At 41.2% G+C, this 144,179-nt stretch overlaps 3 protein-coding genes across 4 annotated transcripts; 1 reads left to right on the top strand and 2 right to left on the bottom strand.

The window, feature by feature from the left end:
* Window positions 1-42,313: 42,313 nt before the first annotated feature.
* On the bottom strand, window positions 42,314-64,181 carry IL27RA (interleukin 27 receptor subunit alpha). Its single transcript, XM_070938211.1, has 15 exons — window positions 64,028-64,181; window positions 61,866-61,987; window positions 58,872-59,019; window positions 57,877-58,043; window positions 56,980-57,134; window positions 56,426-56,579; window positions 55,945-56,024; window positions 53,857-54,052; window positions 52,826-53,026; window positions 51,781-51,882; window positions 49,389-49,553; window positions 47,166-47,294; window positions 45,815-45,905; window positions 45,571-45,685; window positions 42,314-43,263 (listed from the first exon to the last, which is right to left on the bottom strand). Exons 2-15 carry the CDS (start codon window positions 61,930-61,932, stop codon window positions 43,030-43,032), a joined length of 2,004 nt encoding a protein of 667 aa, XP_070794312.1. The 5' UTR covers window positions 61,933-61,987; window positions 64,028-64,181; the 3' UTR covers window positions 42,314-43,029.
* Window positions 64,182-68,998: 4,817 nt separating this feature from the next.
* Window positions 68,999-71,498, bottom strand: RLN3 (relaxin 3). The gene is given in 3 exon segments (XM_070935243.1): window positions 68,999-69,323; window positions 71,212-71,431; window positions 71,433-71,498. Coding segments are annotated over 3 exon segments (543 nt in total). The 3' UTR covers window positions 68,999-69,066.
* Window positions 71,499-81,395: 9,897 nt separating this feature from the next.
* RFX1 (regulatory factor X1) lies at window positions 81,396-141,602 on the top strand. Of its 2 annotated transcripts, XM_070938208.1 has the most exons (22): window positions 81,396-81,459; window positions 84,364-84,467; window positions 87,338-87,665; window positions 98,093-98,202; window positions 100,543-100,626; window positions 103,163-103,255; window positions 108,077-108,172; window positions 114,584-114,679; window positions 116,765-116,859; window positions 117,415-117,844; window positions 122,080-122,261; window positions 123,344-123,463; window positions 123,874-123,989; window positions 124,242-124,360; window positions 124,758-124,867; window positions 125,197-125,348; window positions 125,630-125,727; window positions 126,687-126,836; window positions 127,623-127,831; window positions 127,959-128,112; window positions 128,677-128,722; window positions 141,204-141,602. In XM_070938208.1, the coding sequence occupies exons 2-22, from the start codon at window positions 84,390-84,392 to the stop codon at window positions 141,368-141,370; spliced, it is 3,033 nt and encodes a 1,010-aa protein (XP_070794309.1). In that variant the 5' UTR covers window positions 81,396-81,459; window positions 84,364-84,389; the 3' UTR covers window positions 141,371-141,602. The 2 variants fall into 2 exon arrangements, with proteins under 2 accessions (XP_070794309.1, XP_070794310.1); XM_070938209.1 differs by lacking the exon at window positions 108,077-108,172.
* The last annotated feature ends 2,577 nt before the right edge of the window (window positions 141,603-144,179 follow it).

Below are 144,179 nucleotides of genomic sequence, written 5' to 3'. Positions count from 1 at the left end.
ACTGAAAATGTGAGCGCGTGCACGGCCTTCCATGCATGTGCACGGCCTCAAAAACATGGCAATATAAGATGGGATAGCAGGGGGTGGGTGGGTGGGGGCGGGCCCACCCCCACCCCACCCGCAGGTCGCAACTACTGGTTTGCCTGAACCGGTCTGAACCAGCAGCAGCCCACTTCTGCATACAAGCAATAAGTGATAAATCATGATCATAATCATAAAATATATTCATCATAAATCATAAGATACAACACTCAGTGATAGTCATAGGATACTAAATAAGCAATCAACATAAATCATACTAGAATACTAACTAAAACAATTAATATAATTCATAAGATACAAGCAACAAAGTTATAAGAAGATAAGGAAATAGGTAATAGGAAAGATGAGGATAATAGTAATACAGTCCTACTAGGTAGTTTGACATTGTTGTGGGATTTAATTGTTTAGCAGAGTGATGGCATGGGGGGAAAAACTGTCCTTGTGGCTAGTTGTTTTGGCGTGCAATGCGCTAGTATGCCCTAGTCACCTGGATAGAAAACTCCACTTGCACTTGAATTATCGCTGTTTGCAGTTAGGGAGTTAAGGGAACTCATTAATGTTCCCAGAATTTCTATAATCCTATAGTTTATCCACCAAAATCAACTGAAAATCATGCTTTTGTAATCTGAAGGATCGGAGATTGCAGTGTATGAAATGAGATGTGCTTTCAAAAAAAATTTGTGAAGCTGCAGCTAGTGCTCTACGTGTCTGACCACTTCCTTTTGCCAAGAGTGCATAATTACTACTCCGTCAGTTGCAGTGACTGCTTTTTCAGTTTCTGTGCCCCGTACAGAGTTGCTGGTTTAATTTCTTTTGCTGTTTAACTTACAAGAGCAGGAGCTTCCTCCATGTCTTGATCCTTTGAGATCTGCTGGTGAATTTCTGTTGGGAATACTACTTTTGCCTCATTGAAGTTGCACAGTTAGCTTCCTAAAGTGCCTGAGGGATTCTAGTTGGTTTCAGAAGGCAAGTGAATTCTATTTTGTTTATGCAAGCATAATTTGTCATTAGATCTATCTAATCTAATCAATCAAATTACTATTCTCCATGCATGTTTCTTTAAAGTATATGATGAAGTGTCGTTGTTGTAAGGAAATGGATGTTGTAATTTCAGTCTTATCTATTAATTTAAGATGAGCTGAAGGAGGTGATCAGTTGGCAAAATGTCTGGAAGTCCCCTCTTCCCCCTAGTTTTGTCCTTAGATGTTTGAAACACAGATTTAATTACCGAAAGATGGTAATAGTGAATCTCGGGAGACTGCCATGGTGCAATGGTCATGGTATTGGACTCAAATCAACTACTTTTAAGCTCCTTTGCTGTCTACATGAATATATACATACACCAGAAAGGGCTTGATCAAGCCAGGAATTAGCCATTTGAATCCTACTGAATTCAGTGAAGGAGTTAAACAAGATCTTAAATGTTTCACTAAGCACCAAAGTGTTTAACTCTGGTGGGATTTACTGACCGCTAGTTTGACCAAGCAACAAAATTGAACTGTCTTTAAGCAATGATAAGCAAATCCTTATTATTTAATCAAATAGTGATAGTAGTACATCACTATTTTATGTACACTCTTTTATGTACACAGAGAGCATATGTACCAAGACAAATTCCATGTGTGTCCAATCACACTTGGCCAATAAAAAATTCTATTCTATTCTATTCTAGTAATAGAGGTATATTAAAAAATTCTGATGTAGTTTAAGCACCTCTTTCCCTTTATGAAGAATTGTATTTTTTTCACTGTCTACTCTTAAATTATTTTTAAATTTGTCTTTTTTTTTTTTTGTAATGTATGTATATTATCTTTCTTAGATAAATGTTTTGTGTCTGCCTGAAAAATCCAATAGGGAAAATAACCCTCACTGTAGTATGATGTTTGAGAATACAGTCCTACACATGGAAATAATGGGTTCAATGGTGTCCCTTTACCATCCAGCCAACCACTGAATTACTTGTACAGTTGGGCCAAGAGACTATTTGGTTGCTGGGGCTGCCGACTTAGATGATGGTGGAATCACTTTTATCCTAATTTGGAGGCCTGGCATCAGTAGCAATCTGAAAGCACATTCTGTTCCTATTGGTTGTTCTTTTCACCCACATAACCTTTGGAATAACCGCAAGCCTCTCTTTCCTCTGAAGCAGCACTTTTGGTGGTTTGGGACATTAACCTTGTGGGAGGAGGCAGCCCAAAGGGCAAAGTAGCCATTTCAGAGCAGGGCTTTTTAGCAGAAGTTGGCCTCTTGCACAAGTGCCCAATGAAAGGTTAATGAGTGTCTGTTAAAGCATGCAAGGCAAATGTTCTTTCATTGAAGGGCTGATCTCCCTTCTGCCAAAGAACAGACAATCTGCCTGTTGGACAAATGGGCGTTCAATCAGGGTTATACTGAGAGACACATACTGATATTATAAAAAGCAACACAGCTCCATAGTTTTTCAGCATTCTTTTCAATGGGTTGACACCCAGAGGATCAGAGGATCAGGTCTCTCAGGACTGAAGGCTGAGCCCTCAAAAACACCCTGGATTTAGAATGAGCAAGCCCAGGGGCAGATAGGTTCCATGAGCAACATCTGCCTATATTTGCCTGTGGATCTCTGGTCTCCATAAGAAGCAGCTCTTTGTAAGATGTTTTGGTCAAAGACTCTTGTTCTTCCTGTTTGTATATGTACTTCTTGTAGAAAATGCCCTTTGGGAGAGGTTAATTTGTTCTTATACAGTATGTGTTTCTCCATATTTAGTTACATTTATAAACATTAACTACATTTCTGAATTTGTTAGTCACAAAGCTTGTCTGTCACGACCTCATGGACAACATTCCTCCAGGCCTTCCTGTCCTCTACCATCCCCCGGAGTCCATTTAAGCTCATGCCGACTGCTTCAGTGACTCCATCCAGCCACCTCATTCTCTGTCGTCCCATTCTTCTTTTGCTCTCAATCGTTCCCAGCATTAGGCTCTTCTCCAGTGAGTCCTTCCTTCTCATCAAGTGGCCAAAGTATTTGAATTTTATCTTCAGGATCTGGCCTTCTAAAGAGCAGGCAGGGTTGATCTCCTCTAGGACTGACCGGTTTGATTGCCTTGCAGTCCAAGGGACACACAGGAGTCTTCTCCAGCACCATAGTTCAAAGGCCTCAATTCTTTGGCGCTCAGCCTTCCTTATGGTCCAACTTTTACAGCAATACATTGCAACTGGGAAAACCATAGCCTTGACTATACGCACTTTTGTTGGCAGGTGATATCTCTGCTTTTTAGTATGCTGTCTAGAAAGCCATAGCTTTCTTCCCCAGGAGCAAGCATCTTTTAATTTCTTGGCTGTAGTCCCCATCTGTGGTGATCTTGGAGCCCAGGAAAATAAAATCTGTCACTATCGCCATTTCTTCCCCATCTATTTGCCAGGAATTGAGAGGGCTGGATGCCATGATCTTAGTTTTCTTAATGTTGAATTTCAAGCCAACTTTTGCACTCTCCTCCTTCACCCACATCAAGAGGCTCTTTAGTTCCTCTTCACTTTCGGCCATTAGAGTGGTATCATCTGCATATCTGAGGTTACTGATATTTCTCCTGGCAATCTTAATTCCAACTGTGATTCATCTAGCCCCGCCTTTGTCATGATGTGCTCTGCATATAAGTTAAATAGGCAGGGCAACAGTATACAGGCCTTGCTAAACCCCTTTCTCAATTTTGAACCGATCAGTGTATCCTTGTCCAGTGCTCACTGTTGCTTCTTGACCCGCATATAGATTTCTCAAGAGACAAATAAAATGGTCTGCTACTCCCATCTCAGGGATGAAATGCTACCGGTTCAGACCAGTTTGCCCGAACTAGTAGTAATAAAAGCTACCGGTTCAGATGAACTGATAGTAAAAAAATGCTACCGGTTTGGACGAACCAGTATATCTGATGATCAGCTGTGGCATATGATTTATATTCACTAGAAAGCAGGAAATCCTGCTTTCTAGAGAATCTAAATTGCGCGGCACAGCTGTTTCCCCCCCTCGCTGTTCTACTTACCTTAGAAAAGGAGGCTTCTTAGCGTCTGCGGTGTGCATGTGCACGAAGCGTGCATTTGGCGTGCACCACACATGCACACATGCAGCAAACCGATAGCAGACTTTGGAGCATTTCACCACTGTCCCATCTCTTTAAGAACTTGCCACAATTTGTTGTGATCCACACAATCAAAGGCTTTAGCATAGTCAATGAAACAGAAGTAGATGTTTTTCTGGAACTCCCTAGCTTTCTCCATGATCCAGCATATGTTGGCAATTTGATCTCTAGTTCCTTTGCCTCTTCGAAATCCTGCCTGTACTTCTGGTAGTTCTCAGTCCACATACTACTGGAGCCTAGCTTGTAGAATTTTGAGCATAACTTTGCTAGCATGTGAAATGAGTGCAATGGTGCAACAGTTTGAACATTCTTTAGCATTGCCCTTCTTTGGAATTGGAATGTAAACTGACCTTTTCCAATCCTATGGCCATTGTTGAGTTTTCCAAATTTGCTGGCAAATTGAGTGTAGCACTTTTACTGCATCATCTTTTAAGATTTTGAATAGCTTAGCTGGAATACTGTCCCTCCACTAGCTTTGTTGTTGCTCAGACTTCCTAAGGCCCATTTGACTTCACATTCCAGGATATGTGTCTATATAGACATAGGCTGTGTACAGACAGCAGTTGTACCAGAGATTCACTCAACTCACACCTGTTCCTGATTGTGTCTTGGTCACAGTCACTTAATGCCACTCAGGCTTTCCTCTCTGTGGCTGGAGGATTCCACCTCCCAATTCTTTATACACTTGTGAGGGAGAAGTTATTTTCTGCATCTATGCCTTCTGGGTTCTTCCCACCATATAAATAGAACTAATTACAAGGATTCCCAGCTATTGAGAATTTCTCAGTAATTAACAGTTTACAAAAACTGCCAGTAGGTACTCAGAAATGATTTAGTCAATCATCAGCTAGCATCTGCAACTATTTAGTAAAAAAAAAACTGCCATAGAGGAGACATATTTTATTGTTTGTGCATTTAGTGATTTAGCAGAAGCCAGTTTATGAGACTGAAAGAAATAAAAGGCTGGCTCAGGGATCTGACTTTCCTTGACCATTCTAGTTAGATCCATGGTGGGTGAATAATCTCATGGACTGTTTGTATGGAGATTCTCAGTCATGCAGGTCATAATTGTCCCAAAGGTGCTTTTTCAAGAGGCAACTGGACTTTCTTGTTTTTCTTCTTCTTATCCAAGAAGCTTCTTCAGCTCTGTTTTTCTTTGAAGAAAGAGAAAGAGCTGAAGAAGCTTTTTGGATGAGAAGGGAAACATCTTCAAAGAAAAACAAGAAACTCCAGTTGCCTCTTGAAAAAGCACCTTTGGGACAATCTCATGGACTGATCCATGATTGCTCTCATTTTGCATTATGCCTATGAGCCTCCCTTCTGTGGATGAGAACATGGCTAGTCCTGTGATTTTCTTGCCGATGGGCAGTTGGAGCAAGCCACATAGGCCTCAACACTCATTTTCATCATCTTCAGCCTGCCCTGGTACTCGTGGTAGAAGTAGGACTGTCAGTATTAAGAGGCAGAAGGGAAGTTGTGGTTCCAAAAATCTGCAGGCTGAGATAAACTGATCATATGTTGATAAAACTGACATATGAAATGTTCAGTTAATTCCATTTGATTAAGATGGTATAAAAGTCCTGCGTTAAGCAGAGGGTTGGGCTAGAAGATTTCTGAACTCCCTTCTGGCTCTATGATTCTAAGATTATCTTGAGTTACCCACCCCTACATGACTCAGTAGCTTCTGGGGCTCTTTAGGCCTCTTCATCTATCCTTTTCACTTCTGTCTGGATCCTATCGTCCAGTGGGGGGAGGGGAGAGGGAGGGAGAAAGAGAGATCAAGTGAGACATAAAAAAGGATAATCATTCATCTCCTTACTACACTAAATAGGAGGTGCTAAAACAGGAAAGATTTGCAAACATGAGAGTTGTAATGAAACTGAAAATATCTGTCACACTTCCTGTGCCAGCTAATTGAAATATACCTAATACTATATGCCACCGGTGGCTATCTTGCTTCATTTCCTCCTACATGCCTAGCTAGTGATGCTCTACTGTCTGGCTCTGACACTCATGGTGGGTTTTCAACGGTTGATTCTAATAGTTCTGTACCAAATGTACGTATATGGTAGATAGCTCATACTGTATTGTAAAACTGGGCACTGTTCCCTAATACCATTTTTTTCCACACAAGAGGTTTCAGTCTTCATTATATTTGTATAATTACAACACACTATTAGATAAACCCAGATGATCATACCATTAGAAATGCAAATTCTTTCCTCTTACCATCTATCCATGAGCAGGCATTTTAGTGGTGGTAAAATATGGAATTGCATTGCTGAAGCTGACATTAAAAAGGAATAATGGGACATGCCACAGAAACTGGAGAGAGAGAGGGAGAGAAGGAGGGAGGGAGGGTTAGATTGATAGATACCTGTTTTCCCCAAAATAAGACATCCCCTGATAATAAGCCCAATCGGGCTTTTGAGTGCATGGCAATAAGGCCAAGCGCTTATTTCAGGGTTCAAAAGAATATAAGACAGGGTCTTATTTTCAGGGAAACACGGTAGGTAGATAGATAGATAGATAGATAGATAGATAGATAGATAGATAGATAGATAGATAGATACTGGTAGATACTGGTAGATACCGTAGATAGCAGTGGTGGGTTGCTCCCGGTTCGCACCGGTTCTCAAGAGCTGGTAGTGGTGACAATATGACATCACCGAACTGGTTCTCTGTCTTCGGGAGCTGGGCCCTCCCGCCCGCCCCAGCGTTATGCTGACCTTATATTTCTTCTTTTTTCGCCCAGCTGAGAGGTGCGGCAGAGCGGATTGCCGCACCTCAGCTGGGCAGATTCGCAACGCGCTTGCGCAAAGCGCAAGTTTGGTGTGCAGGTAAGCAAAGTGAGCATGCGCACGTCGATCGTATGCAAAGCGCACGACCAAAGAGGCAATCGCGCACGAAGTGCACGGACAAAGAGAACCGGTAGTAAAGCCGGTTAGAACCCACTCCTGGTAGATAGATACTGTAGATAGGTAGATAGATAAATAATTTTCCAGAATAATTACTGAAAATCATATTCCTGTAATTTGTCAGTGCAATCTCAGGGTGGGGGCATTCTGAGCTAAGGATAGTGCATGCTACATAAACTGTGTGCTTCCCACTTCCGGTTTACCATGTTTGTAGAATATGCAGAGTTTTGCACTGCAGTGTTTTTATATGTGACAATAGTGGTCTGAAAAGGGGTCCTTAAGACCAGCAGGAGGATTCATGCAGCATTCTCAGCACATGATTGGCCATTTCACACTGGTGGAGCCTTTAGTATCTGCCTATGTGGTACACATCAGGGGTGAAATTCACTTACCTTCACTACCAGTTCGCAAATGTGAGCGTGCACACCTTCTCCACACATGCGCAGATCCTTCTGAGCATGCACAGAGGGGCATGCACAAAAACGGGACATGATGATGTCCAAATGGGTGGGCAGAGTCTCCTGCCGTTGGCGCTACCAGTTTACCTGAGCCGGATAGAACCGGCTGAATTTCATCACTGGTACACATGACATAGCTATGAGTCCATACCTTTGGGGATGTGCTTCCTCTTTCTCTTTAAAATTTGACATTTATATTTTACCTCTTTAAGCTGAGCCGTGTTGGGATGCCTTCTATATAGGAACAATGCTGCTTGTCCATTGAAAAACGAACACAGTGGTGGGTCAGGTGATAGAAGAAGTTAGAGGAGAGGAATCTGTCTGTATGCCAATTGTCCTACCTACCTTGCTACTGAAAGCCATTAAAAGACAATGACCAGCTGTTGGGAGCAGAAGAGAGGGAGAAAAGAGAGGGTCTATCAGAGTGCAGGGAATAGAGCATATAAGAACCTGAGATGGGAGTTGGGGGAGGAAAGAGGATGAGATGGTGAATACTGGCAACCAGTATCCTCTGGACATATCCCAAAAGGCTCTTTTTCTCTTTCAGAAGGAAAATGGCAGAAAGCTCCTTATTTGCACAGCGGCTGCATGCTATTACGGTAAGTGTGTTTTCCCATTCTCTCCTGTGGCATGTATGTAAAAGAAGCACTCCACATTATCAACCAACATTCTGCTGCAGGAATCCCCTCTCACCCACCATCCCAAAATGGGAGCTCGGAAGAAGCGTGGATTGGCAGTCCCACTTGGTCAGTTCACTATTTTCAAAGCATGGAGCCTGTAGACATGGTGACTTGATTCATTTGTGTGGTGGTTCTTGTGGGTTCAGCTTGGCCATAGAGAGATGGAGCATGAGTCTCAAGCTCATGCAATTTGTATTATGCTCCTGCAGCTCAGAATTCCATATTATGTGGTTTTAGTTTGGAATAGACGTAAGTTAAAGGCTGGTTTATGATATGTATCAACCCTCTGAGAGGCTCACTAAGGTCATCATGCCATTCACCCTGTGAGTGTTGCCAGATATGTAATCTCCCACTGAATAACAAAGTAAAGATAAGAATCCTGCAGGAGCAGAGGGAGCAAATGTTGATGGCATGTGATTCTAGCAGGGTCTGCTGATTGGATGGCAGTTTTGGAGCCTTTTTCCACTTGCACTTAACCACTTCACTGTTTTTTTCCTGCCATGTCCTTTCTCATCCCCTGCCCATATCTGGAGTAGCTGAAAGTTGTCTTTAGCTATTATAGTATTAGTGTTTTCACTCCTTAAACAAGCAGCAAGTTGCAGTAGTTGTATCAGGGTTATTTAATGTGTTTCACCAACCATGTGGTCATTGTCAGTCAGATGACCTCTAACTCCCTTGATCAATTGAACCTAGTATGGGGTGGTCCCTGCTTCTCCATATCTTCAAGGTCCCTTATGAGTTGGACAACAGAATACAGGTAGTCCTTTGACTTAACAACAGTTCATTTAGTGACCATTCGAAGTTACAAAGGCACTGAAAAAAGTATCTTATGACCATTTTTCACACTTATGACTGTTGCAGCATCACCATGGTCATGTGATCAAAATTCAGATGCTTGGCAACTCGCTCACATTTATGACAGTTGCAGTGTCCCAGGGTCATGTGATCGCCTTTAGTGCCATTCTGACAAGCAAAGCCAATGGGGGAAGCCAGGTTCACTTAATAACCATGTTACTCACCTAAAAACTGCTGGGATTCATTTAACCAATGTGGCAACTAAAGTAGTAAAATGGGGCAAAACTCACTCAACAAATGTCTCTCTTAGGAACAGAAATTTTAGGCTCAATGATGCTCGTAAGCAAGGACTACCTGTAGTTTGGTTCTTTCATACCAGGTTCTTCAAGTCAATCTGCAACCTGGAAATCTGGATTAGCCTGAGCAGCAACTGAGTATGGGGTAGACACAGTGGTGGGATTCAGCCAGTTTGCACCACTTCAGGAGAACCGGTTGTTAACTTTCTGAGCAGTTTGGCAAACTGGTTGTTGGAAGAAATCATTAGGGCAGAGAACCGATTATTAAATTACTTGAATCTCACCACTGGGTAGACTGCATATTAGGGAAGGAGAGGAACAACTGTCTTTGTGGTGCATCATTGCACAAGTCTCCCCATTCCTGTTAGTTGTTGTTTGGGCTACTTATGGAATCATATTAATCCTATGTTTAAAAAGGAGCCAACTGTCAGATGATATAATTTATTTAGTCTTTTGCTAGAATAGCCTGTCTCCTTTTAGTGCTATCCTAAAACAGAGTTATTCTAGAAGAATGCCAAATCCACATCCAGGTAATAGTTGGCCTCCCTTTGGATGCATTTATATATATAAAAAGCCAGAACATATTTTGACAACTGGATAAACTTTCTGTTAAAACTCACACCTTTCTCACTCCATTCCACATTAAGGTGAGCAATTGGTGGATGTTTTCCCATTGGCTGTGATGTTCAGTGGCAGGGGAAGGAAGCTGAAAGAAATTCACCAATTCTTGTATTCAATATACCATGGAAAAGTAACAAAAAATATCTGCATGAACTAGTATTTACAGTACTGCTTTTACTCAACCAGACTTCTTCTAGATTTTTGGTACTGCAGATGTTCCCTCTTCCTCCTCCCAAAGTTTGCTGTATTCTTTAGCAATAGATAACTCCTATGTTCCTCAATATCACTGTTATGAGACACAGGGCCAGTTTTTATTCCTTTTTGCTTTCTGGCCAAGTGTGCAAAGCAATGCACCAGATCAGTGGTGGGTTGCTACCGGTTCGCCCCGGATTGGGTGAACCGGTAGCAGCAGTGGCGGGAGGCATGTGCAGAAGTGAGCGTGAGCGTGCCTATGAGCGAACCGGTAGCAACGGGATTTGCAACCCACTACTGCACCAGACATGGTGGCAATGGTCTAAGAATGACTACATGCAAAACAAAAACAAAATCCAACACATGCTCCCTAATTTTTCCCTAGTTCACTAAAATGTGGGAAGTATAAAAGGGAGGAGCAGTATTACAATAATATTGCTATCAATGCTTCTTTTTTTATTCATGTGACATGGTGATTTCCTGAGTACAAAACAGCATTTGCAAAGGGGAACCTACAGTTTCGAATTTAACACAGATAAAACAACAAAGAAGGATCTTTTTGGACAACAGAACACAGAATGAAGGTGGTTCATTATAAGCAAGGGGAAGGAAACTGGATTTTTTCCCCATCAAAATGGCCTAGCGGAGAACTCTTTGAGGCTAAGAACCATTTTTAATTGGTTTTTTGAGAGGTGGGCAGTGCAATGAAGCAAAATGGACATGAATAGATCACACACCCAGCCGTGTTTTGTAAAATGTATTGTGGTTTAATATATTATGTGAATTCATCAAATTCCGGATTGATCAGAAAACTATGATTAAGCAAACTATAGCACCATTTGTAGGCCTAATTTCTGTCTTAGATTAAAAGGACAACAATAGTAGTGCAGCTGGATTAATTTAAAGGTTACTGAAATTGTGCATTAACTACAATTCTCAGTTCTCACTGTGCCAGTGGCTGCTTACAAAGCTGAAGAAATTGGAGCAACCATATAATTCCTTCCATTCATTAAAAAGTTGCCTTACTGGGGATGAAATTTCTGAGATTCTCCTTCCATGGGGAGAGGCAGAAGGGATATCCCTCTTGAGAATAACGGCTGCTCTCCAGATTTCATTAAATCTTATTTTTGCTGGGAAAAGTTGCCAGACTCTTACTGATTTGTCCAAGGAATGGCTAAAATAAATGTCAGGAATGTCCCAAGTAGAAGGGACCTAGGTGCCAGCTGTTCTCCACTTACAGTCTTTGACTTTATGCCCAGTGGCTTGGGGTTTGTGCTAAATATGGGCTGTTTGCCCTGCTCCATGGGAAACCTGGGGTAACCTGAGTCTCTTTCTTTGGCTTATCCTCTCTTCAAACACATGAATAATTCACCAGACAATAGCTTCAACCTGAACCAAACAGAAGGAGAGAGAACTTTGGAGCCTTGCCCAGACTTGGAGAGGCAGAGATTGGGTTGGGGTTGTTTCCTGAGCTGCAGCCCAGCTACCCTTGTGTGGAGTCTCTCACACACACATCCTGGTAATGAGCTTGACATGCATGCTGCAGCAAATATTTATTGTCATATGAATTGCTTTGGTTAATGCTTCTATGCAGGGATCAAATCTGGACAGATTTTCCAGATCTGGACAGAGCAGAGTGCAGTGGGGGGAAAGAAGCTGTGAAACAGCCTTTGCACTATGAAGACACAGGAGCCTAGAGTATGCAATCAGTAACAGACACATCAATGGCCATATGTCTGCAGCAAGTGTCTGGTACCCACACAGACTTCGTAAGCAGCAAGTACTCTTTTGCACACAGAAAGCAGACACACCAGAAGGTGCACGCCCAAATAGAAATCATTTCCTGGTACTCATTGGCACCAATTAAACTAAAGTCAACACCAGTTTTTATTTTCATTTATCCAACACCAATGCAGATATGAATCCCATTTCACCTGTTAGCAAGTACAACCCAAAATAAGGGCAGCCCAAGGCAAACTAAACCACACTACCTCCTTCCTGCATATGTGATGAGGGATCATAGACAAGTCTCCTCCTGATTAAGTTTTTATTAAAAGAGCCTTTTCTCAGTGACCTGGTGCAATTTCGAGAAGCACTGTTGGCTTGTTTATTAGGGATCAGATCTGTCTGTTTTCTGCTCTCCAAATCCAGTGTGGCAGGCAGGTGTTTTATTTTCCTTCTTATACAGTGGGAATTGCTGTATATCAGTGGTGGGTTTCAAAGTTTTTTTATTACCGGTTCTGTGGGTGTGGCTTGGTGGGCGTGGCATGGCTTGGTGGGCATGGCAGGGGAAGGATACTATAAAATCTCCATTCCCACCCCACTCCAGGGAAAGGTTACTGCAAAATCCCCATTTCCTCCCAATCAGCTGGGACTTGGGAGGCAGAGAATAGATGGGGGTGGGGCCAGTCAGAATTTTTACTACCGGTTCTCCGAACTACTCAAAATTTCCGCTACCGGTTCTCCAGAACTGATGAGAACCTGCTGAAACCCACCTCTGCTGTATACCCATAGTTCCACATTAAATCTATGACATTAGGTAACTGATCTCAGTTGGCAAAAGGGGGAGGATCCTTCATTTCCTAGAAAGTCATTGCCAGTGAAAAGAAAGAGCACCATCCTCAATAGTTAGATGTTCCAGACAGACACATGAACATCACCCATCATACAATACCCTTCGATTGTAACTTGCAGGGAAATACCATCTCCACTTGACTGAGTCACTCTTAACCATCCCACCTCTGACTCTTTGCTTCCTGCTATAGAATCATTTTTCCAATAATTAAAACAAAACTCCAGGAATGGTGCCTGACTGCTTTTGCTTTCTTGTTCATATGAATGGAGTGAATCACCGGGCAGTCTGATCTGTTTGAATAAAACGAAGCTTTAACAGATTTCAAAAATATAGATCTAAGTGGTTCAGTTCAAATTGCAAAAGGTTCCAAAATATTATTAGCTTGTTGGCATTGTCTGGAAAAATTATATATACATATTCAGACGTATAGGAGGAATATTTAGAAGCTAAAAGTACAGTAGTTCGTAGTAAAGTTTCTTATTGTTAATGGAGTGCCTGACTCTTATTCAAAGTCTTCCTCTATCATCTGAACACACACAATTTTATGTTAACAGAAACCAACATTTGAATTGTTCCTTGAGACTTGCTCATGAAGTCTGGTTTCTATTATCTCTAAATAGTGGCTGCTCCAGGGTCTGAAAACATGGTAATCTATGTTTTTGGTTAAAGCCATGTATGGAATGTGTGTGTGTGTGTATGTATATATGTAATATGGATATGAAAGATGCTCACTTTTAATTTGACTGTCTGGCCTTATGTGTGATGCAAATATTGCCTTAATTGGGACAGCAGGAGAGGGATTTCTGAGTAGCTGCACCCCTAGCCCTGAAATAGCCTTCCCAAGGATTCCCTCACTCCTAACTAGGTTAAAAAATATTTGGAAAGGCTGATCATCCAGTAGCTGTATGAAGATACAGTACTTAACGTGCAACATTACTTTGTCATTTTAAATTTTAATCCTGAAAATTTTAAATATTTTGATTTGTTACATTGTTTTCTGCCGATAGTTTAAAACTTGATATCGTTATACTATTACTATTGTAAATCAGAATATGTACATTTGGTGTACAAATCACTCATTAAGTGCATAGGAAAAAAAAATAGAAGAAGACACCCAAAAGATGCTTCATAAGAAATCTACGCTAATACATTTGTTGGCATCAAAGCTGCTTTCTTAGCTTTCTATCCAAAGAGGAGCGCTCTCTGTTCCCAAGGCGTTTGTGGTTTCTGAGAAAACGAAATCAAAGTTGGTAGGGCGAGGGGGGTGCGGCACTCTCTCCCGCTCCCCTTAATGCTTTCACCGGACAAGCGTGTCAGAGTTATTCAGGGTGCGTGAATTAGGCGGCTGGGCAGTTTGGGAAGCCTGTGGAGAGCGGGAGTCCCCAAACCAGCCGGGGGAAGGCAGAAGGAATCGATCAAGCGCTGCAGGCGGGACTATAGTCGAGTGCAGGGGGAGAAGAGGCGCCGGGGAGATAAACGGGAAAAGTCTCGTTTTAAGCGAGGCTGATTGTGCTGGGATTAATCCACGGCGGCGTGATCGGTCAGGCAAACCAGAAGCCAGGTCTGCCGGTCGCCCACGTGGGCTCGGTCCCGCCCTGCCTCCCTCCGCGGCGGGCCCTTTGTCCGCCCTTTTGCAGGGCGGCTCCTGCCTCGCCTCGCCTTGCCTCTCTCCGCCCACCCACCCCCGTCTTTTTGCTTTGCTGCAGGAGCGGCGGAGGCTGCAAGAGCGCATCCTAGCCACCCGGCGGGAACTGGAGGAAGAGAGACTGCGAGTCCAACGCCTCAAGGTACCACCCACGAAAAGGATACAGGAATGGATGGACCACCGAGAGGTGGAGATGGCTGTGCGGGGATCTGAAGCCAAAAGATGGGCGGGGAGGGCGGCATTGAAGTGGGGGGGTGGGAAAGATACTTGTAGGCTACAGCCGATCCTACCCCCACCAACTGAGGCGAAGGAAGAGGCTGTGATGCACCCTGCTGTGGGTAATACCGACTCTTTGGGGCTAGGTACATGTAGGCAATTCCAGAAGGCTGGTTGGGTTTGCACCGTATTCATTTTTGCTCGGCAGTCTTCTGATGCTTTGCCTTGAGCCAGTTTATTTGTTAGTTTTATATCCTATCTCTCCTTCTGGAGCTAGCTCCAGTTTCTCCCCAGAACAAGCTTATAATATGTGTGTGGTTAGTGGGGAGAGAGAGAGGGAGGGAAAGGGAAAGAATGTATGCATTATGGAGCTGAGTATCTGCACTGGTGGGTGTGTCCAACATCTGCTGTTGAGCGGTAGAGCTTCACATGAAATGTCATTTGTATAGGACCATATATGTGGGTGTGGCTGAACAAGCATAGGAGTAGATACATGTACATGTACATATGCATGGGCTTCAGTCTGGAACTCATTTGTCTTGATGCATCCTGATGGCCCACGTGCAGGTCCAGTATGAAGCAGACCCTAAATGCAGTCTCTGTCTCTGTTCTAAGAGGAAATCCCTGCGTGAACGGTGGTTGATGGAGGGAACATCCATGCCTGCTGATGACAAGGATCACATGTCTTCTCTTTGGGAGGCAGAGTCTCGCGTCCAAGACTTAGAACAAGATCTGTCCAGGTGGGTGTGTCCTAAGTGATGGTGGGTGTAGAGCTTTGGGAATACAGTAACTGGAAAGGATTGCACTTCTCATAATTTCAATCAGCCAAAGAAGCCGTCATTTCGTAAAGCAGAATGATTGTTTCAAGAGAAATGTAAGCGACACGTCATTCAAAGATAATTGTTTGCTGCTTTAAGGGGATTTCCTCCATCTGCAACACCTTTGGGATGTAGCAGCTGAGGAGAAGCCAGCCTCAGTTGCTGCTTAGATCATCCCGTCTGTGGCTTTTCTTCCACAGCTGCCTCAGGGTCTCCTGCCCCCTCAACAAACAGCTCCCTTTAGTTTTACAGTACCCTTGATGCTTGCTATCCAGAACACTCCAGCTACCCACCACCCTTCCTGTTTCCTGAATTTCCTCCCCAGTTTGTGAAGAATTTCCCACAATCCCCAGTGTTAGAGTCGTAGAGTAGCCAAATGCACGTCTCCCTTTGGGAGCGCAAGGAGAAGCGTCTCAGGAATATGCATGCTTTGATTTCTCCAGAACTCTGCGTTTGCTGTTTTCCTTAACTCATACCTTTGGTACCTGCCAGCCTGATAAAGAGCTGTAAAGAAGTCAAAAGCTTGCACACTTTTCTCTGTAATAAATGCTCTGCCCTGTTTTGAATTTGGGATGCTTTTCTTCATGAAACATAAATGACTAAATGGAGCTTATCATCTTTTCCTGACTTCATTAATTGCATGAACTTGTTTCCATTTCATTCCCCTCCTCCTTTTGTTTCTCTGCATCACATTTTCAAGTGTAAGCCACCCTGGGCAGAGATTTTTCTTCTGGTGTTGGTTTATAAATAAAGACTCACATTTACAGCCATTTGTGATAGAGCTGCAAATAGAGACTGATGATGACATAGAGGTCCTCTGGGGATATCAGGGAGTACTGCTTAGTTGGACTTGGTGTCTTCCTCCTGCCTCTTTCCGGAAAAGGCTAAAAACAAAACTGAACTAAAAGTGTGTTTGGAGTGGGAGGTACCAACACACAAGAAACTTAAAACCACTATCTGGCCTGCGGGAACTGGAGAGAAGGAGGATGGAAATGCTGAAATGAGTGATGATTCAGCAGCCCTCCTGAGACAATGCAAAGATAACCATCAAGCATCCATGGCTGACCTAAAAAAGCTAAGCAGCATTGATTCTTGTTAATATTTGGATGGGAGACCACCAGGTAATGCCAAGGGTGGACTAGACTAGATTAGACTAGACTACATTAGGAAGTCGGAAAACCATTGTGGAAGAAATCCACTTCTGGGCCATTGCCAAGAAAACTGCATGGCTGAATCACAAAGATGCTGGAATCATATAAATCCTACCTTTTGAGAGGTGGGTGGGAAGCCATAAGGGAACATACATAAATCCCATTGTAAAAGTAGCACAGTTATCTCATATGCACACACCTTAAACAGCTACATGACAATTGCCCAAGAGAGTAAGTAGTGTTCAACTCACAGTAAAAAGGACAGCTGGGTGAATTGTTTCTCAAAGGGAATAGGATTTGAAATCTATTTAACCAATGAGACACATTTATTTTAACATTTTTGCCCCTCTATATAGCCAAGGAGCTTTCCAGTGGAGATTACAAATAGAATAAGAGTATAAAATAAGGCAAAAATACCAAATCAATAAATAATAATTAACTGAGTAGTCATCTATACTGAAGTAATAAATTACATCCACTTGGTAGCTGTCTCAGCAGCTTTTGCAGATGTTTATGTCAAAAGCCAGCTTGTTTAGTACTACAATCTTTAAAATTCTATATGGTGGTGAATGTCTGGCCTTCTAGTTCTGGGAATTCTGAGTTCAGTAACATCTAAAGGTTCTTTTATTCTACAGGTAGAATCTCCTCTCTAAAAATTCATGTGGGTGAGGTTTGCAGATCAAATATTTCTTTAACTTTGTGTAGAAAGGCAAATTGTAAGAAATGGATCCTTCTGGCTTCCTCACAATGTCAAGCTTACTTTGACTGTTTTTCAAAAACCATCTTAAATACCTGTTCTAATTTGGCTCAAAGGTATTTTAGGAACACATCAGAAACAGGCATTGAGTTGAACATTTATAGTAATCTGCTTTAGAAGATCTCAAAGCATGTATGATGCCCAAGTCCATCAATTTCCTGCTAAAAGAGTCTTCTCTTTGCTAACAGGAATGGAGAAATGCATGCCCTTTAGATGCTGCTGAATTCACTTCCCAATGGTCTTGCAGCCTGGGAATGCTTGGTATGTAGCAGTATCCACAACAGTTTTCTCAACCTTGGCAAATTTGAGGTGTGTTCAGCTGCCAGAATTCCCCAGGTAGTATATGTATATGCTAGCTGGAAAATTCTGGGAATTGAAGTTCACACGTCTTAAAGTTGCCAAGGCTGAGAAACTCCAATCTAGAGGATCCCAGGTTCTCCATCTTTGATGTAGAACTTGGCTCTCAGTATGGTCTGTGTTTTCTCTAATATCTCATTCTTTCTCTCTCTGAAGTCTTCAGTCTCAAATGCAGGACCTAGATAATATGGATCTTCCCCAAGGACAACAGCAGCAGTCTTTGAAGGAGGTGAAGCAATTGGATGGCATTGTGAAGGTACTTATTAATTTGTATGCTGCCAAATCTTGTAGCTTCACAGTAGGGTATAACAAAAGAGAAACAGAGTAAAACATCCATGGTGAAAGATGCAATACATTTTAATAAATCAAACAAAAAGACAAGTCAGATTAAACAGCTGACTAATAAAACCTCATTCCAGATGGCATATAGCAGAGGTCTTCAAACTTGGCAGTTTTAAGACTTGTGAACTTGCTGGCTGGAGAATTCTGGGAGTTGAAGTCCTCAAGTCTTAAAACTGCCAAGTTTGAAGACCTCTGGCATATAGTATTCTCTAAAGATGCTCTGGAAGTGTATCACTATCTTCAGAAGGCCATTCTCCCTCCCTCCCTCCCTCCCTCTCTCCCTCCCTCTCTCTCTCTCTCTCTTTGGTATAAACCTATTGGCATCATTTATTAGTTTATAACATAAAATTTAAAAATACAAAAGCAAATAACAGGAAAAATAAGGGAGGGAAAAGGAAAGAGAAAGTGTAGAGAAGAAGTGAAAGAAAGAAAAGGCACTGACTTCCAACTCCTTTTTTGCAATAGAATAAGAAGTAACATCGAACCTCAGCTTTTTACTTTTAAATAGTAATATACACTAGTCATTTCTATAACAACAGATCTATCTAATCAGTAAAACCCAAAATCAAAGTTTCTTTTTTTTTGCACCTCAAGCACAAAGTCCAGAAGCAGTTTCCAAGTAGAAACAAAAGTACTTGTGGTTTTTTTTCCCCTTTAATCAAAGCAGTCAATTTAGCCATCTCTGCTAACTCCATCAGCTTTTGCAACCATTTATCCATTGTAGGGATTAAAGCGTCCTTCCATTTTTGTCCATAAAGTAATCCTGCTACCATCAACATATATAACATCAAAGTTCCAAATATTTTTCCAAGTCTTTTTCTATTAAACCAAAGGGAAAAGTTTCTGGTTTTATCTTTATATTCACTTTGAGAAACTTCTGTATTAGAACATGAATCCTACTCTAATATTTCTTCGCTTTATTACATGTCAACCATAAATGATAAAATGTCCCTTTACATTTGCATTTCCAACATTCGTTTGAAATACCTTTATACATTACATTCTTGATAACTTGTCTGATGTTAAATACCAATGATACATCATCTTATAAAAAGTTTCTTTTAAATTGTAATTTAATGTAAATTTTAACCCTTTTGTCTACATATTTTTCCATTGTTCAAGCTTTACGTTGTATCCAAAGTTCCTTGGCCACTGAATCATACAATGCTTTACAAATTCACTTTACAAATTCAAATTCAATAACATTTTGTAGACCTTAGCAATGATATGTTCATCACTACCACACAGTAGGATTTCCAATTCATTGTTAACAGAATCAAACCCATAATTCTTTTTGTATAATTTAAATCTTTCTTTCCATTGTAAACCAGTGGCAGACATGTCCTTCTGATTCTAGCTCTTTCTTAGACTTGATCACCAAAATTAAAAGTTGTTATTTTACCATAAGTCTACCAGTCCGGCTTTGCCACCATTTCTTTTCTAAAAAAGCTTTCTGGGGAGACACCAAAAGAGATATCTTAATAGAAAACCTTATTTTATATTTGTTCCAAACTCTTAGAATGGCACATCTAGCAAAGTGATTGTTAAAATCAACATTTACTTTAACCTTGTCATACCATACATAACCGTGCCACCCAAATTTTAATTTACGACTTTCTAAATCAAGTAGCCTCTTATTCTGGAGGTTCCCCTATTCTTTTAGCCAGACCAAATAACAAGCATTGAAATACAGTTTCAAATCTGGTAAACCCAACCCCCTTATTTCTTTAACATCTTGCAGTAGTTTATATCTAATTCTTTCTTTTTCCCTTGTCATATGCCAAACTTCGAAATATCCATCTGCCATTCTTTAAAATGAGTATCAGTTATAAGTATTAGCAAGGCCATTCTCAAGGAGCTAGTTTAGCTTCTAACGGAAGTCTGTTCCAGAGAATAGGCATCAATTATTATCAGTTATAAGATCAATAAACAGTGTTTTCTGGCTTTAGTCCCCATCGCCTCATGAAACTGAAGTTCTCTGAAGAGACTGGCCAATTCTTCTTGGAGTGGGAGATTCTGAAAATACCTAGAACCTATAAGTCAAAAGTAGCATGTTGAATTGCCTCTGGAAAGCTTTGCTAATTAGTGCAAGGCCTAGAAGATAGTTGCAACATGACAACAGCAGCTAGTACTAGTGGAACATTGTAAATATCTAATCATACAGTTATGGGTTGTGTCACTATAGATATAAGCAGATTAAGAGCCTTTCTTTGCAGCCTCAAGATTTACAAGCATGTGATGGTGACCTTCCAGAAACTATTGTCCAGTAGGAAGTTTTAATTCACATTAGAAGTCATTGTAGCAAAAAAATAAAGCTGCCTTTGAGATAAAAATTTATCCAACTCCTGGTGACTAATATGGATACATCTGTGCAGTTGTCTTAATAGAGATGTCAAAGTCATTTGCCATATCTTTCTTCCATGTGCTGTTTTTTATGAAGGTTCTCAGTCTACCTTACAGTCTTGCATTTTCCTGATTTTCTCCTTCCAAGTACTAAGAAGGGTTTACCATGTTTTGCTTTCTATATTATTAGATACATTGATCTCATTTCACTATTATTTTTCTCCCTTTTAAAAATCTTATTTGAAGCTTTTGATTGCACTGTTCAGCTCAAGAGGCCTCTCTTTTCATTCTTCTGCCATTCCAAAAAACAGTATCAGAAGCAAGGCATTCACCAGGAAAAAAAACCAGACAGACAGACAGGCCAAGCTTTGAAATTGGACTATGCTTTTTGTCTTTGGGAAAAGCAATCCATGCTGATGGTGAGGTTTTTCTAATGGAAATAGGCTTCAGCAGGAACATTTGAACAAAATGTTCTATCACATTTTTCATGAATAATAAGCCAAGATTATGCAGAATTCCAATTTATAGTTTTGTACGAATGAAGCTACATCATGTTACAGCTAGAATATGCTAAAACAAAATTAAACTATCTGTATTTGCACAATCATTTCCAGATTGGGAGCAACATCTGAATTTTAAGTACTGTGCCAGGACCTATATTTTAAAAATCAAAAACTATTTTTGATTTAATTTAAGCTTTAAATATAATTAATATAATTTCACCCTCTGTTATGTTTAAAAAAATCATACAATAAACAGTTTTAGTAGTGTCTGGGGTGTGATTTGCAGGTTTTGGGGAGCAGATTTGGTACGTGAGGCTTTAGGTTGGGCACTTTAGAGTAGCATGAGGGATGAACCTGATGTACAACCTGTTAAGTCAAGTAATGAGCCCATTGTTTTAAAGAGTTACAAAACCGCTGTGGATGTTGCACAAACGGTATCCAGGTAATGACAAAACTTCTAGCCGAAGGCTTCTGATGCAATCTGGCAAATGTCTGTCATTTGTACCCCTCCCCACACAAGTTTAACCTTGAAAAGGAAAATGATTGTATTCCTATTCATCATGATGACAATGTTTCTTCTGAGAATGATCAATAAATATAGATAAAGTGCATTTAGCTTATTTATACAAAATCCCCTTGATTATCGCCTTATCAAAAAAATTCTTTTGTTTTCAGATTGATGGGACATCTTCCTCTTCTCCAGAAAGTGAGTAATTTTCTATTTGGTAAAATGCAGATTGCCTGGGGTACTTTGTCACACTTGGCACAATCAGCCTGGAAATTCTTTTGTGTACTTGCATTAAAATAAATGCAAGACTATTTATAGACTAATTAGTGGAAGAGATAACTAGTGGTAATTTCATGGAATTTGGGCTGTGTTTATCTAAGTGGGTCACACTTGATGATTTATATTCTCTTTAGAATTGTCTGGTAGTTGCAGACCTACTCCTCTGCTCATACTTATGGACCAGTATAAAAAGTGCCTTGCCCAAGCAAATGGTAGTGTTATATCTCATCTGACTCAAAATGTTGTGGTCTCTGACTAAATTTCTTAAGTTTTTAATCTCTTCCAGCTAAAATATCAAAATGTCCTAACTAAAGGGCAAACTATTATTTACAAAGTTATCCATAAGGTTGATTAGCTCACAGGGGATGATTTTTTAAACAGTCACCTGCAAGCTTATCTATTATCAGCTAAAAGAACAACCCATTTACTAGTTCACAAGAAAGTTTTTAGAAAGAATTTAAGGAAATATTTTCTGTAATGTACCCTGTTTCCCCAAAATAAGACATCCCCTGATAATAAGGCCAATCGGGCTTTTGAGCGCATGGCAATAAGGCCAAGTGCTTATTTCAGGGTTCAAAAAAATATAAGACAGGGTCTTATTTTCGGGAAAACATGGTAGGTAGGTAGGTAGATAGACAGAGAGATAGATAGAGAGATAGAGAGATAGATACTGGTAGATACCGTAGATAGGTAGATAGATAAATAATTTTTTAGAATAATTACTGAAAAGGCTCAAGGTTGACTCAGCCTTCCATCCTTTCTAAGGTAAGTAAATTGAGGACCCAGTTGTGGGGGCAATAAGCTGACTTTGTATAAATATACAAAAGAATGAAGGCTATTGCTTAGCGCATGGTAAGCCGCCCTGAGTCTCCGGAGAAGGGCGGGATATAAATCAAATTTAAAAAAAAATTATATTCCTGTAATTTATCAGTGCAATCTCAGGGAGGGGGCATTCTGAGCACCTTAGCAACTTAAAGCATTTTTGGCTAGGGAATTCTGGGAAGTGAAGTCCAGGCATCTTAAAGTTGCTAAGACTGCGAAACGCTGCTTTAGTGGAGGGTAAATTGGTTCTAAATTGGAAATAGTTCAGTTAACTGAAATTCTTATAACTTTCATCTCAGTAAATCTTGTTAAATCCGAGTTTGAGACTAGTTAGTTTTCCTTGACTTTGAACTGTCAATCTTAGCAAGGGTACCCAAAGGCCTAGATTGCTTTATCACCAGGCTTTACCTTTTGAACTACAAAAAACTTCTTTTGGCTCCAGCATTCTTCCTCTGCAAAGGGACCTGGTTAAGCTAACTGAAAGTAATGCTTTCTTTACAGAGGGAAATACTACTGAGACCAAACTTGAGTTGGCTTCTGTTTCTCCTCAAAAGCCCATGGAGGCAGCAGCTAAAGAAGAACTGGAGAATGGAGATATGTCAGGAGATGGTGGGTATTAGCCTTTGGCAAGGTCTGCCATTAGGTAAGGGATTAAGCCAGATCCTTGGATGGTGATAAAAATGAAAATCCACAGTCCAAAGGACAATTGACAAAACTGCTGAGCAGGTTTGCATCTGTCACATGATTTCTCACAAACATGGACTTTGAAATAGCGTGGTAGAAAATTTGCCATCACAAAAATATCTTGATTTCTGCTGTAAGCAGATTGCTCCTTTTGGGGGGTCTGGGCTTTGGAAGGCTCATTCTGGTTTTAGAAGAGTAATCTGGGTATGCAGTGAGGATGATAGAAATTACTTTGTTTTGCTGAGAGTTCATGACAAATGAAATCCTGTGGTTCTCAGGAGCTCTTTAGATTTTCTTGCTGAGAAAATCACTTCTGAAACATAGGCTTGTTCGCTGTTATTGATCGCTAAAATGCTAACACTTGGGGAGGATCCAGTGTGTATTACATGCATTTTAGCTTCATGCAAAATTATGGTAAGACCAATTTCATGAAATGCTGGTTTATCCTATACTGTTTGTAAAATCTGCTGCATGGAAAACTTCTAGTTTGTAGGCCTCATGAAGTCACATAGTCTAGATGTGTGTCTAGATAGTCCCTCCCTCATAAACCTCCCGCTTCTGCCAAAGCCCTGATCTTTCCACCCCAACCCAGCCCCAATTTCTTTCAGAAAGATCTTATCTCTGATTAGCAGCTGATTGGAGATAACGCTCTCCATGTGCACACAAGCACTATTTGTACCACAAACAGCTTTAATAGCCCCTATAGGAATAATGGAGATATTTTAAAATGTCCTTATTAAACAGTAAAAGAGGGTTTTTTTTTCTAAAGACAGAAGGAATAAACTGCCTTTCCCAAATGTGCCTTTGACCCAGTTCCACAGTAACTATCCATAGAGATTGTTCTATAGATTTATTGAATGTTCTGTGAGGGTTTTGTATTAGTGTAAATGGTATATATAGGAAATGTCAGGCTGAATATTTATGTATTAGTGTAAATGGTATATATAGGAAATGTCAGACTGAATATTCTAACCACTGTGCATAGTGGCCCAGTGGTTAGAATGCAGTACTGCAGACTACGTCTGCTGACTACCGGCTGCCTGCAATTTAGCAGTTCAAGTCTCACCGGCTTGAGGTTGACTCAGCCTTCCACCCTTCCAAGGTCAGTAAAATGAGGACTGAGATTGTCAGATTGTTAGCAATATGCTCACTCTGTAAACCGCTTAGAGAGGGCTGTAAAGTGCTAAAAAGTGGTATATAAGTCTTATTGCTATTGCTATGTATATTACGTTCTGCTGAAGTTTGCTTGCCCTCTGGAATACTCTTCAAGGGTGACATATGGGCTGTGGCTATTCTGGGCGAAACCTAGCCAAAAGTATTTCTGGTTTTGTGCTATTCTCTCCCTACTGTTTCTGCCCACTCCTCCTTTCTCTCCCCCTTCTCTTCCTACTTGCCCAGGGGACTAAGGAACAGTGTCGTTTTCCCAGAGGATGCTTTTAGAGAGCTTTTAAAATGAAGCTTTAAGCTTCAGCCTGTCTCCCTCTGTGCTGCAAAACATGGGGGGGAGTGGGTGTCATTACAGATGGGCACTGGAGCTTCTACAATATGGAAGCTGTAAGCATTCTTTGGTGGAAGGGACATCTTCTGTGAGAAGGGTTATCTGAAACTTTTAAATGTGAACACCATCACATGAAAGTGGCGTTGGGAAGATAAAGTTATTGTGCACTTTCTTCAGTGTCATCAGTGCATCTGCACTTAATGGAGCTTCTTGGCTAGCAGACAGATCCCTACCCAGGAGGTTACTTGCAGAGTTGGAGCTGTATATAAGAGAAATAGAGATCAGACAAAAATGGGGAGACAGATCTAAATAAATGCAGCAGACTATACCACGAATTTGGAAACAGGGATTAAGGGGCTAAATTGAAGGTTGCTTCATCTGCTATGTAGTGGGGTGCCTGAAGTAGAAATTCTAAATTGCATTATCCGCTCCCATCAATGCACAACCCCTTAAGGAAGATCTCTGATGCAAGCTGCGCTGAAATAAATAGAAAGGGCACAACTGCCCAGACATAAATCAAGATAGGAAGATAAACCAGATCATGGTGTAAATATCAATCTTTGGGTTATACTCTAGCGTCACTGATGCTGCAAGATCATTTTATATCCTCATGGAAGACTGTCATCCATTACATAACTGTGTGGATTATCAGCTTGGTCTTGAAAGAGCCTCATCTTAGTTAAAAGAAAGGGTTCTCAATGTCAGTATCAGGAGCGACCCTGGTAAAACTCCACCTTGTACAAAGGAGGGCTATAACAGAGCCTTGGGCTATCCCACTGCTTACTTCTCTCCAAGTAGATGTAATTCCATTAAAGACTATACATTCAGTGTGGTTTGTCAGCCAGTTAAAAATCCATCTGGTGGTGATGTCTATATCACATTTTTTTAGCTTACCAAGAAACACGTTGTTGTCCACTTTCTCAAAGGCTTATGGAAATCCAAGTATGCTATGTCCACCAGCATTTTGCTGGTTCACTAATTTAGTCACTTTGTCAAAGAATGCAATAAGGTACCATGTCCAAACTAAGGGACAAAGAGGATTGGGCATCATCACAGTGTACCAGATGAATGTGAATCTCCTTCTCCACGTCAGACTGAGAGGTATACTTTTGTCAAGAAGGTCTCATAACCTATAAGACCCAGGTTTTGGAGGCAGGTGGAGGTCAAGAAAGCCATAATATAGCAAACCATTATGTGTACTTATTTGCCAAAGTCAGATGTGTTCAGTGAACATAAATTAATTCTAAGAATTCTAAAACTTGTAGTTCTCATGCATATGGAGGACATCAAATTGGGGAAGGTTGGCTTCTATATTATTGGAGATATTTAAAAAGAGAATATAGATCAGGATCAGAATATCTGACATTTCCTTTTGTTCTCCAAAGGTATTTCTGGCAATGAATGCAGCTCTGAAAAAACAGGACTCAAAGTAAACCCTGTGACTATAGAAGGTGGGGACTTTCAGCCTCATCAAGGGAAAATCGAGGCTGCTCCTACTATGAAGAATTTGGATCCTAGTGAAGCCCCTGCTGCTCACCAAAGAAAGCTGGCAGTGGAAAAGATGGTCATCAGAGATCATTTGGGGCAGGAAGTGGGAAGCATGGATGCTGTTGGGCAGACACAGAACTTCATTAGAAAAGAGGATGAGTTGGGAGACCATGATAACATAGGAAATGACTGTGAAGAATGGAGTACTTCGGGTAGTTTTTGCAATGTGGTGGATCAAAAGAAGACTGGTTGTGCTACCAAAAACCAACTGGACTGTGATCTTGGTAGCCGTGATGGCCCAGAGGGAGAGTCTCCAACTTCCCACGATCAACAAAACCCTTCCAACCTTCTGCAGGACAGTGCCAACTGCCTTGATTCCCCCAGGAAGCAGGGAGATAGTGAGCAGGAGATAGCCTTGTTGGTCAAGGAGGCAGTTCTGATGGAAATGGGGCAGAAAGAATTACCAGAACAAAATGCAGAGGAGGCAGAGCCTGCCAGAAACCTGGCAGTCTGTGATGTTGCTACAGAAGAAGCAGCAGGGAATCAGGCAAATCATAGACAGAAGGAAGAGATGCAAGAATGCCATGGATCAGACACAATAATGCTGGGAGGAGCAGAAGAGGGGGAAGAGACCAAGCAATCTGTTTCAGACCAGATCACTCCTGGTCAAGAAACAACAATTCTGAACCCTTTGGAAGAAGCTAAGCTAGATCCAGTAATGACTTCATCAGATCAGATTCCTTCTCTGTCAGATACTAAAGTATCCCTTCCAGAACAGAATCCATTATCTTTTCAGGAAACTGAGATTCTATTCCTGCAGTCAGAACAGTCGTTATTACCAAATCAGAGTCCATCACTCCTTTTGGACCAATCTGTTTCATTGCAAGAAAATAAGGATTCTCTTCTAGGTCAAACCCCATCTCCATTGCTAGAATCCTCTATAGCATCAAATCCATCATCTGTGCAGGACCATTTTTCTTCTCCAGAACAGAAAGCATTCTCATTACAAGATGATAATACTCTTCAAGAAGCTAAAGACTTCTTATCGGACCAGACCCCATCATCCATTCATGAAGCTAATGGAAAAAATCTGGACCAGATCTCAACTGCTCTTCAAGAATGTAGTGATTCTGTAGTAGATCAAATACTGCCTACCTCTCCAGACCAGCTCACATCTCTTGCAGAAAAGATTCCATTACATGAAGGGCAGAGATCACCCCACATCTTGCCAACTGTTCTGAACCAAGAGCAGTCTGTGTTGGAGATGAAAGGTCCCCTTCCAGATATCGCCCCTTCTGTTATTAATCAACTCTCTTCTCTATCTGATCAAATCATTCCCCTTGAAGAAGCCAATAATTTTTCCTTGGGAGAAGTTTCAGTACCTTTGCAAGTCCAAATGCCAACTGTTACAGAAACTCAAACACTGCTTCTTTCTGAGAGTGATAAATTTCCTTCAGGCCAGATCCCATTATCTGAGAATGAAAAGGAGACACCAACATCTGGGCCAGATGGCAAGAAGGTGACAGGATCTCTAACTGATCATTCACCACTTCAAAATCAGGCCCCTTCCTGTCTTCCAGAACAATCACTTAAAGACCAAGCTCAACCAACAGTAGTGGAGCACATGTCAGTCTCTCTGCAGAACCAAACCTCTTCCCTTAAAGAAACAGAAGAGACTCTTCCAGGAAAGACATCTCCAATTCTTGTGGAAAAGACACCCACACTGTTGGATCAAACTCCAACCCCTAACAAAGACCAGGGTCCAATACTACAAAAGACAACTGTACTTGATGCTTTGTCGACTGTGAACCAAGATTCTGCTCAACCCCTTCTGGATGCAACTGTAAATTCACAGAATCAGGAATTGAAAGAAGATAGAGATGCTAATTTGGCTTCAGAAGCAGAGACCACTGAGATCCAAGAAAATATTGCTGCTGAGCAACAACCTTTGTTGAATGAGCTGAAAACCACAGTAACCCCCCAGGACATTTCTCTAGGAGATCAGCAGCAGTCCAAGAGTGGGATCCAAAAGCATCAGGGTGCCTCAGTCCAGGAGGCCCCAATTTACATCACCACTGATGGCAATCCTGCCTCATGCCACCTCCAACCTGCAGCATCACACCAGGAGGAGGGTCAAGAGCAGGGGCAGAACAGACGCAAGCAGAAGACATGCCAGTGCTGCTTGGTCATGTAAGCTTGGCGTCTTTCACCTAGTTGAGGAGAACAGGTGTCATTGATCTGGTCCTAGCAGCAGGCTCTGAAAGTGGTAACATGCCCTGCTAATCATGTAGTGTAAGCATCTCACACATTCACGCATGCGCATGCACACACATGCATACAGTACACACTCCATGGAGGGATTTGAAGGCAAGTTGCATAGATGGGTCCATGGAAGGCTTGCTGCGTCATGAAAGAGAGAGTGTTCAATGACAGGATTGTTTCTCTTTATTGATTTCTCATAGCTCTCCTCCCAGTTTTCCTGGAGGCAGAAAATGAGGGATACCCTGCTTGGGCAGATTGTATCGGCCCACACATTCTCCTGCAGCATGCACACTTCTCCCTACACTAGTAGTGTAGACCTGCATTTTTCTTGGCACTGTCAAATACTGTATCACCATTCCCTCCACTTATAGTTTATGTGCCTGCATGTCATCCTTGTTGTGCGTGCATGTACATTACACATTTAGAATGCACATGTGTGTGCACAAAGGTTAATAACATGCAAACCAAGATAGAGGCATATCCATCTTTTCTTCCTTTGGCTTGCAAGGCATTTTCCTATCTTGGAAAACACCTGAGTTATGTGCCATTACAAACCTACAGGCTTCCACAACCTTTTCACAGGGCTGGACACAAAGGCTACAATATGCATGCAGAACTCCTGCCATCCGCATTCTCCGCATGTGCCTGAACCCCGTCTGCTGAGTTGGCATGACTCACCAAATCAATCTGGACCCACTCCAGACACTGAGCAATACCCTCTTCCTCCTGTTCCCACCTCCTGCACCTCTGCTAAGATGGCCAGCTGGACACAACTCATCTTGCAGGGCAGTGACACATACGACACAAGAGGACTTCATGCCAATAGGCGGTGCATTGCAGGGACTTTGGACAAGGCACTATGGAACCTTCTCTCCTAAATGTGGTCTCCAGCTAAGATCTTGTGTGTGGTAGACTCAACGTTCTGCCTCCCAAAACGGGACTAAGAAACCTTTCCTAGCTCTGACTCTTCCCTTCCTACAAAAAGCCTGGGTTTGTGTCCCGCTAGGTCACAAGCTCTTCCCTTAACCCTTCATGTCCTCCTTTTGGTGACTGTTTATTCTATGCACTTTGTTTCGATTTTAGTTATATAACTTCTGTTAGGGCCACCACCTAAGCCAGTAAGAGCCTTTTAAATGTCAGTTTCTGGCTAATACTGATTCTCAATTAAAGTCAGATGCAATGACAAGCAATACCTGTGACTCTGCTTGGGTTGGGACATGATTTGCCTCCTGGGCTTGGAAATGGGGCAGGCTATCAGAACTGTCTGATGATCCACTTTGTGCCAATTATCAAAGACCCAGGGTGATCTGGAGGTAGACGGATGAAGAGTTGGTGATCCTGTCTCTTGTTTTCCAGTCCTGGGAAAGAGGTAGCAGTTAAAAGCCACTTCACTATCCCTCCTTTTCCAACAAGGGCTTATCATGAAAAATAAATAATACATTATATTTATGTATGGCTTTGAAAGTGCTGAAAGTACATCCCATGCAATCTCAGTCATACTTAACAATACAGTTAAGTAGGTCAGTGCTCCATCACGTTAGAAGAATGGAGTGGGGAAAGCAGAGGCTGGAAGAACAGATCCCTTCCTTAAAATCTCACACCATGCCTCAAACTTGTAGCCTTTTCCTTCTGGTTATGGTGGCTGCATTCCAGGTCTGAAGTATTATAAGGAGTGAGCACAAGTAAGCATTGCTGGATTGAAGTTTCTTCCAGGGGTCCAATTCCAAAGGTCCCATGGGGAGAAGAAATAGCAACAAAAATCATCTGAGATGCCTAATATAAATATACGAAGTGTGTTCTTGGCAAAGCTGAGATTTGGAACTGGAATGGTGGTGATGAGGCAGTCTTTTCCTCACTCCGAATAATTTGGTAAACTACATTATGACAGTAATACATATGTGTATAGAACAGATGAAATACTTGATATCAAAATTGTTCCAGTTGAGGAAAAGCCAAGTAGATGGTATTTGTTTGTATGGCAGGAATCAGCCATCCATGTATCATGCCCGGCTCCATCAAACTGGTCACCCAAACTGCTGATTTCTGATGGCACAACGTGTGCAATGCCACACATCAAACAAATTCTTAAGGTTTCATTTTAGAATAACAGAGTTGGAAGGGATCTTGGAGATCTTTTAGTCCAAATCTCCGGCTCTTATTTATTTATTTACTTATCTTATTTAAGGGAAGTTTGAGCTGTGGGTGCAAAGAAAAAAAAAAAACACCTGCCCACTGTCTTGTGTCAATATAAGGACAGAAGTGGCATCTGAGTAAAAACAAACTGCTCAATTTGGGGGCAAATATAATACACATAAAATTCACAGTGCTAAGATTACAACGTATATTTATAGACACAAACACTCATACTGTACCTTCCATTTCAAACTGACCAAGGACAAAAACTGATACAAGAGGAAAAACCACAGGAAAGCAAGCTTGATTCTGAGCCCCATTATTAGATCTGCTCATTCTTGTCTGCGCACAGGACCATCTTTTGCTGTCTGATGATTTTTCCACCCATCCAATATCACTGTTGGCCATTTTGCCTGTAGGATATTCCTGCCTCATATTTTTCATGGCATTCTCCTCAAGGTCCTGTGAAATTTGTATGACCATGTAGGAAATCATCCAAAATGATGCTTATGTTGGCTTTCCTACCCAGTCTTGTATTTCTGCAACAGATACTTTGATTTTTCTCACTGAAGCGCTTTCCTGTTGAAATTTAAGGCAACTTCCAACTTCCTTCTATGTTTCAGAAGTATGATAGTTGTGCTACGCAGCCAATATAGGTTTTGGAAGCTCTGAAGGACAGAAGGTGAGGTTGGAGGTTTCATAGTGTACAATGTGTGACTCCCAACTTAGGCAGGGAGGGAGAAAGCAGAGGGATTTGTCAGGTTTCTAGCCAACCAGGGCTTCAAAAGTAGGGATTCACCAGACGTCTTGGAAGAAGAGTTCCTTGAAAGATACTCTTGCAGACTCAGATTGTACAGACTCAACTTCGCAAGAGATGTGAAATTGATCAAGCCACGCCTTTGTTCAGTGCCCAATGAGGCAGTGGGTTTGACAGCTTTGAGAAACAAGCACAGGGCATTTTAATTTTCACCGGACTCTTTTCTCATGGATGGTTCACAAAAGAGACAAAGTGCCATTTGATTTTACTAAATCATACTGAGAAAAGTGAGCCCAGAAGTTTCTCTTCCCAGCTTGATCTACCTGGACATGTCATTTAGCAAGGCTGCCAAACTCTGCTTTTACCCAAATCCCAAAGCCACTTGCTTTAATGTGACAGCAGTCACTTTACCAATGTCATGGCTAAAGCACTAGGCAGGGACTGATTTTATGTCTCCTTCATGTATGCTCTTTGTCAGGCTTGCAGGAAAGCAGCATCATTTTTACTTTTGATATGGTAATCTTGCAGCAGTCTGACATATTTTCCATTCCAAATCTGGTTCTTAGCATTTGGCATGTATTTATAACATATGATCCAAAGTCACATTATTGTTTCTGACAAGTAAAGTCATCATGGAAAGCAAGATTTACTTAACAACCTGATGACTTGTTTAACAACCACAGTGATTCACTTAACAATCATGGCCACAAAAAAAAGGTTAGTAAAATCAGGTGCAATTCAACAATGGAAGTTCCAGTCAAAAGTGTGGTCATAAATCAAGGATACCTGTACAGTATTTGCCTTTGTACTGTATTATAGTGATTATACTTTTTGCTCCCCACTAGTAGGCAATATAAGATCAGTTTCATTCTTACTTGAGTTTGTCAGACTTAGATGACGCCCACAAGTTAAGCCTGATAGATTGTATTCAACTTTATCAGAATTTGAACTCATGATCTTTACAATATATAGCAAATATCTTCACTGAAATAGAAAGCCATATAAATTCCACACTGCAGGGAGGACCTGAGGTTTCTAGAATGAGCCCCAGGCAAAATAATAACTATAACCCTCTATCTGAGAGTGCAAACTAATAAGAAAGAAAGGCACAGTTGAAAAAGCCATGAGAAATTATTTCAATATATGATTGTGCAGTGAGATTATTATATGCATAGGGATGGAAAGATTTGCTGTCTCTACCCACTATGGAGGAATGGTTAGTGAAGCTGAATTGATAAATTTGACTTATTAGAAAAAAGATTTTTTTCTAATATTATCTATGTCAGGTTTCGGTTCTGTCTTAAAATAAGTTTCATTTTCAAGCGCAGTCTCTAATGAATCATTCTTTATTAAGAACAGAAATAGCCAACATTTCTGAGGCTAATTGCAGCTCAACTGGCCCCTCCTTCCAACCCCCTCCTCTTCCGCTCTCCAACCCGATTTCTCATTGGCCATTAGCCAATCCATCTCTCCGTCCTGGCACGTACTTCTCACAGGAATGTGACCCCCACCCTCATCCCCCAGAAAACCCTATCTCTTGCATGCAGAAAACTAGGTAAAAGTTCATCTCAGCAATAATTCAGCGCTTCTGGTCTTCATGACAGCACTGGAAGAGAGCATAAGTTGGAGTGCTGACATCCGGCCCCTCTCCCTTCACTTCTGCGACATCACCTATCCCATAGGGAAAACACAAGAAGATTAGTCCCATCAGCCCCTCCCTGGCTGTGCACCCCCCCCTCCCGGCTTTCCCGGGTGGTCTGCATGGAATTTTGCTATAAGGCGATCAGCTTGGATGTTTGCGCTCTTCACCCAGGAAGCCTCTGACAATGGGTAACCCTTCCATTTAATTAAGTACTGAAGGCGCCCCCTGTGCCATCTTGAATCGAGAATCCGCTGCACTTCATAATGCGTTTGGCCCCCAACAACCAGGGGCCCAGGGGGTTCACGTGGTGTTGGCCTTAAAGTAGACCCCACTACAGGTTTTAGAAGGCTACTGTGAAAAACGGGGTGAATTTTCCCCAAAAGCCGTGGCAACTGCAATTGCACCGTAACGGGGTTGATTATTTTTATTATAGGAAATGGTCCTATAAATTTTGGGCCCAATTTCCTGCTCGGGAGTCTAAGTCTCAAGTACTTGGTGGAGAGGTAAACTTTCTCTCCCAGCTGAAATGGTCTTTGGGGAGTTCGGTGCTTGTCTGCTTGGTCCTTATAAGATTGAGCCGCCTTTGCCAGCGCCCTCTTAACATTTTCCCAAGTTTGTCTCAACATTGCCATCCAGTCGGTCAAACTGACTGAGGAAGGGGGCTCCCTCGGGTATTCTGGCATGGGAACAAAATCCATGCCACTCACTATTTTGAACGGGGTTAGCCCCGTGCTGCTGTGGACAGCATTATTATATGCAACCTCCGCAAAAGATAGGAGGTCTGCCCAATTGGACTGCTGGTAGTCGACGTAGCATCTTAAATACTGTTCTATCATAGCGTTCAGTCTTTCTGCCCCCCCATTGGTACTCGGGTGAAATGCTGAGCTGAGCCCTTGGGATGAACCTATGGATCGTAGAAACTCCCTCCAGAACTTTGCTGTGAACTGGACCCCTCTGTCGGAAATGATTCTCCTGGGGACTCCATGTAGGCGGTAAATGTGTTTCAGGAACAGTTTGGACAACTGACGGGCTGAAGGCAGTCCACTACAAGGAATGAAGTGTGCCTGTTTGGAGAATAAGTCTATTACAGTCCAGATCACTGTATTTCCACTACTCCTCGGTAGGTCTACTATAAAGTCCATTGCAATCTCCTCCCATGGTCTTGTTGGCTCAGCTACTGGTTGCAACAATCCAGGCGGGCACCCTGGCCTTGTCTTCATTGTGGCACAAATGGTGCAGCTTTTTACATAACTGTCTACGTCCTTTCTCATATGTGGCCACCAGAACTGCCTCCGTACTAGGTGCAGAGTCTTTAGGAACCCGAAGTGTCCTGCTGGTTTAACATCGTGGCTCCTCTTGAGAATCAGGATGCGTAAACTCTGTGGCACATAGAGCTTTGTCCCCCTCCATGCTAGTTCATCTCTTTTTGTCAAGAGATGTTGATTGTCTCGATACCAGGGGTCTGTCAGCATTTCATTTTTTAATTTTGCAGTTAAGTCACTTGCAAGTTGGCCTTGCTGGTCACGTCGTTGCCGTCTGGTGATCACTTGGGCCGCAGCTTGGGTGGAGGGGATGATGGCATTCACTACCTGCTCCCGCTCACTGTTGTATTGGGGCATCCGGGAGAGGGCATCAGCCAGGAAATTTCTCCCACCTGGGATGTGCTTAAGCTCGAAATTGAAACGATTGAAGTATTGTGCCCACCGTACTTGCCTGGGTGACAGTTTTCGTGGGGTTTTTAGGGCCTCTAGGTTTTTATGATCAGTCCAGACTTCAAATGGTTTCTGGCCTCCCTCTAGAAGGTGCCGCCAGGTCAACAAGGCCCACCTTACTGCAAACGCTTCCTTCTCCCACGCCGCCCATCGCCTTTCCGTATCGGTGAGTTTGCGGGAGGTGTAGGCGCAGGGTTGTAGATCCCCTTGGTTGTTCTTTTGGAGTAACACAGCTCCTATTGCCACATCACTTGCGTCTGCTTGGATGACAAAAGGCTGTTCTGGATCCGGGTGTTTTAAGACAGGTTCTTTCGCGAACAGTCCTTTTAGCGTCTCAAATGCCTGTTGGCAGGTCAGGTCCCACTGTAGGGGTTGTCCCGGGCGAGGTTTCATCGCTGGGCTTCCTGTCTTTAGGAGGTCTGTCAAAGGTTTGGCAATCTTCGCAAACGAGGGGATGAATTGTCTGTAGAAATTCGCAAAACCTAGAAAACTTTGCAATTGTCTGCGGGTGCGAGGGGGCTGCCATTGTAGAACTGATTGGACCTTGGCTGGGTCCATCTCTATCCCCTCATTTGATACTCGGTAGCCCAGGTAGTCTAGCCGTGATTGGTGGAAATCGCATTTTGGCAGTTTGACATATAGGTTTGCCCGTAGCAGTTTTTCCAGTACTTGGCGGACGAGGGGTATATGTTCGTCTATGGTCTCCGTGTAGATAAGAATATCGTCCAGGTAGACGAGGACCCCTTTGTAAAGGTGTTCATGTAAGACTTCGTTTATTAACTGCATGAACACTGCCGGGGCTCCTTGCAATCCAAAAGGCATTACTTTAAACTGGAAACTGCCCAGGGGGCAGTTGAATGCTGTTTTCCATTCATCTCCTGCCCTTATGCGTACTCGGTAATAAGCTTCTCGAAGGTCTAGTTTGGTGAAAACCTTTCCTTTAGCTAGGTGGGCTAACATGTCTTTCATGAGGGGGAGGGGGTACAAGTTGTGTACGCAAACAGCATTGATACTTCGAAAGTCGACCACCAGTCTCATGGAGCCGTCCTTTTTCTCTTTAAACATGACCGGCGCCGCTACCCTTGGTTTCACTGGCTCAATAAACCCCCTTTGTAAGTTTTTGTCTATGTAGTCCCGCATTTCCTGCATTTCTCGGGGCGTCATAGCATACATTTTAGGTTTGGGTAGTTTCGCTCCTGGGACAATCTCGATGGCACAATCGGTCTCGCGGTGGGGGGGCAGGATGTCACACTCGGCCTCGCTGAATACCCCTGCAAGGTCTTGGTACTCCCTTGGGATCTGGTTTGCGTTACAAGCGGTGGTGGGTGCGGCTGCCAATTGTTTTGCTGCACCTTCTGGGAGGGACCCTTGTGTTGGTGGTGTTTTCTTCTGTAGTGGAGGGCTGCTTTGGGGTTTCAGCGTGGGAGGGAATTCTTCTGGTCGGGGCGGCAGGGGTTGGGGCCCCTTTGCTATTCTCAGCCTGCGGGTTCCCTCTTGCCACCAAATGATTGGGCCCCATTTGTCGAGCCATGAGAGTCCCAATATGACTGGTTCTGTCATCTTGGGGGCTATTATGAAGCGGATCGTCTCCCAGTGATCTGCGAGTTCTAGTCTCACGGGTTCAGTCAAATGTGTGGCATATGTTCCTCCCACTAGGGACCCATCAACTTGCTCGAAGCGAATTGGTTGTTTGAGCTGTTTAGCTCGGATTCCCAATTTTAGAACTGTGGGTAGGTTGATTAGGCACCGTGTGCTACCCGAGTCTATTAGGGCTTGGAAAGTCTCTTGGGCCCCTGTTTTGGGGGCTGTTAGGCGTATGGGGAAAAGAAAAGGATGGACGGGTCCACTCACCATCGGGTCATCCTCGCCTTCATCTTCCGTGTCATAGGGTTCGGGGAACTGATCTCCCTCATCTGGGATTCCTCTGGTTTCGGTCAGATGAGTGAAAAACTCAGGGATTTGGGGAGTTTCCTGCGGTACGTGGGTGACGCGGTTGGGCCCTCGTTCCGGTCGTGCTTTGGGCGGTGGAGCTGGTCCCGGTCTAGGCGTTCCACATCTTGCTGCTATGTGGCCGCTTCCCCCACATCTGTAGCATTTCAGTGGGCTCCGTGGGGCAGTTGGTCTGTAGGAGGGCTGTGATGTTGGGGTTTCTCGTCTGTTGAGTGGCCCCTGGTCTGGTCGGCCTCTCTCCTTTCCCTCTGGTGGTTTTGACGTGTCAGTCGCCCGCAGCCCTCTGTCGACTTTTATCGCTACCCGGAACCATTCAGCGAGTCGGTTTGGGATGTCACGATAGGCAGTCACTTGGGAAATTCTTTTATCTAGGCTTGTTCTAAAAAAATACACCAGCAATCGCTCTGGTAGGGGAGGCAGTGTCCCAATGACTCTCCTGAATTCACGGATATGCTCTCTGATAGGCTTCCCCCTCTGCATTAGGTTTCTGAGTTCGTCTTCCACATAGGGGTCCTCCTCCTCCTCCTCATAACGGGCTCTCAATAGTTGCAAGAACCCATCCGCATTTTGTAGCTGGGGGGCCCTGTATTTGTAGAGTGATGCTGACCACCTCTTTGCTTCTCCCTCCAGCCCTTCCCTGATAGCATTCACTAGGGCTCTGGGGAAAGGGTAGAGGTGTCCGAACCGCTCTATGTATATCTCAGCTGAATCGAGGAATTGGGCGAGGTTGTCTGGGTCACCATCGAACTTCCCTCTGAACTGGGGTGGCTCCTCCCTCTCTGCCCTCTCCTCTCTGTGCTGAGCTCTGGGGGGCCAGCCCTGGTGTTGATAGTCCTCTGCCTCGTCTCTCATCCTGGGGTGGGGAGGTGCTGCCTTGTCTGGGCTTCGCTGCCATTCCCATCCCCAGCTCGCCCTTCCCAATTCACTTAGGGGTTTTTCTTTATCTTTTAACTTTGCAAAAGGGGATTCCGCCTTTAAGGCTTTTGGCACAGTCCCCGGGTACTTATCTGTTTCACGTTTCTTTGCTTGAAGTTCTGCGGGGGGGGGGAAGGTGGAGAAAGTTGAACCTTTGTATTTTCCAAGTTGGCTGGAATCACGACCGCTTCTGCTCCTCCCGTTTCTTGAAGCAGGCTTTCCTCCGATAGCTTGGCTTCAGCCATAGTCCGTCCGACCAGTTGTGTGGGAGGGAACGGGATGATTTAAACTCAGCCAGCCTGGATTTGGAGGAGAGTTGAGCTGTCTGTCAGGTTTCGGTTCTGTCTTAAAATAAGTTTCATTTTCAAGCGCAGTCTCTAATGAATCATTCTTTATTAAGAACAGAAATAGCCGACATTTCTGAGGCTAATTGCAGCTCAACTGGCCCCTCCTTCCAACCCCCTCCTCTTCCGCTCTCCAACCCGATTTCTCATTGGCCATTAGCCAATCCATCTCTCCGTCCTGGCACGTACTTCTCACAGGAATGTGACCCCCACCCTCATCCCCCAGAAAACCCTATCTCTTGCATGCAGAAAACTAGGTAAAAGTTCATCTCAGCAATAATTCAGCGCTTCTGGTCTTCATGACAGCACTGGAAGAGAGCATAAGTTGGAGTGCTGACAATCTACATTTATTGGTGCCTGGAAGTCTCTTATGGACTTTTGCATAAATGTGGAAAAATGAACATGATTCATGTCTTTGATGATTAGACAGGATAAATTATGGAAAGGAGATTCATGATCTAACTTTAGAGAGAGTGGTTTAAAAAAAACATCTACTTATGGCTGCTGTGAAGAATTTCGGGAGCCATTTCTTTATATTGATTTCTTTTCTACTTTTCTTCAGGTTTTTTTTTCTTGCATATTTTTCTTTTTCTTAGTTTATTAGTTTTTACCTTCTTGTTTAAAAGTTTCAATGAAATTATATTTTAAAAATGTACCATTCATAACATCTACGTGCATTTCCCCACTTGCACCTAACTGTGGAGTCAACATTGAGTCAATAACCTTCTATTCCCTGCCAGTTATTGACTAATTAATTTAATTTCTAGGCTGCCCAATGACAGAATAACTCTGGGTGTCTCCACAAAAGTAAAACAATATAATGTAAAAAAGACACCACTTGTCTGAAGGAAAAACATCTCCCTCCACTTAATGGGGTCCACCCAAATATTGCCTTCATCTCATCTCCAACCTATACCTGAGCCAACCTAAAGCAATAACCAGATTTTTAAATGCCAAGTAGTGTTTTGCCCTTTTGACAGGGAACAAGCTAGATCAGCTTTGGCACAGATGCTAGTTAACATGTCTCACCATATTGCAGTTAAGTGAGGTTAGCCTAGCACTTCTTGATCATTCAAAGCTGTTGCAGATCTTTCTTTGCTAGCCTTGAGCACTATCTTCCAGGGCCATTCAGCTGTGGGTGGTGAGAAAGTCCAGTTATTTCAAACTGGGCTCTGTTTCTGACAGGCATCCAACTCAATCCCCAAATCAGTCTGAACAGCATCTAAGCAGCCAGAATAGAATAGAATAGAATAGAATAGAATAGAATAGAATAGAATAGAATAGAATAGAATAGAATAGAATAGAATAGAATTCTTTATTGGCAAAGTGTATTCCTTGACACACAAGGAATTTGTCTTTGGTGCATATGCTCTCAGTGTACATAAAATAAAAGATACATTTGTTAAGAATCATAAGCTACAACACTTAATGATAGTCATAGGGTACAAATAAGCAATCAAATCATACTAGGAAACAATCAATATAAATCGTAAGGATACAGCAACAAGTTACAGTCATACAGTCATAAGTGGGAGGAGATGGGTGATAGGAATGATGAGAAGATTAATAGTAATAGCAATACAAACTAAGTGAATAGTTTGACAGTGTTGAGGGAATTATTTGTTTAGCAGAATGATGGCATTCGAGAAAAAACTGTTCTTTTGTCTAGTTGTTCTGGTGTGCAGTGCTCTGTAGCGTCGCTTTGAGGGTAGGAGTTGAAACAATTTGTGTCCAGGATGCGAGGGGTCGGTAACCCTTTGAATGGTGTGGGAGTAGGAATGGATTTCCAGAGAAAAATTGCAGACTACAGGAACCAGGAGCACTACTCAGGTGACCCCGAGGACACAGATAAACCTCCAAGTGCTTCAAGGACCCTCTAAAAGAACGCAAATGACCAGCTGCCTGCAAGTAATATAAATCCTTCCATTCCCCACTATCCTGTCAGAGCTGAAGAGGCTTCTTGGATGAGAAGCGAAATGTCTTCAAAGAAAAAACAAGAAAGCCCAGCTGCTTCCTGAAAAAGCACCTTTGGGATAAGCAGCCAGTAAGCAACAGAGATGTAGGCTGAAATGAAATGCAATGCAGACAGTCAACCTCTGTTAGCTGGTTGGAAATGAAGATTTACCACTCTTCTGGGGATCGGGTATAAATTTAGTGCCACTTCAGCTTAACAGTAAATCTCATCTAGAAGTCTATATCTTAAAAGCAGGCCAAATGAATAATCTTAGTATGCTGAATGGAACCCATGAGATAAACTTGAAAGTGAAGACTATAAGAAACAACAAAACCTTTAGGAAATAACCAACTTCCAAAAAATATCCAAAATATTAGAACTGTCCTGCCTCCTAGTGGTGACAAGGGAAATATTGCTACCATTTAAAACGTTGGTTAGTGCTACCGAACTCTTGCTTAAAGAATAAATATTTAAAGGATGCATGGAAATATGCCTGGGTGTAAGCAGCAATAAATGATTGCTTGCCTTTTTCAGTACTGATATATCTTACTCAGACATCTTGCCTTATAACTTGTTCTTCTGTAAGTTCTTCTAGTATTTCAGATAAGTGACTGTTCTTTTGGACAGTCACTTGTCTGAAATGGTATAGGGCAGTGGTGAGTTTCAAATTGTTTACTACTGGTTCTGTGGGTGTGGCTTGGTGGGCGTGGTGTGGCGGGTGTGGCAGGGGAAGGTTACTGCAAAATCCCCATTTCCTTCCGATCAGCTGGGACTTGGGAGGCATAGAATAGATGGGGCGGGGCCAGTCACAATTTTTACTACCGGTTCTCCAAACTACTCAAAATTTCCGCTACCAGTTCTCCAGAACTGGTCAGAACCTGCTGAAACCCATCTCTGGTATAGGGTCTCCTGCTCGAACAGAAGGCTGGACGAGAAGACCTCCAAGGCCCCTGCCAGCTCTATTCTGATTGGTTGATTGAAGTTCTTGTATCGCTAAACCTTGTGATTTGACCAATTTTAAAGAGGGCATCCCATTTTACTCTCTCCCTCATTAACTACTCAAGAACCTTCTCTCACTGTCTTTTCTACTATAGTCTATGGCCTACTAGCACCCTAGAGCAGTGTTTCTCAACCTTGGTAGCTTGAAGATGGGTGGACTTCAACTCCCAAAATCCCCCAGCCAGCACTGCCCTAGAGGGAGATGCTGTTCAAAATTACAGCTCTATACCGGAAAAATCACAATTGTTACATGTTTTTCTTAGATTAGATTGATTACAAAGGAGACAGAAGTGAGACTTCATAAAGAGAAAAACACCAAAGTAAAATTGTATCCACTTGCAGATAGTGTTCAGCCAGACCTCTGCTAGTTCTTACAAAAATAGAGAAAAATGCAGGGATTATCTGAGCATGGCAAAATAGGAATGACTGCTGAAATAAAACCTGGGTTCACACATCACATTAAACCATAACGTTATGTGTTTGATTTTTGTTTGATGTAAACCCACCCCTTACAGTTTAAACCTCTTGGTGTTAAGAGAATTATAATGTGTTATTATGTGGGTGTCAACTCTTAGTGATCAGGTATAATTTTTCCCAGGAGGATTTGTCCCCAAAATGATCCTTCAGGTGTTCCAAAGGTGCACCCATCACCACTATAACTGAGTCCATCCACCTTGTTGCTGGTTATCCTCTTCTCTTTCTTTCCACTTTTCCCAGCATTAAAGCCTTCTCCAGAGCTGTGGACTAATTAGCTGAGACTAATGTGAAGTAATGTGAAGTATGATAATCTGATCCTTGACGTTTGTGTGCCTCAAGAGAGAATGCTGAGTCTATTTGTTCTATGATCCACTTGTTTGTTTCCTGGGCTATCCATGATACACTCTTTGAGTTTCAAAAAGTGGGATGACTGGTGATGATTATTTTGCTTTAGAAATAAGATCAGTTCAGTGCACTTGAATGGATATGTGGATATTCATCTACCAACCATGATAGCCAAGGAGGACTCTCTCTGATCTCTATTCTTGTAGAAGAATTGGAGATTAGTGTTTCCATGCTTCTTACTATCTGTAATTTACTGGTCTTGTTGAGATACCTATCTGATCTAGCAAGCCTCTATGTCCTTACGAAATCATAAAGAACAAACTATGCGCCTGCCAACTAAATGGTGGGGCTGTAACCCCTCCTGCTCCACATAGACTCCACGGTTGATATACATCAACTTTGTACTATATACATCTTACTTTGTACTTCTTGGTACAAAGTAAGATCTTTCATAAGATGACGTTTCAGCCCACAAAATTCCTTTGAAGAAGCATGGCTTTCCAGTATTTGATTTGCTGCTATGGCCAGGAAAAGAAGATGGACGTTAACATTGCAATGATTGAAAAGTTGAAAAATGAATGATGGAAAAACACTCAAGACAACATCTGTACAAAGGAAACAACTGTGCGCACGAGATAGCTTCTGCATTGGGCTTCTTAAGCCCAATGTATCCTTTAGGAGCATGTGCTGCTACTTTTTAAAACAAACATTTATGAACTACAAAATACAAATATTACAAATATTTATTAATTTTTTTAACTTCATTTTTGGTCAATTCAAAATGTACACCTTAGGTGCACACCTAAAGTTTATTTTTATTTGCCCTGTAAGCTGGGTTGCACTGAGAGAATGATTGATCACCCAGCCTAAGGAGGACCAGAACTCATGGCCTCCCAGTGGTTAATCCAGCACCTCAGCCACTATACTGAAATGGTTTATAACTTCTGGGTGATGGGAATCACCCTACCCTTTAAAAAGTAAAGTTTTACAGGCCTTCTTGGTATAAAGTAAAAAAAAAGTAGGTTTCCTCAGTTCCAGCCTGGGGAATTTCACAGCTGCTAGGCTATAGTCACAAAGACCTTGTTTCTAGCACCTGGGGGGGGGGAGTCTGATTTGGGCATCTTTGAAGAAAGGATCCATCATCCAACACAAGTACCAACTCCATATTCTGGAGATTTGCTGAAGATCAGAAGTGATATCAGAAGACTCTCACCAGGAGAATCTTGAAGACCCTGGAGATTGGATCAGGTCACTGCAGTCTCTGGCTTAAATTCATTGCCCTGTTTGTTTTAAGCAGATCAAATGATGTTAAGAGACATTTCAGTCATTTGATCCAAAGGCACAGTAGGACCTTTTGACGAGCCCAAGGAATGTTCCTTCCAAGAGAAGTTGCATCTGCAGCTGGATCAGAAGTAGGAGCTGAGCATATGACACCCAAAGATCATGTCTCCCTTTCTCTTAATCCGGAAAAAGGAGAATTGTTTCTTTCCTGCTCAATCCAATTCAGGATTTCCTCTTGAGTAGGAAGAAACCGTTTTTCATAACCAGAAATCACCATGGCAGTTGATCTTGGTAGTGGTGGAGAAGGAGAAGGAGAAGGCTCAGGGATTTCTTCTGATATATCTACAATGTCCATAATTTCTGGAAACTGGGTCAAACACTTGGTCAGGGCCTCCTGAAAAAAAAAATGCAGCAAAATCATAAGGAGCCTTAACTCAAACTCAGCAAGTGAACCTACTGTAAGGGAACAGCAAAGCCCATTCAGGATGTCAAAACATAGCCTCTAACCTTAAATATTTGACTCCCATTTTTCAGATTTCCAAGCTCCTTAACTTTACCAAACTTGGCATAGTTTTCAAAGCAGCCCACTTTTGGAACAACCCTTTTGAGAGTTCTCAATAAATGGCAGAAATACTGGATGAAGGAAACATGTTTTTCCACCATTTCTGCTAGGATAAGCAACCCCCCCCCCACCAACAAGCTATGGATCTATCCTATCTATGGGAAAGGGGAATCTTTAGCCTGTTCTTTGCAACATCTTTCCTCAATTTGGTTCCCTTCAGATGTGCTGAACTCCAATTTCCAACATTCTCAAATTTTGTCACATTTGTGAATGATGGGAATTATAGTCTAATGCAAATCTGAAGGGACTGAGGTTAGAGATTGATGCTCTTACATCTTTAAGAAAAGTTTCCAATTCTGAGAATACATTTGCAGATTCAGTTGTAAGCATTTTCGAAGTGTAGCTATGAATCAGTGTTGAAGCTCAGAAATATGGCAAATAAAGAGAGAGAAAAAAGACAAGAATACCAAATATCTTTAGTCCAATGTACAGGCATGCTATTCTGTTTTGACCAGCCATCCACAGTAATCCACACAGAAGATGAATGGAATACAATTTTAAAATCTACATAAAGTAATGCCTTGGTCAAATGCACAAAGTATCGTATTTTTTGGTCTGTAAGATGTACCCCCCCCCAAAAAAAGTGGGTGGAAATGTCTGTGCATCTTATAGAGCAAATTTTGCTGAAAGCCCGGCCTCCTGACAACCCCCACCCTTCGGCCTCTGCCTCCCAGCAATTTGCCTCCTTGCGGGGATCATGGCTGCCCATCACCCATCGCCGCCCATCATCGCCACCCATCGCCACCACCGCCCATCACTGCCTCAGCCTCAGCAATCCCTATTACCTGGAACAGACCAAAAATGGGACACAGAGGCTAAAAATGGGCCGTGCAGAGGCCGAAAACAGGACGCATAAGGGCAAAAAATGGGGTGCGCGGAGGCCAAAAATGGGGTGCGGAGGCGGCGATGGGTGGCGGCGATCCCCGCAGCCTGGAACAGCTGATCGGCGGTATTCCAGGAGGCCGATCCAACCGCCAATCAGCTGCTCGTGCTAAATCAGGCTGTGTTGAAACTGACCAGGCTGTTTGCTGTTTGCTGCAAAGAGGCAAATTGCTGGGAGGCAATTTTTTTTGTTTTCCTCCCCAAAAGCTAGGTAGATTATGGTCCAAAGCATCTTATAGTGCAAAAAATATGGTAGTTAGTGTGGACTTTATGTCCATCCAATTACTACTTAAACAACCTCAATCTGCAAACTTTAGTTTAAGGTTTTAGCTTTAGTTCTTATTAGAACCATCTGAATATGATAGGGTAAAAGAGGTAGTTAAAGACCAAATGATTGCATGGGCTAAAAATATTGGACACAGTATAAATCTAAATGAATGGGAAACAATCTGGAACAGTAACCTTAAATTGACAAGGGCAGTAGCATATAAGGAAAACCAATATAAGATGCTACACAGGTGGCATCTAGCCCCTACTAGGATTGCAAAAATTTACCCTAACACGAACCCAAACTGTTGGAAATGCGGTCACCATCAAGGCACTTTCTATCATATGTGGTGGACATGCCTCAAAGCGACGAAATTCTGGAAAATGATTCGAAGATGGACTCAAGAAATAATAGAGGAAAATATTGATTTAGAACCCGAAACTTTTCTCCTGAGTATACTGAAAAGGGCATATGAGAAAAAAAGAGGTACCTAATTATGCATGTCATTACAACTGCTAGAATAATATATGCACAGTATTGGAAAGAGAAAGGGCTACCACCGGAAGAACATGTAATTAGAAAAATATTAGAATGCGCCGAGATGAATAAGTTAACATATGTGATAAATGAAAAAGAGAACTCGGAATATTACACAGTGTGGGAAACGTGGTATAAGTGGATGGAAGAAAAAAGTAAAAGGTAGAATAAGAAAGGGTGCAAATATCAATAACAATTAAGGAATTAAGGAATACCATGTATATAATCTATATATATTTATGAACACCGCTAAACTGAAAATTGTTAAATTGTATTATTATATAGTTCAATAAAAATTAAAAAAAAAAAGAAGACAATACAGTACTTCCTCTTTTGTACCCCCTGCAAATGCAGGGGGTACAACTCGTGCAGTTTTTTAAATTGCTTCTTACCATGGTTGGTGCAGTGCTCTCTTCATTCATCTCCACAGCAATCCCACTGTGTTTTGGATCTGGAATTTTCTCCCAACACCACCGAGGCAGGACCTTTTGGCAGAGGCCCACTAGCCTACAAAACAAGAGATGTCAGAGGTCACTTTGCACGGTATTTAAATCAGAATTTAGGCAACCAGTAAAAGAATTTAGGTTAGCCATCCATACAGATGGTATGCCTGGATCTCTGTCTTCCATCACTTACCTTCTATATTTCAACAGCACAATAATGGAACCCATTACAAGCAGGATTACCACAGGTAAGAAAACTAGTAAAATGTTCTGCCAATGAAAAACTGCAAGAGATTTAAGGACAACACTGTCATTTACTATTGTATCAAATGTATACATTGCCAACTCTATTCCATCTCATGCCAAAATTCACAAGTTCCATGGTTCCAAGATAAAAACATCAACTTTAAAACATCCTCTGAAAAAATATAAACTACTACAAGAATATTAAAACATCTATTGTAAATAACTCTAACTTGTCATTCACTCACCATGCTCAATCCCTGCTACCCCAATACCATAAGAGTATGAACTACTTTTAATTTTTTCCACAAGGAGAACTGAGCAATCTTGGCTCTAATGGGACAAAATAAAAGGAATACTTCAAAAAAAGGTGACTCAGTTCTTACAGGTGACGATGATACATTAAAAGTATGCAGTCACACTTGTGAATGATGGGAATTGTAATCTAATGCAAATCTGGAGCTGCAATGTTTATGATCCATTCCAGAAGTATGTAGATACAGGTAGTCCACATATAACAACAATAATTGGGCCTGGAATCTCTTATCACAATATCAGGGTTTCAAAAAATACCCCCAAGTGAAGCAGTCATAAAGTACAATGCCATGCGTCTGCATCACTTAGCAACACAATCCCAGCAATCTCCATTGTCATCATTGAACAAAGACCTTACGTGACTGCAACATGGAAAGAATCCAGAATTGTTTGTTTATACTGCTGAAATCACCTAAACGAGGGTGTGGAATGGTAGAGGGAGTGGTATAGGTTGAGTGCACTGGAGTGCAGCACAAGTTGGGGAAGGTGTACTAGAGCGCATAGAGTGGCTGGCACAGTGCAAGGACAAAAGGGGCTGGAGGAAGGTGGAGACTTGCCCCACTGACTTACAAACTTCCCTGCCAGCTTCCCCACTGACTTTCTGGGGAAGCCGTAGGAAAGGTTGCATATAGCGAACATGTGATCACAGGATGCTGCAATTGATCATAAGTGTGAAGTGGTTGCCAAGCACCCAAATTGCCATCATGTGACCACAGAGATGCTGGGACTGCTGAAACAACAAGGACCAATCATGGCATTTATTCAGTGCCCTCACAACTTTGAAGAGTCACTAAACAAGCGGTGGTAGTTTGAGGACCTGTAATTAGTAGCAAAATGGTATCAAGGTATCAAAATCTTTAGCGTAATTGTGCTAAGGTGATTGATTTCACAGCTAGTTTTAGCACGATCTTTCTTGCTCCTATACTTATCTCCTGTTAATATACCAGTTTGGTTTAAGGAACAAGGCTTCAACTAGTCCCTCCTACCTGATGTACTGAAGTGATGCATGGCACTAGCCACACCTTCTCCAGCTGATGTAGAGCCAGTCATCCAGACTTGGTAGGTTGCTCCTGGCTCCAGATCTGAAACAGTGTAATTTCTTTCCGTAGCACTAACTGTAAGGTAAAACAAAAAACAATATATATGTATATATCCTGGGCAGATGGTAATCAGGACCCATCATCCATAGTTCTCTGGTGGAGGATAACTTTCACAAACACTGCAGAACCCTCTCTAGCTTAACTAGTAGATTTACGCCAGACAAGAACAGAATACACTGTGTTTATTACACTTTACAGACAGAAAGAGGGAATCCCTTATATCTTTCCCAAAGTGATGTTTTAGCTTTTGGAAAAGAATGCTCTACAATGCACATTTAATATAAGGCATAAGGAAATCAAGACCTCTGCATGCTTCACCCTCACAAATGTGTGTTGACTCTTATTGTTTTTTTATGTTGCCACACACTGAAATGTACAGGTAGCCATCAACATAGGATGGCAAATGGAACTGGAATTTCCATCGCTAAGCAATGTGGTCATAATGGCAACCGCACTGGTTAGGGATGGCAATCCCTGAAGACCTGGCTGCTATTGTTAACTGAAACCCATGGTGGTTAGGTGAGGCAACTTCCTGCAAGTTTCCTACAACCAAGTCAGTGGGGAAGCCAGAGGGAAGTTGCAAGCCCCAGTTGATTTACCAGCAGGCCAGTAAGTTAATTTTAATGTTAGGTTATATATATATAACCTATATATATATATATATATATATATATATATATAACCTAGGTTATATATATATATTATATATATTATATATATATATATATATATATATATATATATATATATATATATATATATATATATATATATATATAATTTATCAGTTATAATATATTATACACTGCCCAGAAACCCTCTCCAAGGAAGATGGGCACTTTAAAAACATGAAATATAAATAAATATAAGTAGCTGCTACTGGATGGAGGAGAGTGCAAAGGTGTATGTAAAGGTGCAAGGGAGATGCGGCAAGGCTCAGGGAGGATGTGTGTCTGTGTGTGGGTGGGTGTGCCAGAGTGCAAGAGGGGAACAGAAAGAGTTGGGATGTGAAGTAATATACAAGGGCAGGAGAAAGATATGGCAAGGGTGTGCAAGAGAGGCCCGTTGAGGGCCAGGGAGGGTGTGCTAAGGGTGTGCAGGAGTGTGAAGGGGGCACAGCAAGAGCCAGGGAGGATGTGCAAGGATGAATGAAGGTCTAAGGGAGGCACAAGGGCCGTGGAGGGTATGCAGGAGTGCAGGAATGGCTGGTGTGGCACAAGCACAGAAGGCCTGGGAAAGAGTGTGCGGATGAAGGAGACTTATCTCAGTGACTTGCGACCTTCCCTGCTGTTCCCTATTGACTTTCTGGAGAAGCCATTAGGGAAGGTTGCAAATAGTGATCCTGCAACTGAGGTATGCTGCAACTGCAACAGCAACTAAGTATGATCTGTAGCCAAGTTCCCAGATTGTAATCATGGGATTGCAGATTGCTGGGGTAGCAGGAACTCCAAGGACCAGTCATAACCACCATTTGTTTGAAAGATTGCTGAACAAATAGCCATAAATTGAGGACTACCTGTATGGATTGTATCAACTGGAAATCTGCAAATACAAATTTGTAATTTTGGGGATCTAATGGAGGAATTTGGGTTTGATTTCCACATAAAAGATGGGCAGCAGAGTCAAAAAAACGCTCCTTCTCATACCTTTTTATATCTCATATAAGGGATTTTGCTCCTAGGTTTCCAGAAATATTTTAGGCTGCAAAGGACGAGCCAAACAAGGAGGAACATATCCACTCACATATGCTTTTTACTTAAAGAACCAGACTCCCCCCACTTTGTTATATAAAGAGAGTAGATAAATATGGTATGTCTTGTTATGACTATTTGTTCCCCAAAAGTTTTACAACAAATTTCTGGATTCGTACATCTTCCCTAAGTGATCTTTCCAGAGAAAACCTGTAGATATCACCTAGTGTCAAACCAATGCCCTTGAGAAGTAATGAATTATCTCCATTTAATATGGGACTGAAGGGAATAATCCAACCATCTGGAGGACACCAGAGGAGAGAGCTGATGCAGAGGATTGTAATTAAGAGAGGTAATTTTAGGAGGACCCATGCCTTCCTCCTCAATTATGTTTAGGCTGACTTAGAATCTCACTCACTGGGTGCGTGAACCATAAGGATGTCTGGATGGAGATGTTTCAGGTAAAGTGTATAGTGTATGATATGTCCATTGCGGTCTGCCAAGGGAATCTCCTTCCAAGAGATGGAAGTGGCAGTGGACGAAAGTCTTCTGTCTTGCAGTCCTTCAGGGCCAGCTGATGGTACTGGAAAAGCAAAGGAGGAATTAGAGGCTGTGAACCGGATCGGTATACGAGCAAAGCTTACAGTTCATCTCCATACTGTAACAAGGACACATTGCATTACCTACCACACTACAGAAGATATACCAAAAGTCATGTTCCATAGGCCAATAGGTCCAAAGGACATCATCAGCACGAGCACGTGACACCCCCCCATGCCTTGCCCCCTGTGCATGTGCACACAACTCCGCGCTCCCCCGTGCATGTGCGTGTGGCCCCTGCCCCCCCCATGCATGCACACACAACCCCCTGCCCCGTTTTGGGCCTAGTAGGCCTCCCTGTCACCTCCTGGAACCAAACATGGCCGCAGGGGTGTGTGCTGCACCCCCTGCGCTCCCCCCACCCCCCACATGCACATGTGACCACCCACCCATGACCCCCCGTGCATGCACATGTGTGTCCCGCATGCACCCCGCCCCCGGCACAGCAGAGACCCAAAAATCAGCTGGCTGGCGGGAGACGTGCATGCATGCATGCATGCATGGTGGAGCTGAGCTGGGCGACGGCTCGCGTGACTGCCAAGAGGGCTCTGTGTGCCAGCTGTGGCACGCATGCCATAGGTTCGGCATCACGGTTCTATATAATAGATACAGCCTTCTTTTCCAAAATTCCTAGTTCACATGAAAAAATAACGTTTTTCCACTATGGTACACATAGAACAGCCTCTCTCCAGGAGATAGGCAAACCCTGGAAGTGATGGTCTTCTGAGAGGAAATGAAGACCAAATTCTTTAAATGATTGTGCAACAGCTGATGCACCTTAAAACAGGTAGTCCTTGCTTAATGACCACTTGTTCAGTGACTATTTGAAGTTATGACAGTGCTGAAAAAGGAGATTTACAATCGGTCCCTGAAGTTCTGGGCACTTGGCAACCGGCTCACTCTTATGAGGTGCCTTACGGTGCCTTACAGTTATGTGATCGCCATTTGCAACCTTCCCTGCTGGCTTCCCACAAGCAAAATCAGTGGAAGATGCCAGGGAACGTTGCAAGTTACTCTGGTAATTTGTTTGCACCCTCCCTTGCCTGGCAGCAGCTGTTTGCTAAGCACCCAAAATGCAATCATGAGACTGCAGGAGGGGAAGCAGTTAGAATTTTGAAATCAGGTCGTAAGAAGCTCTGGAGACATCTGTCACAAATTTGAATTGTCACTAAGCAATTGGTTATGCGTTAAGGACTACCCAAACCAACTGTCTAGCCTTAAGTCTCTCAGTGCCTAAGTTCTCTATTTTAGATAACTGAAGCCCCAGCTCTTTTGTAACTGTATCAACATTGTTCACGCACATACAAAGGAGCAGCGCATCAATCACATAGACACAGCTGCCATCTTAACTTTTTAAATACACGTCCTCTCCCCCAACCCCTCCTTTCCAATGACCTTGGGGGGTATTTTCTCTTGGGCAAAAAAAAAGCTAAAGAAAGAAACCTAAATAAATTTGTTCTAAGACTGTGACTTACTTAGCTGAAAAAATGAAAAACAGTATCTTTCTATCAGCTCTGCGGAAAAGCCGTCACTTTAAGAGAAGCCTTGATAGGCTGTGGTTTTCTGCCTGCTGTTTCCTGTCATTTGGAGGTGGCCCTCTGCTTTTGTGGCACGGATCTGGTAGAACAACCTGATCTATAGAGTATAAAAGGGCCACACTTGCATGTTTCCAATCCTCTCTAAAAACACATCTTTTTATACTAAGCAGCCACAGCCATTAACTCCAACCGAAACTGGTTTTTTAAACAGATTTTATTTACAGCACTGTTTTCACACTACTGTTGTAAGCTACTTCAGGAAAGGCATAAATGTGAAGTGACATGTAAATAACAATAAAGCATGAACCCAATCAGTTTTGGCTTACCTAACAAACCATAGCTTGTTTTCTATACAGATCTGCAGAGTGTTTGAATTCAGTTATAAAGTTTATTCTTGCGTGCAAATTTCTTTTGCTGCTGGAGTTAGCTGTACTAAATTAATTAAAGATGGCGCTTCATACTTCAGCTTGTTTTTTTAGAGTAGCAAAGATCATCAATTCTGGCTCAAAGAGGATGCTAATCAACACCCAACCTCAGCAGGGCAGAGGTGGCTGTGGTATTGAAAGTTACAAGAATGCAGGGAGGAAAATTCACCTGAAATCTCTAAAGATCAAAGGGGAAATTCTGGCTCCACTGGTAACCACACTCCCTCCTGTGCACCCTGGGGATTACCTTCTTCTTTGAAGTAGGCGCGTACAGAGTCTGAGGCAGTTCTCCCATGAGCATACAGACCATACACACGCACAAGGTATGGTACCTTTGAACTGAAGTTGGCTAAAGTGGAAGAAAAAAACAAGGTTTAGGAAACTAACAACTTGCCGCCGGAAGTTTTGGGTGTTCCAACGCTGGAAGCTTTTAAGAAGAGATTGGACGACCATTTGGCTGAAATGGTATTGGGTTTCCTGCCTGAGCAGGGAGTTGGACCAGAAGATCTCCCAGGTCCCATCTAACTCTGTTATTCTTTTATTTATTGATTTGCTGTATAAACCTTAGCGAGTGGCAATGGCCAGCCAGCTTTTGTCTTGGTGCAGGCTAACAGCTAAGCAGGCCTTCCTTTCAGTACTCAATCCAGAAGACAGATATAAAGCTGTGAAAGCTAAAAGTCACCTGGGTCTGCTTTAACCTGTTTCTGCAAGAAATCAAAACAGAACATGGGACTCCAGGAAGTGGTGGAAAACTTTCAGCACCTCTTTTTCCAGAGGACACCCACTCCCTTTTTTCAACAGACGACATTCACTCGTGTCCCAGAAGGTCCCAATTCCCTTCTACTCAGTTTACTTAGCAGAAATGGAAGGACAAACTAGATAAAGTTCATGCATTCAAACAGCAGAATTTCATGGTTTTCATTATATAAGAAGCAATTTATATGCTTCTGTCAAAACTCGAGTAGCCTGGAGAAGATGGAGCTCTAATGCTATAGACCTCTCCCTTTCCTACCACCTCACGTGCTTCTTCATAGCTGCTGCTTCCAAGGGAAGCTTCCACTGGAACAAAATGAGGCTTTTTTGGGGGGGAGGGGGGATGACAATAGCAGCTGCAGAGATCATAATTTCAGTCAGTGGTAGTGGAAGAGGCAGCCACAAACACACCCACAGAGAAAAAAGAGTATGTATTACATTTCCTCCTATTTTCCAGAGTTCTGAAGCTACTGAGGAATTCCCAAAGCTGTTGTTTACATAATAAATAATATTACTGCAGATGAGATAGAACATCTCACCTCTCAATAGGACGCTGGTACTGCTTCCAAGTGTGCGAGTCCAGTTTAGCAATTCTCCCGCACTATCATCAATCTCTTTTCTCCACTCCACCACGTATTCCTGAGGCTGAACCCATTGAGAGTCGATGCTGGGCTTCCATGTCACGTTGAGACCCAAACCTTCTAATGCCACCACTGTCACCTCCTCAGGGCCTGGGAGCTCTACGAAAAGGAAAGACAGCTCATCATTATGCAGGAGATTGCCCAGAGCTCTGGCTATTATCCACACATAGCCATAAAATAATCCCATTAATTGCATATCTTGGATCTCAGCCAATCTCAGATAAACATGGTTGGACCTTGTTAGTACTTGAATAGAAGTCTATTAGTTGAAAAGAAACCCTCAAACCTTAGAAACAGGTCATGGCAAACTACTCAATTGTCAAGAAAACTGCACAGAGATTTTCATGTCATCACCAGGCCTCAAGCTTGACTTGAAAGAATGTCACCATGTTGACAGGTCCTTCTCAAGTTGTTCAGTTTGTCTGAGGAACTCACCTGAGCTCTAAAAAAATGCTACTTGATTTCACAAAGTTTGAACCCTAGATGACCTCATTAACACATCTGTGTGGTTTTCTTGGCAGCAATACGAAAGTCATTTCTGCGTAACATTTTGAGAATTTCCAGTCTTACCACACCCTCAGATTTTCTTCTGATTTCTCATCCAAATATAACCAGGACTTCTTAGTATTTAGAGATTAGCCCAGGTATACTAGATGATGTTATGTAGCTGGGAATTTCACTTCTAAATTTAGAGAATCAAAATGGTTGACTGCCTGATACAAAATCAGGATCTTTTCTTAAGGTGGAGTACAGAAAGGGTAACAGGAATGAATATTTTGTGAGGGAAGGGAAGGGAAGGGAAGGGAAGGGAAGGGAAGGGAAGGGAAGGGAAGCCACCAGCTATTTTTTCTTCAAGAATCAGTTGAGAAAGGCAGGAAGTAGGGCAAGAAAGAACTGTTTCAATCCTGTAGTATAATATGGAGGTGCACCTGTTTTCTCCAAGCTGAGATTGGCCCAGAGTGTCTTCTTAACAGAGTTGCGGGCTGCTATTGAGATGTACTGTGCACTGATAGGGATCAAAGCCTGACAGCAATTGTAATTTATTCTGTGGAGTGTTTTGTTGTGGTCCTGGAAGATAACTTCATAATCAAGGATCTTTCCCTGGGCTGCTTCTGGATCCAGTACCTGTGAGAAGGGAAGCAGAATTCCTCAGCAGAGTGAAGAAAAAGGTGAGAGGGAGGGAGGGAGGGAGGGAGGGAGGGAGGGAGGGAGGGAGGGAAGGAAGGAAGGAAGGAAGGAAGGAAGGAAGGAAGGAAGGAAGGAAGGGGAGAAGGGAGGGAAACTGGGCTGAAGTAACCCAATTCATAATCACTTGTGCCGCCCTGCTTCTCCTGAACCAGACATACCACAGGTACTGGTCATAAGCAATTCCAGTCAAAACTGGATCAACAGAAGAGTCTGTACCATTGAGAAGAAGCATGACAGTACAAAAATTAAAACTTAACAAATAACTGTCTGCACTTGTTTTGGCAAGAAAGTGATATGTTAAGAAAACATGTATAAAATATGAACTTCTTCCTCGTTTCTTCCAAAAAGCAGGAAGCTATCAAGTGAAAGACATTTAACCAAGAAAGGCTGAAAAGACATCCTGAAGTGCTTCAACGTTTTTCACTAAAAGGACCAAGCAAGAAAAAAAAGAGTGACTTTTTTTCACTCTCTACTTCCTCCTTCCTCACCCTGACCACTTGTATCTCTCTCAGGTGAGAAGCTACTCTTGGGCCCCAGGGAAGTCCAGCTGCCCCCAAAGAGGGAGAGGATACAAAGCAGAAGTAACTGGCCAGGCAGGAGTTGTAAAAGAGACCTAGTTTTTGCTAGTGTCACCCAGTAGATGCTTTGGGGGGGAAGAAATGAGAGAAGAAATTTATGCACATGAGGGCAATTCGCAGGTCAGTCCAGAAAATGTTCCAGTTGATAAACACTTTGATTAGCTGTCTACTTATATTGAATTTCTAGTCTTTTGTAACTTAATTTTACTGAAGGGAGGGGAAAAAAACTGGGGATGAGACTTACTGCATACTGTTTGAGGGATTTTTTTTTTAAATTCACTGCCAGTGGAAGAAGAAAAGGTAGCAGCTGCTCATGGGCATATTGACCGTTACAATGAAAAAAAAAATATTTTCAAAGTAGAACCAAGTTGACTGGTTTTATACTGCAGGGAATTTGAAAGCAGGCACAGGCTTGAGAAACATTCAGCTCCAGATTAAATGCTAGCCTGATAATATGGAAGTTATCATAGATGTTCCAGGACAAGATTGTACTACTGTTATTTCTTCCCCATATATTTTACAGAATGTTCAAGTCAATTTGGGATTATTAGTACTAACTTTTGGTTTGCACTTCTCAAATGAAATCTGGTATCCTGGGATGCACATTTTGGGCTAAATTAGATTCAAGTCTATGAAAAGTATATTTTGAAAACCACAATTGCTAAGCTTATTACTGAATCATCATTCTGTCTGTTTTATTAGAATGAATCCTAAGCACATTTATCTTGTTCTTATTTGACAGCTCCTGACAGTTAATAGATTTGAAGCATTTGAAGCATTTCTCTTCATGTATTAAAGTCTAACTACTTTCAAATTTGCAGCAAAGATATATTCTACCCATATAGAACAGTTTCAGTTTTTACAAACATTAAAGTATCTAAGTAGATTTCCTTTTTGTATCTAAATATTAATATCTTAATATCTTACTATCTAAATATTAAGTATCTAAATAGACTTCCTTTTTGTTTTACAATTGTTTTTCTTTTCCAAATTCTTTCTTGTATCTCTAGTCAAAATGAGAAAAGATGTTTATCTTTCTTCCTTGGCAAATTTGGCTTTAGTCCAGTCATTGATGTCATCCTTGTAGAGATTTGGTTTCTTTAAACTATTGTATTTTCACCCCTTTGGGTCATTCATGCTTTGCCTCAAAATTCTTCTACCCAAATTCTCATCTGGCTCTAAAAACCCTGCCTTGCCCTATAACCCCACAGAGAACAAATTCTATATGATAAGAAACAGGATCCAGCTCACCTTCCACAGCAACAAGCGGCTTTCATTCTGGCAGTCAGAAACACACTCTTTTTGCCACACATCAACTTGACCCAAAGGAGCTAAAGGAATCAGAAAAGAGCCAGATAATTATTAAGATTAGCCAACCAATTAGGTCTTCCCCCAAATAATACAAGTACGAAACAACTGAAAACAGAACACTTTGCATAATATGGTTACAAATGAAAAAAAAAAATCCCAATAAGTATAAGGATGCAGATCTAGTTGTTCGTAGGCAATGAATATCAACCCAACAGACTGAACAGAAAATTGGAAATCTACAGTAGATAATACTTATCTCAAAATTATATATTTTAGTTGTATATTTATTTGTCTCAAAATCCATTGTGTGAATGCAACAAACAAGTGTTTGAAAAAGTATACAGCAACCAGATTTCTGCTGAGGTGCCACTGAATCTGTTTTGATTGCATGGATTTCTGCTTCGTCCACAGCTGTACCTACCAGCCTCAAAGGTACAGAAGGGTTTGGAAGAACTCCATTCACTCCAAAAGTCTTTTTTATTTTCTGGCATGCACCGTACCTGCACCTCATAGCAGGTGAATGGTTTCAGGTCACAGAATTCATGGTTCTCTTGGTCTAGATGAGTCTCCTGCAGCTGGGAATGGAACATACTCACATTGTAATGATATTAACATTCTATCCATCCATTTTGCAAGGTCACTCAAAGTGATCCAAGTCAAAACAAAAATTTCAAAAACCCTCCATCTAAATTTCCACCAGAATTGTAGCAAGTCTAATATTACATAATGAGAACAGGAGAGCATGCTGGACACAGATCCATATCATGTTTACTACTGGGACATAAATTAACATATAATAGCTAGAGCAAGAATTTGGGACGGGCCTCCAGGAAACTGCCTTCAGTTGGTTGAAATCCTAGACAAAGCCAGCTGTAGTTCAATGGAATGGATATTCAACAGGAAGTCACAACTGATACAATGGGAAAGAAAAGCAATACATATACAAAACAGGTCACAAATGCAAGAGAGACTCACATAGGTCCATTCATGGTCTATAGATGCCTTATATCGAATAGCATAAGTGAGAGGTTGGTCACTATGCAATTCAGACCAGCGAGGGTTCTTCCATGTCACTATGGCTTCAGTGGAATCCAGTTCCACATGATCCAGTTCAGGAGGACAGGGCTTCACTGAAAAATGAGGGAAGAGCTTACTCATACGCCGCATCACTCAGCTTTACTCCTGACTGCCATACCTAGTGATAAAAGCATTGATCTACACACACACTTTGCACTAAACCAAAATATGGCTGGTTTATTTTTCATTGAGCAGTGTGCATTGAGCATAGTTTCATTGAAATTATGGATGGTGGATTAGTGATGTGGGTAGGGCTATTTTGGCATATTCAACAAACCAAAACCTTGGTTTAGCACAATGCATAAGAGAGGCATGGCTCTCTCATCATCTCAATGGTTTATTGAATAAGCCATAACTGACCAGGTTTTCACATTACTCTAAATTCACAAGCAAGCCAAGTGTGTCATAGCTTTTCAAAATGTGTGAAGTTAGTCAAGATATCTGTAGACTAAGGTATCTGTCCTATTGTAAATCCAATCCTTCTTATGGTTGGGACCCAGTCTTGAGCTTCCACAGTTAAACAGAGGTCTACTATCTGAAATGCCCCATGCAATTCCTCAGAAGGTAAACAATTTAAAATGTTAACCTATAGACCCAACTGACTGACCTGAGGGGACTGCAGAGATAAGCATGAGCATCAGTGTCAATACTGATGAGAAGAATGGCAATAGCCAAAGGGGCCAACACTTGGCCTGCACAAATAAGCAAGAAAAGCAAGGCACTTTTTTGAAGCAAAAATTGTTTGCCCAGATTAATTCTCAAAGCATTCCGGCTCTCTAATTTAGTTTCTCTAACCTATTTCGTCCAGGCTGAAGTTTAATTTCTTGGAGAGAGCAATCCCATCTACACTGCGAACTTCCATCCAGACACTGTATTTGTCTCCATGTGTCAGGCTCCTTCGTTCAATAACCAGCCAGTTCTGTCCCATCTGGGCTACCACGGAATGCACCTGGTTAAGGGATCTTCAGAAAAATAAGGATGCACAGATATATCTAATAGTAGTTTATATAAATGGAAACTAAACATTTGCTATTCCTTATCCATCCAGCTATCCTGCCCAAGCAGGCATATTTCAAGACTTGCAAATAGGCACAAAGCCATTTTATTATAATAATGAACACCAAATAGATAACCACAGAACTGTTTGCCTATTCCCCTCTAAGCCCTTTTTAAATTATTCTTCTTGACTTCCAAACATCTCTGCCTTTTAATCATTGCAAAACTGCAGATTTTGCCTGGTGTCAGAAATGATTCTACATGGAACTTTTAATTTTTAAAGAAAGAAAACCTAAACCAGCTAAATATTAAACACAAGCTTTTAAAGCACAATCATGATTTAGAAAGGATTCTTCCTTATTTCTGTGCACTAAACATCTACAAACAATTTAAATTTCGTATTCAAGGTTCTTACATTCTCCAGTGTGTCTTGGCTTTAATGAAAAGACTTCTGACACTTGCTATTTATGATGGTAGCTCCTATGTGCCCTTCTAAAAACCTCTGTTCAGAGCTCCCAGTCCACTCAGATCAACTGACAAAGATAATTCTTGCATTATTTTTTCTTAATATCCCACACTTCTCCAATATTGGCCCTTCTAGACCAAAACCTTCATTCATTCACTATAAAATCCTAATAGGTTATTCTTTTACTCTCTGCAATTCCCTATACTTCCTAAATAAAGTCATTTAGCCAATAGATTACACTGGCCAACACAGGAGGCTCTGGTTGAAAAAGACAATGGCTTATTAATTTGGCTATTTGTACTATAAATCAATATAAAGGCTCACTAACAGCAGCACTTTGCCCAATTTTAGGCTCTGATAGTGAAGGACATAGGTGGTGTTAGCATTTTGAGATTCCCAGGGCAACCAGCTGCAGTTCACAAAGTTGCTGAGAAATGGTTGTAAACACTGTAGACCCATAGTGGCATCTGGATCACCTGCAAACAGAGCAAAAATCACAAATCAGCATTCCAAATTATAGCGGTTGAAGACAGGTTTCATAGGAAGGGATTATAACTGCATGGAAGTTACACGTTTTTACATTATTTTTTCATTGAAACAATTTTGCAAGATATGTACAAATTGTTGGCCTCAAATTACAAAATCAAACAGACCAAACCTTGAGATGGTGATTACTCAAGAACTAGATTTGTCCTGATGGCAGGGCAATAAACAGCACAGGGAGGTTAGTACAGGTAGTCCTTGACTTACAACAGTTCATTGAGTGACCATTCAGTGTTACAGAGGCACTGAAAAAAGTGACTTATGACCGTTTATCACACGACTATCACAGCATCCCCATGATGACATGATCAAAATTTGGGCGCTTGGCAACCATCATGTATTTATGATGGTTGCAGTATCCCAGGATCATAAGATTACTACTGTATTGGTGACCTTTCCAGTTGGCTTCTGACAAGCCAAGTCAACGAGGGAAGTTGGATTCACTTAACAACTGTGTGAATCACTTAACACCTGCAGTGATTCACTTAACTGTGGCAAAAAAGATAGTAAATTGGGCATGACTTTGTATTTTGTATGTCAAGGACAACCTCCTCTAGTTGTTCATTTACATGATCTGCTTCCCATGCAACTGATTGGCAAAGTACAGATATTAGTCTGAACAAATTAATATCCAACAGATGAATATGGGAACATGTTGCCTAGCACCATGGGAAAACCTTAATTCAAGTTAACTGAGGTGAGCATATTGCATAGTGTGAATATAGTTACTGTATAGGATATTAAAACTATAATTTTCAGAATCCTCCTAACCAAACTTTCCCTAAGTCTGATCTTTGTATTAGGACTACAACTTGAAAAATCCCTGGAGAGTATCTTGCAATCCTAACATAGCTAGAAGACAGACTTGGGAGAAAAGATCCCAGAAGTGGATGCAATAGGTTGGAAACAGTATGGAGTTTCCTGACCTGCTATTGCTTCAACAGCTGCCTGTCCTGAAAGTCATTTTACCAATTAGCCACTAGCAACTGAGGGCCAATGGTCAGATGTCTCCAGGAATCTCCCTGGTGACACTCCAACAGCAGCAAATAAAAAAGTTCACTATTTATTTATAGCACTATTTATAATCAAAGACATAAGAAAAAAGAATCCAACATGCCTATAATGAAAACATAGGAGGAACAAGTGCCCTCCTTATTCTCATTTGAGAATAAGTGGCTAAGTAGACCTACTGTTAGAACAAGTTGGCATTTTTGGGCTACCCCAGGAAAGAAATTGTGCACACAGCTGAGAAAGCTAAAGATCTGGTTGAATTAAGACCTACTCTCACCTGATAAATTTCCACTGCTGTAGCAAAAGTGAGCATACCTATGCTGCATACATCTACCATATAGAGTGATCCAAAGATAATGAATCTATACGGACTGAATGTTCTAAACACAATTGAGTTGTGTTTGCATCTGATGGGATCTTGCAATGAACAATACACCTAAATGGCCCCAAATTGCTGAGAGTCCCTGTTATCTTTTATCTGTTTTGTTAGATAGAAACATCAATTTTAAACTTAATGAATGTTCATGTGTGTTATTTGTCATCCAAGTACTAGGATTATGATTATGATCATTCAAAATAGATGAAGGGATTACACAGTCAAGAACTGCAAATGGGATTGATTAGGACAATCAGTACAAACAGTAGAAGCAGCTCGTCATATGCACACTTATAAACTACCATCACAGGAAGATATCAAGGTATAAACATTTAAGGCTGTATGCCATATTTATTATCAGGAGAGGAATTGCTGCAGCACATCACAAAGGATGGGACCAGAATTTGTGTTCCCTCTTTTTAAGAATAGCACTAAACCTATTTAAATATAATGCAAATGTGTTGTCTTCATTCAAATTCTGAAAAATTATGAAATTTTGCTACCAATTTTTAGTTGTCAGAAGGAGGGAGGCCTCTAGAGGTCAAGGTTATTGTTCAATCCCTTTCAGGGTATTACTGAGAATGAAAAATAATGTGTTCATTTAAAGAACATTTAGAACACGTTCAGAGCAAACTGAAGTTGGATGAATATAGTTAGAACATACCCTTTGCTAATCCCTGCCTTCTCTACTTTTTTCCAATTATCAACAGACCAAATGTCCTTTCCCGGACTTTCAACCCTAAGACATAAGACTTTATTCCCAAGGTTATCTTTTCCAGTTATTCCAAACATGAACCCTCAATATAGTTTTGCCATCATTCAATGAGAAAGCAAGATAAAGGTCAATGTATTGAAAATGTTTCCCTTGCTTCACTACTACTTTGAAGGCCTGTTCTGGGCTCTTGAAAGATTTCCTGTGTGGGTTTTACAGAGCAAAAAGGACAAGAAGGTGACACCAACGACAGCAGCCGTCGCCACTAAGTGCAGGTCTACGCACATTTGACAGTCCTCCTCCTCCTCCTTGTTGTTTTCTTGAAGTTATGCAACCATGTCTGGCCTGATTGCTTCTCCTTAGCAGACAGAGAGCTAAAGATACAGCTCCACAAATCCATCAAGATCCCTAATCGCAAGTAACTGAATTCTCTTACCATTGGAGCCCTAAATGGCTGCAGTCTCAGATCCCAGATCTGAGACATGGTGCCTAAGTTAAAGAGATCCAAAATGGGATATGGCTTAAACCCTCAGTTAAAAAGAAGTACACAAAAGTTAAAAATGGTTCAGCACACATGTTCATTAACTGTAGTTAACAGCCAAGAATACTGTCTTTCTTCAAGAGCATGCATGAGGTTTTTTGGAAACACAGCTATTGAAGCAAAGCAATTTCCCTTTTACCGTTTTTCAGCCCCGAGATCTTGAAGACTAGAAGTAGCAACCCTGCAACATTCCATCTGCTTCTCATGATGCCAACTCAATTAGAGATATGATGGAGAAGCACCTGGAGAAATGCTCAGCCTCTGCAACATTAAAAGAAAATTATTCCATCTTGAAGTTATTAAATTAACAGAGCAGAAAATAAAACATTTTCAAACCCAAAGAGTTTGAGGGTTGAGCAAAGGTTGGGAAGGTAAGTTGGGAAGGAAGGAAGGGGTTGGAAAACTATTGTGACGCTCATTGTTGGCAATATGCTACAAGGATTGAAAAGCTACCGTATATTGTTCAAAAGATAAGCAGTGGGGGAAATAAGAATGGTTCCCTAGAATTTCACGCATGCTGGGTGAAAACTCTTATTATAAAACTCTATAATAAACTATCAGTGGGCTCACCATTTTATCCATTCTACAGCTATTAGAATAAATTTCAATAGACTAAGTTTATACATTAGATTGGTTTACAAATCTTAATAGCACAGTTTGTGAATCCAACTAAGTCAGGGGTCAGCAACCTGCGGCTCTGGAGCCGCATATGGCTCTTTCACCCCTCTACTGCAGCTCCCTGTCGCTCAAAGTATGTGTTACAAATGCCAATGTGCGACACTCGCCAGCATGCGATTTATTGAGCTTTTCAACCCCTGGTAGGCCAACCATGGATAAATCCAAGAAAAGAAAAGTTTCAGAAGAAAACGGAACATTTAATTCAACTACATATGCTAGTTTTGTGGCCACTCAAGAAATAGTCAGGCACGGGTAGGGTTTTGTGGCTCCCAATGTTTTCTTTTCTGTGGGAAATGGGTCCAAATGGCTCTTTGAGTGTTTAAGGTTGCAGACCCTTGAACTAAGTCAATCAAAGCAAATAATGTGAAATATTAACCCAACACCACTGGATTATTCAGGAAAATATAGGGAAAGCAGCTGTGCATTAGTTAGTTACGTATGGAGTAGATACATGAAGTTTCCCCAGGCCATTTCTCTGACTGTGCTATCTGCCTTATTCACATAATGTTAAGCTGTAGTTCTTTTCACCATATTATGTAAACCAGTCATTTTTAAACTGATTTATAATTTAAGCATGTTGCATGAAGCACTTTATAGAGTCTTTGCACTGCTGCTAGAATGCAGATAAAATATTTTATTTATTTAATCAATTTAGAGATTACCCAACTTCTGACCATGCTGAAAAAGTAATGAAAAGAGTTCATAAGCCGCCCAAAGACATAAACAAAACCACCATTCAAAAGGGGCTCAACCGATCAATCTGCCCCATAGCCTGGGAGAATAGTCACCTCTTCAATACTTTCTTGAATAGGATGGGAACATAATCTAGATCTGGATTTGAGAAACTGGTTGATAGGATGTATTCCTTATGTATGAAATGCCTAAAAATCACAGGGCAACTTACAAGGCTAATAAAAGAAAGAACGGGAAAAAAGAGTGCCAGGAATCTGTTTCGGGATGGGATGTGGACTTTTCCAGAACAGTTCAAATCGAACTGACTTGAGAATCTCTCCTAGCAGACAGGCAAGGCAGACAATTGGCGGATGTAACATCTGCGGATTTACTTTCTTCTGAAGGAATAGCGCGATCTTCCCTATTGCCTTTGTGTACATTCGAAGCAGCCTCTACGGATATCCTGAGGCAGCGCTGCAACCCTCAGTTCATCTGGCTCCAATGCTGCGTGCTAATTGCTAATTGCTGTAAATGCCTTCCAGCTAGAAAAATCAACGTCCGGACCGGAGATCGCATAAATCATACAATATACGAATACAGAGAGGAGGTCCCACAATGAAACTCTCCCCCCCCCCACCCCGCTCCTTTGTCATCACCCCATTCCGCGTGTGACAATACTGGGGTTTCCTAGAGGTTTCTGCTCTCTGGCTCTCGTTCCCACTTGCACTTAGTAACTCCAAACAGTCCCTTTCCTTGAAGCCATTCATCGGAAGCTAACTTTAAGCGGAAAAGATTCGCCCAAGGAAAGTTCCCAATTGCTTGGGAAGACCCGAGGGAAAGCGGAAAAACTGGGACCTCGCTCCCACTCAGAGCATGCAGAAAATCCCAAGCAATTTCTCCTCCAAGGGAGAAGGAGCTCCCGCCCACCCCCACCCCTGTTGGCTCACTTACCACCATCAGCTGCCAGCGCTCCCCATCCCGAATGGTTCCCAGCACCGCAAAGAAAAAAACAGTCGCGGCTTGACTCAACTCTTTCCGGAGAGAGCCGTGCGAGGCATGTGAAGCTACCCACGTCGGTCCCTGACCGTGAACGCCGCGCGCCGCGCTTGCTCCGCCCTCGGCCCAGCGACGCGGGAAGGGAGGGGAGGAGGGGAGGGGAGGGGAGGGAGAGTGTAGAGGGGCGCCCGCTGCTTCCGAAAGAGGAGCCCACGTCTCTCAGATGATTTCCATTTCCTCTTCTGATGCAGATCTTGTTGATCACCCAGGGTTGAGACGAAAGAGGAAGCTGCCTGCCTTCACCCTGCACGCTTCCCAAAGACCGAAAAGGAGGAACGCGAGACCGGCGTAAAAAGAGGAACTGGGACGGCTGACGAGAAGCCGCACAGGCGGCGGGATGACTCACGCTCTGGGACTTTAGGCTCGGGATGCCGGAGACCGCAGGACAGATCATTAGAGCAACCGGAGGCGGCGCCTTTCGAGGGCAGACCGACTTCACCCCGTCCCAGCAACTGCGCAAAGGGCAATAATATTGCTTTTGTCATTAAGCAAATATAACCGGCTAACAGCTGTTACACGAAGAAAATAAGGGCCAATACTCGCGGGGACCCGTCCCCGACCCTCCTTTGTCACACGCTATTCAAAGTTACTCTCCGGTGACTGGATGCAGATTCCCTCGCTCTTCCTCTCCCCTTTATTAGTTGCCATAATTTCCAGCTTTGGAGGCATGAGATGGTGATCTGATGTAAGAAATAAACGGCCTGCCCTGTGTTAGCCGGATTCAGTGCTCTGTTCTTGATATCTCAATAGAGGTAGGAGATATATTTATGTCTATTCGCTGCAATTAAATCAATTCCTCCCGATATTTGGATGTATCAATAAGGATCTTGCATAGGAGTATATCCGCTGCATTTATGCATGAGTTACTGTCCCTGCTTATTTTTCTCCATTTGGTTGCAAGAATGAACTGGGTCTCCCATTTTTAACTGGGGAAAAACGTTATTGGAAGGACAAGTTGTTGTCTGTTAGCTTTAGTTGTTAGTTCTCTAGTCTTCCACCCCCCACACACAAAGTTTGATATACGTGACTTGAATCATAGAATCATAAGGTTGTAAGGGACCCTGGAAGTATTCTGGTCACAAACCCCTGCCCAGGGCACAAGACCTAATACCATCCTGAACAAATGATTGCCCAATCTCTTCTTGAAAACTTCCAGTAATGAAACACCCACAACTCCAGGAAGCAAGCTCTGCCATTGATTAATTATTCTGTCAGGAAATTCCTTCATAATTTCAGGTTGGATCTCCCTCTGATGAACTTCGGCCTATTGCTTCTTGTCCTGTTTTGGAGAAAAAGTTGACCCCCTCTTCTCTGTGACACTCAGCCCCTCAAGCACGGAAAGACAATTATATCTTGCCTAACCCTTCTCTTTGTTATACCTAATTCCCTTAACTGTTTATCATATGATTTGGCCTCCAGACCCCTTGTCATCTCTCTTGCTCTTCTCTATACTCTTTCTAGGGTCTCAGCATCTTTTTTGTATCATGGTGACCAGAACTGAACACCATATTCCATGTGTGGCCTCACTAGTGCAGTATAAAGCAGTTCTATTGCTTCTCAGGATCTTGATGCTTCTGTGGATGCAGCATAGATCTTATCGGCCTTTTTGGCAGCTGTAGCACACTGCTGGCTGATACTTAAGTGGTGGTCCACCAGGACACCTACCGTAGACCCCTCTCAGAGTTACTACTGTTGAGCTAGGTACCGCCTATTCTACAACTCTGCATTTGGTTTTTCTGCCTAAGCGCAGAACCTTACTTTTCTCATTACTGAACTACATTGCATTGGATAGGGCCCAATACTCAAGTTTATCAAGATTCTTCTGAATCTTGAATCTATCTTGCTAAATGTTAGCAATTCTCCCATCTTGGTGTCGTTTGCACATTTGATTAGTTCCCCTTCTATCCCCCTCATCTAGGTCATTTATGAAGATGTTGAAGAGTACTGGGCCTAAGACAGAACCTTGAGGTACCTCACTACATGCTTCCCTCCACATAGATTGAAGACTACACACTGTGTGGTTGGTCAGTTAATTGTGAATCCATCTGGTGATGGTACTGTCTATCCCACATTGTTCTATTCAGGGGTGGGTTCTACTTACCTTTACTACTGGTTTGCAATGGGATCGTTGCTTCTGCACATGCGTAGCAGACTGCTGATGACAACATCCAGGGCCGTGGGAGGGGCCTCCCGCCAGTTTTACTACCGGTTCTTGTGAACCGGTCCGAACATGGGGCAACCCACCACTGGTTCTATCTTACCAAGAAGTAGGCTGTGATTTACTTTGTCAAATGCCTTACTGAAGTCCAAGTTTTTTTATTATTATCCACTGCATTTATTTATTTATTATCCACTGCATTTCCATGAACCATTAATTTAGTCACTTTATCAAAGAAGGTAATAAGGTTTGACTGGCATTGGCATTGGTCTGATAGTTTTTAAACTGGCTGTTTGATTTGTGGCCATGATTACATTTTATGACAGTGAACACTGTAAATAGCCAATATTACCCTTGCACTTAATATGTATGCCAGAGAATCAGTGCGGGTGACTGTATGGTTAGCAAATGTCTTTGCTCAGCTTAGAGATGGTTTCTAAGCCTGGCTCTTCTCAAAAACTTTTTGTGTTAAATTATTTTGGGAGAAAACCACCAAGGAATCCCTGAACTTTAAAAAAAATCACAGAAGAAAACACCCAAGCAAAACTTCCACTTGGAAGCCGATTGATCCTGCTATTTTATACCATCTGTTAACACCGAAGTAAGTGAAAAGGCTTGGCGAGCCCATGGCTAGGAGGCTTTTGTTTTGCAGGGGATTGTGAAATTTAAATATTAAAGTTAGGGGCAAAATGGAGGAAGGATTGCTATGTACAGAATGTGAGGTCTTGCAGATATAAACAATATAAATTTATAAGTTTATTGAGCATATTTAATATTAGATTGTCACAATAAGAGGCACATGCCACACATGTATAATACATGACTGCCAAAACACAATAGGGCCTGGGGTGTAAGGCAAAGATTAGAAACGGAAATGTGTTTGGGACAAGAAGGATACCTACACTTTTAGCTACCTAGTTATATTTTACATTTACCGTTGCTTTGCAACTGCTGAAAATTAGTAATAAATACATTTTTTTCATCTGCAGAATCCAAATAGAGTTGCAGGTTTGTGCCCATCTGGAGTTCCACAAATGCACAAAAAATTATAGAGGGGAAATCTGAAGCTCTCTCTAGCAATTGGCCAATTCTTTTCCACAATATGTGCATCCTTTTGATCTATCGGACCACCACTCTCTTATAATTCTGGCTAAGAATAGCATGAGTTGTAGTCTCACATATGTAGATTAGTGGGAAAACTGGCATATACAATTCAGTATATTGGTTATTTACGGGACCGCCTACTACCACCAATAGCCTCCCACCGGCCAGTACGCTCTCATAGAGAGGGACTCCTCCGGGTGCCGTCAGCCAAACAGTGTCAGCTGGCGGCCCCTAGGGGGAGAGCCTTCTCTGTGGGGGCACCTACCGTCTGGAATGAGCTCCCCCCAGAGATACGGAGGATCCCGGATCTGCGCATCTTCCGCCGCGCTGTGAAGACCTTTTTATTCCATCAAGCGGGCTTGGCCTAATCTCCTCCATCCTTTTAATATGTAAATTTTAATCTGTTTTTAAATTATTGGGGTGTTTTAATCTGTCCAGGCCAAAATGATTTAATTTGATTTTATCTGGTTTTTAAATTTTGTGTATTTATGTATTTTATTGCTTGGCTGTTCACCGCCCTGAGTCCTTCGGGAGTAGGGCGGTATACAAATCAAATAAACTAAAAATAAACTAAACTAGTATACCCCACCAGTCTGTCTTCCTTTATTAGCCCAGTTGCAGAAGAAAATACAATATTAATATGATTTACATTTTCTCAAAGTTTGGTATTATGGCAGATTGTTCCAGTTAAAATTGCACACAACCACTCTGAGAAATGTTACTGGCTTTTCCTTAAACTTTTCCAGCTCTTCTCAACATTTTTTAGGATGTTTGCAGGAAGATAAACTTGTTTAGTTGCTTGGAAATGTTGTGCAAACATCATGTAGTGTTTCTAATTTGAGAATTACTAATGCCATCAAAATAAAACAAATCTATGTTGAGTGTCCCCATTAAACCAAACTGTTCTGAGTCAACATAGTGCATCTCATTAACTTGTTTCGTTTCATTTTTTTCCTTTTCAGCTTTGCTTTATGGTCATTTGAATCTCAGAGCAGCAGATTTAGTTCCTCTCTAAGAGATCAAATGAATAACCATGGAAGCACCACCACCCTGAAAGCTGTTGGTTGTGAGACCAACTTGAATACCAACCCAAGAATTAATTAATTAAATTTAATGCTGGTGTGTGACCATAATAAAAATGGGTTGATTATTGAATTTGTTTGCTGCCCATCTCACCATGAGTTCATTTGTAAATTATCAAATGTGAGAGAACATTTGTGACCCTCGCCAACACTCAAAAAGCCATTGCATTATACTTTTCCACCAGGCGTTCTCTCCTTTTGCCCTGAACCTTCCTTGGTGCCCAGCCATTCCAGCAGATCCAGCTCTACTAATTTCAACTGAGTGGAACAGGAGACTAGGGAATGTAACTGTCCATTCTGGTTGTGATTGAGGCTCATTGATGAAATTACAATTCATGTAAATAGTGTTAACAAGGCTTTCATGTGAGACCTGCAGAGCACTTTATACGTAAGTATAACCATGTAAGTGGGATCCATAGGCCTCTTTGACAATCAGTGTCTACTTTGATGAAAGGCATGGATGTTTCATGGAGGAATTCATGTTGCATATGCGTGCATGCTGGTTAATAAATCTTCAAGCTATAGCATACTTCCTTGTTTTATTTTATTTTTTTAACCAAGGAACACATGCGGTAAATGAAAACCACTACCTAACATAAAGAACTGATCTCACGCTTGCTGCAGCCCCACTTGCAACAGGCATTGCTCAGGCTTTCCATAACATCTCGGGCTCCGCGATCCAAAGGCCAGGGCTCTTCGGAGAGGGCATAGCTCTGCCGACCTTGCCAGCTCCCATAATTGTCAGAGGGATCCTGTTGGGAGGAATGCACTGGATTCCATTCATTGGATAATGATGTTGCATCAAATGCTTCTGCAGGATCTCCCCCAAGGAGAGCACTAAGATTTCCTACAATGAGAAGATAACACTGGAAAGTAGGGAGATCAGCGGCAACATATTGGGCTGAATAAATGGACTCTGTGCTAGGAAGTCAATTGAATCGGAATATCTTAAAGTAATAAGCATTAGTTGAAGCTGAATAAGCATTTAGGCAACACCCACATTTAACATCCTCTACAGAAGTAGCAAAACCTACATTTTTCAAAACACCTTTGGAAAACAAATGCTTTGTAGGCTGTCTTGGTGAATTGTTATTACCTTCATTGGTAATATCTATGTTTTGTAAATAAACAAAATATCTGAAATAAACCTCAAACAAAAGGCTGAGCAAATTCTAAGATTAGCAGATACTCAGATGTTACCATTCAGATTTACCTTTTTCAAACAGAGCTTGAGTCTCAGTATTTCAAGCATCTTTTTTGAAGAAGGGAAGAAGGTGAGCAATGGTTGGATAGCAGCATTTTCTACATATCAAAGTCAATGGAAGTGAAGATGATCATTGGTTAGTGTAAACTGCAGGATTGGGCCTCAGAACATTGGTGGGAAAATGCCATGTGTCAATTTAATTGCCATCTGATCTCTTTGGGCAACCAAAAGCATATTGAAAGGGGCGTGACATTAGAAGGAAATGCTTGCAATTTAGTTTCCCAGACAGGGATGTTTAACTTGTCCCTTGTCTACAGCTTTGTAATTATATCCTCTTTCTCCAACCCCAATCACTTTCAGAGGTGCAGCTTCTGTTTTGAATAGAGAGACAGGAAAGAGTGAGAAGAAATCGGCTAAAGCTTAAGAAAGGATTATGGTATCTCTAACTGAAGAAGGGATGCTACTTTGATGTGCCTTGGTTTCTGCATTTTTCTTGACATATACGCTTTTTTCGGTACCAGATAAGATGTGTTTCTCAAATGGTATCCAAGCTTTGCACCTAAAAGGTTCCACATTTGGTTTCCAGCATCTCTTGGAAGAGCAGAAAAGACTCCTGTTTTCTACAGGAATGCCTTCTACCAGCCAAGTATTGCATTGTCCATTAGTAAGTTTTCCATTAGGGAAAACCTAATACAATAAAAGTCTTCTTATATTTTTATATGATTCCAACTGGACAGATTATACCTACTTTTAAACCCAAACTAGCATTCTTGCGAGGGTATGGGTGACAAATCTCATGTAGCAAGGTATTTACTGACTGGGGTAATAGGAATTTAACCCAACTTGCACAAACTGAGTAATAAAAGTTAATTAAATTTGTTGGTGAATGGCAGGGCAGCATCCCTGAATGTGTCTTCTCACAGCTACCCTTTGTTGGAAATACCCTAAGCGCTATGAATCAAAGAAGCTGAGCCAAAGGTAATGGAGCAAAGGGCTAGAAATTGCATGGCCCTGCCTTAGTGCAGCAGCTTCTTAGTCCTTTCCTGTTCTGTAACTCACAAGCATTATATGCTCTTGCAAGTTTCCACTAATCAGCTGCATACAAACTCACACAGGAAGCAATGCAAGGACAGCTTCAAATGTATGGCACAGTAGTGAACCACACAGCAATCCTGAGCTGATGGCCATGCTTATAACAACAATAATAATAACAACATAATTTTGGTTAATTCTCAGGCCAGTCCAATTGTCAGCTCCTCCCAATTCCACCATGGTCAGAGCATTCTTTCCATTTTTTTATAATTCTTTTTAAAGCAGCAGTTTGTGAATGAAAAGCTGCTCTTCCCTTCATGGCTTTCTTCTTACAGTTCTTAGCTGGGAATTTTAGGAACTGTAATTCCCAGCTAACATGGTCCTGCATAATTGGAATCACAGTCCTATTCTGTTTGGAGGATATCACATATGATAATGCTCTACCTTAACTAGACTCTACCTCAAGTTTGCCAAGTTTGCCAACACGCCCTTTGCTCACCTGCTCGTCTCCAGCGGGATCCTCCACAAGTGAAGATGACAGCACGGATGAACTCCCTGCCACACAGCTTGACACCATAGGGGGGTGTCCTAGCTTCACTCACCAGCCATTTCTCTGAAAGCAGCACTCCAAGCACCAGAGCCAGGAGGAACTTGGGCATGGCTGAGAGCTCTGCAAGACAGACAGGAATTGGGTTTCCTGTGACAGCAGAACTGCCTTTTTGCCAGCTTCTGTGTAGCTGAGTCCCTTTTATATCTCCAGGTGGATATGAGCATCTTTCCGGCCATCTCCCCAATTAACAGCAGGAGGGGATAGAGACCTTTCTTGGTGGAGGAGAACTTGGAGATGTACGCTAATCAGAGATAACCTTTTCCTTGTTATCAGCTGGGCAGATAGGGAATTGTGTTCAGCGCTTACCTGGCCTTTCCTGGCAGGGACAGACATGTAGGTGCATACAGAGAAAATGCACAGCAAGACATGCAAATGCTGATAATGAGCGGGAGAGGAACATAGACAGAACAACTCCCCAAGACTCCCCACACTTATTTATGAATTTAGAAGACTTTTATGTCCCAAATATATCAACGGAAGCAGGAAGGCAGACAAGCACGGTTCCCACTTTTATTATATCTCCTAGTTTACCCTGATCAGCTTGGGCATTTGTCAGGAGTAGCTGGGAATTATACCGGAATTGCCTGCAATGCACTAGGATAGAGACAGTTCCTGTTGTACTACATACTTCTATCTAACCTCAGATCTATCCTCAACAGTGGTGCTCCAGAGCAACTTTCCCTTGTATTTGTGTTGTTTATTGGATTTATCAGGTCATTAAATCAGGAGGCTTAAGACATTGTACATAGTTAAACTCCATTAAAATACAATATAAAATCAAATAAGTTATGGGAAGAATACTTACCAACTACCAATCATCCATTAGTCTGATTCAGAAATTGTCTTAATCTCTGGCCTCTTTCAATAGCTACTTTTTCTTGGTTTTTAAAACAAAGGTGGAGTTATATCAACCATCTCTGGGTGGGGATGGTATTCCAAGGGGCTGGACTGGACATGACTCTGGTGTTTCACAAGATGTAGCTGTGTAGTTACTGAGACCTGAAGCATACTGTGCCTTTGATCTTATATAGGAAGGGCAGAGATAATAGGAGAAAGTTGTTCATTAAAGAACCAGGCTTTATAGATGACAATCAATACCTTAAATTGCATCCAAAAGCTCACTAGTAAACAGTGTAGCACATGGAGCAGAGGTGTCACCTGGGCATATTGAGGTGCACCCATAACAAAATAGTCTTATGACTATTTTAATTTAGACAATGATCTTCAACAGACGCTCCATGCAGAGGACATTGTGAGAGGTGCCTAAGGCATGAATAACTATGAGCAAGTTCTCCTGATACAAAAAAGAGTACATGAGATAGATCTAGGAAAATGGCTGCTGCTTGCTCTTTCTACAAGAGCTGTGAGTTCATCTTATATCACAGTTTGGTCTGGGGAAGTGCAACCACATCACAATTAAAGATGGAGGATCTCCAACAAAGCTGATCTATAAACCCCAAACTATTCTGCATTGTTAGGTTTGAGCCTCAACATTTTTTTCTTTTCAGACAGGCAGAGAGCACATCAATAGCATCACTTGGTCAGCCAGGGGTCAAGATGTACAATCTGATGATTTTATATTAGACAGATATCTGACACCATGCTATTGGATGACCTTCCTCATGGATCTCATGTAGATGGTAGATGGAAGAGTTTTGAGTCTTAAGAAATATCAGAAATCCCAGCCCTAGGGCTAGATCTCTCTCTTTTTACCAACACTGAATTCAGGCAAGTTATTTTAGCTCATAAGGCAGAAAATGTCAACATGCAGTAAGTTTCTAAGGGGAAGACGGGATGGAAGACTACTTGAATTATTCCTTTTGTTCAGATATTTTTCAAAGTTGATAGGCAGTGACAAGTTTTCTGTTCCTTACATTGGCCCAACAGACTTCCATGACTAAGAGAGAGAGTAAAAATGCAGCTTATACAACTCTCTGCTTTACTATGATGATCCTGGGACATTAAACCTGAAATTCTTCAATGCTGCTTGTCCAATTGTAAAAAAAAAATGGGGACTGCAGAAGAGCTATTGCCTGGCAGATGGTTTTAGGCTGAATTAGAATAAATCCATTCTTTAACATCAAAAGTATAGATTTCTTTCCATCTATTTAAAATAATTATCTTTACCAAGTCCAAGGCTTGGTACAATACTTCACGAAATGTCTTTATGCAAATATCTTCCACCTTATGTTGGCAGCAGGAACAGCACTGAACTTTGCTTATCTCTCCAAATTCTGTCCTTTCAGCCTGCTAGAGATAGCACAGAGTTTTCCTTATTTTGTGATAAGAAGACTGCCGCGGCCTCTTCCATGCGTATGCCATAGCAAATGCCATCACAGATAAGCTTTGGCCCAAGTGCTGAGTAACTAGCTTGCTCTCTGCTGCATGATAAAAGTAACATTTCAGACAAATGACAGATATAGACCCTTCTTAATATCAGGGCAAGGCAGTGAAGTCAGAGGTATATGGCCTCTATGCCTTTGTTGAAAGCTTATGGGAAATAGGTTCTTTGGATTTACCCAATAGACACCTTTCTCTCTTTGGGGTTTCTTTATGGCTTCATTATAGAGCTGAACAGTAACTTGGATTTTTTTAAAAAAAAATTAAATTGGACTTTTACGAAAACTAGGAATTGACTTTTATGTGGCAAAACTTCCAAATCAGGTTCAGTTAGTACTACTAAATTACTAGCAAAAATCCAGACAACCGCTAGATGGAAGCAAACAGATATCATTTTGCTGTCATTTAGAGGTTGTTGTTCTAATTTAGTAGCCTTTTATTCACAATTCAACTATGGAGGTAGTTTTATGTTTTTGGGTGTGTAGCTGATGAGATTAGCTTGGTTGCTCAACAGTGAGACACAAGCGTGCATAGCAGACGAGCACAACTTCCTTTCCCTATCCTTACCACTTTCTAGAGAGGGATGATTGAAAGCATCCTACTGTATGGTATTGCTGTGGTTTGGAGTTACTGTTTCAGACAGGAAAGCTCTGCAGAGAGGTGAGGATGGCAGAAAAGATAGGAAGTTCACTTCCTTCTATCCAGGACATAGCATATAAGCAATGCTTGAGTAGGGTCTGCAGGATTGTCTGCTCAAGGAGCAGGTTGTGGCCTGCACTGTTGTAAATTGTAAGCAAGAAGGCCTCTGCACAAATTTATCCTTTTGCTAATTGTACCATTTACTGGATCAGGAGATTTTATGCACAGTCAGATGAATGATGATGATGGTGGTGATTTGGTTACCTTATATGTGGACTATTGTAATGTGTTTTACATAAGACTGCCCTTGAAGACCACTCAGAAGCTGCAGGTGGTTCAGAACACAGCATGGCTCAGTGTGCCCATCTAACAACTAGGCTTTCGGGGACAATTCAAGATACTAGTTATCATAAGGCCTGGCTATTTATGACAATCTGTTTATATCCCATAGCATCTGCCCATCCTGTTCAATCTGACAGAGTTTGCATACTCCAGGTTCTTTCACTATAACAATGCCATCTAATGGGAGGTATGCCTTCTCTATCAGTGCTCCTGCCTCTAAAACAACATACATCCTGACAAATGTCTACTCCTTCCCTGACTTTGTTAAAAAATAAAAGATTTCAAAATGTTGTTTTTCTACCAGATGTTGAGCTAACCTGGAGCCCTCAAAAGTTATGGTATGACAAACCTTCTGTACTGCTTCATTTTTGAATAATTATTTTGATTTGTTGTATGCCAGTCAAGAGTTGAAATATTATGAAACAATATAGATTGGATGACTCCTGTTCTTGTTTCTCTATTTACTTTTATTGATCACACTGCACAGATTCCCAAGGACTGGGCTAAGCTAATATTGTGCCCAAATGATGTGCACATGACACTTGCCTACAAATTACAACCTAATAGCCTGTTAAGCATAATAAGCAAGCTAATAAACTAATTGATTGGATTGATTCAGAGCATATATTAAATGATGAGCAAGCAGGCTTCAGGTCTGGATACTCTATCTATGGACATGTCTTGGCCGAAAGATATACATCTGGCTGAAAAATATACATTTCCTTTTCTTTTATTTTGAGTTATTGAGATGTATTCTGTGTTTGGGGGGGAGGGTGGCTGCACCAAGGGAAGCTCATTCAATCTCATTGTACCCATGTTGTGCATTGACAATAAAGATTTGATTTGATTTGATACATCTAAAGCAGATTCTACACTGTACATTTGTTAATTTCAGGTCTGTGTTTGGTCTAATTCCCAGATTAAACTTTTGCTCATGCATAAACTATATAAGAACTCTAGAGTCAAAGTCTGCTGCAATATGCAAGGCCACATACCAAGAAGATTCAATTTTACAGAGGAATGAGGCAGGGATGTATTCTAACTGCTCCACTGTTTAATTTATATATAAACTCACTTCTGGCCAAAATGAACCAATTAGAACACCACCTTCCAAAATTAGCAAACACGCATATTGCCACCCTGCTATATGCAGACTGCATACTACTTCTGTCACAATAAATTGGACTCAAATGAGCCCTGAATGTCTTGACCAGCTATTGTTCAGAGGAAGTTTTTGAAACCAATCACAGCAAGACCCAAATCCTGATTTTTACAAAGAGACTTAAACCGCATGCCCGGAGGATAAATGGCTGAAATATTGAACAAGTGAAAATCTTTAAATATTTGGGCATGATTTTCCGTAATTTCACCAAGTGCAGAGCAGTCAGAGAGTCCCACTGGGCAAATCCATCTTCCTGTCAGCATTTCATTTTCTAAGCAAGCCTGGTTTTTAACTTTCACTTTTTGAAGTTATTGTTTTATTCTCCTTTTTTGTCTTTAAATGTTGACCAGATGGTTGAATGCTGATTTGTTTCAACTCCCTGCTGGACTTTTTTCTTTTTCCTTCCCTCTGATTTACGTTGTTATTTTGAATAACCAAAAGGAAACATGGCGTGATTTAGATGGTGAAGTGCTTTCATTTGATTTACATTATTATTGGACTCTCACTACATAATTTTTATATTTTTTGTATTTGCATATTCAGAGTTTATTTCTTTTGATTTTTTTTTAAATCTTGGTTCGAAATATCCAGAAAATATATTTCTTGCTTCCTTCTGCTTCAGTGTTCTTTGTTCCCTGATCATGTTTCACAGAATAATAATATATCAGATTACAGACAAGCAACCTAAACTGAAGTCTACAAAAAGACTTTGGTAACATGTAACTTTTAACTGAAATTTTTTTTTTTTTTTTTTGATGAGATGATAATGCCCATGGAAAATATGCAGAGGCATTTAGTTTTGGATAAATTAGGTTCATGAAAGGAGTCTGATATGAAAGTTGCAGTCCAAAGAGATATGGACTCCACAGCCAGAGAACTAACTGAGCCAATCTTATGTGTCTCTTTGAAGTTCATTTCTTTACAATACTAGAAGCCTGACTGAATGGGAACGTGACATTTTTTCTTTCCTACGAGGATTGAGATTAGAGAATGGATTTATTACACCTAACTGGAAGTCACTTCTGTATGGACTTTGTTGGGAATATAAGATGCACTGTGGAGCCTGAATGTATTATATTTGATTAGATAACAATTGATAAGAGATAGTATTAAGAAAGAAATATAGATATTTGATCCAGGATGAATTACTTTTAACTTTTGTGATGATTTGGGATAGGTAAAATGCTGTGGCAAATTTTTTACAGGTGGATTATAACAGTTGGTTAAGAGAGTTTTGTAACCTTAACCTTGTCTTTTTTTATTATTGTTTTTCATGTTTTTGTTCTTATTATTGTTGTTCTTCCTGTATTTTGTCATTAATATACTATATAGAAGACAGGTCAATAATTTGCAAATAGATTTACTAGTTTAAAAATTTGGGGGAGGGGCTGTTTCACAAGGGATAGGAACCAATATTGTAGTAATATATTAATCAGTATTCAATTAGGGGGATAACAATTTTTTTATTGTCTATTTTTTCGTGTCACCCCTCCCCCATTTTGGGGGTTTTGTATTTTAATTTTCTTTTCAATAAAATAAAAAATAGGAGGAAAAGACTATTAAAAATGCTAAAAATATACAGTGGCCACAAAGAAGAAGTGGCCACCAGAGAAGTGTAGTATTTACCAGCAGCACTGAAGCTATTTGCAGCACAGGTTGTGTACAATTACTCTTTGGTGCCTAGCTAGAACCTTATTTCTCTTTTTACTCCTCTCAAAAAGGTTCAAATCCAAATTTCTAAGGATCATATTGCAGGTAGCCCCCTACATTCCTAATGCAATTCTAAGTGGAAGGCAGTTGTTCAAGGTTGAAACAGATGCATGGATTTCCATTATAATAACACACTGACTGAAATTACTGTTCTTCCCCATCAGTCCACTTTTAGGGAGGATAACTATAAACCAACATAGATTAGAATTATTTCATTTAAACTCCAACATGTCAGTCTCTCCAAGGAGGAACTCCTAACAATGGGCTACAACATATTAAGGATCAGGAAGTCAAACAGGATCTGTCTGTTTTACCCAAGAATGTTTTCTTGAGCAGACAGCCTCCCTTCACAAACCAGCAAATTATCATATAACTGTCTCTAAATTAACTGTAGCTTATTATAGTGCTTTGCCCACAACAGTTTTGGAGAGCCAATATAAAAAAGTCCCACATGAGTCGAGACTGTGTCCGGTGACAAGGGGGCCACTGAAATCACAGCTCATGCCCTGCAGTATTGCACCCTCTGTACGGTCTCAAAGACTCATTTTATAACACCTTACCTGACAAAATATCCTGGAAATTCTGATCCTTTTTATATACTACTATTATCGGATTGGTAAGATACAATTTCTTTGAATGTAGCTACGGTAGGTTTTACTATACTGTCTGTAAAATTAGGCAGATCCTGGTGATCCATTGATGATTTCACCATCAAATATAATACATTACTATGTCCTGTTATGTCCTGTTTTATTGTATCCGTAAATTTAATTTTTATTCTGGTCTGTGACCCTAATAAAGATTGACTGATTAGAATTTGATACCAGTCTCCTAAGCACTTGTCATGTTAAATGCTTTTTAACATTTTTGCCATATGCTAAATAAATAAATAAATGTTCTTGGAATCCAAAATTTTCAGGTGAGAAAATCTCTCAGTACACTGTGATCAAGTACTGAAATGTTACTTGGGTGAATAAAATCTAAAAAACACTGTGAGGAATTAAAGCATATCTATATTTTAAAGTTAACTTTCTTTCAGTCTTCTATTAAAAAGGAACTATATATCAACTAGAATAGATCACCTAAAAGAAAAACATGACATAAAGGAAAGACACTGAAGGGACAGGAAGGAAAAGCTGGCAAGGGAAAATATCAGTTCAGTTGTAATAGCTTTTACTTAGTTTCCATAGGCTATGAGCCTTTTTTCAAAAAGCAAATATTATGCAGGAGTCTAAATTATTTAATCTCTCTCTTCATTGCTTTCAATTCTTCTTTTAAGACAGATTTTCAGACTGTGACAAAGTTGTCTGTATACTCACCTCCAGATAGTATAGTATTTGCTTTCAAGTATGAAAATTGTTAATATTCCTTTCTCATTGAATAAACAGTAAGTAATGACACTTAGGTAAGAAAAACAAACTGTATAGGTATAAACTAGGGGAAACCTGGCTTAATGCCAGTAACTGTGAGAGGGATCTTGGAGTCCTAGTGGATAATCACCTAAATATGAGCCAACAACGTGCGGCAGCAGCCAAAAAAGCCAATGCAATCCTAGGCTGCGTTAATAGAGGGATAGAATCAAGATCACATGAAGTTCTAGTACCGCTTTACAAACCTTAATAAGACCACATTTGGAATACTGCATCCAGTTCTGGTCACCACAATACAAAAAAGATGTTGAGACTCTGGAAAGAGTGCAGAGAAGAGCAACAAGAATGGTTAAAGGACTGGAGGCTAAAATGTATGAAGGGTTACAGGATTTGGATATGTCTAGTCTACTGAAAAGGACCAGGAGAGGGACATGATAGCACTGTTCCAATATTTGAGAGGCTCCTACAAAGATGATGGGGGTCAAACTATTTTCCAGACCACCAAAAGGCAAGACAAAAAACAATAGTTGGAAACTAACCAAGGAGAGAAGCAATCTAGAACTAAGGAGAAATTTCCTAACGGTGAGAGCGATTAACCAATGGAATAGCTTGCCTTCAGAAATTGTGGGTACTTCATTATTGAAGGTTTAAAAAAAAAGACGGGATAACCATTTGTCTGAACTGATATATGGTCTCCTGCTTGAGCAACAGTTGGACTAGAAGACCTCTGAGATCCCTTTCAACTCTATTATTCTATGTTCTATGTTATTCTACAGTCTTGTAAGTTGTGATGATTTATAATTAAAACTTTACACATTTTCACTTTTCTTTGGCTTGTCAGTCCCAAGCAAGAGTTACATCGAAGGTCTGAAATTCAAACTGAGTAAGAAAGACAACAGGCTTTCAGATAATTCATAATGCCCTTAATTTTAACAGCATTAGATGATCTGGGCTGCAAAAACCACAGCAAAAGGTTAATAAATGGCCCTTTGCTGCCATCTATTGGCCACAAGATAAAAAACATTTCCATCACAATTATCCATAGTTGACAGAACTAAGATTGATTCAGCCCAGTTTTTTGGGGTTGCACAATGCTCTGAATTAATAACACAGGCTGGATTCCCATTGGCCAAAATGTAGTTGACTGTTCTGAATTGGTGCATGCAAATGAGGCTACTAAAATTTCTGCATTTGGCGCAAAAGGTCAAAGGAGAATAAGGTTATCAGTTGCCATCGGTAATTGCTCAACAGTATTCTTAGAATCAGAAACCGCTGCTTTGTAAGGGCCAGTCAAGGGAGCAACCAGCATTACAGATAGTCCTCGACTTACAACAGTTCATTTAGTGACCGCTCAGTTACAACGGCACTGAAAAAAGTGACTTATGACCATTTTTCACACTTACAACCTTTGCAACATCCCCATGGTCGTGTGATTTATATTCAGATGCTTGACAACCAACTCACATTAATGACGGTTGCATCATCCTGGGGTCATGCAATCCCCTTTTGCGACCTTCTGACAAGAAGTCAATGGGAAAACCAGATTCACTTAACAACCGTTTCCCTAATTTAACAACCTGCAGTGATTGTTAACAAATGTGGCAAGAAAAGCAGTACAATGGGGCAAAACTCACTTAACAAATTTCTCACGTAGCAACAAAAATGTGGGGGGGCTCCAGTGTGGTCGTAAGTCGAGGACCACCTACACACACACACACACACACACACACACACACACTCTCTCTCTCTCTCTCTCTCTCTCTCTCTCTCTCTCTCTCACTCACTCATTCTCTCTCTCTCTCTCTCCTGTTCTGCTGGTGGGGTTTGCATAGGTCACGAGTTTGATCACCCAACCTAGAAACAACACTGCTTGGTGCTTATCCACAGATCATGTCCAATGGAACGATTCAAGGAATACAAAGTGCAATTAATTACGACTGTTACACTTCATTCGCTTGTTTTTAAAACAGCCAGAAGAGGCCTTCGGCTGCCTCTAAACTGCATTTCCCAGAAGGCAAGGAATTACGCATGCGTTCATTGAGTTTAACGGCGATTTAGAACGCCTTCCCCAGTATATTGAAAGCTACCGAGCCAGTAGGAAACTGCCACAGCTCCTAATTCGTTCGTGATGTCTTCAGGAAACACCTCTCTGCTAGAATGACAGGTTCCTAATCAAATCCGTAGTTGGGATTACCAGATTTGCCAATAGAATAATAAAGTTTCCGGAAGGAGGCGAGGCTTAGAATCAACAGAAAGGAGGAAATGCTAGGACATGATTGACAGTCGAACACCCAATAAATCCTACGCACCGTCCAATCGTCTTCAGGCACCACCCATTCCCCCCTCCCCGCACCGAAGTGGGTAGCAACAGTTGCCCCGGTGAGGGAACACGGAGGGCGCCATAGCCACCGTAGTCGTGGCGACCAGGAAGCCCGGCAACAACAACAACAACCGCCCACCCTCCCTGCCTCTGCGCGATTCCCGCCAAAATCGAGAGAGAGCACGATAATCGCGACAACGTCCCCGCCCCCCTACCCTCAGGGGACGAGGCCTCGCGGGGCCGGGACAGTCCAGGTGGGTTCGAGTCCGGTTCCCCTTCCTTTTTTCCGTAAAAAAAAATGGCGAAGCCTATGATTACTCGTTTCCCTTCTCCGAAGTAGTCGGGAAAAGTGAGGCGGACAAGTGAGGTTTCTCCCCCCCTCCCCCCCCGGTGTTGGGCCCTTCCGCGGCCACACCAAACAGGGCTTGACGGGAAAGGGCCCAGGCCCTGAAAGGAGGAGCGTTGATTCTCCTCAGTGATTGGTGGGCGAGAGGGCCAATAGGAGTGGGTTGGATACGCTTCGGGCGGCCAATGACACTTGGAGAGAGGCGGGTGCGGACGATCGCTCAGGAGAGGGGAAAAGGAGAGAATGGTTGACTTCAAACAGCGTCATAAAGTCGCGGTGACGTCACGAGCATGAGCTTTTCTTGGTGAAGTTGCGTAGTAGCGCTAATAACCCGAAGGAGTCCCTCTTATGAGAATTAATTAAAAATAAATAAATAAAGGGTTTTATAGAAATCCTGGTCGTAGAGAAGGTGGCTATTTAATGGAATAATTCCCATGGGGAAAAGTCATAGGTTAATTATAGAGTACCTTATTTAAAAAAAGATAGAGCTGGAAAGACTTTTGGCCAGATCATAGAAAGTCACTTTTAGACAAGAGGATAATGGCCAACTGCCATGTAAGAGCTGCTTACTTGGCTGTTTTTATAAATGGTTTGAAGAATGTGGGAGTTGTGTCGGGAAAGTGTTTTGTTTTGTTTTTGTCCCTGCTCCCTGTGGTTCTCAATAAAGCTCCATGTCTGCTCTGGACATGGATGCCCATCCTAGAAGCGGCAATACTGTATAGGTATACCACTGGTTTTTCAAGACATAAAACAGATCCCCGTACCATGTTTAGATCAGATATTGGTAAGATTAGTAGAAAATTTTGAAATCAGAGGTTTTTGGACCATGTGCTCGAAACAAACCTGTTGCTCACTGATAAGGCAAATTTTATGCAGAAGTTCTCAATTTTATTCTCTGGGAAACTCAGGATTGGAAACTTTTTTAAAAATAAAAGGTAGCCAGAGTAAATAGAAATCCTAGTGTGGATCAGTCCTGTAGGTGTTAGAATGCTAAATATTCCCCACCCCTACTAATAGAATTGACAGTATATCTGATTCCTCAAAAGGCAAACATTGCCGTCAAATGTAACTTCAGATTACTAATATAACAGATATCTAAAAGCTATGCTGTTTCACACAGGTATCTGTTTCAGAGTGCTTTAGGTAAAATTATTTGTGTCCTGTGCTTGTGGCTAGGTACAAGAGCACACCACAATTGGGTGAGAGTAATGATAAGAATAAGGTAAATAAGTTAAATCGCATTAAACCAAATGTAATGATAGTATAAGATAAATAAAAATGATTATGGATAAGGATATTAAGATTTGTCATTTATGTATTTTTTTACTTCGCTCAGTACATAAATATGAATGAATTCTCTTCATACAGGTAGTTCTTATTTAATAACTGGTCACTTAATGATCATTGAAAGTTACAACAGATCCCCCAAAATGCAGTTGGCACTTGGCAGACAGCCTGCATTTACAGTTATTTGGTTTTATGTTTTTTGCCAGAAATCTCTACTTACTTTTGGTTTCTGACCAAAAACACCCATTGAGAACAATGAGTTCATTTAACGACTACAGCATTCACTTAACTATTGTGTTTGCCTTACCACTAGGTACGCTTAACACCTGCTTCAAAAATGTCGTAAAATTGGGTCAGTCATGTGATGACCAACTTAACAACCAGCATGACTTATGACTATAATTCCAAGCTCAGTTACAGTTGTAAGTTGAGGACTTCCTGTATTTTCCTAATATTTATTCAAAATAACATTACAGCCTAATGTTAAATTTCCTCACATTGAGAGATCTAGGTATTAATTTAGATTCTAAAGAACATTCCTATATTGAAAAGTTGTTGAATTGCTTCACATTTTAAGGTACTTTTCACAAACTGGAAATTGAAACTAATTTGAGGTGAAATATTTTTGACCATTCTAGAGATACTGAATGCCAAATACTGTTTGATATCCTAATGATGTGTTATACCTAATGTTTTTATAGATTGTTATGTTTGAATTGGATCGAAACATTAGTTTGCATTTGGGGGAGGTGCCTTTGATTTCTGGAGACTACCTGACAAATGCCTGCAGTTTTTTTGGCAAGATTTCAGAAATGATTTCTTGGTTTTCCTAGGGTTGAGAGTGACTGGCCCAAGGTCATCCAGCTGATTTTGTGCCTAAGGTGGGACTATATCTCGCAATCTCTCTAGTTTATAGCCTGGTACCCTACCAGACTGGCTCTCTTAGTTTGCTTTAGAAGTAGTTAAGATAACTATGGCTTCTGCTATTTATTCCCTTTATAGTGCATCATTTCTTTTCACCAAAACTTATGATAACAAACAGAAACTAAAGGAATGGCTGGCAGAACTTTAGTACTTTTTGAAAGTACTAAAGGTTGTAAAATGGCCCAGGTTGTAAAATGGCCACAAAATTCAAATGTTTTAAAACTGATCCTGCTGCATAGGACAAGGTAGATTTTAGCACTTTAATACAGTACCAAAAGGTCATTATAACCATTTAGAAATTACTAGTATCAAGTTCATAAGTTTCAATCAACTTCACTTTTTACTGTTCATTGCATGGATATTCTCATTTAATGTAGGAAGAATAATTGTGGAATCTATTTTATGTTTCTATGTTTAAAATCCAGAAGTTACTGAAAGATGAAGGATTTTGGTTGCTTTGGAAAGGCTGAATGAAAATAAGTACTAACCATGGAATTGCTTGCGGGGGTTGGTGGTTTGAATTTCTCGAACATTAAATGTAATTTCTGATTTTTTTTGAAAATCCAGATTATACTTGTAATGTTGGCCTTTATTATTACAGGTTTAATTATAGGCAGCTAGAACTACATGCCATATAATAATACATCATTTTTACTGGAATATGCAGTTTGGCTACATGTGAAAACCATTCCATTCAAGAAAAAGGTATTATTAAAATATTTTCAATATTTAATTTTTACTTCAACTGAAAATATCCAGTATTCAGAACCATCTAATAATACAAAGGTGTCAAACTCAATTTCATTGAGGGCAGCATCAAGGTTGTGTTTGACCTTGGTGTGGGTGGGTGGGTGTGTATGTGGGTGTGGCCAGAGGAGTATGGCCAGCTTGACGTCCATTTTTGGCTGTGACTGCCTCCTGCAGCCTTCTGTCAGTGAAAATGGACAGGGGGGGACACATGGCCTTCCCGAGCTCCATTTTCGCTGGAAGAAGCACTGCGGGCCGGTCCTTCACTGTTTCCAGGGTGGTCCCACGGGCCAGATCTAAACATACTGCGGACCAGAACCGGCCCTCAGGCCTTGAGTTTGACACCCCTGATCAAATACATTGCTTAGGGTTGGAGAAAGAAATTGTAATAAGTATGATTGCATGAGCGCCTTACACATGATTTCATCCAGGCACTGATACGTAATTGTTTTATATAGCAGAAAGTGTTTCTAAGAAAAGTGACAAAACTGCCACTGCTCTGGCATTTGCCCACGCTGCATTCCTTTTCTTATTCATTGTGCGGTCTGTCTATACTCACGTTACTACCTTTACTTTGCTGATCAGACGGAAGTAAAATTCTGGAGATGTTTGCATAAAGTAATTTTAATTTTTTTGGAAAAGATAAACATACAAGGGTAGAAATGAGAAATCTTTATATGAATCTCCTTTTCAATATTTAGCAAGTGCAGGTAACAAATTTTGAACTCTCCTCCACTATTAAGAGCACTTGTTAGCTCAGTTCTTAATTTGAGAGCTTATATCCTGGGATGCAGATGAATGTTTATCCATGAAGGGACACTATCCTTCTATTCAATAGATATGCCATTAGTAGTGCTCTGGCTGTGCTGGATTACATTCAGAAGATTTAGAATTATAAAATCACAGGATTGGAAGGGACCTCAGAGGTCTTCTAGTCCAACCTCCTGTCTAGAACATGAGAACTTATTCCATCCTGATGAATGTCTGTCTAGTCTTTTCTTGAAGACCTCCAGAAATGGATCACCATAACTTGGGGAGGCAAGTTATTCCATTGATTACTTGTTAAATTCTTTTTGCAAATGTGCTAGTGAAAAATAGCAATAGAATGGCAACATACATTGAGCTATGTCAGACTATGATTGCACTTTGTTTTGACTTGGCATATTGTGTGAATTGGCCATTTTAATTTTTGGACCATGGTTAATGGGCAGTGCAATGTATCAATCCAACCAATTGTGTCAGTACAACCTCTGAAACTAGCTATTAGGTAAGAACCAGATTTTCAAAGATAACATTCCTCTGTGTCAGTAAAAGACATAAATATGTGATCCTGCTTTGGATCAAGTCTGAATTCTTAAGGTTCTAAAAAGAGCAAAGTTATTTTCAAGTTCGACTTGCACAAAAAAAAAAGAGCAAGGGTATTGGAATCTTTGGAATGCAGTCTAAGCAGCATATAGCCGAGTTGTTCATGACCTAATACCTCCTACAGTTTTTCTGCTTTAATATTGTGTTTTTAAGGATTTGGCCATTTTAACTTGGAATAATTTGTAATGCGTATTTGGTTAAAAGAGGTTTTTATGGTCATCGTAAAGGATCAGAAAAAAGTTTTCCCTTCTGAGACCTCGAATGATACATTCAAAAATAGATAGTGCAGGACTATATGCAATTACCAGCCTGCTTCAGTAAGGCAGCTTCTGATTTTCCTGACAAAGAGTTAAGCTCTGTTATTCAAAAGAATGATTATACACTAATCATATTGTCTGGCTATCTGAGAAAAACAGCCTTATGTGAAAATAATAATTACAGATAGATTGTAAAATATTCTTTAGCAACTGTGGTGATTTACTTACTACAATTGCAAAAAAGTCATAAAATTGGGTATGATGATGTGATGACTCACTTTACCAGTACACCACTTAATGATGAAATTTGCAATCTGAATTGTGGTTGTAAGTCAAGGACTACCATATATGCTCCATGTATGAAGCAGCTTTTGAGGCCTTTACTGCATAACATAAGGTTATACTGAACATTGCTATTGAGGTTCTCTGCACTTGTCTCTCCATTATTCTTTTAGCTTTAAACAATTTTAAAGCATTTGACCATCCCAGGGTTGAAATGCTCTCGGTTCAAACTGGATCACCCGATCCAGTAGCGATGGAGGCGGATGGTTTGGAGAACCGGTAGCAAAAATCCTTGCCCCCACCCCCACCCCTACCCCCACCATTGCCCAGTTGAGCCGCGCAATCATCAGAGGCTTTTTTTTTTATTTTTAAAAGCATTTTTTCTACAACCTGTTTGGCCAAAAAAAATGCTTTTAAAAGTTAAAAAAGAGGCCTTTGATGATTGCGCGGCTCAGCTGGGATCATCAGAGGCTTTTAAAAGCATTTTTTCTATAACCTCTTCGGTCGAAGAGGTTATAGAAAAAATGTTTTTAAAAGGAAAAAAAGCCTCTGCTGATCAGGCAAGTCAGCTGGGATCGTCAGAGACTTTAAAAGCATTTTTTTTACAATCTCTTCAGCCAAAGAGGTTGTAGAAAAAATGGTTTTAAAAGTTAAAAAAAAAAAGTTGGCCACGCCCACTCAATCATATTACCCCCCCAAGCCACACCCACAGAACCGATAGTAACAAATTTTACATTTCACCACTGGACCATCCCCAATACTAGGTTGTGATTACAGTAGTCACTTTGGGGTTTATCATTAATGTTGTTTGTCTGCATATAAAATTTCTGTATTTCTGTCTGTAGAATGCTTTATAATTGATTAATTATTTTTCTTTTCTTTTTTATTCTATTTGTTTTTCTTTTTCTCTTCAACAAAAGGAAGCAAAAAGCCTTATTTATTATCATTTTCCCCACTGTTGGCATGGCAACACAGGCTTATGTTACCGAATTACAGGCAGCCCAACAACAATCACAACAGCAGCAACAGTCTCAGCAACAGTCAGCAGCAACAGCAAACACAACAACACCAGTGGTGGTGGCAGCAGCAACTCAACAACAGTATGTGGCAGAATTGCAAGGTGCCCAGCAGCAACAGCAGCAGTCAACCCCAAAACAGTATGTTACAGAAATCCCAACTTCTCAGACGCAGGCTCCACCCACTGGACAACAGACACCAACACCACAGCAGTACATTGTAGTGACTGTTTCTGGTAAGTGTTTAAAGGGTGAAGGAAAGTGGGGAAATTGCCAGAAAAAAAAATGAGAGCGGTGGAGAGATGAAATGCACTTTATTTATTTACATAAATAAATAATGGCTTGTGAAAGCCATTATCAGTGCCACTTGTGTAAAGACAATCAAGTGAAGGAATAATCAGCCCAAATATCAAATAGTTCTGATTCAACCAGTTAGGGTATACTGACAATAGTGGCTGGCAATGTCCTTCCTAGGCGGCTTTTAGGAAATATTTCCCTTTGTTTCTAGAACAGAATCCCTTAATCTGCCTTGAAATCTATTGGTGAAATATTCCCCTCAAATATTATAATCATTGAAGATCTCATTGCATATCTACGTAACTGAATATATATATAATTTGAACATTTCTCCAGATAACTTTCCTTAATTTGTAGTTGTGTGATTCGCATTTCATAGCTTCTTTGTCTATCTTTTCTAGAAAAGTATGGTGAATTTCAAATAATAATTTGGTTAATCTCATCAGTCCCAAATGAAGTCCTTTTAAATTTACTACTATATTTTAAAATTGTTCTATTGAAATATATATGTACAAATATATAGGGTAAACAGTTTTAAATATAAAGTATTGAAATACGTGATTAAAAGCTCAGGTGAGATACGTGATTTAAATTTGGTTTGCAAAAGTCAATTGAAGCACCCATTGAGTATTGCCAGCATTTTACTTGTCTTTAAATATATTTTCTAATTCTCTATCAGCTATTGTGAACAGATTAGTGCCCATCTTTTTTGAATTATACACTTCTCATTGAAGTAGTTATACTGTATACAGTTATCACAAAGACTGAATTAGTGAATACTGAAATGTCTGGGAATGTCTGTGTCGAGTGACTATATTTTTCACTTCTCTGCATATCCATGAATGACTGTGAAATCTCTTTTGGCATCGATTTTGCGGTTATAAATAAATTGAGTAGGGAATTAGCAAATACAGAATAGTCTCAGCAAATTCATTCTGGGTCTTGCATCAACAATGAAGATTTGCATTTAGAACTTAGGTATGATGATGTGAATAGAATCTCTTCCCCCTGTGTGGTATGCAGCAGAACCTTTCTTTCACTAATCAGATTTTTATGATAGATAGTTCCTATATATTTTCAATAATAGCCCAAGAATATTTATCTATGTACGAAGTTTTAGAAGATATGACATGAACTTCACCGCCCTACACGGATCTGCAACGGTGAGATTCCAGGCCAGTTGGAAATTAAATATAATAGATTGCTTAAGTCTTCTGCTTACATTAATAATAATTGAAAATAGTCTAAGAAGAGTTCAGCATCTGTCTGACCAAAGATGAAGACTGCTTCTAACATGCCAGGGCAGATTTTGGCTTCGGTTTAATACTTGAATGAGAGACCACCAGAGAATTCCAGGGCTCCAGGTAGGACTAGAAAGTTAAAACAAAACAAAACAAAATGGTATAACAGTAATGGCATAACATTTTGGCACTGTTGCCAAAAATTTCATATGCATCGTTATAATTACTTTTAGTCCAGGCTGTCATGTTTGTTTCATGTTTTTAATTATATGCTTCAGTGTTGTAAGCTGTTCAGAATCTAGTGGAGTGAATGGCTATAATATATTTACCGTATTTTTCAGAGTATAAGACACACCTTTTTCCCCCAAAAAAGAGGGTGAAAATCTGGGTGCCTCTTATACCCCGAATGTAGCCCCGTCCAGCCTCACAAACAGAGATTTCAGAGGCTGAAAGAAATCTCAGAAAGAAGCTTCAGAAAAAAAACCTTTTTTTCTGAAGCTCTGTTTCGGAGGCTTTCAGAAGCAGAAAAAAAAGTTTTTTCTGAAACAGAGTTTCTGAAGTTTCAGAGGCAGAAAAAAAGCAAGGCACAGATTTCACAACCAAGGAACCTGTTCCTAAAATTCACCTCTGGGAACAGCTGATTGGGGGTATTCTGGGAGGCCAATCCACCCACCAATCAACTTTTCTTATTTTCCTTCCCAAAAACTAAGGTGCATCATATACTCCGGTACGTCTTATACTACAAAAATTACAGTAATAAAAATAATAAAGTAATAATGAATATAGACATGTTTATAAAATCATGATGAGAGAAGCTTCATGACATTTCTTTTACATTTAGATGACAATATTTAGTTTCATTTGGATTTTGTCAAAATAGAAATTTAAATTTGAGTGCTTAAATGATTACCACGTATTATGTTAATTTTCTACGCTTTGTTTTTGCTATAGATTGCACAGAGATTAGAGAGGGTTGGAAAATTAGAGAAGAATGGGAAAAAGGTTGGAAAAAAGAGCCAGCTTGATCTAATGGTTAAGGCACCAGGCTAGAAACTAGGCAAAAAATAGTCCTGCCTTAGAGATGAAGCCAGCTAGGTGACCTTGGCCAGTCATTCTCTCTCTCAGCTCACTTCACAGAATTGTTGCTGTAGGAAAAATAGGAGGAAGGAGTATTAGATACTTTCAATGCTTTGAGTTATTTATAAAAATAATAAAGGCAGGACTTAAAAAAAATTCTGCCCAGTAATTTTCAGTGCAACGTTATTTGACTTTTGTGTAAAGAGCATATTGTACTAGTGTCTCCATGGTCAGGCTTCAGCAATTTTTTTTGGTTAAGGATTTTTCATCTCAGAGCCCTTTTGCTCTGAAATGTTCCTGCACCCCTCTGAAGGATTTTAGCTCCCCTCCTTTCACAGAGTGGAAATCATAGGTAGGATGCTTCATCCTATAGCTGCCAAAGGATTTCAGCTCCCCTGTATCCCTTGTGCTTGTATCCTTCCCTGCTGGCTTCCCCATTGACTTCCTGAATTGTCTAGCAACCAGATCACAGTCATGTGACCATGCGGAGGGCTGGGGTGACATTTTGCAACAATCAGAAGTGCCTTATGGACCATAAAACATTTCTGTTTATGAAGCCATTAAGCAAGGACTGTGTCTTGAAGAAATCAATAGAGGAAGTGGGATTGCAGATTGTTGTTCCTCTCATAGCAGATGTTTCTGGGATAAATGAGCAAGCTATTTGAAATAATAAAATACTAGCTGGATACCCGTGCTTCGCTACGAAACTATGTGATCCGACTTGATAAATCAACACTGCTTGAAAATTAATAAGTTACGATCGGCCTCTCCTCTCCCCTTCTCTCCCTCAGCCTTGCCCCACAGAACCCTATCCTATCCTATCCCCCTTCTCTCCCTCAGCCTTGCCTCATAGAAGCCTCCCCTATCCTATCCCCTGGTTGCTGCAGTGAAAGTAAAACTGAAAGTGAAACTCCTGTCCTCTGTGTTTTGCATTTGGAACAGATTTCTTTTCAGGTGGGGAAAGAGCGTGTTAATCATAATATAGGAAATACTAATGCTGTGATGGTCATTTCGAAAAATCCATTTCTTAGTGAGAACCTAGAAGCCTAGAGGAACATATATGGCAAATGCCAAGTTTGTAGGCTTTACGGTTCTAGAGATTTTGTGATTACGGCGTGAGTGGTTTTCACTTTTATATATATAGATTGCAGCAGAATCATACTGTTTCCTTATATTCTCTGTGTGTATATACCATGCTTTCCCAAAAATAAGACCCTGTCTTATATTTTTTTGAACCCTGAAATAAGTTCTTGGCCTTATTGCCATGCGCTCAAAAGCCCATTGGGCTTATTGGGAGATTAATCTGTTGGCATATGGAATTTTGAATTTTGTTCTTGTTTTGGAGCGATCTTGGTAATATAGGTAGGTAGATCAATTGTTTTTGATTAAGGTTATGCTGGAATGAAAGTTAACACAGCTTCCCCAACCACGAAATAACAAGAAATCCTCTCAATTTGCCACTTAATGTTTGACAGCATGATTGGAGTGGGGTGTGGAGGATCAGAGAATAGGGACTTAGGGGCTTTTAATTCATAGGCTACAGATTAACTATCCTGCAATAGTGACTTTTTTCTTTGCAAATACAGAATGCTTCTCTCTTCCGCATTTTTATGAGATATTAGACAACCCGTGCCCTTTTGATATTTCCTTATCTAAACAAAGAAACACAATATCAGGAGAACAGAAAAGCAGTGGGAGCAGGCAAGGTTTCTGACATCCTACCGCTTACCCGTGGAGTTTGCTTGTGGGAATCTGGCAGGGAGCATTGAAATCTCCCTTGCCCTGGCCCCTAGCCCTCCCTACCAGCAGTAAGTGGTTATTGCTATAGAGAATCATTGCTATAGAGAGTCATTGCTATAGATTTTAGAAGATTGTGTAAATTAGCCCATTTGGTATCTTGGTCCAAAAATTGCTGCCCTATGATGCACTATTTCACCCAGTTAATGACAAGAGTTTTGGCAGTATATAGACTTAGTTTATTAGAATTTATTCCGTTTTTATAAATCAGCCTTCCTTCAGTTTAAGAGTTCATTTTCAGTGTATGCTGAATTCTATTTTCATATGTGTCTTGGCGAAAATCAGAGATAGTAAAAGGTAAGGGTGATACCTCTTGTTCATATTGGGGTACAGATTATTTTGAATTACACTAATTTTCCATCCAGCAAGTAGAAGAAGCAGCTGATTTTCAGCTACACTGCAAAAAGTGAAAGATAATTATAAATACAATTTTAAAAGGCACCATAGATAATCCAACTGAGTTGCTTCATATGTTTTATTAAACGGTTATTGATTTTTTTTAAATCAGTGTGTACAAAACTCATTTAATTGGCCTTTTTTTTTTTTTGCTATTTGTAACAAAATACATTCAAACAGGCCAAAAAAAATTGCCTTTGTGGTAATGATCACTTTCTTTTCTGGCTCATTCTAAAGTTAAATATCCACTCTCTCAGTTTCCCTTTCTTTTGGTGGAATTGAACTTAACACATTTCTGCAAGTACAGTTTTGGCTCAGGTTCAAATAGATTATGTTGCTTTGATTGTCTTTCACACAGTTGCCTTATAGTAAATGATGTTGATTTACCAAGGTAGGAATTTCAATAACTGTTATGTTACAAAAGCATTGATGTCTAGAAGTGATGTGCTAAATTGAAATTGATTAGAGAGCTGTATTTTCTTTGATCTCTTCTGAGAGAACAATGCATAAAAGGAAACAAATTTGTATATAAACATAGATTTATTGTTTTACATACCGGTATTTGTTAAATTTATAAGGCTCCATTCAAGAGAAAAGCCTGAGACAAAAGCCTGTGAAATCCTGTAAGATGATCTTTAAGCAGGAGCTGCAAGCCCAGGAAAAAACTTTAGGTAATGCAGCAATTCCTAAAGGAAAAATTCTTCCCCATCCAGGATTAGATGAATATTTCCAGGATTGGGGATCCAATAATCCATTGTGATTTAGCTTTGCTAGGCTTGAGCTTGGATCTGTTTCTCTTCATCTAGCCTCTCACAAACTCCAGACATGGGATAAAATTTTGACAGGATCATTGGGCAACCCAGGATCAAAATTATCAAAATAATATGTGACCCTGAACTAATATAGAACTTCAACCAGAAGTTAAAACAAAAGGTATGAGAGTGTCAAGACTTCCAGCACCCCACAATTTAGGAGCTTCAGGCTCAATCTCTCCCTTTGTGCTGATACCAATTGGAACCATTCAAGAGAAGATAATCATTATACCAATTCCATAGATAGTGCAGAAGATACCATAATCAGTAGTTCCAATTGAAGAGAATATATGTTGCTCAGAGTTGAACTGTAAACTAGTTGGTTGTTTGCTTGCAGATGTTTCATTATCAAACATTATCTAGTCAGGTAATGAAACTTCCGCAAGCAAACAGCCAAGCTCAGAGACCATCAAGGATTCCACATGATCAGTGGTATTGAAAGCTGTTGAGAGATCAAGGAGAATCAGGACAAATAGACCTCCCTATGACAGCTACACTATGCCTTGATTTGAAACATGACTGAAAAGTGTCCAGATAATCATTTTCTTTAAGGGCCTTCTGAAACTACAGTCCAACTGCATTCTCAAGAACCATCCCTCAAAGGAAGATTATAGACTAAACAAAAGTTACCCAGAATGTTTGGGTCCAGCAATGACTTCTTGAAGAGAGCATATACCATTATCCAGTGGTCTCCAACCTTTCTAGCTTTGCAGACTTGGGGGGGGGGGAAAGGAGGGTTCTGTGTGAGCTGTGGGCATGCGCACGCTCGCCACTTCTTGCTGCCCTATTCTGAACAGGACATGGCCTGATAGTGGGTCATGGCCCAGGGGTTGGGGATTTCTCCCATTATCTATTTAAAAGGAAGCAAAACCACTCCTTCCATCAATAAGGCTGACTTCTTCCAAGCAGTCTTCATAAGCTAAGAGGATTCTAATGGGTCATTTATTGTTGTTGAATTGCACCCAGAAGCTACCTGGCAGCCAGTGTAGCTCGCATAGCAATGGTGACACAAGCACAACAAGAAGTTCTTATTATTGTTTTCACCCCTCTGCTTTGAATTAATAATAGCTTCTGGATGGTCTTCAATGACAGCCCTATGTAGAGGACATTACAATATTCCAATTGTGAGGTGAACATGACATGAGTGACTGCCTCCAGGGCCTCCCAATTGATAAAGGGATGCAACCGGCATACAAGATGTACCTGTGCAAAGGCCCTTGTATAGGCAGTAGCTGTAAGCCCAGGAGTCTCAAATGGGGAAGTGCAACCCCATCCAAAACCAAAGATGGAAATGTCCCTGATCACAATCATTTAGTCTTGTCAGGATGGACCAAAGTCTATCCTCCCCATTTAGTTATAGGTTTATGTGATCCCAAGTGTTCCCATATAGAACACAAGCACATCACCTTTATTAAAACAATTTACCAATTAACAACTATAATCTACTGGTAGGTTAATCTAGGTTATGTTCTTATGACTTAAATAGAATATACTTACACTCCCTTTCCACAAGTATTTTCAGGCAGAAGATACAAACAACTCACTTCTTCAGTTGTAGTTTGCAAATCAGAAAAGTCTATTTCCACCTAAAATGTAAAACTAAGTTTTCAACTTTCACAGGAGATAAAGGTTCCTTGATATCTCAAAAATAATTTAAATTGAGACATCTGCTTAGTGCACGTTGATATAATACCAATGAGCAATAGTATAGTTCAAGAAAGAAAGTAGACTTACCGGTAGTAAATAAATGGTCATGTCTGCCCATTGGCATTCCTTGTGGAGTAAAAAGTCTTGTCAAATTCTGTCCCTAAAATCTGAAGTCTGCTTCAAGTAATGTTAACATATTTTTAGCAGGCTCTTATGGTCGCTCTTTTCTGACTCTGCTTCCATCTAGTTGCTTTCATATCTTAAACAATAACTGTTATTTCCAGGTGACTTGTTTTGATTATTTTTCAAGAAAGTTTAATTTTTTATCTAGATTTTCATATCAGAGAGGGTCATTATGACATTGTGAGAATTTCTACTCTAGATGTTAATTCTTTTAATGAATTGAAAGGAACTGGCCTGTCCCTGAGAAGTTCAACAATTCTCAAGTCAGCCATTTGCACAATAATATTGATTATGCTGATCATTCTTCACATTGCAAGAGTACTTCAAGGGAACAGTTCTGAAATCCTGCATAATAAATTGTATTTTCTAAGAACAACAAATACATCCAGAAGCCCAGTGCAGATGGCCCAGTGTGATTTCCTCTGCCCTTTCTCCCCTCCTGTTGAGCATGTCAAATGAGACACCCATGAAATGTGAACTGCTCCTTTGCGATTACAATCGGGTGAACAGCCGGCATCCGCCACCCAATCCTGAGAGGAACAGAGAATGTACCTACTCTGATGCGAATGTTTATTCGAAATCAATCTGCCTGGAAGCTTTAGTAGGAACAAATGGGGATTACTTGGCCAAGGTTCCAGTTTATAAAAGGCTTGCCTGTTTTATTTTCAAGGAAAACAGCAGTCAGAGCTGAAACCTTTCAGGAGCTTCATCATGTATTATGATTGCCTTTATGCAATGCCTTTTGATCGTAAGTACTTCTGAAGGGATTTCTGCTTAGTACCTCTTGGCCTATATCAGAGATAGATCCTTTACAAATCACCTGCTGTCTTTGCTATCTTGCAAGCCTATTTTGGCCAACAGAGTTACAGCATAGAAGAAGTTGTTCAAAGCAGAAGATTCTGCTCTTAGCGTAGAAAGCTTCTTGATTGTCATAGTAGTTCTTTGAACCATGTGCTCTAGCCTTGCTTTTGGAAAAGAAATGTATGCACTGCTTTAGATTATATCTCAAAATCCGGAAGGAAATGAAAGGTAGCATCTTCAGAAAATAGAAAACAATTTTTTTATGACAATAACATCATTGAGGGTAGATGAATGCCGGAAACTCAATATCCTAATGTAATTGCAGATGCATAGAGAGAAGTAAGTTTGCTGTTCCAGAGACAGCTATATTCCTGCTTGCCTTTAGAAAAACACATGATTCCAGGGATGGATATAGAAAGGAAACATCTGGCAAATGAATAAAAACCACAAAAAATGAAGATAAAAAAAATATAGAACTTTGCTGGTGTAAGAGTAAGCAAGGTTTGGGTTGTTACTATTAGCATTGTTGCACCAAATGGCTTACTAAAAGTGTATTCAATCAAAGAGATGTCTAGGAGATCCAACTTTTCCAGATAACTTCTGCCCACCCAGAGAGTGCCTGCTGAAAGTCTCCTCCATTCTGGGGCATAGTTGGAGGGCATCTTCCTTTCCATGATATAGCCTAATGAAGGATGTTGATGATCCCAATCCTGTGACTTCCAGAGGCTTGTGAAATCCTGGCTTTTTTGGCGGGGGGAGTCTTTGAAGATTGATTGTTTGTGGAACAGTAGCCTGGGTTTTTTTTTATTATTTCTATTAATCATTATTGATTATAGTTTGTCGCACAGTCAGCCAGATGTTCAGATTGGATTTGGCATTTTTATCTAATTGGATCCTATATATTGCCTGGAGTCCTTTTAGACTGATTCTTTTTTATTTAAATCCAATAAATAAATATATACAATAAAACTTTTAAGGAGCTCCTAAAATAGAGAGGAGAAGCATTTGCTTTATCACTACAAATATTGCACAACTTTTAAATATGAGACTATGTGATGAAGGAGCAATATAGTGATGGAAGTTATCTTCATTTCTGGGTAAATATATATGGATTGCTTTATTACAAAGAGTAATGACAGACTGCTGGGTATTATAACAGCTTCCAGCAAAAACATACTGGAGAGATCTCATATAGACTTTTCTCAATAAAGAACTATGCATTTGTAGCCTAAGACAATTGTAGTCTGAAAACTTTCTTAGAGATTACAGTATTCTTCTGAGAAAAATGAATTGCTACATTTGAATAATATGATTTGTTCTCATTTTAGGAGCTGGCTGCTCTGTGTAATTGAATTGTCAATATGAACTGTCAATGAAAGCCAGCTTGGTGACTTTGAGCCAGTCACTCTCTCTCCGCCCAACTTACCTCAGAGGGTTGTTGTGGGAAAAATAGGAGGAGGAAGGTGTGTTGGATATGTTCACCACCTTGAGTTATTTATAGAAATAATAAATATGGGATAAAAATAAATATATAATAACATAAAATAAAATATTTTAGTCCCAAAACTCTGGATAAGCAGTAGTTCATACATATGTAGTTATAGAATTATAGAGTTGAAGTAAGCCTTTTCGAAGATCAACCCAACCCAAATTAAAGCCTTCCCAAGTGTTATCAATCTAATCTCTTCTTGTTCTCCTTCAAAAGAGAGTCACTCTGCCTTTACAAGTAACTCAATTTGTTGGAGCAGTGCTGCTTCTAAAGAAGAGTAGTGTCAACATGGAATGGGACAACTCTGTGTGGCCAACTTGCTGCTGCCAGCTAACCACATCAGCTTGCCACGGCCAACTTGCTGTAGGATAGCTTGCCGTGGCCAACTCATGGTGGGACAACTTGCGATGGGAGTTCAATTTAATTTTAATTTTTGTCATTCACATTTCATTTTTCTGTCCTTTTGCTTCCTTCCTTTAATGATTCTATTCTTTGATATTAGTGTAACTCTTGTCCCATGGCACGTCCTATTTCAAGTTGACTGTGGTAAGTTGTTCTGTGGCGAGTTGACCTATGCCCATGTTAGCCAGAGTTCAGCGTGGGAAAAGGGATCCTGGATCCCTTGTTAGAGTACAAAATATAATGAGGCAATAACTTGATATGTTGTAGCTCCTGGAGTAGGAAAAGATGTTATATTAACTTTTCAGAGAGCTAGTGGGAGGGACAGAATAGGACTCCTATTAGTTACATGCCTCTAAGTGTTGAATGAATACTAAAATTGCTGGTTGTTCCATCACCTCAGAGAATGAATTCAGTTTTCTGCTCTTCCTTTTTTTTTTTTTTTTTTTTTGACATGTAATTGCAAAGTTGGGATTTTCTTGGAGAAGTTTGTCTAATATATATATATTTCTATCTTTCAATAGAAGGCTCCATGAGGCCCAGCGACACCGTTTCAGAGTCCAGTCCAGGATCCACAGCTACACAGTCAGGAGTGCCGACTCAGGTGGTTCAGCAAGTCCAGGGCACTCAGCAGGTATGTAGCTCAACTGAGAGTCTTGCTATTAATGTGACATAGATATACTAAAGCAATCAGAGGAAGTCTGACTCAAGTTTCCAGATGCAATTCATAACAGTAAAAGAACATGAGATATAATGAGTAACAACAAAAGGCATATTGGGTAAACTGGTCTCCAAAGTAGCTAAGAATAGGAGATTATTTGTTTGTTTCTCTCGTAGCTTTTTGTTTCTTTAATAATCAAGGTGATAAAAATACAAAATATGAGCTACAGTAATAATAATACAGTTGATATGAGAATTAATCACAGAAATAACAATTAAAAGCTGCTGAGGGAGTGACAGCCAAATGTATTTCCCTAGGGAGTATGCTCCATGTCTTGGGAGTCATACAGGAGAATTGTCAGTGTGAGTATCATATAATACCTATGGTTTTCACTGACAATAATTTACCTATTATATTTTGTACTAGTTGAAACCTATTCTTTTTACGAATAGCTTGCATACAGCTCATTACACATGTCAAGCAAGTGTCTATTATTCTCTAGTTTTAATTGTTCTCTCTCATCCTTTCGAATATCAAAAGTAAGTAACGTACAAATGTACTGATTAATTCTTTGGAATCAGAAAAATAAGAGAAAATAGAGCTGGGTGTCAATAGCATACCGAGGACAGTACAGAACTCCAGATAATCTCCCTAGCAATTACACGTAGATGGTGAACAGCATACAGGTAGTCCTTGACTTAACCATTCATTAATGATGGGCCAAGGTTACAATGGCCTTGGAAAGGGCCCTTTATAGCCTATAAAGTAATTCCAATCATCACGACATTGCCCCCCCCAATCATATGATCAGTTTGGTTGCTTAACAACCAGCTCAGATTTGCGCCTGGCTGCATCATCATCTGATGTAGACCTTAAGCTAAAATGACTAGAACAGTCCAATACATATTTGAACAAAATTCCAGTTAAAATATATATTTGGTGTGTGTATGTGTGCGTCTGTCTGTTTACAGACACATGCACACATGCACACACAGCTACTGGTTTCTCAAACATTTTGTCTTAGAATGCAGTGATAAAGTCTAGTTTCTAATTAATGAGACCTTCTGGATCAAAAAAGGCCTTTTTTCAGCAAAGGTCTTACAAAAGTCTATTAAGGTAATAGTGACATGTACCATACTTAAAGAAGCATTAATCACCTTTCTTAACCATGGAACCAGTCCCAATCTGACACTGACTCTACTGGGTGGGGCAAAAATTAAGCATACACATGGTGGCCCCATAGCTATCTGCACATTACTTCCATATCATCAAGCTGAAAAGGATCTATATGAATCTGACAAGGTTATCTTCAGATTATTTGCCCCCAAATTCAAGTCTAAATCAAAATAACTCCATGACTTTGTCTGGAAAGAATTTTGAAGGTTGCTCATAGGGAGCCTCCATCAGTTCCAGCTTTCCTCTATCCACATCTTGTTAGAATGTTAGAATGTTGTTAGAATGTTAGAGTGTTGGAAATAGAAAACATGGTTACTCTGTTCAGTGCAGATGATGTGGACACTGAAAAAAAGACCCTCTTTACTACATGGACTATTGCAGGGTGGATTTCAAATGGCCCTTAAAAGAAATTCTGCCTGTACTAAATTGTATAATCCAATTCATTATGAATTCCTCCTTCTGCACCTCGGCCTCTGCTTAAGTGTTTTGTGTTTTGTTCTTAATTATAAATGTCAAGGGAATCATGATTTCAAATTGAAAGTGGCATTCTTTTTCTGAAATGCTTTTGCTTGTGCAACTGAGAAAAATGGGTTTTCACTCAGCTTGGCTCAGTATCGTGACATAACAAATGCCAATATTTTACAGGTAGTCCTCAACTTACAACCGTTCATTTAGTGACTGTTCAAAGTTACAACAGCACTGAAAAAAGTGTCTCACCATCGTTTTTCACACTTATGACCACTGCAGCATCCCCATGGTCATACGATTGAAATTCAGATGCTTGGCAACTGGTTCATATTTATGACAGTTGCAGAGTCCCGGGGCCATGTTATTACCTTTTGCAACCTTCTGACAAGCAAAGTCAATGGTGAAGCCATTAACACCGTGTTACTAACTTAACAGCTGCAATGATTCACTTAATAACTGTGGCAAGAAAAGTCATAAAATGGGACACACTCACTTAACAACTGTTTCAATTTAGCAACATAAATTTTGGGCTCAGTTGTAGTCATAAGTCGTGAAGTAACTATATTGGCTTTACTATATAATAAATTTATAAATTTCTGAGTAAGAAAAATAGTGAAAGTGATTAAGGCTAAAAGTCTTCTTTTTTAAATCCTGTTCTCTTATTTGCAGAGGTTATTGGTTCAAGCCAGTGTACAAACAAAACCTGGAACAGTATCTCCTCTGCAGCTTACAAGTGTGCAAGTTCCCCCACAGGTGAGTCTCATTTCTTTTACTGATGCTACTACAAACAGTTGGAAATGTGTTGAAGCATTCTCCTTTGTCCAGCAACCTGCCTGCTGGACAATATTCAAGTGCTTCATATATTGCTGTAAAAATGTGCTGTATGTATAGTTGTTTCGGGTATGAGATGTAGTTGCATTACGGTACTAGCTCAAGCTAACATGTTTATTGCAAGAAATGTCATGATTGCTTTGTGAAGATAGCTAAGTAATAAAATACTTTTCACAGTCCACAAAATGCATATTAATTAGTTTATTTGATTAATACCTCATTTTTTTTCATATGAGAGGAAGACCAAGGCATATAATGCTGAAAGAGATTAACAAAGATTAAGAAAAGATTTAAAGTATGGTTAAGATGAATACATGAAGAAATAAATCCTAAATTATTTTATACAGATGAAAAAGTAGAGATGTCAAATATTAAAACCAGTTTCTTAAATCATGTTCATAATGGCAACCAGTTCAAGTTTTTCAACATTAGGATAATACTTTCCCTATATTTTGCATCAGGCTTATGACTGCTCCTTGAAGTTATGGCCATTACAAGTCCTTACAATCACGTGATCATGATTCAGGCACTTGGCAACTGGGTCGCATTTACAGCATTTGCATTGTCCCACGGTCATGATTGCTGTTTGCCACCTTCACAGCTGGCTTCCAAGAAGCAGAGTCAAGGGGTAGCTGGCAGCAAGTCATGGTCATGTGACCTGCTTAATGACTGTACCACTCAGGAGTTTCAGTGGAGGAAATGATAGCTATGTATCTCTGAACAATGGAGATGGTGCCAAGGCAGAAACAGCTGACTAGGTGACAAATATGGGCCAGCAGAGCTTTTCTGGGCAAGGCAAGACCAGGAGAATGCCCACTTGTGCTCTGGAAGGCAGCTCATTGTGAGGAGATGCACAGGACCCAAAAGGCAACTCATGAGTAGAACACCATGAGCTGTGAAAGAAATAATCAAGTTTACACCTTTGAATGGAGTCTGCTTAAAGTTACTGGATTTGCCAAAATCTTCACCTTCTACTGCAAATTTAGAATCTATTAATTTTAAAAGTTATAGAGTCTGAGCAGTAGACCATCCTTCAACCCAGATTATATTAAAAATAAATAGAAGGATTTAAAATAATTAAAAGCAAAAAGCTTATTAAGAGTTTGAAGTAAGAAAGCTTAAAACAAATTAAGAGTTGAGTTTGGAATATTATTTACTTTAAAGCAATTTTGAGTTTATTAAATAAATAATACATACATCAGAGGGAAGAAAGACCTTGTGTTCATTTGCTGATAGGGATGATTTGTTGGCTTCATTAAGCAAAATGATAAGGGAAAGTTATGAAAAATGATCTGATTGTAGATGTACAGAGTGCTGAATGGGACTAAAGGTGCCAAGTATATAGAAAAAGGGGAAGAAGAATCTGTAATACAAATGAGAGGTTCAATAAATTAAAAATAAAATGGAAAATAAAACAGGAATAAGTCAAGAGATGGAAAAAAATTAGATAATGTGGTACCATGGGAATTAAGACAGAGAATTTTGTTTGAAACTCTTCCAGAGGACCCTGGTGAAGACATCAAAGAGAGTGTTGTTGAATCTTTTGACAAAAGTTTTGGAATGGGATGAAGAAGTCATGACTGCCTAAGTGGACAAAGTATATAGATTTAACACAATATTTGCAGAATTAAGAAATGTATCAAGATATATAATTGTGCACTTTGTCTGGAAGAGTACAAGAGATCATGTTCTGCAACGTTTCAGGACTGAAATTGGGATTAATAATTAAGAAGTAATTGTGTTCAAAGATATATCTATCAATATCGTACAAAAACAATATACTTTTCGGCTGCTAAACAGAAAAATACAATTTTGTTGGGATGCCTGGAATAAGTAATTTTAACTTTTAAGCAGCAGACGTTCCAACTTACAAAAGGCAAGACTTTTTTGAAAGGTTTAAAGAGGAATTAGAGGAGATACAAATGGATCCAAAACAAGGAATTATGCAGCAAGTACAGCAAACACTTAGAAAATACATCATAAGCATGTTTTTAAAATGCCTAACCTATAGAATATAAGTGGGGCAACTGCTGCCTCCAACAGAAAAAAAGTATTTTATTATTTTAAAAAGTTGAAATAAGATGTAATTTGCCTATATTTGGGGGCTGCTTTGGATACAGCCTACATATTATTTTTATCAAGCTTGGTCTTGTTCCCTGCCCTTTGGAAATGAGGAAAAACAGATATAGTTGGGGCACTCTTTAAAGAACATTTTTCATGCATATGTATATAATATAGTGTCTGTATATGTACACAGGGGATAATTTGTTCCCTGTGTACATACAAAGTGTAAATTGAGCATCAGTGTAAATTGAGGCAAATAATAAAGCAGTTTTTGGCACAACCTACTGAATGTATGTTCAGGCCCAACGAACCAGTTAGTCTTGTTTCTTAATGAATTGCTCAACTTATCATAGTTCTAAAGATAATCAGGCCTTTTTTATGCCAATTGTTTCAGCGACTCGTGGTACAGAATACACCACAAACTAGCAAAGGAGGATCAATAGCTTTGACTGTACATGGTGTGCAACAAGTCCACTCTTCACCTGAGGTGAGTGATCAATGATTCAGATTTTTCAGGTTTTGTGAAACATATATAGTATGTAGATGTCCTGTTTGCTGTGTATCAAAGAAACTGCAGTTTGGCCTCACTGCCTTTTGGTGTTGCTTATCTTCACATCTGTCTTCCAATTCTGTCTTTCTCTTTCCCTGCCTACTTTTAGTTCCTTTACCTAGCTAGTCAATCCTGATTAAGTTTCCATCTCACTGTTAATTAGACCAAAAACAAGTACATAGTTTATCATCCCAGCAATACTGTTAACTGTGGAAAAAAATCAACATATGTTAGCCACTTAAAAATCAAATAGTCTCTAAGGAAATATAACCAAATGAACAGCATGATTACGGTCCTTTTAATATGAAAAATAAGTTCTTTTTTTACCTACAATTGACGGACAGTAAAATGATAGTTGCAGAATTTGATTGCATTAATTGTTTTTAAAGTATACATAAAGAATTTGTACTGCTTAATTTTTTGTCTGTTCCATTCTGTGACTAGCAGAGATCAGACAGAATAGGATAGATCCAAACAGAAAGACTGCCTGATGAATTGAATAGAAGGTTCAATTTTTCCATGTAATTCCAAAAAAGTATTTCTGAATTCATGGGAAGGAGAATGCAGCACCTATTCAAAACACTTTAAAGCAGTTGTATGTTATCAAAAGGGAGAAAGATACCAAGAAAAACATGGTTGCTTTAGAAAACTGAAGACAGATACTGCATTTGTATCCTCTATATGCTCAGGAATACCTGAAGCACCATTTTGGAATTGAAATCAAAGTGCTTCAGAGCTACAATGAAAAGCACAGAAAACAAATTCAAGACTAAAGATCTAATAACTAGGCAACCGGAACAGAACTTGGATAGCTCCATGTAAATCCCAGTGGATGATGTCCCCCTGCTGAGCGGAATGATATTTTGTTTGCTGTTTTTTAAGTTTTGTATGCTAGGGAAATAGAATTCTGCTGAATGTGGTTCCTTAGTTACTTTCCCAACCCCCCTCCATTGTTTTGTAAGTGGTTAATATTATCAAAACCATGTATTATCAAAAAGTCCTTTCCTGGGACTTTTCTGGTAATTTCTGAATCTATTCCCTCTCTAGGGAATAAGACGTAATGTGGTTTACAACTATGCTCTGCTGTGCTAACATTGCTCTTGCAGAATCAACACAAGCTCATTAGAGTTTGTATGCATTGAAGTACCGGTAATTTGTTGGCACAGAGCATAAATCAAGATGTTTTAGAAGCAGAAGAGAAAGAATTGTAATGATAAGGATTCCAGTAAATCAGTAATTTGGCCTGGTACTTGTTCAGAGCCTCAGTGATCTTTGAAAGATTAGGCAGAGATTTTTCTGATTCCATTTTGGCCTAATAACAAATAGTGTTAATAAATAGTAAAAGTTCATTTTAAAAAATACTTTCTCCTGGGATAAGTAGCCAAGTATCTACTTGGCAAATTTAAACCACATATAGGTAGTTCTCAACCCACAATCATTTGTTCAGCAACTGTTCAAAATTATAATGGTGCTGAAAAAATGATGGTTACAACTGATCCTTATAGAGTTCCATCTCTCCTGGCACCCTTGCAGTCATATGATTGCAATCTGGGCACTTGGAAACCAGTTTACTGTTACATCTGGTTGTAGTGCTCCATAATCACGTGGTTGCAATTTACCAGCTTCCCCAGAAAGTCAATCGGGAAGCTGCAAGGAACATCACAAGTCTCACCCACCCATCCTCCCTCAGCCCCTTCACACTTGTACACTCATACACCCCACATACCCTATACTAGCCTTACCGCATCTCCCTCGAATACCTACACACCTTCACAATCCATGACCGTCCCTCCCTCATGCACCCTCTTCAACCTATGCCACACCTCTTGCATACCCCCTTGTGTACCTAACTCACACTGCACCTCCCACAGGCCCCGTGCACCCATTCATACCTTCATGCATGCTCCCTTTTACCTCCCAATCAACAGGAGCCACTTACCTGCCTTCAAAATTGGGGTTTGCAATTTCCTACTGGCTTCCTCACTGACTTTGGTTGTGGGAAGTAGGCAAGTGAAGTTGTGCCTCACTTTAATGACTGTGGGATTCAATTAACAATGGCAACCAGGACTGTAGGAATTCCCATTGTTAAGCAATGCAGATAGTTTATGACTGCTTAATAGTGGAAATTCCAGTCCCTATTGCTGTTGTAAAGACTATCTATATGTAATAGGTATGTTGTCTGTTGCAGTTGATCCTTTATGCATGACTCAAAAGAGGTATTTATGGCTGATAATTATATTTTAGGCTGTATAGAGCTGTTTCAGTCTTCTTTTTCTGAAATAATGTTAGTGGGGAGGGAAGGGAAAGGACGTCAGTATTTTGGTAGATAATTTCTCTTTGGTAGATGATTATTGTTTCTAAAATTGCCTAGAGGAACCATCTGGTATGGGATAGTATTTTGTGGATTATTGGCTATGCTGATCTTGCATGTTAATGTTGTTTTGGATAATAATATAGTGCTGCCATTTTTCACTTCATTAATGAAAACAATTACTGAGAGTTTTGAAGGAACCCTAGTGCATTTTAAAAATTAGTTCACTATAAGCACGAATATTGTAAAAATAAAAAACAACAGCAACAAAAAGGCAAGATTTTTTTAAAAAAACCTAAAAGATCGTTTTGGCAAAGAATGATGCATAAAGATAAATTCAGTATGATCCCAAAATCTGAAGTCAATCCCCTAATATGGATAGTATCCAGGTTTATCCAGCTTTCATTGGTGGTCAATCTGTAAAAACAAATATGCAAAATTAATTCCATTGAACTTATTGAGATATATGACATAATTTGTTCTGATTTGAGCATAGTTTTTGAATTTTTCTTTCTCCTATTTTAACAAAAATCAATTCTACATTCTCGTTTTTACAAATTAAGCAATAAACTAGAAGAATTGCCCAGATCAATAGAAAGTGTTTTTGGAATTATTTCTATACTGCTTACTTCACTGATTTATTTATTAGTTTTTTTGTACTGTTTGTTTTAATTAATTGAATGTTGTTAAGTTGAGGTCATATTTTGTTGAGATTTTGGCTTAAAATAAGTTAATTGTGGACCGGCAAGAAAGGTTTGCTGCTGGATTCTAATTGCCCTCAGTCAAGGATTTTTCTGTATAGTTGATGTTCATTTCAAACCAACAATCAGCGTCTGAGATATAGAGATAATTCAGGTTATGGAAATGATCATGCCTAAGCTTTCAGTTTGCAGAGCTTAGCTTGGTTTATGAGCTACGACAGTGAAACAGGAGGGAAGATTATTATGTTCGTCGACATAAATTATTTATGAAAGTACTAAAGGCAGGATATAAATAAATACTAAGTAAATAAAAAATAAAATGTGAGGGAAAAACTCAGGCCAGTCAAACACAAGTAATAGCATATTACTGAGCCCATTTTATGGCAATGATAGTGTTGAAAGAATGATAGTTCTATAGCACTGTTTTGTTCATAGGTTACAGGTTTGCTTGGGGCTAATTTCAGCTTGTCCCACACAGTGACATCAGAATGTTTGAAAGCTGCTGTGACATAATTGTTTAAGACTTTGTGGATAAATCTGTTTATATCTGTTTCAGCATTAAGAGTTCATTAGTTTGCAGATCAGTCTCTGTCAGGAATAATTTCTATCTTTTGTTATGACATGAATTTCAGTTATTGTAGTCTTATAACAAAAAAATCTTGAAAAGACCTAACCTATCATTTGATTTATTCAACTTCATCCTTCAGTCTCCTTCGTTGCTTCTTCCATATCATACCATCCAAGAGGAGATTCTTGCTTTGAAGGAAGTGACTGTGATGTAATGAAGATGTTCTTTCGGGTTCTTAGGTTGTCTGATTGAAGTTAGACACTATAACTTTCCTCCTCACTTCATATACATATTTTTGAGCCATTGGAGTTAATTTAATTATTTATTCATCAAATTTATATAACTGCCCATCTTGCAAAAGTAATCTTGCAGTGTACAATAAAATAAAGAGTTAGAGACAAGTATAAATTACCATTAAACACAATTAAACATTAATATAAATAAGACCACAGGAGAGTGATCCAACATCTTGTACACAATATAACTGTCTTGTGGGTCCTCTATTTCCATGGGATTCCCAAGGCTGCTGGAAAATCTATTTTTAAAGAAATTTTTAGAAAGCTAATAGAATCAGAGCTTGTAATATATGTTTGGTTATTTTGAAAGAGCTTCTTAGATTTTTGATTGGTGACAGCTCTAATTTTCTTGACAGAATCGTGAAATCTCTGTTAGCTCTTGTTAATGACATTCAGTTTAGTAATCTTGTATTCTATTGGTCCTGAAACATTTGTAGTTTAAAACTGAAAGTCAGTTTATCAACTGTTTTTTGTGTAGGACTGTTTTAAACAGTTCAGGACTATTCCATTTTTATCTGAAGTAAATCACATAAGAACAATAATTAGAAGTTGAGACTTATCTGGGACTACCAAAAATGTTTATTCTTTGATGTCAAAATCCACCCCTCCAGACTTATAGAAAAAGTACTTGAAAAATGGAAGGTTGATATTCAGTTCTCTCCATGCCTGCTTTTTTCAATTTAAAAAACAACAACACTTTAAAAAAACTGGATCTGTAAAAATTGTTCCCAGAAAGGGAATATTTCCAACCTGGAAGAACCTTACTGATTTCTAGCTAAGATCGAGCGAGTATGAATTGTAAAATATATAACAAAATCCATCATGCAGTTGTGCGTTTGTCCTATACCCAGAGAGGGTAAAGTGCTCCTCCTTGCCTTTCAGCATTCCCCTGTCCAGAACAGTAACTCTGCCGCTAAACCAGGACAAGTACAGCAGCTCCAGGTCCACGGAGTCCAGCAAGTGCCTGTTGCACAAGAGGTGCTGTATTTTTGCTTGCATCAGACTTGTGGTCCTCCCCAATTTCAGTCATTGCTTTTTGAATGACAAGAATTCAAGCCTAATAAGGTGTTACCCTGGATTCTTAAATTGTTGCCCGCTAACAATTTCTAAGCATCCTTGGAAATCTTCAGGCCACCTTTCAGTTGATATTTCAGTGCATGTAACTCAGAACTTAATAACACTTTCCTTTCACCAACTCTCAGATTTGTGTAAGTCCTAAAAACAAGCATGTAAGCATCTACTGTGGCCCATTCCTGTTTCATGTCCACTTCTCCCAATGGCAAATTGTATGTGTTTTATATGTGTTTCACAGCTAATAAAAATGTTTTTGTGAAACATTTTGTTGTTTTGCTTGTTGAACCATAATATCCTAAAAATAATATCTGTATTTTTAAGAACCAAAGTTGTCCATGTGAGGGGTGGGGGGAATAGTTTTGTTATTTAAAATTAATTGCATTTTATTGAATGCATAATGCATGCCCAAACAAAAGCAACACATTTAAAGGCATTTTTCTGAAAATAATAATTTTGTAATTTCTTTTTTTAAATTGCAGATTGTTCTTCATTATAATGTGTTTTTGTTTAAGTCTTCAAAAATAAAGCCCTGCAGAATTCCAAAGACCATTCTCTCACAGTACCACATTCTAGAATACAAATTTTCTTATGCTGCTTTGAGTAGTTAATCCAGTCCAAAAAGAAATGGCCTCTCTGATTTAGGAACTTACTCTAGATCTAGTTTTCCATAGGGATCAAATCCTGAATTACTTTACAGTCAGATTATTTGGCATATAATAAATAGCCATCTAATAATGTTTCAAAAATCCCTCTGCAGAGTCTAGGTGACAAATACTAGCCAGAGGAACTTGCACAATTTTTTCATGATAAAAAAATTAATTTTCTCCCCTTTTACTAAAGTTAAAATATTTTCTACAGTTGGGTCAAGCATTCTACAATGGGATGTATCATTACTCTTTCTTCTGGAGGCAGAGCTAGTAGATTCTGATATGCTTCTCAGGAGAGGAGATAATTTCAATCTTGGTTTTGAACTCTACCTTGTTTTGGAGAGAATGCAGGTCTGTCAACTGCACTAGCCATCTATGCAACTAAGGTTCCATTAGTAGCCAGAGTTTTCTTGCTTCTTTCTGTTTTAGTTCCTTGTCTTATACTATATTTACCTAGAAATTAGAATGAGAAGACCAATAATCACTAAACTCATGGAACTTGCTGCCTGTGGGCATGTACAGAACTGCTTTGTTGGCTTGAACTAAGCAAGAGGGCTGGCTGTCATTGCATGAACCTCTGAGCTGCCAACCACAAATGCATGTTGCTTGTAGCCTCAGGAGGTCAAGTCAGGAGAATCGGATAGCCTGGGCATCCGAAAGGAAGGAAATGAATAACTACCCAATTCTTCTCTGTTCTTCACAGAAGGAACAAGGATGCTTTAATGGCTCAACTGCCAAATAATAACATAGCTATGAGGGCTCCATACTTTTTGAATACTGAAGATTCCTGATAATAATTTGATAATAATCAGGTGGTCACTAGTTAGGCTGTAGACTTGCCATCTCTGGTCTTTCTCCTCCTGGGGTTGAGATGAGTACCCCATATTGGGATTGGTCCAGAAAAGGGGAACAACGGGGGAACAAAGGCACTTTTTCCAAAAAGCAAGTGAACTTTCTTGGTTTTGTCTTTAAAAACATTTTACATCTCATCCAAGAAGCTTCTTCAGTTCTGAATAAACAATGGGGAATGGAAGGATTTATATTCTTTGCAGTCATCTTTAAAGAATGTCCGCAAAGAATATAAATCCTTCCATTCCCCACCAGTCAGTGAGAACTGAAGAAGCTTCTTGGATGTGAAGCAAAATGTTTTCAAAGAATAAAAGCAAGAAAGTCCACTTGCCTTTTGGAGAAAGCACCTTTGAGACAACCATGACATGGAGTTTTGAGAATCTCCATAGACAAAGAGGGGTAATGTAGTAGCAATTCTCCATCTCCCATCCTCCTTTTTTTTCTTTATATTTCTACACCTCCACTGCAAGGGTAAAACATAGGCTAAATCCACAGATACGCTACCAAAGCATGAGAGCCACCAGATTTCCCACCCATGGGACATACAAATCAGATACCACTCCCAACACAAGTCAGACAGGGAGGAGTTGTCGTTGTCCCTAGATCAGGAAGTTTACCACTATTCAGGTTTTCCAGAAGTCAGAAATTCCAGAACTATTCAGAACTGAAGCCTGAAATAATCAGATCTGTGCTCCCAAGGATCACCCACTAGATCTATGCAAGTAGCAAGCATCCCCTCCTCATGTTTCCCTTTCCGTAAGACCTTTAACAAAATCCCCAAGGCATCTTCAAGGCGCAGTTGGATGAGAGGGGGAGTCACTGGCTACACCTTCCAAATAAGCAGCCCTAAGCCTCCTCAAGATGCTTTTTACTTGATATTCCCATGGCAGTTCTTGTCTCATGACCCAGAATAAAGAAAGGGAAAATACCCCCAAACACTTGGAGAATAGAAGAATAGAGTTTCTATGGTGCAGATCACAAAAAGCTGTAGCTTTAGCTGTAAGGGTCTTCTTTGCCACAACCATCTTCTCTAGAATCTCAACCTTAGCTCACTCCCCCTCTAAGAAAATAAGGAGTTTAGGGCATGAACAAGCTGGCCATTCATGTTGGATATTAACTATTCTTCATATATATGGCATCTCTTCAGCATCCCCAATAGCCCAAAGAACCCAGAAGGGATCCCATGAGAGTTATGAATTCTCAGAAGCCCTATTTAATGGCAAGGGCATATGCCCCCTCACCAAGTCTAGTTCACTACAGATGTCAATCCAGTTCACTACAAACCTCAGCCTAGTAGTCCAGGGATAGATGGAAGAGGAAGCCCAAAGCAACATAAATTTCCACACCTAGTTCTGAGCATGCTCCAGGCTTTCTTAAAAAGCCAGGAAGCTCTTAACAGATAAAGTAAACATCTGGAGAAAGGGAGTTAGCAATAAAGGGAGAAGAGGTAGCCAAACTCTTATGCTAGGTCAAGAAAAATGTAGCATATCTCATGGCAAAATACACCCACGGAATCCACAACTCAACAGCAGACTTGTTCAGCCATGAAGACTTGAACCTTACCAAATTACAGTTTCAATACCAAGATGTTTGAACAAATAGTTTCAATACTTTGGGGGGTGGGGGCAGCAATAGATGCCCTAGCAAATCTAGTGATTCAAAAGATGGAGCAGTTTATCTCACACTTGCCAAACTAGGGAGCAGGGGTAACAAATTTCTTTTTTACCTCTTGGTCCAAAGACTTACTGTATGTCTTCCACCAATTTCTGCAAATGCCTGGGCTCCTGAAACTGATGTGAAGCTTCTAATTGCCTAGCCTGTCTTACTATTCAAACTTAGTCAACCTCTCAACATCCCAGGCATGGATCCTGTTGGCCTCACCTAATTTACTAACCTAGGATTAGGATAGAGGATTTAATTTCCCAGATGCCAGCTGAATGGAGATTCTCAGTCATCCAGGTCATAATTGTCTCAAAGGTACTTTTTCAAAAGGCAACTGGACTGGTTTTTGAGGGAAAAAAAGAAAATGTTTTGCTTCCAGTCACAATTGAGGAAACTTCTTGGATGAGAAGTGAAACGTTGTCTTCTTCTTTCTTAAAAAACAATACAGATGCTTTTTGAAAAAGCACCGTTGAGACAGATTCCAGCTCCTTACAACTATAGACCTGGAGACTGAACTGGGCTAACTTGCCATCCCAGGATTTAAAAACACAACTATTAAAGGTAATCCTTGACTTACAGCTACAATTGGAACCAGAATGCCTGTTGCTAAGTGATGTGGCTGTTAAATGAGCCGGACCTGATTTTATTATCTTTATTACTACATGTATTGCTACATTTCTTGTTAAGTGAATCACTGTGGTTGTTAAGCGAACCATGAAGTCATTAAGTGAATCCATGTTTTTTATTGACTTTGCTAATTGGAAGCCCCGTGGAAAGTTGTAGGATGCTGCAACCATCGTAAATATATGTGGGTGGTCAAGCACCCAAATTTTGATAATGTGACTAAAAAGATGTTGCAATGGTCATAAGTAAAATGACTGATTGTAACTTACTTTTTTCAGTGTCACCATAACTTCAAATGGTTATTAAATGAATGGTTGTAAGTCAAGGACTACCTATAATTCTAAAGAGGTTGCGCACTCATATATGTACTCACATGCCATGTTTTCTGAAGACAGCCTAAGGAAGAGAATCTCATCAACATCAGCCTCTATCACTCAAGTCCTCATCTTTTTACCAAAAGATTTCAGAGATGGACTATAATCAAGCTATCTCTACCGACTGGTGTCATAGTAGTAACTGTGAGAGGGATCTTGGAGTCCCAGTGGACAATCACTTAAATATGAGCTAGCAGTGTATTGCAGCTGCCAAAAAAGCCAACACAGTTCTAGGCTGCATTAACAGAGGGATAGAATCAAAATCATGGGAAGTGTTAATACCACTTTATAATGCCTTGGTAAGACCACACTTAGAATACTGCATCCAGTTTTGGTTGCCCCAATGTGAAAATGATGTTGAGACTCTAGAAAGTGTGCAAAGAAGAGCAATTATTAGGGGGCTGGAGGCTAAAACAAATGAAGAACGGTTGGAATTGGGTATGTCTAATTTAATGAAAAGAAGGACTAAGAGTGACACGATACCTCAGGGGTTGCCACAAAGAAGAGGGAGTCAAGCTATTCTCCAAAGCACCTGAAGGCAGAACAAGAAGCAATGGATGGAAACTAATCAAGGAGAGAAGCAGCCTAGAACTAAGGAGAAATTTCCTGACAGTTAGAACAACTTGCCTCCAGATATTGTGAATGCTCCAACACTGGAAGTTTTTAAGAAGAGATTGGACAACAATTTGACTGAAATGGTATAGGGTTTCCTGCCTGAACAGGGGGTTGGACTAGAAGACCTCCAAGGTCTCTTCCAACTATGTTATTTTGTTATTCAAACCAAAGCACACTCCTCAGTCCTGATACCAATGATGAAGATGTCCATCTTCATATCAAGAAATTCCGAAGGAAAGACTCATTGACAATACTATTTATGATCTACCAGAATCTGTCATGGAACATCCAGTTAGTTTTTCCAGCCCTAATATGAACACTATTCAAGCCCATACACAAAGTAGCCATTAAACACTTAAAGTGGGGAGGGCATTCATAATTGCCTAGAAATAGGTTCATTGTTAGTCAAGAAAGAATACTGTATCATCCATTCCTCAATGCCTAAACCCAACCTTTATTCTCAAAGTCAGTTTTGTCTTCCACTGGAACTTCCTTCTGCCCTAGCTACAAAACCCAACTAGAGGAACATTGGCACAAACTATCTCAAATGGAGTTATCAAGCTCTAGCTGAGAAGGAGTTCAGAGTCTCTGACCTTGTAATATTCCATCTTGACTGCACCAACTGTAGACTGGTGAATCACGTTTGCACCAAATAAGCATAAGAGATTCAGAATAATCCTGCGCCACAGGGAAGAACAATTCATTCCACTAGAAAAGTAATCATTTTATTCACTTTCAACAGACGTGTAGGATTGCTATATGATCTTCTGTGATTTAACTCCTCTGTGCAGAAAACTCTTCTGAGCAAAAATTACGGGCCTTCCAGATGTAAACCACCTCCAGGATTTATTCCCACTGTAGAATGACCTGGTTTTACTGTAGAAAAATGGTTCATTTCAAGTTTTCATGAAGGTCCTTTTTCTACACTGGAAGCAGGATATTGAACCCACCCAGACATTCACACGCAGAGAAACTTGCGAACAAATTACCAGGACCCTAATACATTTGAGCAATTTCTCAGCTACAACTTTACCTTACTCTTACTTTTTAAAAATGTCCTACTTTTGAGCTTTCTTCTGGATTGTTACTCTAGTACTGGGGGTAGAATTAGTTTCTCCAAAAGGAAGCACGTTAGAATGTAACTCTGCTTCCTGAACAAGTGAGAGGGACTGTTGTAGAATGCCCTATCACTAGTTTAGAAAAAGGACATTCATGGAAAATCTAATGAATCATTCTAGGTCTTAGTATCTGCTCATATGTGGGTATGTGCATGTATATGGCCATGCACACTAGAGTCAGTTTTTGATTCCTGGTGACTGCCTGGGCTAGTCCCTGCAGTTTTCTTGCCAAAGTTTTTGAGAATTGAAAACTTTTCTCCTTCCTAGGGTTGAGAGAGCGGGACTGACCCAAGGTTATCCAACTGGCTTCATGTCTAAGTAGGAGTAGAACTAATGGTCTCCCAGTTTCTAGCCGGATGCCTAAGCCATTAGACCAAACTAGATCCCAAAGTACACTAATGGACTCTGGTGTATTTCATTCCACAGAGATCTGTTGTGCAGACAACTCCCACAACTCCCAAAGCAGGTACAGTGCAACAACTGGCAGTGCAAGGGCTCCAGCAGGTTCATGTTACTCAAGAGGTAAGTGTTTGTCTTCTGCTCTTGGGTTGGCCTGCATTTCCGTTTCTTGTATCCTGTAGCCATGGAAACTTTCTGCCCTCTGAGCTAGGTAACTAATGTCAGAAATGTTAAAGCCCTGTCTTTAATCCTCCTGCCAAAATGCCCCCTTTATTTCATTCAAGTGATCCAGGATCAGTCTACCCCTGTCCTCCATCTTTCTCTTGTGGATGTGGTTTGTAGCCATCCAGAGATTTCTGCCACTGACCACTCGCCCAAATAGTGAAGTGGGAAAAGACCCTGAGCTATGACAGTTTCTTGGTCTGAAGAGCCCTTTTGCTTTATAGAGTATAGAATAGCCAGAGTACTGGGACCTTCTGTCCTCAGTCTCAACCTTTACATTCTTGTTTCTTTTTCCTTTAGCTCTGATTGCTTTAGTCTTTCTGTTTATTGTCTAGAATGCAGACAGTGGTCCTTCTAAGAGCAGTCAGCAGGAGCAGCAGCAGGAGCAACAAGGAGTACAGCAAAGCCTCTCCCTAGAATGCAACAGCAGCAGCAGCAGCAGTGCACCCCAGCTGACCAGCTGCTGTTTACCTGGCCCGGAGCACAGGCTCCACTACATGCACTCACTAGATTCTGCCTCGGAGCAGTGGGTGGAGCTGGTCCGCATGCTTCCTCAGCCACTCCTCTTGCCACAACAGAAGGTGGTGATAGAGCAGCTACCATTCCTCTCCTCTCATCACTCCAGCCCTGATCAGAGAGTCAAGATTCAGAGAGTCCCTCAGGTGCTAGTGTTTGGAACAGCAGCTACAGCACTTAAAGTAGGTCCAGCAAAGGGCAATAACCGAGATCCAAGAATAGCAAGCCCTGTGCACACCACTTCTTAAGCAACAGAAAACAGAGCAAACTAGTATCCCCTTCTCTGTGCCTCCAAAGGAATCTCGTCTTAATCATTGGTGGTGGTCAAACGGCAATTTCCCCTTCTCCCATACCCTGCCAGAGGAGTTGAAATTCTTGGACCTCTTTAGATTTAGAGTTGATTTTGCTTTATATAAATAAGGGGTAAATATAGGAATCTTAAGGGGTGTGTGAGAAAGAATTGTTAGAAACGTGATGGCCTAGGGAAAGGGGAGAAAGCCCTAGGGGTTTTCCTAATTTATTCATTTCCGGCTTTCACATCTTTATGTGAAACTACCTTTAAGCCACCATAAGCCACTGACACAGTGGTCAGAATGCAGTATTTCAGGTTGAATCTGCCCACTGCCAGCAGTTCGATTCTCACCAGCTCAAGGTTGACTCAGCCTTCAATCCTTCCAAGGTCGGTAAAATGAGGACCCAGATCGTTGGGGGCAATAGGCTGACTCTAAACCACTTAAAGAGTGCTATGAAGCAGTATATGTTTAAGTGCTATTGCTATTTATGGGTAATATATAGCCTATCTTTAAACAAATTTCGTTTTGGTGGACATGGAACTTAAAATATAGGTTTTAATAGTTAGTCAGGATTTCAGCCTGGGTTTGTGAACAAGGTTCAGTCTAAGAAAGAGGAATACTGAAATACTAATCATAAAAAATACTTTCTTATAATTAAAAAATCACTGGACATCTTTGTAAAGGGTCATTTTGCACATGATGGAGGGGTAAATCTAGTATAAACAACTGCAGTCAACTATAGTTCTGAATAATTGTATGGTGTATTGTTATTGTAGTTGCAATACTTCTAAGAGTACTTGCATTTTTTACTATAGCTCTGTGCTTTGACGTGTGGGAAAATTTACTTTGCCTTGCATTCCTTTCTTAATGATCGTAATGCTGAACTTATTTTGTCTAATCAGAGAACCTACAGTGTCTTTCATTTACACAAAGAATTCTTATTCCATAGAAATTCTGGGGTGAGGATTAGCCTTTGATCAGAGAATCCATGATAAGTGAATGTCAGATACAGGATAAAAGCAATGAACATTATGTGGAAGAAAAAAGAATTCTGATAGCCCAGTCGTGCTTTAGGGAAGTCTGTTGGGAGGGGAAAGAGGGAGAGGGACAGTAAACACGGCCTTACTTCTTAATCTCAGTTTGCTTTTGCTTTTCTTTCTGCTGCTTATGTGCTCAGGTCCAGCAGCTTCAGCAGGTTCCTGTGCAGCATGTCTATCCTAATCAGGTTCAGTATGTGGAAGGAGGAGATGCCAGCTACACAGCAAGTACCATGTGAGTATAAAGAAGTCAGGCTTATCCTGCCTATGCTATCCTGAAGCCTGAGCCTAATAATTCAATTGGTCAGATTCAGGGTGCCAAAACCACTGTTCCAAAAAATGGCACGCTATAGTTTTTCATACAATGGCAAAATGTTTCCATGTTTGTCTAAACCAACAGATTCCATATTATTTCTAAACCATAGAGATAATCACTATTCCAACAAAAGCTGGAACTGAAACTATTTCAAGAAAGAATCTTATGCTACCTTAAACATCAATTGATTTATTGTGCCCCAGTTGTATCCGATAGGTTGGGGTAGGATGGGATAGGAGTGCCCTTTACATGTCAGAGAAAACCTGGCAGGAACAGGATGCCTGATATGTGATTATTTTTACAGAAACTTTTAAAATAATAAATCTATTGCCAGTGGGTCCTGCTTCTTGAACTTTCCTCCTCTGTGTCTGTCATACAATTCTGGATCTATGTAGTTGATGTTTTCTCCTCTAGATTGCTGTTTTTCCCCTAATGTGTGTATGTGCTTATTTGACTGTGTTTCTTCCATTTCAGACGCTCCAACACGTACCCTTACACAGAAACCCCTCTCTATACTCAAAACACTGGAGCAAATTACTATGAATCCCAAAACACCCCAACGCAGGTCTCCAGTCCAGCAACCTCACAAACAGTGGCCAGCAGCGGCTCTGTACCTATGTATGTTTCTGGAGGACAAATCATAGCCAATCCAAATGGAAGCAGCAGTACAACAGCAGCAGCAGCAGCAACAGCAGGGGGAGGAGGAGGAGCACCAGCAGCCGCAGGAAATGGTGCTGGTGGTGGCAGCACTGCTGGAGGAGGAGGTGGTGGTGGTGGTGGTGGAGGAGGAGGAGGAGGAGCTGGTGGCAGCAGCAGCACAGGGACCTATGTGATTCAAGGAGGTTACATGCTGGGAAGTTCAAGCCAGTCCTATTCTCATACCACCCGTGCCTCACCTGCAACAGTAAGTTTTCAACTGAAATATTTGCTTGTTGATTCAAAGGAACAGGAAGTTTCTTTTCTTGCTGTCAGTGCCACTAGTCTTATTAATGAAGTGATTATCTATGCCTATATTTTGGAAAAGCAATGTTTTGTGGGCAGACTGCTCTAAAAGACAGCTTAGTGTACTTGTTTTACTAGTCTCTCTGAAAAAGATGCAACTGTAAGAGTGTTGGGCTATTGTTAGGTTACACCCTCAACTCCCAAAAAGAATAAGCTATCCAGAGTCATTCAGGTGAGATGAGTGGCCATACAAATTGAATAAATAAATGAATGGACACTGTTATGGATAGCACATTATGCTAACTGAGTATATATTTTGAATATACTCCAAAAGTTTACCTACAATCGCTCACTAACTTGAGATTTTAGTAGCTTAATTTTTTTTAAAAAAATTGTTTCCTCAAAATAAAAGAGAATTTTTAATTCCTCAAAGTTAATTTCCTCACAAAACCCCAATAAATGGTCTAAAACCACAGTTTTTCTACCTGATTTAAACCCTCTAGCAATTTCTCATAAGATTTCTTATGGTGAAGGGGATTCCGGTTTTCTATGTTATTCTCAATGAATTTCTTTGAATTTTATTTTTGGAGGTAATGGAAGGTACTGCTTCTGTTGGTAGGTTTTTCTGCTGCTTTTTTCTGCTTTTTTTCAGTTCTGTGGTTATCTTGGGAGTTCATTAATGGTGTCTCCCTTTGGGAGACTTTACTTTACAACAAGGGTATCAAACTCAATTTCACTGAGTGCCACATCAGGATTGTGGTAAATGCAGGGGGCGGGGGGAAGCATGGCGTGGCCAGCTCCACTGCTGCTGAATTTGTTCTCCTTGGCCAGGTTGCTCATGTTGTGTGCGGGAGGGTAAAGTGTGTGAATCAGAGGGAGGCCCACTCCATCTCCTTATAAGGAGACCTGGCTTTGAAACGAAAACATCCTCAGTGATAGGATGGGAGACCACCTGCATTGCTTCCTTGTTCAGTTGAAGGCTTCCTTCAGCCTTCAAACAGTAAGGCTGGACCACGAAACTGAGCAGCACACCAGGGCAATGGACAGCGCCCAGCCAATTCCGATTCCATGGGTGGCCTTACTGTTTGAAGGCAGAACGAAGCCTTCAACTGAGCAAGGAAGCACTGTGGGACCAGGCCCTTCACACCCACGTCCAGCCCGCCAGAGTTCGCTGCGCCAGGGCAGGAATGAGAACCTGTCCCGTGGAGCCTGCGCTGCTTGAGTGGGGAGGACGAGGAGAAAAACAGCTGCTCAGTTGACTCTTCCACCCTTCCGCTGCTGCCAGCAGTTTGAATGCCCTGACTGAAGCAGGGATTGCACGCTTTCTCTCTCTCTCTCTCTCTCTCTCTCTCTCTCTCTCTCTCTCTCTCTCTCTCTCTCTCTCTCTCTCTCTCTCTCCTCTCTCTCTCTCTCTCTCACACACACACACACACACACAGAGCGCATTTGGAGAGGCTCCCCCGTCTCTGTCTCGCTGTGACGGCAGTTGCGGCGCTTCAGTGCCTGGCTGGGAGGGCGCTCAGGTAAGCTGGTGCGGGGCATGGCGGTGCAGCTCCACACACACCTGCCTTGCTTTGTACTCCACCACCCCCTACCTCGCTGCTCAGGTGGCTCCTGTCGCCCACGCCGCTGCCAGCAGCTTGGGTGCCCTGACTGAAGCAGGGATCGCATGCTCTCTCTCTCATACATACACACACACAGTTTGGAGAGGCCCCCTCCTCTCTGTCTCTGTCTCTCTGCGGCGGCAGTTGCGGCGCTTCAGTGCCTGGATAGCAAGGCACTCAGGTATGCCAGTGCGGGACATGGGGGGGCACCTCTGCACTACCTCACCTTGCTTTGTACTCCACTCCTCCGCCTCACTTTGTGGCTTTCGCACCAGTGCATTGCTCAGCCTCCTGCTAGGTTACGGTGGCTAGCAAGGAGAAGAAGTGGCGAAGAACAAAACGAGGCAGGGGGTAGAGGAAGAAGCAAGGCAGGGGGTACAAAGCTGCCCCACCCGCCCACTCCGCCCCAGCTTACATGAGGTCCCTTCAGCCAGGCCAAACTCTCACACACAAACCCTGCCACCCAGGGCAGCCACATCCCTTCACTAACCTTGCCAGCTCCTTTTGCCGCTGCCACGTGCAGAGCAACTAAAGTAATCTGTGGGACTACGATAAAAAAAATAGTTCAGACCTTCCAACTTCTCACGAAAAAAAAAAATCTTGCAAGGTTGGAAGGTTTGAACTGTTTTTTTACCGTAGTCCCACAGACTAGTTGCTCTGCATGCAGCGATGGTGTTCTGACCAAGGCTTCCTGCGACAGTAACAATCACACACTTAGTCCCAAAAACCTTCTTTTTATTTCTGTTAATTATTCTGTTATTACGGCTGTTAATTATGTTCATTCACAACCCGTAATGAGTCCCAAGCAGTTTGTAAATAGTCCGACAGAAGTCTGCCACAGTCTTTCAGGATAAGATTGATAAGCACCCACCTTTAACTCCCTTGAAATGCTGCCAAAGACCTAATTGCCAATTAGCTGTGCAAGGCCAAATGGACCACAAAGTCAAAACGGAGCTTCAGAGTTTAAACCAACCAGAACGAACAAAGTTGCTTCCTGCAAAAGCTCATGTCCCTTTGCTCCACCTTTATGCCTTATGGGAAGGGCCAATCATCTCCAAGCCTTACTCCCGAGTTGCCCCTTTTGTCTTAACTGTTCTTGCCTTCTGCGCTCCCCCTGTTCCTCTGCCTTGCTGATGTCAGACTCTGGAGGCTCCGGAGTCAGCACATAACTCCCAGATGGCCCTGGCTCCATCTCTGCCTCCAATGCAGAGCCCCCGTCCGAGCCTTCCCCAGACTCCAGGATTGGCCCATGTTCCTCCCCAGCCTCCTAACTGTCTGACCCTGCTGCCAGCTCCGCAGGCTGCCGGCGGACCACAGCAGATGGAGAACTGGGCCCGTGCCTGTGTACATCTGCTGGGATGGCGGAGGCCAGGCCAAAGTGACATGGGACGGACCCTTACAGTTTCCAGGATGGCCACGCAGGCTGGATTCAGCCTCATTGTGGGCCGGATCCGGCCTGGGGGCCTTGAGTTTGACACCCCTGCTATACAACAACCAAAGTTACAACAGCCAAAGATTCTGAATCTGTTTTTAATCTCCCAATGTATTCTTGGGGGAAGCAAGATAACACAATAAGAATACGGGTAACATTTTTGTGTTTGCTGATTATAGCTCAGATTTCATGCATTTTTCTTTTGGACTACAAGGGGAACATGATGAATTAATTGTTAAAATTAGTATTTTGCCTAATTTTCATTATATAAGAATTTAAAAGTATCTTGCATAAGAATTGAAAAGTATCCCAAAGGTACTTTTTTCTTTTGTTTTGTTTTCTTTTTTCTTTCCAAAAGATAACTGGACTTTCTTGGTTTTTTCTTTTGAAAACATTTCACTTCTCCTCCAAGAAGCTTCTTCAATTCTAGCTAACTGCTGGGGAAAGGATTCATATAGCTGTCTAGTGCTAATGACTGGATGGCTTCAAAGAATATAAATATAACACCTTCCATTCTCCACCAGTTAGAACTGAAGAAGTTTCTTGGATGAGAAGCAAAATGCTTTCAAAGGGAAAAAACTTAAGAAAGTCCAGTTGCCTTTTGAGAAAAAAAAGCACCTTTGGGACAACAGTGACCTGGATGATTGAGAATCTCCATAAAATTGAAAATATATAAAATGCTTACTCTCTTCTCTGTCTGCCTCTCTTTAGAACCATTATAATTCATAAATCTCTTCACATTGATTTCCCAAATGACATTGATTAAATACTTCAGTGAGCATAGAAAGAAAATATCCAAATCTATCAACATGCATAGAAAGACAAATATACTAAAACATACTCAAAAAGAGCAAGGAACAGTAGTACAGGCAGGCAAAATGCAAGTTATTTTGATGGAAATAAAAAGTTTGTTTTGGAAGTGAGTGGATAGCAGATCAAAATAAAAGTAATAAAAATTTCAGCTGAAACTGAAAGAATATTGAGAAAAGTTATTTGGGATTAGTCAGAATTGGCAAGGGTGGTTGAGTTCAGGGTGTAGGAGTGCAGGGCAGCTGAAAGGGCAGAAATGGGGGGGGCAGTGGTGAGAGTTGAAGCAGGAAACGTTAAAGGCTTGGGAGGCAACTTGAAGGACCTGTGAATTGCACTCCTGTTGCTTTGTAGGTTCAGTGGCTGTTGGATAACTATGAGACTGCTGAGGGTGTGAGCCTTCCTCGCAGTACCTTGTACTGCCATTACCTCCTGCATTGTCAGGAGCAAAAACTGGAGCCAGTTAATGCAGCATCTTTTGGAAAGCTGATCCGCTCAGTATTTATGGGACTCCGAACTCGCCGGCTTGGAACCAGGTAAAAAGATGGAAAGTTGTGTAACCAGCATGACTTCCCCATAGAATGTGTTAAATTTGTGCTTCTGTTTTTACGCTGGCAACTATTAAGAGAACACATATTGAAGCAAGTATTTGTTTTGGGAGGAACTGGATTAGCTATAAAATATATATTTTATGTAATTATGGGGAATAATACTATCTAGCTTCCCAAAACATGATTAATCAGATAAACCTAGCAGCTGCATTCACACAGTACATACAACCTACTTGGTTTAATTTTGAATTTTTTATTACTGTTATGTCTTAGTTTTGCATGTGACTCACTGTTATTTGATCAGTTTACAGTATAGTATTTGATGCTAGGTCAGAAAAAGTTTAATTCAATAACTAGTTAAATGTTCTGTGAACAGAATTGGTATTTCCTCAAGCCTCCAAGGCTGAAGAGATGCAGGTTCAAATCTCATTCCAGTCATGAACTCACTAGGCAGTATTGCATGAATAATAATGGCACGTTTTTTGAAATACTTAAAATACTTCATAAACTTTTATTGAATCGGTGGTCCCCAATTTTTAGCAGTCTTGGAATTTTGTGAAAAAGTTAAAGGTACTGTCAAATAATGGTTACCTTATATATTTATTTCCATAATGATCACAACATACCACTTTGACAGAAGGGCAAGCTGGTAAGGCCAGAAAAAACTTACTTGTCCAAGATCTTGAATCCAAGATAGATGATTAATTTGAACCCTAACCTTAACTCTTGCCAGCTCCTTAGAATGCTAGTTTTTAGTCTGTATTCTTTTCTTGGGGATCATCCTAGTCTTTCACTCCAGATTTTCTCTCTTCCTAGTCGAAAAACATAAACATATAAATGAGAGAGGTTTTTTTCTTCCTTTCTAAGTAAGATACCTTGCAAGCTTCCCCTATTCATAATATTGTTCTAACCTGCTGCTTCCCTTTCCCAAACTGGCTAGAATGTGTTCATGTTGTCTTTTCCATTCTACCAAATTTATTTGGCAGGAGGGACATTTCCCCAAAGTGAATGGTTTGTTATGGTCTATTCAATTTATATACAGGCTTCTATTTTCATTTTTCTTTCAGGGGGAATTCTAAATACCACTATTATGGGTTGCGCATCAAAGCCAATTCACCATTGCTGCGGCTCATGGAGGACCAGCAACATCTGGCCATGCGGCAACAGCCTTTTTCTCAGAAGCAACGGTAGGAGATTGTGCAGGAAAAGTGCAGAGTTCAGAGGATATATTCATTGGTTGTGAAGATACTTGTTAAAACTTGCCCACAGCCCTAGAAATTTAATATGGGCCAGTTGGATTGGTGGTATAAGGTGGTTTCCCAGATTTCTGTTAGAACCTTTAAGTTTTCCTGCTATCTGGTTTTGTAGTAACCTCCATGATTTGTCTTTGGAAGTTCCTGATTAGTACTTTTCCCTACCTTTTTGTTTAAATTTTGTGCAATCTCAGAAGAACTTCCTTTCTACCTACATCCAGTTTTAAATATAGTTTTGGTAGGGCACCACTACATACTTGTCCTGATGTCATGCGTGCTCCATCCCTTTCCTCACTATTACTGTGCTCCGAAATGTCTTGACTCTAAGTTAGTTTATCTTTTAGGCTCAAACCCGTTCAGAAAATGGAGGGCATGACCAACGGAGTAGCTGTGGGACAGCAACAGGCCTCAGGGCTATCTGATATCAGTGCCCAAGTGCAACAGTACCAGCAGTTCTTAGGTAAGAATGAGACTTGAGACACTGAGATCTCTGAGTAGGAGGCAGAAGACAATATGTACCATCCTTTATATCGCTGTCTTTGCAGTATTTCTGCAGGGCTCCAGTTTTCCACCTATTTCAAGAAAATAAAACCATAGTGCAAATGAAACCCAAATTTTCACTTGTAGTTTCACTTGCAAATGATAGAAAAGTGTGGCTGTTCATTGGGGTTTAGTTGATTTTGTTGGACTGGCTTTTCCTTCCTCTTTGCAGATGCTTCTCGCAGCTTGCCTGACTTTACAGAGTTGGACTTACAAGGGAAGAATCTCCCTGAGGGTGTTGGGGCTGAAGATGTGAAGGCTTTTCAGCTACTGTATCGAGAACATTGTGAGGTATGTCATGGATCACATTGGGAAGCAAAATGAGGCATTAGAGCATGAGTAGGTAACCTGAAATCCTTTAGATATTCTAATGATCTTTTTTCGAAATCAATGTTGAAAATGATTTGGCTTAAATATGTTGAATGAACTTGGTTTAAAAGGGTTACTGCTGCCAGAAAAAAAATTCCACAAGATGAGCAAGCCTAGTCTTTTGGTAGGGAAAGTTCTTAACCAGTGACAAGTTGGAAAAGTAATGCATTTGGGAAATAATAAGTCAGTGAGCAGGGAGGAGTGTTGCTTGGACTCAGTCAGGTAAGGTGTGGGGCTCAGGGGTTTAAGTTTAAGTTTAGCTTTTCCACTGCAAGAAGTAAAATATGCAGTGCATTATAAAACTACTACTTCTCTGCAGGCTATTGTCGATGTGATGGTAAACCTGCAGTTCACACTGGTAGAGACACTCTGGAAGACTTTTTGGAGATATAATTTGAACCAGCCCAGTGAAACCTCCCCTATAGTTATGTGAGTATTACTGCAAAGTTGTCATTTCTTCTCCATGTATGCGATGTGGCCCAATCAATTTACAGCCCTCCTTTTCCACAAATGTTAACTGCAACCTTTAACCAACGAAAGGTACCTAAAGATATTAGTGGATTCCATTATGAAAATATTGTTGTCAGGGCAAATAAAACATTAACTTAGAAAGGAATGTTGACTAGAAAACAAATTTTCCTACTCATTGATTATTCCTGTGAAGAACTACGGGGAGACATGCTGGCTTCTGAGAAAATGAGCTATAATTTTGTGATGATTTTTTTAAAAATTTGGCATATGTATGTTTGATGTTTCAGCCATGATGAAGCAGAGAAGCGTCTCCCAAAGAACTGCTTGGTGATACTGTCTAAGTATGAGCCTGTTCTCAAATGGACTAAAGACTGTGACAACTTGCTATACCAGGGGCTGGTAGAGGTCCTCATCCCAGAAGTGCTCCGGCCCATTCCGAGTAAGCTTATTGTGCACAGCTCATGTTTTCAGCCAATAATGGGCTATGATAAACCTAGGGCAACCAGTGGTGGGTGGAGAGACTTCAGATCTTGGAAAGGCTCTTCCTGAAACAGCTGCTTTCTCTCATCGTGGGCTTAACCCCATGTTCTGTGATTGGTGGGGTAACAGTCTTGTTTAGTAGAAAGGGAAGCAGTTAGGTCAACTGTTGATCCATAACAACGACTTTGAAAGTGCCTATTTTAGAGTGAAATTATTGTTGTGGTTCCAATTCTGCTCCAGGTGCCTTGACACAAGCAATCCGAAACTTTGCAAAAAGTTTGGAAAGCTGGTTGACGAATGCTATGATGAATATTCCAGAAGAGATGGTCCGAGTGAAGGTGAGCCAAAGAGCACAAAGTTGTGGGGCAGGAAGTGTGGAGCAATTTGAGATGTTTTCTTCTCCTTCTCCTCCTTGTTATCCTCTTCCTTATAGGAGATTCTAATGTTTTTTGGGAAACTTGAGGTCTGTACTAGGAGAGATTGATAGACAACTCCACTAACAGTTGCTGTGCATACTTGAATCTAGAATGCCACATTCTTCTTCCCACTTTCTTTTGGAATTTGTTTATTTATTTGATTGATTGATAGATATAGTCAACCATCGCACATAAATGACAGGGTGACTTACAATAAAATAGATAGTAATAATAAACTAAAAACAAAAATAACTCTTAGCAAAACCAAAAGGCAAGCTTTATTACACTCCCAGGGCCCAGGCACAGAATCAAATGTTAAGGCCAGCAGAATTGGGGCTAACCTGATCTCAGGTGGAATGATGTTCCAGAGGGGGTGCCATGGCAGAAAGTTCCTCCTCCTGAGTCCCACCACCAATACTCCTTAGTTGAAGGCATCTGGAGCAAGCCTCTCCTACTGGTGAGATGGGTAGAAACAATTGGGCTAACATAGTCCCAAGCTATGATGGCTTTAAAGATAACTACCAGTACCTTGAATGTCACCAGAAACACACTGGAAGCCAACACAATTCACAGAGTGACATTAATTACCTGCACTATCACATTCTGCACCAACTGAAGCTTTCAAACACTCTTCAAGGGCAGCCCCATGAAGAGCATGTTGCAATGATCCAGTGTGGAGATCATAAAAGCATGAGTAATTATGAGTAAATCCCCCCCACAAATCCAGGAATGGACGTAACTGCTACACAATCCAAAGCTATGAAAGGCCCTCCTAGCCATGGCTACTACTGTGGTTACTTTGCAGTTCTCTGAACTCCTTAGTTCTTTTCACAAGCAGAATGGTGAGAAAAAAATTATGTCATTTGTGTTTTCTTTCTCAGGTGGCTGCAGCAAGTGCCTTTGCCCAGACCCTGCGACGTTACACTTCTCTAAACCATCTTGCCCAGGCTGCCCGGGCCGTTTTACAGAATACAGCTCAAATTAATCAGATGCTAAGTGATCTCAACCGGGTTGATTTTGCTAATGTCCAGGTAACCATCTATATCATTATGCTGTAGTTTGGCCATGCTGGTTTTTTTCTTCCCTTTCCATTTGTAGCTAGAAACTAAAAACATTTCATTTTCTTGTTGACTCAGATGGGCTGGGTGCTATTTGTGGCAGTGAACTAAGTAGCCAATATAGGAGTTGCTTCAAATACAGACATAAGAAGGTTTAGTTTACTATGCCCATCTGGGTTAGCATTCTTTTTCAAAAAAATGAATAATGTATTTGCCTCATCAATCTCATTATCAAAGTTGTTTTCTCAGTCATTTCGTTATAGTGTTTATACCCCACCCTTCAGCCCTGAGTTACTTTTAGAAAAATAAAAACCAGACCATCCATGCTTCCAGCTTTATAATCTGAATAATACATTACAGAAGGAAAGGGAAAAACAGATAATTCAGGCACCTATTCTTAATGTTTAATTTTCCATCCTGTAATGGGCCAGTTGTAATAGGAAGGGGCTACTCAAAAAGGCCGAAATGACTTCCAGAGCCAGAGGGACCAGTTGTTCTTCCTCTCAGGGCAGTGTTCAGCCTAATAGGCCTCTGTGAGGAGAGATTCATCTTTTAAGCGGAGAAAACATATTTCATAATAGCTCATGATATATTATTGGTTTTTTAATACCAAATTACTTTGGTTGCTCTGTTTCCACAATGTTTTAATTTTTTAAAGCCGCTTCAGATTGGTCATTGGTTTATCCGCAGAGAGAGAGAGAGAGTGTATGTGCAGCAATTGCATTGAAGAATTTTCTTTTTCTCTTTGCTCCTCCAAAGGAGCAGGCCTCATGGGTGTGCCGGTGTGAGGACCGTGTGGTACAGCGGCTCGAACAAGACTTCAAAATGACTCTGCAGCAGCAGAACTCTCTGGAGCAGTGGGCAGTGTGGCTGGATGGTGTAGTCAGCCAAGTCCTAAAACCCTACCATGGCAGCCCCAGCTTTCCCAAAGCTGCCAAACATTTTCTTCTCAAGTGGTCCTTCTATAGGTAAGTGGAAGGTGAGATGCAGAAGTTAGACATGCTCTTTGGTGCCCAAGCTGTAAGTGACTTAATTAACAAGCCATGGTGTTCTACTTCAATGATATGTGCAGCACTGGATTACTTCTCTTTCCAGCTCCATGGTGATTCGGGACTTGACACTGCGAAGTGCAGCCAGTTTTGGCTCCTTTCATCTCATCCGCCTCCTCTATGATGAATATATGTACTACCTGATAGAACATCGTGTAGCTCAGGCCAAGGGTGTGACTCCTATAGCTGTCATGGGAGAGGTAGGTCTTGTGGCTGTTGAACGTAAGAATGAATTGCTGGCAGAAAGAGTGTTCTGCAAATTCTGATTATCATCCACTTGGCAGGGGTATCCTAATGAAAGAAATACTTTTCTCTATATTTGATTATGTGAAGTTTTTGTATGCAATATGTATTCGGATGTATAGCTGAATATAGACCAAAACTCCATATAATCAGGAACATCAGTTCTTCTGTTTTGATAGCGTTTTTTGTAGTAGTTTTGTACTTCAAGTGGTTTGATTAATAGGAGATGCCAAGTTATCTCAGGCTGGGTCTCCACTGTCCTTTTTCCTAAACCCAAAATAGAGTTACAGATCGAAAACCATATATAATTACTCATGCTTTATAGCTAGTGGAATCTCCTGTGCAGGAAATTCAGGAACAGCAAGTTATCAAGGTAAAATCATATAACTATATTCTGGATAAAAAATAAGCATTATGTATGTCTATGCAGCTCTGTGTGTTCCTACATCTGTCCCTTACACAAATTTTTCTCACTGTAGAGAACATAATTGCTTATCCATGTTTTTTTGTTTCCTTTTAAGTTTGCAAATCTGGCAAGTTCCTTGAACCCTTTGGACCCTGATAAAGGTACTGTCCAGCACTTTAAGGAGTTAATTGTTTAAAGGGGTTACTTGTTCGTTTGATGTCAGATTGTTTGGAATTATTACTCCCTCCTTTACAAATGGGAATCAATATTACTTATTCCATTTGTATGAAAAAAGGGTCCCGGAGGGGAGGGGGGGCATATTTAAGTATGTTTGCAGCTATGCCTGAAACAGATTCTGCTCCAGTACAAGTTGGTTGTCTAGGGTTAGGTTCTTGATACGAGGGCTAAAAAAGGAAGACAGTTTACGCCGAGAGGTATCCATGGAGTTTTCCATTGCGCTGCTCCTCCAATCCATGGACGGGGTAGCTTCTCCTAGTTGCTGGGCAGAACTGAGTGCTAAACCTTCCCATTGTTAGGCCACGCCCACCTCAACCAATCAGCTTCAGTCTTTCTCACTCAGTTGCTGTGAGAACTTGGCAATTTGAGTGCTCTCTAATTAATTTACCTTCCTTGCTAATTATTTTGTTATTTTAATTTATTATTTTCACATCTTTACTTTTCCCAAGGAGCTGCCACGTGGGATTACTAATTTGCTGGTGCCTACGGCGTGCTTGGGGCTCCAAACCGCCTGGCCTAGCCCCTTATCAATCGGGGCTGCAGCATACCGGATTCCGACCCGGCTGGGCGGATCCGCGCTTCCGTTGCCGCTGGCGAGGGGCTAGCCTTCCGCTGAGGTGTTAGAGCTGCCCTCGCCCCAGCTCCGTCCTTCGAGCGGCTCCGGAGTGCCGGCCCTGTCATCGGGCGGCCTCCGATGTTTGTAAATCAGCTGGCGAGCGCTCAGAACGAGCGGAGATAGCGGAGACAAGCGCTATTTGGCGGACTCCTCCTGCGCTGTTTTCTTCCGGCCTGCATCGAGGCGCACATAGACCGGATCGTTGGGATTCGTCTCCTGAAGTACCTCTCCCCATCGGATACAGCAAGTATTCAGCCCTTGTGACGGCCGCCATTTTGTTTCGGGACTCTGTCAGCGTGGCGGCCGCCATTTTGGAGAGACAAAATTAAAAAAAAAAAAAAAAAGGATCTGGAGGCTTCTGCCGGCTAGCGCCTGGGTGGCCTTTGGTTATTAACCACCCTTACTGACTTTGGGCCCGGACTTCTGACCAAGGCTTGGCAGCTTTATCCCTTCCTTGCCTGGTTTAGTTGACTTTCTTTGTATTGGGGATTTGAGCTCAGCAGTTTCTGAGCCTAATTTGCCCCCTCCCCTACTCATCTGGATCTGCACTGTGGGCAATTTTTCCTTGGGGGAAAGCCTCAGTGCTGCTCTATAGTGGACTTGGCCTACTATTTGCCCTCTTCTGCCTCATTCAGCATGGCAGACATTGCCTTATCTTCTGATTCAGAGGGCACCTGTGATTACCCTGCCACTCAGCATAAATCAGGCAGTAAGAAAGCTAAATCCAAGTCTCGCAAATCCAAGGCAACCTCTAGGCCCTCCACTACCAACAAGGCGGAGCAGAGGCGCCATGAAGCCTTAGAAAAGCAATTTGAGAGGGCCCAGCAACAACAGGCCTCCCTGTCCAGACAGATTACTGCTTCTGAGGACTGGGCCGATCATTCTGGTAATTTGCAAACCGAATCTTCCACTGCAACCAGGCTCGCTGCTTCCAACTTGCAACGCTCCAAAGGAGTGTCAATGTCATTGCCAGATGTGTCCGGCCAATCGGATGCTCCATTGGGACGTAGACGTGTGCCGGAGGCTACCTTCACACCTACTGCGGCGGGGCTCCGCCCAGAGGTGCCTGACACTCCTGTGAGTTTTCAATCTGTGTTGTCAGATGCGCTAGCAAAGATCTTGGCTGCTGGCATACAACAGGAGGTGGCCCGGCCAGTTAACACCTGTCAACTTTCTTCAGCTCCGGCCCCTGTTGATGATGCAGTTCCGAGCACCAGTAGGCAACGTCCTGTAGTGTCTTCTGAGGAGTCTGAGGAAGGAGAAATTTGTCCAGAGGATGTCGAATTCTCGGAGGATGAGGATCTCCCTCCCGAGAAGCCCTCCTTCACAAATTTGTTCAGACCTTCTGTCTTCAAATCTTTGCTTCATAAAGCCAAGGTCGCTACTAAGTTTGGTATTGCAGATGGGGCCGCTGAAAAGTCTTCTGATTCTCAACACCCACACGAGGCCCTATTCCACGTTTCTAAACAAGATCAAGACGTGATTCCTTGTCCTCCCTTGTTTTCCAATGTCATCACATCTGCCTTTGGCCAACCGGGCTCACTGACTGCTCCGAGTGGCCTGGACAAACGTCTTTATTCTGCTGAGTCACACCTGGAGGAACTTCTTGCCGTCCCTTCAGTGGACTCGCCAGTCGCTGCTTTGTCAACTTCTTCAATGCTGACTTCAGATGTGGTGGATGGCCTCAAGGCGGAGGACCGCAGGATGGAACTGGGGTTCCGGAAAGCGCACCAAGCTGTGGCCTGGGCTATCAAGGCAGCCACTGCCACGTCGTTTTTCAACAGGGCTTCTCTAATCTGGCTCCGCCAGCTTCAGGAGAGGTTGCCCCCCACCGATACCAGACTGCACCAGGACATTAATAAACTTGTGGCAGCAACGGAATACTCCGCAGATGCCTCCTTGACGGCGACAAAATTTGCTTCGCGAGCGATGGCGGCAACGGTGACCAACAGGCGTCTCTTCTGGCTTCGGAACTGGCGCGCTGACAACAAGGCTAAGTGGAAATTGGCATCAGCACCATTTTCGGCCCCAGCACTATTCGGTCCTTGTCTGGAGCCAATCTTGATAGAAGATAAAGACAAGCGCAAAGTGCTACCGTCCTCCTTCCGTCGTGCAGAGCGGAGATATACGCCTTATACACAGCGCCAGTCCTTTCGGTCCTCCTCGATGCCGAGCGGGCAATACTACCAGCGCTCTTATTCACAGACGTCTGACCGGACATTGGACAGACAGCCATTTCGTGACAGATCTAGAAACCAATACCAATCAAAGCGCCCCTTCAGAGGCTCCTCTTACCGTCCTCCACGCAGAGGAAAGTGACTTGTTGCTCCCAGGCCCTATCGGAGGTCGACTCCAGCAATTCTACCTCCAGTGGGACCTTGCGACGACCGACGCTTGGATCCGCACGACTATCCAACACGGGCTTCGCCTCGAGTTCCACACACTACCACCCAACACCTTTCGTCGCTGCCCCATCCCTCGGTGCAGAGTCCAGAGGGAGCTCATGGAAGCAGAGATCTCACACCTCCTCTCCATCAACGCCGTGGAGCCTGTGCCGCGAGGCCAGGAGAGAACTGGATTCTACGCTACCTTATTTCTGGTGCCCAAGTCATCGGGGGGCCACAGGGGCATCTTGAACCTAAAGCGCCTCAATCAATATATCCTGTATCGCAGGTTCAAGATGCATTCCCTCAGGACAGTTTTGGCATCTATCAGGCAGGGGGACTATCTTCAATCTGTAGACCTCCGCGAGGCATACCTGCATGTCCCTATCCACCCGTTGCATCGTCGCTATCTTCGCTTCGAATACAACAACATGCATCTTCAATACCGGGCGATGCCTTTCGGCCTGTCCTCGGCTCCCAGGACCTTCACGAAGTTGGTGACGGTAGTCGCGGCTTCCATCCGATCGAGCTCTGTACGTCTCAGCTGCTATCTCGACGATTTGCTAGTGATGTCAACGTCCCCGTCGCAGGCGAGGAAAGACATGGATGTGGTCCTCCAGGCGTTCCAGAACCACGGTTTCTCTATCAACTGGCAAAAGAGCCATCTGACGCCTACGACTCGGCTCCAACACCTGGGCGCAGTGATCGATTCCCAGCTGGGTCAGGTGTTTCTCTCCCCAGATCGCGTTCGCGACATCAGGTCTATGGTGAAGCGAGTCCAGTCCCAGAGGAAAGTGTCGCTGCTCCTGTTGAATCAATTGTTGGGGAAGTTAATATCCTGCATCCATGTTGTTCCGTGGGCACGCAGACACTCCCGCCCACTTCAGTGGCTGTCGCTTCCATTCCAGAGAGAGAAACGCAGCTTGTCATCCCATCAGATTGTCTTAACCCCACAAGCTCGACTGTCACTCACGTGGTGGAGGTCCCCCGCACTGCAGAAAGGATGTGTCTTTCTCGAACCGGAACAAGTGGTTCTGGTTACCGATGCCAGCCTGTCGGGCTGGGGAGCCCATCTACAGAATGCAGTGATTCAAGGTCAGTGGTCGCCGGCGGAGCGGACGAACAGCATCAATTTGCTGGAGTTGAGAGCTGTTCGTCTCGCCTTGCGCCATTTTGTTCACACCTTGGAGGGACAACATGTGCTGGTCCGGACGGACAACGTCACCACCAAGGCACACATAAATCGGGAGGGAGGCACACGCTCCAGGTCCCTGATGATGGAGTCGGAGAGTTTGTTGGCGTGGGCGGAAAAGCACACAGCATCTCTGGTGGCAGACCACATCTCGGGGCAGGACAACATCATGGCGGACTGGCTGAGCAGGGAGCACTTGGACCCTGCAGAGTGGTCTCTCAATCCTGCCCTCTTCGATCAAGTAGTACAACAATTTGGCCGTCCTCTAGTGGACCTCTTCGCCAGGCCCCAGAATGCCCAACTAATGAGGTTCTACACGCGTTACCCTACCATCGGTGCAGAGGGTTACGACGCTCTAAGCTGTCACTGGCCCCCAGGGCTTCTCTATGCCTTCCCTCCCTTGCCACTGATTCCAAGACTGATTCGGAAGGTGTTGTTGGAGAGGGCCAAGTTAATTCTGATAGCACCTCAGTGGCCTCGCCGGCCCTGGTATGCAGACCTAGTGGGATTGTCCGTTTCTCCTCCGTGGGTAATACCACTGGGGGAGGAGATGCTCAGCCAGGGGGCCATCTTCCATCCCGATCCAGGGTGGCTCCGATTGGCCGCTTGGCGCTTGAGCGGCTCCAGCTACAGAAGGACAGACTGTCTTCCGGCGTCATAAAGGTGATACAAGCGGCCAGACGCCCTTCCACCACTAGGATTTATGAGTCTACGTGGCGTACATTTTCTTCCTGGTCTGTGGCCCATCACGTGGACCCGACCTCTGCAGATATCCCGGACGTTCTGGACTTCTTACATGATGGTTTGGCCAAAGGTCTTGCTCCTGCCACGCTTCGTCGCCAAGTAGCCGCCTTGTCCACGGTCATTCAGTGCGAAGAACACCGTATTCTTTCGCATAATCCTAGGATTAAGAGTTTCCTGCATGGTGCCTCCAACATCTCACCTCCGGTGGTACATAGATACCCATCCTGGGATCTTCCGTTAGTCCTTCAAGCGCTTACAACATCGCCATTTGAGCCCTTGGCTTCAGTGTCTCTAAAATTTTTGACACTTAAAGTCACCTTTCTTTTAGCCATTACGTCAGCTCGACGCGTATCGGAGCTCACTGCACTATCAGTCCACAAGGACCTTTGTATCTTTCATAGTGACAGAGTGATCCTGCGCTTGGATCCATCTTTCCTACCTAAGATAAACTCACGATTTCACCGCACTCAAGAGTTGGTGCTGCCTAACTTTTGTCCGAACCCTCGTCATCAGACTGAGTCCTTATGGCATACTTTAGATGTTAGACGAGCTCTCCGGCGTTATATCAAACGTACTGAGTCTTTTCGACAGACTGAATCTTTGTTTGTGTCTTTCACACCTTCCTCAATGGGGAAGAAGGTCTCATCTACCACAATTGCCAGGTGGATTAAAGCGTGCATCACAATGGCCTACGACGTACGGAAACGTCCCCGGCCAGCTAAGATCTATGCACATTCAACACGCAGTGCGGCCGCATCTGCAGCTTGGTCTACAAATGCCTCAGTGTCCGAAATTTGTAGAGCAGCCTCATGGGCTTCTGACTCTTCCTTTATCCGGCACTACAAAATTGATCAGTACGCCTCGTCCGATGCAGCGTTTGGACGTAGAGTTTTACAACAAGTGGCCACGCCTCAGGCTGAGGTTTCCAGTCAGCCTCCCGCCCTGAGCTCCTGAACTTGGGTATATCCCCGTCCATGGATTGGAGGAGCAGCGCAATGGAAAACGGACGTTGTGTTCCTGAACGTCCATTTTCGGGGCGCTGCGACTCCAATCCATACCCACCCATTCGGCTTCCTGTTTCTGTTGTTTCTCTTGATTAAAAATTGTTGTGTTTTTCATAGTTGGCCTGGTTCCTGCGCCTTCGTGAAGAAAGACTGAAGCTGATTGGTTGAGGTGGGCGTGGCCTAACAATGGGAAGGTTTAGCACTCAGTTCTGCCCAGCAACTAGGAGAAGCTACCCCGTCCATGGATTGGAGTCGCAGCGCCCCGAAAATGGACGTTCAGGAACACAACGTCCGTTTCATGTAATGATTAACTAGAACCCATGTCAGCTATCTAAGCTTGGGAATGTTGCTTGGGTAGCATGCAAAACATGCTAGACTCCAATGCTGCATACTTTTGGGTGGTCTGCATTTACCTCATACCTTGTTTCTTGGAAGGCTTTACAATGCTGAATGAGTCCTCCTGTTGTCCATGTACAGGTCTAGCTCAGGATGTACAGGATGAAATTAAGAGTTATCTGCACAACTGGGAGATGTCATGATTTTAAACTCAACAGATAGTGAAATTAAAGAGAGAGACCATTGATCCAGATATATTCTTAATGCTTCTGTTCAGGCTTACATTCAGTCCAAATAGTGTCTGTTGATTCAGAGCGATTGATTCCAGGATTGTGCTATCTTTGACTCTTGATAGGGTTGCATTCTCCTGGAAAAACCTAGCTTTTCAATCTGAGGGACCTCCTGGACATGGCTTCTGTTTGGGGTGACATTTCTCAGAGGCAGTGGCAACACGGGGGCAGAAGTCGAGGCCTGGCAGCAGGGCAGCTGATTGAGACTGTTGAAGGCCCAGGCCCTGCAACACTCTCTGTAGTATCTTGTCCATTGAGATAAAGATGATCTCATGTTTTTTTTGGAAGCAAGTGAAAACATGGCTCTTCTAGAAAGTCCTTGGGATGAATTCTAAATCTCTAGATTGGAAATTAGATTAAGGATATAATAATTTAATTGATTTAGACACTGATTTTGTACTGTTTTATATTTAAATTCTGTAAGCTGCCTACAGTCTGCTAGGTTGGAGGGTGGGGCTGTTAAATAAATCACATAAGTATCTTGCCAACTGTAGGCTATCCCATATATTAGTGAGATGTTAACAATCTTCAACAAGGGCATCAACGTTTTGAGAAAAAGTAAGCAATTTTTATTTCTCTGTGTGCGTGTGTATAAAAATAAAAAATTGGGGGATTTGCAATCCCTCTTCTGGAGTGAAAAATTTGTTGGTTCTCCTGAGTGCTAATCCCCGTTACTCAGTCTGGTGAATAAAAGCAAAATGATTGTGTACAATTTTTTAAAAAACAGCAAATATAAAAGGACAATGCAAATTCCCACCCTCCGGGGCTTAAAAATATGGTTTCCTATATCTTTAGAAACAATTCCCAAATTTCTACTTCAGTTAATCTTTCTCCTGCTCATTTGCCTTGAATACAAACATGACTCTCTGACAATTGTCTGCTTACTTAGATCATAAGTTTACACAGAGTCATAGAGTCATAAAGACATGGCAGCTACCAAGTGCTTGAATTTTGATTAAATCACCCTGGGGCTGCTGCAGCAGCTGCAAGTCTAAAAACTGCTCATAAGTCACTTTTTCGGTTCCTTTGTAACTTCAATTGGTCACTAAATGAATAGTAGTAAGTCAAGGGCTACCTATAATGTAAAACTGCCTCTGAACTTCTGGAAGTTGAATTTATATTGCCATCCTTCCACAAATTATCCATGTTTCTGTTTTTCTGGAGAACAGGGTAAAGGCCTAGCCGGGTGTGGCATGGGAACATGAGGAGCATCATACAACAACAAAACAAGAGCACCTCTGAGGTTTATTTCTTCAAGCCGTAATATCCAAGTGATGTTACCCTTCAGTCTTTTTAAGGGATGGTAGTGAAGCAGGAACAATAGAATAAACAATAAATTCCATTTCTTAGTTCCGGATCCATGTAACACATTCAGGCTATCTGCTCCAAAGCTGTTGGGGAGATGACTCCTCCCATGCATACCTACCTACTTCTTCTAAGACTGTAAGGGGTAGGTAAGGCCACCTCTCTTGGAGGCCTTTATCTGTTTTGGGTGGAACTAGGAAAAATAAGAAAACTGGGGGGGGGGTTCCTTTCTCATGAGACCTCCAAGGAGAAGCTCTACCATTCTTGGCTCTGTTTCTTATGGATATCCAAGAAGACTATAAATGACACATTTTCAGTTTTGTTTTATTAACAATCTACGTGAATTCAGTTTTGGAGGGAAGGGAGTTGTTATTGAGACGAGGTGGGTTCTTAATAATAATAATAATAATAATAATAATAATAATAATAATAATTATTATTATTATTATTATTATTATTATTATTATTATTATTATTATTATTATTATTTTATTTCTATACCGCCCTTCTCCCGAAGGACTCAGGGCGGTGTACAGCCTATTTAAAAACACAGACAAACAGCAATTTAAAATTTAAAATAATTAAATAAATTGGCTCAGATTTAAAACCCCAAAAAATTTAAATACCCCAATTTAAAACTATTATGTTGATAGTCCGGCCTGGCGGAACAACAGGGTCTTCAGTGCGCAGCGAAACATCCGGAGGTCGGAGATCTTACGTATTTCCAGGGGCAGTTCGTTCCACAGGGCTGGGGCTCCAACAGAGAAGGCCCTCCCCCTAGGTGTTGCCAGCCGACATAACTTGGCCGAATGTTATTTTATGGCACTTATTGTTTTAATTTTTTTGTGAATGAGTTTTCTTTCTACTACAGCTTGGAATTTTACTATTATTTATGGTATTGCTAATGTGGACTTTGCTTTTGCTAGCAAGACACAGTAAAAATAATTTAAATTAGTATTAAAAGCACTAGTAAAAGTCAATTGATTTTACTTAAAAATAACATTCTAAATTTATTACTGATTTTAGACATACAAAGAATGAATATATGGCCAGCATTCAGCAAACTGTATGTGGCTGTTATAGTCAAAGATTCAGATTTAGTCTAGAATATTCAGAATAATAAATAGCAGCTTGTAATAAAAAAGCAGTGGCATTACAAGTTTTAATTGTGATATCAAGAATACATCACCACATGGTTAATTTATAAATATTTTAAAATATGGAATTATTTCAAGTGAATTAATACATCTGTTAAAGTAGCATAATTATTAAAAATCAGAAAGTCAGGATAGGCAGAAGAACCTTAAACCAAAGAAACAAATACTTTAATGAAAATTAGAAAATAAATGTTAAAATTAACATCCATTTATATTTCACTGTTTATATTTTTATGAATTATTTGTATGAAATCAAGACACATTACTATAAATTTTTTCTAACAAGATATTGTATCAGTGAAAATGCATTTTTGTGATTTATTGTGGTTTGATTAATTTGCAAAACTAATAATTTTGCATTAAAGTTTTGTAAACATTAAAAGCTGTATTATTATTGTACTATAATGCAAGAGAGGGGAGTGGAAACAAAAATCCAAAATAAAACGTAGAGTCCAGTACAATATGAGAGAGTTTACTCTCTTATCCCATTTTATTTATTTATTTATTTATTTATTTATTTATTTATTTATTAGATTTCTATACCGCCCTACTCCCGAAGGACTCAGGGCGGTGCACAGCCAGACAATAAAAACACATACAATACAAAATTTAAAAAATAGAATAAAATCAAATTAAATAATTTTGGCCCCGACAAATTTAAAACCCCAAACTTTTAAAACCAATTTAAAATTGAATATATAAATACTAAAAGATATTTAAAATTTTAAAAATCTTTTATAAAAGAGGGGGAAAATTAGGCCAGGCCGGCTTGGTGAAATAGTAAGGTCTTTAAGGCGCGGCGGAAGGTGCGCAGATCCGGGATCCTCCGTATCTCTGGGGGGAGCTCGTTCCAGATAGTAGGTGCCCCCACAGAGAAGGCTCTCCCCCTGGGGGCCGCCAGTCGGCATTGTTTGGCTGACGGCACCCGGAGGAGCCCCTCTCTATGGGAGCGTACCGGCCGGTGGGAGGCTATTGGTGGTAGTAGGCGGTCCCGCAAGTACCCGGGTCCTAAGCCATGGAGCGCTTTAAAGGTGGTAACCAAAACCTTGAAGCGCACCCGGAAGACCACCGGGAGCCAGTGCAGCTCGCGCAGGAGAGGTGTTACATGGGAACGCCATGTCGCTCCCATTACCACCCGCGCGGCCGCACTCTGCGCCAGTTGGAGCCTCCGGGTGCTCCTCAAGGGGAGCCCCATGTAGAGAGCATTGCAATAGTCCAGGCGGGAGGTGACAAGGGCATGAGTGACCATGCGTAAAGAGTCCCGATCCAGAAAGGGACGCAACTGGCGAATCAGGCGAACCTGATGAAAAATCCTCCCGGTCACGGCCGTCAAGTGCTCTTCTAAAGACAGCCGTGAATCCAGGAGGACGCCCAAGTTGCGAGCCCTCTCCGTGGGGGCCAATGATTCGCCCCCAATAGTCAGTGATGGCGTCAACTGACTATATCGGGACGTCGGAAACCACAGCCACTCAGTCTTGGATGGGTTGAGCCTGAGCCTGTTCCTCCCCATCCAGATCCGTACGGCCTCCAGGCACCGGGACATCACTTCAAGGGCATCGTTGGGGTGATCCGGGGTGGAGATGTACAGCTGGGTGTCGTCAGCGTACTGATGGTACTCCACCCCGAAACCACGGATGATCTCGCCCAGCGGCTTCACATAAATGTTGAACAGGAGAGGCGAGAGGACCGACCCTTGCGGCACCCCACATATGAGGGGCCTCGGGGTCGACCTCTGTCCCCCTGTCAACACAGACTGCGACCGGTCAGAGAGAAAGGAGGAGAACCACCGCAACACAGTGCCTCCCACCCCCAACTCTTCCAACCGGTGCAGCATGATACCATGGTCGATGGTATCAAAAGCCGCTGAGAGATCTAACAGGACCAGGACAGAGGAGCACCCCCTGTCCCGAGCCCTCCAGAGATCATCAACCAACGCGACCAATGCTGTTTCCGTGCTGTACCCGGGCCTGAAGCCCGACTGGAACGGATCCAGATACGTCGTTTCATCCAGGTGCTGGGGGAGCTGTTGCGCGACCACACTCTCAACAACCTTCGCAACAAAGCGAAGATTGGAGACCGGACGATAATTTACCAACATTGCCGGGTCCAGGGAAGGCTTCTTGAGGAGAGGCCTCACCACCGCCTCTTTCAAGGCGGCGGGAAAGTCACCCTCACTCAGCGAAGCGTTTATAATCCCCTGGAGCCAGCCTCGTGTCACTTCCCGGGAAGCCAGTACTAACCAGGAAGGACACGGGTCCAATAAACAAGTGGTCGCGTTCAGTCTACCCAGAATCCTGTCCACGTCCTCAGGGGTCACAGGATCAAACTCATCCCAGATAACATTCTCAAGACCTGCCCCTGTCTCTCCCCCTGAGACTACCCAGTCGGAGTCCAAATCTTCCCGAATCTGAGTGATTTTGTCATACAGATACTGAACAAAATCCTCGGCTCTACCCTCCAAGGGGTCCTCCCGCGCTTCCTGGTGGAGCAGGGAGCGGGTCACCCTAAAGAGGGCGGCCGGGCGATTATCTGATGACGCAATAAGAGCAGCAAAATAACTACATTTCGCTGCTTTTATCGCCACTAAGTAATTCCTAATGTGGGATCTTACTAGTGTCCGGTCAGATTCAAGAAGACTGGCCCTCCAACTACTCTCTAGGCGTCTTTTCCGGCGCTTCAACTCCCTCAGCTCCTCGGTAAACCAAGGAGCCAATTGAGATCGGCGCCGGGTCAGAGGCCGCAAAGGCACAACCCGATCCAGAGCACCAGCAGCCGCCCTATCCCAGGCGGCCACCAGGTCTCCAGTCGAGGCGTGTGCCAGAACCTCAGGAAATGGCCCAAGCTCCGTCTGGAATCTGTCAGGTTCCATCATTTTGTGACTAAGAGATGGTTAACTAGTCAGCAAGTCAAAATGTCTGGCCCTTAATTTAGACAAAAGTCTTAGTACTTTTTGTCTTCTGATTCCAAAGTGTAGTGAGCATGGTAGGAGTAATTTTATCCCTTGTATTACATATTCAGAGGTTTCCCTCTATAGGAATGAGCCACTGTTGTAGCAATTTTGACAGTTTAGGGCCAACCTATATCTCTATGGCTGAAGTGACTGAAGGAATACTTAGTTTTGAGGCAATTGCTTGGTGATGGACAACCTCTAAGAAAATAAAGCTTCAATGCCTCAGTACTCAGTGTCTAACTTGCCTTTGTGCCTCCAATTTATTTATTTATTTAATTTCTATACCGCCCTCCTCCTGAAGGACTCGGGGCGGTGTACAGCCGATTAAAACATAATATATATACGACAATTTAAAAACCGATTAAAAGTAATAATTTTGGCTCAGAATTAAAACCTGATTATGATGTAACTGCTTCTTTTGAATTAGATGAAGAAGAGGAAGAAGAGGAGGAGAGCGATGAAGAGATGCCTCAAGAATTGTCTCTAAGCTCCAATGAATCCAGCAGCCTAACAGCCGAGCCTATGGAGCCACCCTCGAAACTGGCACGGACAGATTCACGGGGCATCTTTGTGCAAGCACTGCCTTCCAGTTAAAGAGGAATAAAGGAGGGACTGACTACTAAGTGGCCAGCAGGAAGTCAGGGTGCATCTTGCACTGCGTTGTGCTGCCCTGCGATAAAGATGTGCTGTTCCCTGTCTCCGAGTGGTATGCAATGCGCTTTCATTTCACCCCCATCCCTGGCCTACCTGTACCCAATACAAACCAAGTAAGATCCCAGCAACACTCCCCCTAAAAGCCTGCCTAATTCCTGGTAGCATTGGGGGTGCTTGGTTAGTGGGCTGATCATGGTTTCACTGATTGGGTCAGTTTCTTTTTTTGACTACCTCCTTGATTACCATAGGTAGTCTGAAACTGGCTTAAGTCATGACCCCTTCATCCTTGGCTGATTTTTGAAGGGAATTTATGTGCTTGACCAAGCATGGTCCCATCTTATGCTGCTGGGAATGCATAAAACCCATGCTTTGAGATTATAAAATTGGCCCACGTTTAGCAAGGGCCTAGCCTTTTCTGCCTCTTGGCAGAAGTATGATATGCAGTCTCTGGCACACCTGAGTTAGTTGAGCCATTGAAACTGATTTTTGGTGAGTCATTCCGTCCACTAGTTGGATCAGGTTGAATGTCATTATATTGTGGGAAACTCCTTGTGTCTGCCTGTTCCTTGATGCTGAGCATCTGTCTTAATACTACTCAAGGCTGCTGGACACAAGAGTTTGGATTTCCAGAAGCTTGGACAGTGGTCAATGCTTGGGTATAGGGCAGGAATTTGCAAGAATTATTCCAGCTTGAGTGAAAAGTTTCTGTGTAATAATCAGCATTGAATTCTTGAAGCTTTCTGTGGCAGTGGCTGAATTTATAAGTGGATTTTCTCAGTGCAGTATATGCAACTGGGCTTTCAGCTATTCAATGGTGCGATGTTATTTGGAATAGGGCAGCATACACTCTGTGCAGCTGTAATTGTATCCAAGTTTGGTTTGCCATAGATGTATACATAATGATCATTACTAGGACAAGTGCCATCTGCTGTACCCGTCTTTCTGACCCAGCAAAATTCTGGCTACAGTTTCATTTTCTTTTTTTTTTTAGAGGAAAAAAGGAGATTTCAGCATCATGGTTTCAGTTGATACGTCTTGAAATTGTGTCTGCCACTCTAGATTTCTAATAGAGCTCATTCTAATTCTTCAGCTGCTTAGATTGTCCAGTGCTAATTTCTCTTGGACAATTCATCCCAAGCTCAGTGTTATATTTAAAAAAATTCAGCCTCACATTAAATATGTCAAAATTTATGGATGCTTAATGTACACTTGAAGTTCTGCTGCAAGGTTTTTCTGTTTCTACTTTTCCCTACTTTTTGGGAGCAGGGTGGCAGGAGTAGTATTCTATTCATATGCGTTATTATCATCCCTGAATACAGTTTTTTTATGCAGCTTTCAGACTTGGTGCTTCTCCTGATGATTGTGATACACTTGCAACTTTTAACCAAACTCCGGAATTACCCGAGACATGTCATGAAATCCCACGCTATTAGTGTGAAGCCAGCCTAAGTGAGCCATTTTTGAACTGTGCTAGCACATCAAACATAACTAACTCAACCTGTTTTGGTAATACCTTTTATTTTTCAAGCCTTACTTTGTAAAGCTAGTGGCACTAAAAGTACGCTTAGCCTTGGCAGATGCCTTTAATTGACCAAGAAACAATGTTTAGAAACATTCACCCCGCTGTTGACTTCTTAAGGCCATTACAGTATTGGTGATTGGAGTGGGGTTAATTCTTTTTCAAGTGCTTGTAGTCCAAAGATTGCCTGCTATACAGGAATAAGCTAGGAAGTGGGTATAGGAACTGCTACAATCTACACCACTATGGAACAGGGTGCTTACTCATCTCAGCCTAAACTTCTGTTAGCCCACCATTACGTTACTGCAGAATAACTAGAACAGGGAATGCAACACTACTGATCGAAATGATAGATTTGCCAACTTACTGAGAAATAGGAAGCCAAATGGATCAGAATATAATTGGAGTATAAATGCATACAAAACCATAAGCAAGGATCAGCAATGCAGATTTCCTTTCTATTTGTGAAGGGATAACACAAATGGTCATTAAAAGTCAACTGGATTCATAGTTCACCAACTGAAATAGTTTTGACTTCACATCTATTTAGAATTGAGCATGAAGACTTAGGTTCCATTAGCAGCAAAAGGTATTTTATTTTGCAGCTGGGCAAAATTACTACAGTGCCATTCTTCATTTTTTGACTAAATTATGTAAGGTATATGCATCTCTGTGAAAATAATTTTGTGATTGTGAGCTTTCTAAAGAACTTGATTAAGCACTAATAGCCAATGATTCTTGAATCCAAATTAATGATACTACTGTAATATTCCCCTGCAGAAGTCTTTTAACTATGACTTTTAAATATCTGTAGGCTGTAGGCATACAGATGGGCAGAAGTAAGCAGTCAAAACAGTATCTTCTTATGTTTTAGTCCATCTCTACGTGCTATCCATTTAGCCCAGACTTCCATGTAAAAGCACTCAGTCTGATAAACCTGAAATTAGCATGACTTAAATCTAAATTCCCTGAGCAAGAAAATAAGCCTATTAAGAGTATATGCTGCAGGCAAAAGGCCTGTAGTTGCTATTCCTCCTTAGGACACCTCTTCAGAGTGGAAGCCATAATGAAAGAAACCCATTTTTAAACTGTTTTTATTTCCATCTTCAGCTAAATAGGCAAGCAGCTGATCCAGCTGCTTCTAGTCCAGGATAAGCTCCAATGAAACAAATGCAGCTTCCTTAGCTGCAGGAGACATTAAAGTACCAGGATCAGATACTTTTGGATTCT

The sequence above is a fragment of the Pituophis catenifer genome, unplaced genomic scaffold (genome assembly GCF_029215685.1).
Source record: "Pituophis catenifer annectens isolate HBS135680 unplaced genomic scaffold, rPitCat1.0.hap2 SCAF_2, whole genome shotgun sequence".
Lineage (NCBI taxonomy): Eukaryota > Metazoa > Chordata > Lepidosauria > Squamata > Colubridae > Pituophis > Pituophis catenifer.
This window is presented reverse-complemented; position numbering and strand designations above follow the sequence as displayed.

Coding starts and splice junctions, on each gene's coding strand:
- RFX1 (XM_070938208.1), top strand. CDS start 84,390: ATGCCATATAATAATACATCATTTTTACTGGAATATGCAGTTTGGCTA. Junction 108,173..114,583: donor AAGTGCCTGTTGCACAAGAG/GTGCTGTATTTT, acceptor TTCATTCCACAG/AGATCTGTTGTGCAGACAAC. Junction 122,262..123,343: donor ACTCGCCGGCTTGGAACCAG/GTAAAAAGATGG, acceptor TTTTTCTTTCAG/GGGGAATTCTAAATACCACT.
- IL27RA (XM_070938211.1), bottom strand. CDS start 61,932: ATGAGAAGCAGATGGAATGTTGCAGGGTTGCTACTTCTAGTCTTCAAG. Junction 58,044..58,871: donor AAATTGGGCAAAGTGCTGCT/GTTAGTGAGCCT, acceptor ATTTTTCTGAAG/ATCCCTTAACCAGGTGCATT. Junction 49,554..51,780: donor CGCCTACTTCAAAGAAGAAG/GTAATCCCCAGG, acceptor TTGCTTTTCCAG/TACCATCAGCTGGCCCTGAA.